The sequence below is a fragment of the Amblyomma maculatum genome, chromosome 8, assembly GCF_055883805.1.
Source record: "Amblyomma maculatum isolate TAMU_Amacu chromosome 8, ASM5588380v1, whole genome shotgun sequence".
NCBI classification, from domain to species: Eukaryota; Metazoa; Arthropoda; class Arachnida; order Ixodida; family Ixodidae; genus Amblyomma; species Amblyomma maculatum.
The window spans coordinates 121,126,674-121,237,522 of NC_139351.1; the positions used below are offsets into that span (position 1 = coordinate 121,126,674).

Sequence of the window (110,849 nt, forward strand, 5' to 3'; positions counted from 1 at the left end):
AACATGACCAATCAGCGAATTTCGTGATAGACAAGACCAGACGCCGCACTTTTTTCGATTAGGCTTATAACGCTATTAGATTAAAGCAAAAGGAACGCTTCGACTCTTTTCATTTGCGCAGGGCATTATGTTTACACCAGCGATCACTTTCCAGGATTTCACCTGCATTTAGGTTGTTATAGCAAGCCGCGGTTGCCATAAGGCAGAGGCTTCTCACGGTTATCAGCAAGTAAACATGTATATGTGCCGGGTGCTTTGTGCCCCACAAATTCTACCTGCCTGCCCGCCCACCTTCCGACAGTGGAGTGATTTCGCGGTCATGATGGAGTTAAAATTATCGATCTTCACTTTTTGGAGATTTAGTAGGCTTTATTTAAAAAACCATCTGAGGTTTCTTTTTTTTAGAATATTATACCGGTAGAAGAATTACCCGTTTTTTCCTTTGTGCACTCAAAATCACTCACATATCATCTTAGCTCTTTTATTTGCAAGGCGTCCGTGTGCTGTGCGATGTCAGTGCTCGTTAAAGAACCCCAGGTGGTCGAAATTTCCGGAGTCCTCCACTACGGCGTCTCTCATAGCCTGAGTTGCCTTGGGACGTTAAACCCCACAAACCAACCAACCAATCTTTTATTTGCAAGACTGATTTATGTACAAGTAATTAAACGATAATGAGTGTATTTATAGTTGGGGCTGCAATATGGCATGTTATCGCCGCCGGTATACAAAATCCACGGCGTGGATGCCAAGTGATTGGGCCGTAAGTAAAGAAAAAAATCATACGTTTATATATAAAACTAAACTGCACAAAGCCGTAAATAATATACAGGAGAAAAGAATGGGGGCAATCAGTTTCATTGATGGTTAAGGAATGGATTTCTTCGTGCCCAGCATGGGCCGAGCGTGCACATACAGACACCGCTCGCATCTTGTTCGCATCGTGAGGTTGCACGTCAGGATCGCCTCGCCTTAGACGCCTTAGCCCCGTTTCATGCTGCACGTATACGCTCCTATTCTTCGCGCAGTCCTCGCTCGCGATCGCATTCGCGGCCATGCTACAAAGGCCTTATTATGTCTATACATAGGCAGAATTTTAGAGGCGAAGACCGTATTCTGTTCTGATTTCATATAAAAGTAATTAGTGAATTAGAAGGGATGGGAGTGTAGCTTTTCGTTTCTTCGTGGTTCTTCAAGCTGTTTCTCGTTGCTTGCCATGCTGCCGATCTGCAGCGGCCGAGGGCTACCCCTTCAATAAAGTAAAAGTTTCTTTCATTCATTCATTCATTTAGAAGTTCGTATTCAGTCTGTATATGACCGGTTCTTTTGTCTCTTCCAGGACGTATGTCGGGAATTGTGGTGCCTTGAAGGTTCTTGGGCAAGTCCAGCACATCCAGCACTGGACGGCACCACATGCGCCAGGGGCAAGGTATGCGCACACAGGGCACCGGCGCAGTCACTGGAAAGTGTTAGGTTTCAGCACGATACTATTTAAGTTTACGTTTCATGTGAACGTGAACTCAAATGGTATTTGATGTGTCAAATTGGTACTCAAATGGCATTTCGGCATGTGTCACGAAATTCTCTGATCAATCGAGAAAGGTCACATTATGTGCAGTCATCAATATCTCGACCAGTCAACGCACAGCGAGGTCGCACAATTAGGTGACCTAATCACTAGTTGGTCGACAATGTGCGTGGTGTCAGGAAAGCATGTGACGTAATCCACCTTATGGCCAATCTGGGAATTTCGTTGCAGAGTTGGCAGGTTACAGTTCAATCGATGATTAGTTTGCTGGTTTGACGTCACCAGAACGTGGCCTAGCTGTTACGACATCTGACAGATGTCAGCCGGCAGGTGACAGCCGCGCTCTGATTGATCGCAGATGTGTGTGACGTAAGAAAAAGACGTGGCATGACCATGTGTCGCCGCGTGCTGGCACGCTTAGCTCACCACGGGAGGCCGTTTTGTGCATCATAAAAGCACGAAAGCACATTGATTTGGGCACTTAGTTTCGATTGAAGAACATTTTAACTCGACTGAATAATCGAAACTCATAAATTCGATTTGCTCGATCTGCGACTCGATCAGTAAAACTCATAACGTCGATTTTCTGGATTTGCTTTTTTAAACGCGTCTGTTATTATGTCGAGCCACATCGCCATCGGTGCTGTTGCTGATGTAACCGAGGGAAAGAGAGCCACGAACCGCGAGAGAGTCACGATTCAAAGAGAATTTCTTAGAAAAGAAAGAAGAGCCACGAGCTCTGCGCCGGCGCCGCTCGCTCATCGGACACACGAGACGGCCCGCCGCTCAATGTTATCACTGAAGCCGGCATCAAGATGCCCTAAACGCTTTCTCACTCTTTATGTCAAAAGTGCAGCCCAAGTTGGCTGCTGCTGCCAATTCGGCCATGACATGATGGCGCCGCACGAACCATCGATAAATGATTGTTCGGCCTTGTCACCTGCCAGATACCACCTTCCAGAGGCAGGCTCGTGCACTCTAAACGCGAATAAGCCTATAAGGGAGTAAAGAGGGAGTAACTTCTCCTCTAGCGCACTCTATATTAAAGTCAGGGCATGCTGCCTCATGCCTGGAGTAGATTTCCATCGCTGGAGATACGGAAGACAATACGGAGAGCTTAAATGAGGTTTCTAGGCTCTCTAATTGATAAGATCACAGCGCTTAAAGTTCTACTTTCATTGCTAATTACATAAAATGAGTATTATTTAGGAATGGTATATAATTCTGCTACAAAAGTACAGCATTCCGTATCGTTAGCGGTGAAAGTGTACCTGAGGACTCGGAGAGAATACCGTGCCCATAGAAGGCAGTGCTCTAAAGGACGCACTAGTCCTTTTTTTTTTTTACTCCCTTACTGCTCATTCGTGTTTAGAGTGTAAGGAGGGCGGAATGCACTACTGATAGTGTTAGCGCGCGCGAACGTACGCATGTGCAGCTGAACGGTTACTTAAACCACAAAACTCGAGAGTTGGGAGAACGCATTTCGTTCCTTAGGCACTGTTAGGTGGATCCACGAGGTGCTACGTCAGAAGAGCAAACAGGCGCTAAAAGACAGCACGACGGCTTGTTTATATTTTTAAGAGAGTGCCAGGTCTTGTATAGCTTTTTTTTTCTTTTTTTTTTTGTCCTTCGCTCTATGATGAACCTTAAACAGTTGCATTCTGTTTGAACTCCGTTTTTATTATTTCGTTACGTCTTGCCAATCGCAGCACTGCCGCGAGGGGTCGTGCGTGGTGCGCCCCGCCGGTCAAAGCGACGGCACCGCCTCCTCCACCAGGAGGGCAACCAGAAGCACCTCAACGACCACAACAACAGCGGCCGTCCCGGCGACGCCACCACGCCGGTCACCGTTCGACGTCATCACTAACATCTGGAACCGGTTCTTCAGAGGCTTCCCCAGGTGGTTCTGAGGAAAGTCTATGCTGCATGGGCCGATTTAGGGCAATGGCGAATTAATCGATAGGTTTTCCGGCGATTGGGGCTGGTAGGGATTGAAGTTCATCGCATAGGAGCTGGTGGTCCAGGTCGAAGAACTGGGATAACTTCTTATCCCGTGTTGCACAAGAGTCTTGCCAATGAGGAAGGCCCCTCCCACTTAAAGAATCTGCTACCTTCCCTCCCACACGGCTTCCCCAGTCCGGACGCAGTTCGATGAATTCGGCATACCGAACTGCCAGTCTATTGTCGAAGGTTCCTGGGATAATTGCAATTGACGATATGGCTGGTCTATTAATTTCGTTACTGGTAATTGGTCTCGTAGAGGCAGTCTTTCACCGGTACTTATTGAAATGACGCAAATTGTGCACATTGTGATAAGTTATGAGCAGCTGTGGTCTGGTCCTGTTAAATTTCCCGTCTGTTCCTTGCGTTTACCAAACATAAGTACTGCGACATTAATTCTACTTGGACATGGCTATGAACGTACGCTACTGTGTCGCCTTCATGGCAGCTACCTTAATAGTAAATTAACGTTTTGCAGACACGCAGTTTTTGTCAAAGGAAATGATGGCACTGATTTCGTGTAGCATTTTCCATTCTCGATCGAGATTTCTATGGAGAGTCAGAAGGACAGCATTGCTCCTTTAAGCGCCCTCCAGAGCTTGGGAATACCGTAAACTTCTTGCTCAGAATTCCGCATGATTCAAGCATTAATTATATTGAAACGCTGGTGCATTTGAATCTCAATTTTGCTAAAAGATGGCATTGGGAACGGTGACGCGACCTTGCCGTAAAGCGTTCAAACTGTTCTTTAAACGCAGGGTACTTAATTGTAGCGTATGACGTAATAAGCGGTGAAATTTTGCTAAAAATATTGCAGCACCAATCGGAAATATTCGGTCGTATATGTTGGCTTATGTATGTATATTAATTAGTTGTGCTTTACTCGGCAAATTGTTTTGTATATACAGCTCTGTTATAGGAAGCGCGTTACATATGAACTGCGCTTTTGTTTTTTCGTTGTCTCTTCTTTAGAAAAGCTTTGCTGAGTTAATCACATTTTCGGTGTAATTTTATTCGGTGCAAATGCGCGTTGTTACTCGCAAATGATGTGTCACACCTATTCCTACCCGGTGCCCGAGAATTCGTGCTTTTAGAACCAAATAAACTATTTTTTCCCTGTTTGTGCTGTGTTTACCTATCTCCAGGTCTGGTTTGACACTTTTCAACAAGATATAGATATGGTGCGCGAAAGCATCAGTGATGTATATAGGACTTGATAAGGTTACGCGGCGCAGTTCTGAGTATATATATAGCGCCTTCAAACATCCCCTGTTCTGGCGCACTTCGACGAAGCGGCTGACACTGAGGTGCACACTGACGCCAGTAGTATCGGTCTTGGCGTGGTCCTTGTTTAGCATCAAGACGGGTTTGAGCGAGTAATAGCCTATGCTAGCCGCACTCTCTCTCGTGCCGAAATGAACTAGTCCACCTCAGAAAAGGAATGCCTGGCGGTCGTATGGGCTACTATGAAGTTTCGCCCCTATCTTTACGGCCGGCCATTTAAAGTCGTCACCGACAATCATTGTTTGTGCTGGCTGGCAAATCTGCGAGACCCATCTGGACGACTTGCACACTCGAGTTTACGGCTTCAAGAGTTTGAACATAACCATTGTTTACAAGTCCGGCCGCAAACACGAAGATGCCGACACGCTGTCACGAGCACGTTTGCGTCTGTGCTGCTGTGTTGTTGTGTCTGGGCTACCCCCTGCTATCATTGGTATCCTTAGTAACCGTGTACGTGACAATATTATGCTATGCAAGACTTCTATCAATGTTTAAAAATATGAGTTTTTAGTTACAACACCGCTTTCTTCAGCACAGTGTTGTCAACTTTGGTGTCCCTCAGAGCACATTTAAGACGTATTAACCAGCTGGCTGTCTAACTAATATTATAGCTAACTTTTAACTGTTAATGTTAGAATTCTTGAGAGGCTACAGTACAGTAATATACGTGCAAGATATTTCGAATACAAGGCAAACGAGACGATCAAGACGTCTAAGCGGCTGCCGATAAAGAAAAACGTAAAAACAAATAATAGTTTGCATAGTATTGTAGTGCCTAGGATATATATTCTAGGCATCCTGGTATATATTCTATATCCACGTGAGGCGAGCTCCATCGCGCTGCGGCGGCGGTGAGAATGGAGTTTTCAAAAATCTTTGATGAGGTACAAATAGTATTTACGGCGGGTTCAAATCCCAGAATAAATGAAAAGTCTAGTAGTAATAGTTAGAGTTAAAAATTTTATATTAGTTAACCGGCCCACTCAGTGAACATCCCTTAACTTCATTCTCAAGCACACCTCCAGTTAAGTATGTGCTTAATAAAGCGGACCTCCAACTAAAAATTATGTTTTTAAAAATTGCGCCCTTAACTGCATTCTCAAGCACACCTCCAGTGTCAATGATATGCTTAATAAAGCAGACCTTCAACTAAAAATCATATTTTTAAAAATTGCGGCAAGTATTAGGTGAAACCATGTGTTTGAAACCTATACAGACACATATCAATGGACAATTTACACACTCTGGTAGCGCAGTTTTAAAATCGTATTTATAGTGTTGCCAAAGGAGTCCTACATAGATGCTTTATCCATTTATATCCCATTTACTCCCGACGAAAGGAAAAGTCGAAAGATGGATGCCATTCTTTGTCTTGTAAAATTCAAGTGCGCATATGGCTTGCAGTTTATGTGGCATTGGTTTGCTTTCCCTTTAGGGAAATAATTCTGGTTAAAGATGAAGTAGGCGCGGCAAGTTGTCTTTTTATTAGCAGGAATGTGCCACTCCACCGTTTTGTACAATTTGGTGACGCAGGCTGAGTGTGTATGCACTCTGCATACGGGAATATTGGGGGTTTTCAGGTAACAGTCACGGTAAAAGCGAGAAGAAAGTTCGACGCGATCGACGCTATTTTAATAAGCTACCTTTTTGTTCCTTATTTTTTTAATAAGGAACAAAAAGGTAGCAGTTTTCGATCAGCCCCGCCGGGGCGGTGCAGTGGTTACGGCGCTCGACTACTGTGCCCAAGGACGCGGGATCGAATCCCGGCCTCGGCGGCCGCTTTTCGATGGAGGCGAAAAGCAAGGCGCCCGTGTGCTGTGCGATGTCAGTGCACGTTAAAGAACCCCAGGTGGTCGAAATTTCCGGTGTCCTCAACCAACCAACCAGTTTTCGATCACTGACCATTCTATTCCAATTCATATTCCACGGTGGCTGGCGGGGGCAAGCCAGCCACCGAAATTTCATCTATTGAAAACCTCCGTGACGCTGACGACTCGTTAAATAGGTTTTGGGGGATAGAAGGAGCCTCATACTTCTGAGTGGACGTCACGGAATTGTGGTCGCATACGCCTAACCAGGTCAAGATCGTCTGCATACTTTTTTGTATAGTATTGTATATTGGTTTATGTACTGTGATAGTCATCGCCATCGACATGCACCTGTGCGTTGTGCGACGAAGACGAAGAAGAAGTACGCTGGGCTCGCCGTTGCAAGGTCCTGTCCTCACAGCTCTCCATCTGAGCGTCAATAAACGCCCTATTACAGTTTATAATATAGGAAGGCGCAGTATCTGTCTTTGACCTCCAATGTTGTTCAAGATGACATCGCAACCCAGGGCTGCCTCTTCGTTATAATTGGTTCACAGGAAAGGAAGGGCACTGTATCTGGCCCACTTGTTCTGTGGACACCTGAATCACGCCGTAAAAAAAAAAAGAGGAAGGTGAGAGTGAAAGCAGGGAGAAAGGGGCTGTAGTGGAGGGCTCCGGAGTAACTTCCACCACCTGGGTATTTTTAACGTGCACTGACATCGCACAGAAAGCCTCTTCATTTCGCCCCCATCGAAACGCAGCTGCCGCGGTCAGATTGATTCATTGATTATAGGAAGGGAAAGACGCGGTAACTGTCTCACTTGTTTTCTGTGGACACCTCAACCGCGCCGTAAATTAAATTGGTTCACAGGAAGGAAAAGGCGCCGTAACTTGCTCTGTGGACACCCGAACCGCGCCGTAAGGGAAGTGGGAAGGTGGGAATGAAAGTGGAAAGTGAGAAAGAGGAACCGTAGTGGAGGGCTACGGAGTAATTTCGACCACCTGGGGATCTTTAACGTGCGCTGACATCGCACAGCACACGGACGCCACTTCGTTTCGCCTCCATCGAAACGCAGCCGCCGCGGTCGGGTTCGAACCCGGGAACTCCGGCACAGTAGTCGGGCTTCTTACCACTGCACCACCCCGGCAGGGCCTAGACAAGATGAGGCTTCTCAGGCTTTCGCTTTTAAATACTTTAGTCGCTAAAGTCCCTCGTAAATATATATATTTTTTTGCTTACAGCGAAACAAAAATTTCCTTGGCCGGTATATGTATACTGCTTATCTGTAAATATTGGAGGAACCAAGCTTCGCCTTTAAGAATTCAACGACATAGCGTTTAAACCGCAATGTTTTAAGTTGATGGATGGATGTGGCTTTGAATCGGGCTGCGGCTCGCGCCATCGGCAGCGCTGTACGTACGGTCGAAGAAATTCTTCAGTGAGCGCCGCATCGCAGGTAAGCAAACCTGAAATGTTCTTACCAGTCGAAAACTAGAGAAAATTTTCTGTTGTTGCGAGAAAATTTTTGTGCGGTTTTTTATGAGAAACCTGTTGTGACAACAGAACATTCTGTAGTAACATCAGAAAAAGTGCTACAGAACTACAGACAACGGAAATATAGTACAGAAATACTACTGAACTGCAGAAAAGTACTACAGAACTACAGAAAAATCTGACGTTTACGATAACACTACAGAATACTTTGTCGTAGTTTTGACACGGTTCTGTAGTTTTTTTCGACTGGGTTTGCTACTAGCTTAACTATTACTTCCGCAGTTAGTTCACCATTTCTCCAAAACCTCTGGTACCCCTCCCTTTATTCCCCTGACTGCCCACATTGCGGTGAGCGGGCAAAGCTCTACGGCGTGCCAATTAAGTTACCCCTTCTTTAAGCCCTCACCCCACCCCTACATGGAAGATTGGGAGGCCTGCAGGACCCTTGCCCGGAGCGCCAGCAATGGCTGGCTCGCCGCGCTGTTACTGCAGCCACGGCCAACGGGACCCTGGACTAAGGTCCCCCCCCCCCCCCCCCCCAACCTCGCTGACTAAATAAATAAAGATGTTTTGTCCTCCTCCTCCGGTAGTTCTTTTTTATTTTTTTTTTCTGGCCGGCTTAGATTCGAGGATTTCATCGATCATAAAAAGTATCATAAAATACGACATAAAATTATAAAATTCGCGAACTAATCAAGCGCGCGATCGCTTCAACCTGGAAGGACATACCGGAAGGCTTCGTTACGCATTCCGAAAGTGCAGCCCACGTGGTGCAGCCTCTGCACTGCAGTGCACTGCACGAGGAGAACAGCGTTGACGGAGGCGAGTGAGAGGGATCGAATAAATGCAGTTTGCTTGCTCTCCCTTCTCACTTATATGTGGGCTTGTAGCTTACGCTCTCGCGTCGTATACTCTTAAAGGATGAGCTTATTGTGCCCCCCGATAATGTAGTACCTTGCACTGATGGGGTGTGATAGGAAATAATGTAGCAGGCAAAAGAAGCTTCCACCGTTGCTATCGCAACTCAACTAGGGTTAACCAGAGTTCAACTACAAGTAACTTTTTTCTCTTTTTGCTATGGTAACTCCTTTCGTGCCTCAGTGTTTGACGCAGCGTTCCTGCCATCTGCAATCCCACACTTGAACGCGCGCCAAGGAACGCCACGCGACAGGAGCGATGGCGTACCATCCATGATTGATTGATTGATTGATTAAAACTTTATTTTCCACTGATTTAGGAGGCCCCTACTCCCCGCTACTGGCACGCAGGCCTGAGGAACGGGGGCTGGAACCTCCGCGACTAAAGACTGGCGAATATACATTGGTTATTCGCGGCCTCAGCCGCCAGCCGCCAGGCGGACGGCTTTTTGCTGGTCAGCGGGGACGTCGCTTCGCAGCAAGGGTTACCCAGGCTTCTCTACTTTTAATGTTGTCCCTAGCGGCCGGAGACTTCCGGTATTCCTAAAGTATATGGTCGAGGGTCCCCCTCGCTTCTCAAACGCACACTTGTCGGAGAAAGTGTGACAGGTACTGCGCCTTTCCTCTAGAAGTCTCATCTTGTCTAGCGTTCCTGCTATCTGCAATCCCGCACTTGAACGCGCGTCAAGGAACGCCATGTGACAGCTGCTGCTAAAGCGGGACACACTGTCCACTACAGTATGAGCCATTAAAGGCCTTAAAATAAAATCCAGCGGTGAACGTCGGCTATTTGCGTTGTTTTTCCATCTGTGCTTGATTGCCGATGTTGCACTGAGAATCTGTGGCAAAAATTGCTAAGCAGCCCTGCTACAAAGGTTCAAATAGAGCGCCATAAATGATGATGATGAACAATTTAAGATCTATGTATTCCAAAAAAAAAACACAAAAGGACAAAAACAAAAGACAAAAGAAAAATAAAAAACTAAAAGATAACATCAAACAATATGTCATTGTTGTGATCAGTTCCTCGTCCTGTTGTCGTTTTGTCTCTTGGCCTCAGAAACGCTGCTACCTACGCGTCCTCTACGGACGCTGAGGAAGTAGACAAACGGACAAACGCTTGGGAATGCCTAGAGGAGGCGCCAGAGGCCATAGGCGCTGACACCGCAGTAACGGCTGTGTATGCCGCCATGCGCACCGTTCGGTACGTGAATGTTTGCCTGTGTTGGGAGTAACTTAAGAGGAAGCGCACTTCGCTTCTTGTAAGCTATTCCTCCAGGACAAACCGCTCACGTTGTCAAAGCATCCCAACAAAGCCACCTCGCATCCCAGCGTCCGTCGGTTCTAGCACTGCGTCAATCCTGCGCTGGACGCAGCTGCTGTGCTTGCCGTGCAGTTTTTCTCGTTCTGAGGCCCAACATCGAGCTACTGGACAGAACTGCGACTTCCACCTGTCAGTGACCCTGCGCTATAAGTGCTGGACGTAAAGCGGTGGTCCAGTGTTCTGATGTGAACCCCCTGTGCCAGTTCCCACCATCAGGGCTCAACGGCGGTTTGCTCGCACGCCACCTGAATTGCCGTGCACTTGTTATGAGAGATTTAAAGGGCGCGATTGTGAAAGCCTGAAATATGGACCCTGAATATGAAAGACGGCTTTTGCGCCAGAGCAACGAAGGTCCTGCATCGCCGTTGAGTCCCGTGAGTAGAAGAGTTTCGCTTTTTGTGGCACCAGCGCAAAGCTTTCCTGTCGCATGTTAATTTGGCTGTGCGAATGTTTACATTTCCAAAAAGGCAAATAAGAAAGCTAAGTGGCCTTGCTCTGTTTATGCGTATGTGCGAGTGATGAAATCAGAAAGTGAAAGAATTCTTAACCGTTGCTATCCATGCAAAATCATCGTTGAGAATATAGCCTTTACTAAGAGCTGGCTCCCTTTGTACAGCGACTAATGCTGCTTACCATATGTTCGTTTCGCCTAATCACCGCACGCTGATTACGCAAAAACCTCGCTGGGCATGTTGAAACGCGTTCGTCGTTTCCGGGAGTTCCAAACGGGCACGCCCACCGCGGCTTGTCGGCACTGCGTTCAGAACTTTCTCCATGTAGATGTTTTTTTTTTATGAAGCGTTTCGTGCGTTCAAGACATTTACACTGTATTTTTGTCTACATTGAGCTCTAAACTCTTTCGTCAAGTTTATTTGCTTATGGATTCATTATCTTAATGGGCGGCAATCAGCTGTTTTCTTTGTGTATGAGTATCAGGTTTCTGGCATTGAAAGAACAAAAATAAGCCTAGACTTGACAAACAGCGCCAGTCATCACCATGGGGCCACTTTAACTGGTGTTCCACATTGATCTAGTGTATTTCTTAAGTGCACCAACTGGTACGGCTAGCACAAAACTAGTTACCGTGTTTTGTAAGCCATGTAAACTACCAGAAAAAGAACACACATGACCTGAGGGATTAGGGCCTGTTTGACAGTATTATTTAAAAACGATTAGGCAAGCCAGCTTTAATAAATGCATTTGTTATCATTACCACGGGAGATGGGCATAATAAATGCCAAACAGCAGCTGACGTCAGTGCCTTATGTAAAGCCTGCCACGCAGAGTTAAATATGAACTGTGTCTGAGTGCTAGGCGGCATGCCTTGCTGAAGAAAAGGTTGCCCATAAGTACTAAACTGAGCGAATAATAATAATAATAATAATAATAATAATAATAATAATAATAATAATAATAATAATAATAATAATAATAATAATTGGTTCACAAGAAAGGAAAGGCACAGTGTCCGTCACAGTTCTGTGGACACCTGAACTGTGCTTTAAGGGAAATTGGAATATGGTAGTGAAAGAGGAGAGAGAAAGAGAGAGGGGTGCTATTGGAGGGCTCCTGAGTGAGTAATTTTGACCACCTGGGCATCTTTAAATCTTTAACCTGCACTGTCATCATGGGTTCCAACCCAGGTTCGAACCCAACAGGTTCAAATTCGAATCTGCTCCCACAGCACACCAATGCCTCTTCGTTTCACCTCCATCAAAACGCAGCTGGCAGTGGTTGAGGGGCATCTTATCCACTGCACCACTGCAGTGGGACACCCTAGTGGAGAGCTGCAGAGTAATTTCGACCATCTGGGGATCTTTAATGTACACAAGCGTATTTGACCTTCGTGTGTTGAAGATGAATAACTACTCTCATGTGAAACTGCTGAATCTCGGTGGTATTTTGAGAATATGGATGCCTAGTAACAGTAATGATCAGAAGGCATGATTATATCCAGCTTGCACCATTGCATATATATATATGCTAATGCATAGGCATATAGATTTGGTTTGTGAACTTCCCAAAGCGACTCAGGCTATGAGAGACGCTGTAGTGGAGGGCTCCGGATATTTCGGCCACCTGGGGTTCTTTAGCGTGCACTGACATCGCACAGCACACGGGCGCCTTGCTTTTCGCCTCCATCAAAAAGCAGCCGCCAAGGCCAGGATTCGATCCCGCGTCCTTGGGAACAGTAGTCGAGCGCCGTAACCACTGCGCCACCCCGGTGGGGCGCATATTAAGTCGACATCTACTATTACTGCATATAGTAATAGTAGATGTCGACTTCAGCAGCATCCAAAACCGTACTACTTGACAGTGCATTGATTGGCATTAAATGAAATCGGCTGTAAAGACAGTGGCATTTAAAGGGAAATATCTTCATTTTGGTAGTATGTTGGCCTTTCTGACAATGTTCTCAGCTGTAACTTCTTCATTTAGAGAGCATGAACACCATATTGTAGCTATGCTTAACCCATTAGCATAAATTGCTCACCATATGAAGTTTGCATGTGACCACCACTAAATAATTTACAGTTCAGTTTATTCTTTCATGCTGTTTTAGCACGATGGCATTAAATGCCCTGAACATGAGAAAACCCAGCATTGGTGTTATCAGCGTTGGCATTGTTGGTGAAAAAAGACCGCGTCATGGCTTTGGCAAGTGCTAGGACGTAGGGCTTCCTGACTTTACACGTCCACATGACATGGCCAATCTGGCAGGAGCTGCAACTCGGACCTTTCCTTTTAGCTGGGTGGGTGAGATCAGAATCAGCCTTCCAAGAACCTTTCATTCTGAGTCAGACATGCTAGCCCTATACTTTGTCTCACAAGATATCTGCAGCGCTGCAAAAGGCAGAGGAACCCTTGCAGTTGTGCTCCTAAATGCCTCTCGCCCCTGCACACTTTAATAGAGAACAGTGTGTTGCAAACATCTTGTGAAATGAAGTATAGGTCACACAGGCACGTTTGCATGGCTTGTTTGAGTGGGGCTCTATACCTATGTCAAGTGCCATTCCGTATAAGACTGTATACTAAACAGCACGTGCATTATATTATAGCTACAAATTAAGAGATTAGTAGATAGGCAATAGAAAAGTCTATGTACGTGAACAAATAGCACTTGTTAAGAGAATAGGCAGATTGGAGACATTAACGCTGTTTCATTGTACCTTTAAAAGCAGAGCTTTAAGGGTCCCCTCAAATTGTTATTTTGGTTTTATCCACCGAACTATGGCCGGGATGTTGGAAGTTAGTATGAATGACATCAGGGAGTAATTTATGATCACTGCTTTTTTGCCTGTTGTCATTTGGACTCTTGAGGCAGGCTGACCTTGGGGTTCTAGGGAAGGAAAATGACAAAGCTACAATTATATGCTTATATTTTTATGCTTTGCATAGCCTGTACAGAACTCTCGAATCAGAGCTGTCATTTAGAAGTTGAAACATCATGAGTGAAAAAATGGAGTTAATTATTTAGGGGTCACAGACAACTACTACGTGTGATCGATGTATATTGGTGTCTTACGCTTCATTACAGAGAAGAAAACACTCAACTGGAAATTTGGTCTCTTGCCCTGCCGGGATGGTGCAGTGGTTAGGGCACTCGACTACGGGGCCCAAGGATGTGGGATCGAATCCAAGCCTCAGCGGCCGTTTTTTGATGGAGATGATAAGCAAGGCGCCCATGTTCTGTGCGAAGTCAGTGCACGTCAATAAACCCCAGGTGTTCGAAATTTCCAGAGCCCTCCACTACAGCGTCTCTCGTAGTCAGAGTAGCTTTGGATCTTTAAAGCCCCTAAAATCAAGCCAAGCTGGTGTATAAGCTCCTTTAAAGCTATATTGATCTTTGTCAGAGAGCTATGCTATATTAATGTATTTGAAGACTTATCTTAATGATAAGGTTCTTCATAGCCATGGCAAGTATTCTTCCATGTAGTACTTGATATGTTTGCGGAGTCTGCAGCCAGGTTTGGTTACCTTACCTTTGCTCTGGCACGGAAGATCGGTTTTCAGTTGTTTTTTTTTGTAATGAGTTTTGAGATGGAAAAGAACTGCAGATGGATAAAAAGACCTCTAATAATTAACACGCATATGAATTTACCGCTATAGCTATTAATCTTGAATCTGTTGTAGCAGTAACATAGTGGTTGCTTTCATTAAATGGTTTGATTTTTGATACCAATGTTGAACTGGTGCTTAAAGATATTGTGAAGACAGCTTCTAGCATTCCTCACTTATTTTCAAAAGCCCAGCCGAGGTGGTGCAGTGGTTAGGGCACTCGACTACTGTGCCCGAAGATGCGGGACCAAATCCCGGTCTTTGCGACCACTTTTCAGAGGAGGCGAAAAGCGAGGTGACCAAGTGCTGTGAGATGTCAGTGCGCATTAAGAACCGCAGGTGGTCAAAATTTTCGGGGCCCTCCCCTACTGTGTCTCATAGCCCGAGTCGCTTTGAGACATTAACCCCATAAACCAAAACAACCAAAGCATATATTTTCAAAAAGTGCAGGTTGTATTATGCTACTTTGCTTTATCCCACATTATGACAACATTGCTTTGCTGCATTTTTCTGGACAGAACGCCTGCCATGATTCTGGTCTGACATCCTTTTCATGAGCATCGCGTATTCTGCCGCGCTCATGTTCGAAACCTTGACAAGCAAATTTGAGGTCTGTTCGATTCGGCTGTACACTCTGCACCAATTCCGTAAAGTTCTGTGGCAGTGCCGCAAGCGTGCAGTTCTACTTCTGGCAGTTCAAGTGCAGCATCGTCACTGGCTGCTTCTTAAACAAACGGTAGAGTGCAAGCCTTGTTGTCTGCTGGCCTTGGCGTCAGCAACAAGCTGTGTGCCGCTCGCATCATATGGCACCAACGTCCCGAATAACGTGACAAATTCCCGCCGGGGTGGCGCAGTGGCTACGGCGCTCGACTACTGTTCCCAAGGACGCGAGATCGAATCCTGGCCTCGGCGGCCGCTTTTTGATGGAGGCGAAAAGCAAAGGTGCCCGTGTGCTGTGCGATGTCAGCGCACGTTAAAGAACCCCAGGTGGTCGAAATTTCCGGAGTCCTCCACTACGGCGTCTCTCATAGCCTGAGTTGCTTTGGGATGTTAAACTCCACAAACCAACCAACCTAACGTGAGAAATTTTGAAATGGCACATGGAAGTGAAGCTTTGCTACGAACCAGCCTCGATCCATGTACATTGCTTGTACATTGTAATAAACAGCGAAGAGACTTATATTATATTCCACTTGATCGTCATCTAGAAATACCGTCAAGGAAATGGCTACGCATACTTCACAATACATCTAAAAAGAAAACGCGTGCATGTTTGATGCATTGTCATGCATGTTTTGCTCCAGCAGCCAGGTTATTTGGGAATCGGGACGTTGCCTCCAGTTGATGTGAGTGGCATACCCCTAGACGACAGCATTCATTAATTCATGAACACTAATGCACAAGCAATTACAAGCCGGCCGAATTATTTATGCAGTTGGCTAGCTCACATTAAAAGGTGAATCAGGTGATGAATTTTCAAACAGCACATCACAACGACGTGTTGTGATGAACCAGCCTCCATGCATGTGCATCATGCGACAGCTGGTGCAAAACGCACACATCCTACTGATCACGATTAGGCAAGCATATCATACTGCATGCATGTGCATGTTTATTTTTCATAGACGTGGAGTAAAGTATGTGTCGCGATTTCCGCAGTGAATTCGGGCGCTGTCTCGTTGACGAGTGGAATAACTCTAGTCTCTTTGCCGTTTATAACAACGTGCAAGCCATTCTTGTGCAAGCTGTCTTCTATGCGGCGGCAGCAGGTGGACCATTTCAGCACTCACCACAGAGGAGGTGGAGTTTCACTGAACTTTTTATGAACTGGACCTGCATGACATCTGCGTTTATTTAAACAACCGGCATCATGCAGAAGACGCCATGTTGCACCAGTGAAACGAATGGCGAAGTGCAGCCCCACAAGAACTAGTTCATGTAGGGCAGGTGAATCAAACGGACCCTTTGGTTGACATTCATACTGGTGGATGAATGCGACCTCCATCCTCTGGATGAACATGAGCTGACTGAGTAGTGAGGCAATGCAGAAATTTTTTTTTCTGGATCTCCATCCTGAAAACTTGTTTCTAACTGTACGTACTGTTAGGCAGTGTAACCAATGTATAGCTATTCTTCCAGCCAACTCAGCACTGAAAAAATTCATTGTCACTTGGTAAAACGAATGACCCTACGCTTATTTAAATGTTTCATGGTAAAGTATTTAGCATCATACAAGTTAGCTGTAGCAGTAGCAATAGCAGCATTAGTAGTAGTAGTTGTGGTATGTGGTTATTTAATTATATGTATCCAAAAAGAAGGAAAAGATGTTTACCAGCTCCGGTATCTGTTATCTGATATCTGAAGCACCTGAATTGGGGCAAAGAGTAAGACCAGTGTTTCCAAGATTGTGTGGTTTCGCCTGTCACGAAATGCTATTGTGAATTAACTGATCTCAAGCTGTTAGGAGTGACCACAAATTGCATAGTTTGCCCTTCTGCAACATTGTATAATATGTTCTAACTGCCATGGTGGCTCATTGTTTAGGGTGTTCAGCTTCTGGGCTGGTGGACACGAATTTGATCCCTGTCATGGCGTTTGTGTTTCGACGGAGGTGAAACGCAAAAGGTGTCCATGGGCCGTGTGGTGTCACCTGGCACTCTCTGGGTCCGGAAGGTGCCTGCTGCGGAGTATCTCTGTTGGAGCACCTCTTGGCATCATTCCGGCTTGCTGGAAAGTTCTTGGATGATGATAGTTATGAATTTTCCCAAGTCCACTGCTATCTCCTAGGGGCACTCGGTATGCTCTCCACTCAATCCACCATCGTTCTCCAGAAACATCATCTCCCACGTCCACCTGCCCCCATCTTGGCCACTCGGGTTCTCCACACGCACACACACGCGCACGCACACACACACACACACACACACACACACACACACACACACACACACACACACACACACGCACGCACGCACACACACACACACACACACACACACACACACACGGATTCTTCACTTAAGGGGGGCAGACTGCGAACAAGAAGTGTCAGCACTCAGAAGTTTAACACATGTTTGTTTGTGACCTGTGACTGCTCTTAACCAAATCTTTTAACTAAGCTTCTCCATTAATTTTTTTGGAAAGGAGAAATTTCAAGTAGTTTGTACAGCATATTATTTCTCTTAATTGACATTTGTGGTTCCTTCTGCATGAGACATGTCCGAGACATGGCTGCTGTGATGCTGGAGCTTCCTGTAGTTTCTACAGCTGCACACTTGTTGCTTACGCGGTTCTATGCTGTTCCCCCAGGCGACGTCACCGCGGTCGCATCTGGGTGACCGCTTCATTCCAAGCCGTGCAGGGGCCAACTGGCAATTGGGGCTTGCTAGGATACCTGACAGTGCCCATCGCAGTGTCCTGCCCAAGGCCAAGGACACCAGTGATGGCTCCAAGGACAGCCTGGCATACGCCTGCCTCATCAAGAACGAACTACTGGGAGCTGGCATTGAGGATGCTAAGGTGAGCTCAAGGCAATTTGGGGCCAAGCCAGAGGAGCTTCTGTAGCAGTTTCTGCTAGGATTAAAACGGTGCCGCCAAAAAGTCTGGTGTGATCCCATAGGGTAGGGAAGCGTAGTCTCTTGAATGCTGGCTTGGAGGCTGCATTTGGCTTTAGTTTTTAGCATGCTGAATTCAGCGCTAGTTTAAAGTTAACAGCTGACAGGTCCCTACTGTCCTGTGTTTCCCATGTCTGATCAGAGGAAGGGATTAAACTCTGAAAGTGACATAGTTAGCCTCATTTCTTGCGTTGAGGTTGGTCTTGTTTGATATAGAAATTAAAGATAAGAAACCCACCAGTGTAATGGACTCCTACAGAAACTGTATCAACATGCTATAAGTGCAGTGAAATTTGTTAACATCGTGCATGAGTTGCATAGTTAGTTTTCAGTGAGATTGAAGTACTGTAGAAAAACTACAAGTTTCAAAGTGAAATTTACATGTTTGCTGCAGCGCTTGGAGTTACTTTAGTGCTTTAGAATGGATGTCAGAAAGTGTGCCTCTGCTCCTGCGGCAGGCTTTGCTGCAGGTGCTGTATGGTACTTATAACTTCACATCCTTTGCAATAATAAGGAAACTTGCAACATGCATAAAGATGATGCCAACGTGGAGTTTGTTTCTACTTGGGTTAAGGTCAACTTGGTTTGTAGTTCTGCACGCAGCCTAGCTGACCTTATTTGATGACAGCAGTAAACAATGGGAGGTACAGCCACCCAAATTTTTAACTGGCGTGCACGATGGCCGCCTTATCTGTGCTCCTCCGTATTAGGCCGGATAAATATTGCCGGAAGGTCAAGATTAAGCATGGACTTGGTGAGCCCTTTTTTATACTTGGACTTTTTGCAGGTTAGCTCCTCTGTACCACTCAGAATCACACAGATACGGCCGTCACGCACGCCAATTAAATATTTGGGCGGCTGTACTCTCTCAGTGCAATTGTGCATTTGTCTATGCTGCAGTTTTCATGAGACTTCGTGGAAAGGGCAGAAGTTTGGATGACTTTTGTACAGACAGTGGCATACCTAATATTGGCTGCCTTCACCAGTATTTCTCTTGTCTCAAGAAGAAAATAAAAAAGGAAAGTGCGTCTTGTCATCCTATTCATGCAGGAGCCAACGGAGGAACGGCGTGTCTCACAAGGCCACTCGCCTTCAGCAAGCAATCTGTTCCGGTATGGAACGAATCGGCCGTCGGAGCCATGGTCGCCCTACAGCCTGTCGCCCGTCAGTGCCAAGAGCCACAAGCTTCTAAGCTCCCCACGCAAGCAGGCACGCAAGATCTCCAAGATACCCTTCAAGGTGTGTTTCGTCTCTTTTCCTCCCTTCTGTATTTTCTCTCTCGCTTCGCTGTTCCGCCAAATGCAAAATGCGACAGCCAGCCGGTAGGTGAGCAAGTCACTGTGCTTACTTTCTAACAGCACTGTATTTAATTGCTGCTGTTATGTGAATTTGTGAAGCTTTAGCTGGCCTGTTCTGAAGAGGACATAAAGGCAATATGCTGGGCAAAAAGGTTACAGCACCCTCTTCACGTCCCCCCCTTTGTGCCACCTTTCTGTGGATGTTACAGCACCTTTCCTGATCACCGTAATAAGTATTCATTGTTATTTTGGCTGAAAGGCACACCGCGAACACAAGGTGATAATAAAAGGCCTCAGTGATATGAAGTGCCAGATCTGTATGAATCTTGACTCTGGAATACGCATGGTGCTGTAGCATTGGTGCTATATGTGGTACGTTAGTATTATTTTGACCTAAAGAGGAGTATGACTCACCATCTGTGTGAGCACCATGGTAATCTTGGGACATCATCTCTGACCTGAGATAAATGCCTGCTGTTGTATGACTGGGAAAGCATACCCTAGTGGCCTGTTATGCTAAACTTGGCCATTGAAACCCCTTTCAGTGGCACCGTACCAGCTTGGTCTTTTTTTTGCAATGTCTTGCAGTGTTTATGGTACCCTTGTCCTGGTTCTCCAAACTCTAGTGGAAGTCCTTTGTGGAAAATTTGCCTGAAAATCGAAGCCTTTTGAGTTTCGTATTTCTAGGCTCAAAGCCATTGTGGTACATGTTTGGCAGCTTCAGCGTAAACAAAATATGAGCAGACATGGGTCTGCGTCTGTCTAGCCGTAGCGCACTTTTAGTGGGCTTGAGGTTTCGAATTTTTGTTCCTTAATGCAACTTTTTACACTGCAGCAGTTCTTGTGGCAAGTCCGCCACGTCATTAACTCTCTTGTGAAATGGTTTGTTTGGGGTAGCAGTTTTTGGGGACGTTTGGGTCTTTCAAGAAGAGTGCTTCACTTTTTAGGCAGGCCATTTTTTTTTCTATGTTACGAAGGGCAGGATGAGTTTGTGGATACAAATGTGATGTTCTAGTTTTCGCTTTCAAGTGAACAGAAAAGTTAAGCCTGTCTTTGGGGTTTGGCATGTGGCGCTTGCAGAACTTATGAGCACTGCGTATCTACCGTTTGGGTGCATGCAGGTGTTGGATGCACCCGAGCTCCAGGATGACTTCTACCTAAACCTGGTGGACTGGTCGTCAACGAATGTGCTCAGTGTTGGGCTGGGAGCTTGCGTCTACCTCTGGAGTGCTTGCACATCGCAGGTGAAGACCGTTGATGGCAATGTATTGGTGAGGCCAGTGACTGTGTCTGGGGCCGGCGGCTGCTTTAGCTTCAGTCGCAGTGTTGATTGAGAGGCCTTTCTGCTTTTTGGGCGATGCAGCCTTGTTGTTTTACAAAAAGAAATTACTCTTAATCAGTGACTGGTATTTTGCCTGTCCTGTGTCTTGAGTGTATTATACATCTGCTTTAATATGGCATGTAAATCCCATTGAGGCTCTGAAAAATGAAAATGCCATATGTAGCTCAGAGATAATTTGAGGCACAACAGTCGTGTAGAAAAAAAATTTAGTTTGCTTTGCCCCGCAGGGGGCATCTGTTAAAGCAGATGTTTGAGTATACTGTGTGACACTGCGGACCCCGAGCACTCACGCTTAGCCGTGCAAGGCATCCTCCTGTCCAGGGAAAAGGAGATCCTGGTGGTTGAGCTGATACCAAGGTTTTGGATCTTGAAGGCCCCTCGGCGGAGGTGACATACCACTTTGGCCCCGTAGAGAGAGCTTCACGTAGATGGTGGCACCTCTGGGCTGACCCACCCAGGGAAGACCGGCAGTCTCCTTTTCCTGTCCTCACCTCCATCTTTCACTTTGCTATATTCTATCCTACAACTGTCCACTTCCTTCTCTTTTTATGTATATTTCGTTCTTCTAGGCGGCGAGGGTTAACCTTGTGTGGTTGACCATCCTGAGTCACGCCATATTAGGTTATAGTTGAGGTGTACAGCTGGCGTGGGCAGGGTGCTTTTTCAAGCTCTTGTCGCGTCCCCTTGTTGGAGTCTATGGTGGGTGGCTGGCATCATAGCCAAACAAAAAACAAATGAATTTTGTGAATAAACTGAAATTGCAAAGAACTGCTTAATAACTTAGGGCACGTAAAGGACTTTTTTTTTTCTTTTTTTCTTTTTTTTTTTTTTTTTAAGGACTTATTAGTGACATACTCACCTGTAGCGTTGTGCTTGCAGGAAATGAACCTCAGTCCCCAATACGAATATCCTAAAAAGAAAGTAGCCTTCCGCCGTGACTGAGAGCATGCAAGTAGGCTCTCGGGCGGTGTTGCCATCATAGTCCAAAACCATATCGCTGCTCGTGAACACAAGCTCCAAACTCTGCTAAAAGCAGTAGCTGCCACACTTCTTACTTTCAAAACCATCACAATTTGCAGTGCTTGCGTAGAGCCACACCTCAATATAATGCTTCATGATATTGATCTTTTAAACCAACTGCCAGGTCCATATTTAATAGTTGGACATTTTAATGCCCACTCTTCTTTCAGGGGGAGTGATAAAACTGACATAAGGGGAGTTTATAAAATTTTATCTTGTGCAATAACTTCTGCCTGCTTAACACCGGAAAACGAGCATATTGCTCCCCAATCTCAGGAACAATGAGCTCAATCAATTTATCTTTTAGTTTCCCCTCTATTTTTTTTCTGTTTTAAATGGGAGATCCTAGATAATCCACGTGAGAGCGGTCACCTACTACAATCAGCTTAACAACATCACCATCAATTATTTCAACAAAACCGCATTGTTGGAAGCTCTATTTAGCTGACTGAAAACTTTTTAGTGCAAAAGCTAGGTTAGAAAAATTATATTTGGAAGATATTAACGTTGACGAACTAAATGAAAAATGTTACCACTTATATCATAGCTTCTACACGCCTTGCTATCCCTCAATCATCAGGAGTAGTGCGACGGAACCGTAAAGTTTGGTGGACAAGATTTCAGGGAGGCGAAGAAACAATGAAATAAGGCATGGAATGTATTTCATAGGTACCCCACACAGGAGAATCTTGATTTTTAAGAAAGCTAGAGCTAAAGCACGCTATGTGCGTCCAAATGCTGGAAAAGCGTCATGGCAACGTTACATCTCTTATAAACATTCGGGTAACAGCTAAAAATATGTGGGATGAAGTAAACAAACTAAACTGCAGGTACTCCCCATTCACAGTCCCTCTTCTTACAGACCCAAATATCCATACAAGTATTGAAGAGCAAGCAAGCATTTTAGGAAAACATTTTTTCATGGTGTCTAGCTCATCACACTATTCAGAAACATTTTTTAAAGTATAAAAACAAAGTTGAAAGACAAAAACTACCTAAAAAAGAAAATGTTCACGAGTCACACAGTAGTCGTTTTACACTACAGGAAATAAACCTCGTGCTCTCTTCATGTAAACAGACTGCACCGGGCCCAGATGAGGTACATTATCAAATGCTGGCTCATCTTTCTCAATCTGCAGTTGAGGTGCTCCTGAAATTTTTCAATTAAGTATGGATGTTAGGCGAAATACCGACGGCATGAAAGAAAGCCATTATTGTTCTTTTATTGAAACCTAGAAAGTCTCCAACCTCTCCTAGCAGTTATAGACCCATAGCTTTGATGAGGTTTCTCACAGAATCCTTTGAGAGTGATCTAAATATTAGGCTCTCATTTACACTTGAATCTCGCAAACTTCTCAGTATGTGCCAGTGTGGTTCTAAAAAAACATGTTTGACAACAGACCATCTTGTACGCTTAGAAAATAGGGTTTGAGTAGCATTTATGCACAGACAACACTGCCTTGCAGTCTTTTTGATTTAGAAAACTCTTACAACACAACATGGAGGTTCAGAATCCTGTGTGACCTAGGTGACCTTTGTACATATTCGCGGTAGAATGCTAAACTGCTTGAATGACTTTTTGTCCCACCGTTCATTTCAAGTATGTTCAATTCTATAACAGCTCCATTTCAACTCCATAGAAAAAGTAATTCCAAAGTCCATCATGTACTCAGTTTATCGCGATGACCTGCAAATAGCATATACGTTTTCTAGTGTAAAAATATGCGAGAGACAACAGTAAGTAAACTAGCTACATGGGCAGATAGAAATAGTTTCAAGTTCTTCACGTCTCCAAGTCAGTAGCTGTTTTGTTTTCACTTAGACGAAGTCTGAACACTGATCCCACAGTCTATCTCAGTAATGCTGTGTTACTGGTAAGGCATGAACACAAATTGTTAGGCATTACCTTTGGCTGAAAGCTGACTTTCCTCCCCCACATAAACGCACTCAAAAAGGAATCCTTTCTATCTTTGAACGCTGAGGATCCGACAAGTCATGCCTATTGCATTATCGTTCTGTTGTACGCTCGTGCTTAGATTACGGTGACATAGTGTGTGGATTCTCAAGACCCTCATATCTGAAATGACTTGACCCGGTCCACAATTTAGGTTTGCGTCTGTCAACTGGTGCTTATAGTACTTCACCCTTAAAGAGCCTTTACATGGAAACAAATGAGCGGTCCCTTGCGTACTCAAGAACTATGCTTACATTTTCTTGCATTCTAAAAATTTTTTCACTACCGAAACACCTTTGTTACACCATAGTTACAAAATGCCTATCCAGGACACTGTTCAATAACAAGTCCCAAGCAGTGAAGCCACTCCTGCTTCGTTTTGAGGAGAAGTGCAAAGAATTAAACATATTGGTGCACTACCTAAAGTTGCACATTGCCCCACCTCCTGCCACTCTGGTACAGTTTAAGCACTTACAAAATTTCACAAAAGCCGGGCACCACTTCAGCACCTATTACAAGAGGTTTTGACTCGCAACTATAAATGCAGAAACTATAGAACATTTTATACTGATGGTTCTAAAACAGCATTTTATGTAGGCAGTGCTATAGTAGAAGACAAATTAGAAAAAAAGAGTAAGGTTACCTCAGTGTACTTCCATTTTCACTGCGGAGTGCTATGCAGTCTCCGTGGCAGTAGAAAAAAAAAAAACAATAAAAGAGAATGAGAAGAAGGATGTAATTTACACAGATTCCCTAAGTGTACTTACGGCCCTTCACCCTGGTATTCATTTACACCATTGATCAGTGATATACACAACGTAACAAAAGCCACAACACGAGGACACAGCATAAAATTTTGCTGGGCTTCGAGTCATGTTGGAGTTAACGGAAATGAGAAGGGCAGACGAGTACAACAAGCACAGCATCGAGAAATTGAGAAAGTGCGCATTCCCTACAAGGACAGCTTAAATTTAATGTACCGCAAGCTAAAAGAAAAATGGCAGTCAGAATGGAATAACGAAGCGAAAAATAAGCTACACCTAATAAAGCCTGCCGTAGGAGAATGGAAGTCATGCTCGCATCAAAAACATTTCATTGAATTCATCTTATGTCTCCTGCGCATCAGACACACATACCTTACGCTCAGCTTTATTCTTTCGAGACAGGAAAGACTGACGTGTAGACTGTGTGGAGAAGAAATGACAATAATCCACATTTTATTCTCATACAAATAACTGGGCCCCCCCCCCCCCCCCCAAGATGAGAAAAAAAAAACACTTCCGACAATTCTTCGATGAACGCATTCCTATCATCCCCGCCTACATATCGGACAATCCTCACTCAATACTTCATGTGTTGTTTTATTCCTAAAAGAAGCTACGTTTTTAAATGAGGTATCATATTTTAGAGCAATGTTTTAGATATATCACACATGCAACATACTAAACCTCACGCTTGGTGCATGATGGCCTTAGTAGCCTATGTGCTATTAAACCCAACTATACTCAACTTTAGTTTGCGCTTTATTTACTTCGAATTGATTTGCCAGAAATTTGGGAATGTCCCGAATATTGCCGCCAGGTTTTAGCAGGTATTGTGCTTTGGCAAGATTGCGTGTACTAATTTCAGCAGTAACAAAAACCATGTGATATCTTGATTATATTATGCATTGCAGAGTGATGTTGCAGAGAGGTGAATGGAAATACTTGTGGAATTTGATGGGGATTAGGCTAAGGGCTGTCAATCTTTCTAGCGTCAGGGAACAGCAGTGGCTTTCAAAATGTGCTGGAAGCCTTTACTTCCAGCCTAACTTGGATAGAAAAGGTGCATGTAAAAGTTCAAGCCCTCAAAAAGTACCCTAATTAAACTAACAGCAGCCAGCTGTGTAGTGAAGCAGGCAGCTGTAACCAGTTATAGAATGATCATTTTCGAAGTAATGTTAGTTGAGGAAATGTAGAGGTATGCACGAATTTAGGCGTGTAGGGGTTGCTGAAAAAGTGCTACTGGAAGCCCGAAGCTACAGTGTAAACCTAATGTGAGAACCTCTTCATTGAGCTGCTGGCACAGATCGGTCGTTTTAACAGTCACAGCTTGCAGTGGTTGGGCATGCGACCATAGGGTTTAGTTTTGACTCGACGTAGTGGATGCCACTATTGACGTGCATAACTGGGCAAGTGCACTTAGCTTGAGCTAAAGGGATGGTAGCAGTCACTGTGAGCATTCTGTTACATTTCCTCTCCCCCAGGTGACGCGCCTGTGTGACCTTTCCGGTGAGGGTGACTCGGTGACGTCCGTGGCATGGGCTGAGCGTGGCCACCTGGTGGCAGTGGGCACCCACAAGGGCCTTGTCCAGGTCTGGGACGTGGCAGCCTCCAAGCAGACAGCGCTGCTGCAGGTAGTACAGGCGTTTTTTTAAACACCTGCATGTCTGCAGGATGAGCTGCACTTTTCTGTGATGTCAGGCTTGCTTTCAATTACATCGTTATGTGGTCCGGTGCAACGTTTATTTTGTTGCCGAGCGTTGTGTTGATTTAGAAGCGGGTAATAGAAAAGAAGCACGATTTTGTTGGGCAAATGAGCTTAACGAGCTGGATAACTTATTTCACATTTTGCACATAATTAAAAATATGCAAGAGGTGCTTGTTTAGTGCTGTGAGATATGGCAATGTTTGCAATGTGCCATGACACTAGGCACTCACTGCTTTTCGCAGTGGTGGCAGATAAAAGGTTGCCAAGTTTTATGGTATATAGGAAAGGTAAATTATTCCTCTCTGAAGAGCCAAATCTCCAGCATGAAAGCCCTCGCAGCTTTTTTTTTTGTCATCCACCACGATGACTCAGTGGCTGAGGGCGCTCAGCTGCTTAACTTGACTCATGGTCAGTCCTCACCTCAGTGGACGCACTTCATTAGAGGCGGAACTGATTGAAATGCAAAAGATGCCTGTGCATTGCATGGTGTTACTGCACTCTAAGGAATTCCAGGTGGTCAAAATTAACCTAGTCCCATTTGCTACAGCATTTCTCACAGTCTGTGTGCCACTTTGGGACCTCTAACTTTTCGTGCTGGACCATAACGTACCTCTTCGGTACATTTTGTGCTCACATGAAAAGATGTTGGAACTGCTTCCTGAGCAGAAGTCGGCAAAATGTTCGATCAGTTTTGTGGACTCATTTACCTTGAGCGTAACAGGAAGACTGGCATGCAGGTGAAATGCTGGGTGTTGTGTGTAAAAACCTGACATCAGAGGCTTTTTAGGCCTCACAATTTTTCTGCTTTTCCGAAGGATTCTTCATGATGACAGATGACAGCAGCTTTAAAGAATGCTGATAGTTCATGCTAAACAGTAGCAGTGCCTGCTGTGTGTCACCACCGACTTGTTGGGGGGGGATAACAACACAGTACCGATATGTGTTGCTTTCTTCTCTGGCGGCCCTTGTTTGTTCCTGTGTCGCCCACCATATCTGTCCTTTTCCACTTCTTCCTGTTCCTAGTGCCCTCTCGTGCTCATTCGTGCAACTACAGGGTACGCTAGCACCCCCTTGTGGCACCCTCCTGCAACTTAGTGTGCTGTAACTGGCACCTCTGTTGCCACACATTCTCAATATAGGTGGCATCGACACTGTTGCCTTGTTATTGTGATATGTGCACAGGGCCACTCGGCTCGGGTTGGGGCACTGGCATGGAATGGAGATGTGCTGTCATCAGGCTCACGAGACCGCCTGATCCTGCAGCGGGATGCTCGGACGCCAACGGGAGGCGCACCTGAGCGGCGACTGCAGGTATGCGTTCAACTTCCAAGTGTTCTGCTTCGTGCAGAGAATAATTTTGTCTGTTTTGCTTACACATGCCGGTAGCTGTGTTGTCCATCAGAGATATAACACTGCCAAGTCCATAGAATAGAGCTACAGCAATGTGCAGCTAGTTTAAGTTTGATTTTTATGGTGCCATAAGATACCACAGTGGCTGCTCTTCTTTCATTTTCATGGCGTTGATTGTGCTTTGCATTCTAAATCCTTCTGTATCACAAAAGAATAGAACTATTCTCAGCATCAGCGAGTATATCTGCTTTCTCCATGCTCTGATTTACAGTACACCTTCATTAACTTAAAGTTCTAATAAGAAAGAAAAATTGCAGCACAGAGCAGTTTGGAGGTTAGCCAGGTAATGAAACTTTCGTGCACTTATTATGCACTATAAAATTTAGGCATCCATCTGGGCTCAAATTGCGACACCAAGCAATTACATCAGGAGCGTCAAGTAGCAGCACAGCAGTGCAAGAAACAGTTGGCAAGGTATAGCGATTGTGTTTATAAAAATACAACATCCAGAATTTGCTGCCACCATGTGCAGATGGCGCCACTGCTCTTTAGATTGGGGTAAATTTTTGATGAGAAGCAGCTGCTCCTGTGCGGGACCACTCCCCTGGTGTGCCCACTTGCTCTGGCCCCGAGAGACTCTCTGACCTGAATTTCCGCCATGAATTCTGCAAGCTTAGGCGCCTGCAGTGTTGGCAACACTTTCCGTCCTCAGGTGTTAAAATTGCGTGGAGACAGTGATAACAGGTGTGTAGAGTGCATGCTCGATGCCCTTCCTCCTGAATTATTACATTTGGTTTTGAGATCGCGACTTTGGCGACGTGCAGGCCGCGTGCCTGTGCGAACTCCTCGCAGTACTTACAGCACGACAGGAGACCTGTGATATGTGGTGTCATGCGCCAATGTCTGTGGGCCGTGCGGGCCGCGCGTCCCTGTGAACTGCTTGTGGTGCGTACAGCCCGGCTCGCAATCAATGATTTGCGAGCAGCGCATAGTTTCCAAAGCTGCTGTCGCAGTTAGCACATTCATATCTTCCGTAGCTATACGGGAGAGAAGTCAGAACATCTGAAAATTCACACATTGCATGCAATGCACTCTGGCCGGAGAATTTTAGAAATTCGTATCATCCCGAAGTTCGCATGAGCCAAATTCGTTTGGCCGAGGTTTTACTGTAGTTATTTAAAGAACCGGCTGAATTGTATAAATATGGGAGAGGCCTTCGCCCTGCAGTGGGTATAGTCAGGCTGATGATGATGATGATTTGAAGCATACGAGTCAGAAGTTTTTGTTTTCTGCATTGCTTACAAATTGAGGGTCACTCACTGCCACGGTCAGCCAGGATCTGAATTGTTGCTTGCTGGAAAATTGCCGCCACTCTCGGTGCGGGGAAGTGCGCGATTAATTCCTGCAAGCATACTCAGTGCAGCTTTGCCTTTAGTGTAATAGCTGTGCAATTGCATTGTCCTTTGAAAGTAGCGTCGCCATGTCTTATGCAGGGCCACCGGCAGGAAGTGTGTGGCCTCAAATGGTCGCCCGACAACCAGCACCTGGCCTCGGGAGGCAACGACAACAAGCTGCTCGTCTGGAACCTGAGCAGCAGCACCCCCGTGCAGAGCTACACGGAGCACGTGGCGGCGGTCAAGGCTATCGCCTGGTCCCCGCACCAGCACGGCCTGCTGGCCAGCGGCGGAGGCACGGCTGACCGCTGCATCCGCTTCTGGAACACCCTGACGGGGCAGCCAATGCAGTGTGTCGATACGGGCTCCCAGGTGAGGGACGTGGCACTTCTGACAGCGTGTGGCGCAACTAGAGGTGTGCGGGTATTCAGAATCTCGAATATAAATCGAATATGTTTTACTATTTGGTCCGTATTTATGCTCGATACTCGAAAATTACTGAATATGGTGAAAATTTTCTAGTTCTTAAGTGGTGAAAGCAAGAACTGTGGCGACGGTATCTGTAAAGCCTCAGTCTGTAAGTGGTTTAAGGTGTGTAGAATAGAGGTGATTAGAAATAGAAATGAAACAGGAGTATAATTAGAATTGGAGTACATAGAGTTAAAACTGGAATAGATCGGTAAATGAAAGAGAAATGGCATCACATTTACTGCGCATCATTCCAATTCATTGACCCTAAAGTTTTTTTTTTTTCCCTTGCTTTTCCTCCGCATCTTTCCATCGCCACCGAAGCTGCAGAACTGTGGAACATGGCCATCACAGCTGTTGCTGTTGTCAAACTTGCAGTTCTCCCTGTTGTCAAACATAGCAGTTCTCCCTTCTTTCTTTCAACCTTTCTCTCAAAATCAAACAACTGCCACCATAGCATTGGTATCTTTATATTTGTCAGGAAATGGTACCACCGTTCATTTCTGTACTCTTTTTCTAACATTGCGGCGGGTGTCTGTGTTGCAGGTGTGCAACCTGGCATGGTCCAAACATGCGTCTGAGCTGGTGAGCACCCACGGCTACTCCCAGAACCAGATCCTCGTCTGGAAGTACCCCTCTCTGACCCAAGTCGCCAAGTTGACGGGACATTCGTACCGAGTGCTCTACCTTGCTGTCTCACCCGACGGCGAAAGCGTCGTCACCGGTGCGGGCGACGAGACGCTGCGCTTCTGGAATGTGTTCAGCAAGGCGCGGTCTCAGCGGGAAGCGCGGTCGGCGCTCAGCCTTTTTGCGAGCATACGCTGAGCCGCGGTGATGGACATGTGTTATGAAAGTGCAGGACGTTAGTGATATAAACAAAGAGAGCAAGGTGCAAGGGTGTGCCACTGCCCATGTCTGCAAGCCACTACCGTAAAGGCACTCGATGTGCCAACGAGTTTGATTACTTAAGTGCATGGGAGTTTCATCATCGGCAGCGCATCCTGTGGCCAGCTGCACTTTGAGCCCGTTGCACGGTTAACTGCGGGCGCTAGAATTGTTACACTGACCTTGCCATTGAGTGCGCTGCCAACCGATGGGTCCAGCTCTGAAAATATATGGTCCAGTTTAATCTATGCATTGGCCTTATGTTTGCTGTAATCAGCTCCTGACCAGTGCTTAGAGTTTTTAGTTTTGCTGCAACACTGCTTTTGCAAGGGAACATTGTTGTGGCCATCTCACGCCTGCTCTTTTTGACCTTTTAACTGGTATAGTTACAAAGGTGTATTAGCTTGTGGTGCGAACATGGCTCTGGCCACAGGAATCTGCTGCTTGTACTGTTTCGGCATTTGATATTTGTTGATGTTACCTCCTAATTTGTCATTAACAAAATCGAGTGAATGAACTTGGCTGTTTGCCAAAAAATGTTATATAAAATTTGTCAGAACGTGCCAGTGCACAGTCAGTCCAGGCCAAAATTTAATTGCATTCGTTATGTGCAATGGCTGAGAGTAAATCTATTGTTATTGACCTCGCATTTGTAGTAGTTCTCGGTACCTTTTGTATTTGTTTGTAACAGCAGCACAGTAGAATTGAAATAAGTCAGTCATTGCAAAACTGGGTGCTCTAGCAGTCTTGTTGATATGCAAGTCTTTTATTTATACAATCTTGAATTCAGACGACGTCGCAGCTGGTAGGCTCACGCAGACCTTGAAGTGCTGGCATCGTATTTGGTTTCAGCTTTTTGGTCACTCCAAAACTGTGCTCAATCATAGTCTTCTCCAGTAAGTGTTATAAGCTTCAAAGCTACATTTGCTGTCTCATTTGTTCCTATCAGCATCAATGCTACACTCACTCCTAAATTGCCTGCTTGTATTTCTTTGTCTCTTGTGTACAAAACAATGTCTGAAAACGAGCCAACAGATAATCGAAAACAAGTCGACAGAACGCCCCTGATGTTTTGCAAAGCTTTTTCTGGGTGGCGCGTGTGGTCCTGAATCACTGCGGAGAGTGTATGAAGCTCGATTTCAATCATTTGTAAATTACTTCGTCAAGACAAATGTTAGGCATGATTACGAAGGTCATTGGTATTTGGTGCCGATGCAGGTTATTTGTTTTGAGTCGTGTGCAGAAAGTTTTTATTGCTTCTAAACATTTTGCCTTGTGAGCCCACAGCTTTCAGCATCCCGTTGTATCATTTCTATGCGGGACATGCAAAAATGATTGCGGATAAAAGCTACGCAACCAGCAACCCCATCCTGTTCGTTATTATCGTAACAGGACATTTTGTTCACGAGCCGTTGTGTGGGTCATTGTACGTAGTACTGGAAGCGGTGTCGCGGGTTGATTTGAGGAGTTCACTGGTGTTTCGACACTGTATACCTTTTGATAGTGACCAACACTGTTACATCCCGACTTATGTCTTGCTGACTTTTTTTTTCCCCCGTTATTTTGCCGCATGTCGCTGGCAGTGAGGTTGTTTTGTTGTATCCATCATTTTTAAGCCATAATGTGGCTAACCCTGAAATGAAGAGCAAGAAATGCTCAATAAAGTAATGCTGCACCCTTTCTTTGTTTCAAGCCTCTTTCATAAAAAAAAAAATTAGCTGTGGTTTAGCTTGTGGTTAAACCTGGAGTTACGCGAGAGCAATCTGCATGGCTATGCTTAGGTTCGGCTTGAAAGTAAAGACATGGCTTTTGCACATATTAATTTACTCTATGGTTTGAGCTTTATTAATGCCATAGGAGGATCACTTCACGTATAAGCACCCCTTGCCTCTTGTCGTTGACCATTCGTGTGTAGAAGACTTTAGTGGTATGACATTGTCTCTACGTCGACCTGCAGGGCATACCGCCATCACAACGTTCGAATGAACCTTCTGTCCTAGCAACTCGCTGTTTTCGTTTGCCTCTACTAACTACGAGCTATCCGTCTTCTTTTCCTTCTTCTTCGGGCAGGCACAGCGAAATTGTGAGACTGTGGCTAATGTAGCTCTCACTACAATATTCATTAGTCTGGCTACATCTGTTATAGAAGGAAGGTCTGTTATAAATCTTCATTTAGATTGGTTATCCGCCCTTTTCACAAGGCCGCTCTGCGCATGTGTGCCTCCACCCCTGGTTGAAAACAAACCACCAACCCCAGCTGTGCATGCGGAGTTCTTGGCCTCCGTAATCGGCGCAGCCGTACCTTATCTCGGAGGCCATGTGTAGTTAATATTTGTGACCGGTGTATGCGATAGATGGCGGTAGCTGTCCAGAACACACACCGTCATTTTGGCAGCGGCTGCATCTCCCAAGGATGTTTTCTACCAGTAGCAGACGAATTTTCCACCACTCCCAGAGGGTGCCATATTTTGTGAAAAAGGCAGATTGTGGGTGTTTTGGTTGTTTAGTGCATGGTTTCAGGGACAAGAAATGGCCCATAAGAACAGAATGGGGAGAGAACAACACGCATGTTTTGTCTCTATCCTATCGTTTTGTCAATGCGACAGCGGTAAAAGTGCCATGAAAGCAGAGTCTGTGGGATGGCATTAGTGTTTGTGTGCGGCCTCTAGCAGCCAACTGTGGCAGGTAAGAGAGAAATTGACCGTTTCATTTGTAAGGGAGCAGGGAGAGGCCGGACTACGAATGACTCTCTTATAATGACTGGGGGTGTGCAAATACTCGATTCACTGAATGAGAATCGCAGGTTCTCGAATCATGCAATTCGTGAATTGACTTTACCTACGATTCAGATGTTCTTATTGTATTAGGGTGAATAAATGATGCAAAGCACGTATTGATTCTTAAGCCCCCATGCAGGTATTAACAATTTCTCAATAGCACAATCCTGATAGGAGTATCAATATATATACTTACTAAGAATTGGCCAACGATTTCACACTTCATGTCTGCAAAACATACACCTCTTGAAAAACTGCATTGCTTGATAATATATGATTGCTTCAGTTCATCATTTCGATTAATCGGTAATCATTTCAATAATCTGATTTCTTTCTTGATTCAATCTGTTATTCAAGAGTGACTGCTGGGCATTCACACACTCCTAAAAATGAGTAAAAATGACTTGGTAATTACCAAGTGTGTGAAAGGAGCAGTGACAATGAGGAATGGAATAACAATAGAACTAGAATGGAATAGATTGTCGAGCAGAAGACAGCAGAATCAAAATAGATTGAGGTGTGATTGTTGCATCAATTCAATCGGTCACTGCAAAATTTTTTTTAATGCTATTCCTTGTTCATGGCTCCATCAGCCTTATCTACTGCCAGCTGTGGCTTCTGTATCCTTGCAAATTATTTGTTCCTTCCACCTGACTTCCCATCTCCCTCAGCTATATTTTCCTTCCCTTGCTATCTTAACAACCCTTTCATTATCTGCCCCGCCGGGGTGGCGCAGTGGTTACGGCGCTCGACTATGTGCCCAAGAGCGCGGGATCGAATCCCGGCCTCGGTGGCCGCTTTTAGACGGCGGCGAAAAGCAAGGCGCCAATGTGCTGTGCGATGTTAGTGCACGTTAAAGAACCCCAGGTGGTCGAAATTTCCGGAGTCCTCCACTACGGCGTCTCTTATAGCCCGAGTCACTTTGGGACGTTAAACACCACAAACCAAACCAAACCTTTCATTATCTGTTCAGTGCATTACTTGCCCTTGTGATTACTTCATTTCCATAGTAACGTGATTGTAACCCAATTGATTCTCAAGCATTGCTCAGTCTTTGTCTTTCATGGCTGTACTTTCCATTGCACAGCATGAATCCTCAGTGTAACTTTAATACTTTTATTATTGTCTGAAGTTTGGCACTGAAAGGAAGTACTAAGGTGGCCTAAACTAATCTGGATCCCTCCGCTAAGGTTTTCATTGTAGCTCATTTGCCTCCTTGGGATGTTAAACCCAACTTTTACAGTTTTATCTAAAAAAAAAAGAAAATTGCTCTATATTTGTACTTCAGATCCATATATAATGCAGATGCTTTTTGGAGCACATGATTCAAGAGAAGAAAGCTCGTTATATTAGAGAAAATGCAGCAATGCCAGTATCATGTCTCGTACCATAGAAACCTGTCGGCATGTTACTGCCGGTACTGGCATGCTTGCCACACTTGAGCAGATAAGGGAGCAACCAATCATCAGCAGAACTTTGTTCATCACTGGATTCTGTGTTTCAAGAGAACACACAGTTAAATTAATCATCGCAATATTAAAACTGCAGGAAAAAACAGGACGGAGGCAAGTTTTTTGTGCGGTTTTTATTCTTACGATGTTCCACCAACTGGCCTAATCAATCACATTCTCATTATTTCAATATTCCTAATGATGTTCAGAAACAAGATGTCTTAAAAAAAGAATGGAGTGCGGCTGCCTACACAGAATTTCACGAGAGATGGTAAAATCCGCAGAAATTTACTATGCATGGTTATTTTTTTGTTGTCTGAATCTGCAGTCACTACTTGACCCAGACACATGTACATACATCCAAAAATATGCTTTACCTATCTTGTTTTTTTTTTTCTTTTTTTTTAAAGAAGCTTACTGCTATTCTTCTCGTGTTCAGGTCTTTATTCATGCACTATAATCTTCCCTGTAAAATCATTTACCTGAAACAAATGTATTGAAAGAACATGTCATGATTTCCCTTATGCTAGCAACTTGGCTGTTTGTCTGTGCTGAAGCAATGTAGCACTGTAAATGCTAACCATGACTGCAGAGCTCCTAATGAGATCCTAGATTGCCTTGTTTGTTGTTATTTTTGCCCAGCTGTAAAAGAACAGGCGATGTATGCATGCAACCTAACTTTAAAATTTAATGACTTATCTCGACCCTTCCGGCTGCTTTTTGATGAAGACGAAAAGTAGGGCGTCCGTCTGCTGTGCGATGTCAGTGCTTGTTTAAAGAAGCCCAGGAGTCAAAATTTCCGAAGCCCTCCGCTGCGGCGTCTCTCATAGCCTGAGTCGCTTTGCGACGTTAAACCCCAAAAACCAAACCAACCAAATCAAATGACTAGAAGTTTCAATATGTGCTATGCCAACATCATTGACAGAGTAGTGTGATGTGAAGTTTTGGGCAGACGGACCTCTCATGCTTATTTGCTTTAGCTAATTTTAGCAAACCAAATGTTGTCATATTCGTGGGGCTGCTTATTTCACAGCTGCGCTGACGAGGAAAAAGTAAGAATAAAAATATATACCTAGTATGCAATAAAGCGTAAGGCTTAAAATTTTATTTTCAAGCAGATTTTACATACAAGTGGAAGTAGGGAACATTAGAATGAAAGAAACTTCAAGGCGAAACAGGGGAGACAAACTGCTTCCTAAACAATTAAATGCATTAGGCCTAACTAACTGGCTTCCAAAAATTATGTTGGATGCAGGGCTGCTACTTTCAAACCAGTATTTTTTTTAATTTCTTTTTGCTATTCGAAATGGAAGCCACGCTGAATGCAGACGCCGGCACTTTTTGATGTGGTCTATAAGCTCCCAGAATAATTTTTGTTGCGCTTGTTAGAGCGGTAAAAACTGCTCAGAGAGAGCCTCACATTCAGAGACTTTGAAATCCAAGGCTAAGTTGCATGGTGTGTCTAATTGAGAACATGCATAGCTGTGCCTTACTTGGTCTGATAGGTAACTGTATAAGTGTAACAGGCTTTGCAGAAAGTGGCATTCTAACAACAATGTCCGCGTCACATTGCTCACATTTGGTGTGATGCATTCTACTAAAGTAGTCTTGAGAGGAAAGTTGATGGAACGGAAATGCGTGACACACTTTTTCACTTTGCATCATATTTATTAGCTCATCTTGCAAACAAAACATGTAACTACTGAATTTGCTTATACTATGCAAATGAATAGCCTTTTGCTTAACCCATGATGATAAGGAAGAAGATGTAACTGTTGCTCCCTGATTGCACATGACATACTACTCATATGCATTGCTTCATTCTTGATGGGTATGACAATACGCAGAGAACACAAAAAAAACTCTCCTTGAAATTGTTATTTAACTTAGTGCTCTCATGTGCTCAGCTGCATTTTAGCATTTTAAATATAGCAGCCTGGCCGTATAAACTGTGCTCCAATTTTCTTGCTGTACTGCTTTGAGATTTATTAGTAAGAGAGGAACTAGCATATGTATACTATATGGTAAGTTGACTTCTTCCCGCTCTATATTCAACGTGCCTTTCGACAAGGAGCAGTACGTCCTTGCAAAACTCTTATTTACAAGCACACACTCATTTCTACAGGTAACTGTATCAAAACATCTCATGTGGCAGCTCACTTTTTCTCTCTTACAACATGCCAGATAAGTACAGATTTTAGTCTCTTCAGGATGAGTGTACCTTTGACAGAAAGCAGCCACCAAAAACCTCACTAATGGTATGAGATACTAGGACGCGCTCCCAAGTCCAATGACTACTTCACGAGGTCACACACACTGCTTGGCACTCAGTTCTCAGGTGGTCGCACTTGAAGCCCAACAAAAATGTCAAACGGAAGCAATTTTTCTGCACATGTCGTTTCTCTCGATGTGTTGACGTCCGTTCTTGCATATTCTTGAGGCTGCTGACTTGAATCGCTTCAACTACACTTGTCTGCTAACATTTGGCGTAAGTACTTTGAGTATCTACCAAGTACGCCCACTGAACAGTGGAGTCCCAACTTGCCAGGCAGTGGTGAGTGGGGGGGAGGAGGGGGGGGGGGGGGGGGCAAAAGTTAGCAAAATGTCTTTTTAAAGCAGTTGTTGCTAGCCTTCTGGCTCGCCCTTTTTTTGGCAACTGCAGAGCATGCTTTGAGTATGCCCTATTTTTTCTCTTGGCACATACAGTGAGTAGCAGTGTGCTCGGCTAACATGTGCATGTGTTCATTCTTTTGTTTTCTGCCTATTCAGAGGCACTGTGCGCAGCACCATTATCTTTTGCACCCATTGTGGCTACACTGGTCCTCACTACTACTTGTAGCCATTTCTGCTCCTAGGTAGTCTTTTTGACCCTGCTCAGGCTGCAGTTTGCTAGGCAAGCTAGCATAGCTAACCATGACAGGAGTTGAAGGGAAGCTTTGTCCTCTCTTATTAAAGTGTAGTCCCACTTTGTGGGACAATGTTTGCTACCGTATTCAGGTGTGACCAGGTAACCATGGTGAAGTGCTCTGGCACTGCCTCTGAGTTGTGGAATTTAATACGGTGAGCCTGCCCACCTTGTACCAGTGACCAGAAGCCTGAGTGTATTCCCTGCGAAAAAGAGAACAGCCTTACTGCTAGAATCTTTCATCAGCCTGCAGGCATACTTTTAAATGTACAGTTCCTCAATATGTTCCTGTACACCCACAGCAGTTCGGTAACAGCAGCCTTCTCATCTCGGCATGAAATGGAAGAATACCAAGGTGCACCTGATTGACTTGCAGGTGTACCATTACCATGGCAAAGGCGATTTCTCGACCTTGAGAGACACTAGGATGGGGTGCAGCTCAGTAGCTCCAAGCTGTTTGCGAGCAAGGCCGCACAGATGCCAACACTTCACAAAGGTGAACAAGGCGCTTCGCAAGGGCACTGAACCAGTGTGCTGATCCCAGCACACCCGATTGACCCGCAGGTGTGCTGGGTTTGAAAGAGTACCTCACGACTGCTGCAATGTCAATTCAATGGGCAGTTCGTTCCAGGCTTTCTGGTTCTAGCACTGCACCGAGGCATTCACTTGGGTGCACCGGTGTACTCTGGGTTGCTGTAGTCCACAAACACGCGCACAACCTCTCCAGAGTAACGACGCTGGTGCGGCATGAAGTAAAAGTCGGGGTTCATCTCCTGTGGCTGCCGCCTCTGAGCCGTGGCATATGGGTTGGTAGCAGGCGGCGGTGCCCGGGCTGGGCCGCGGTCGTAGGTGACGCTGGCGGCTCGAGGTGCACCTGCGGGTGGGCCTAGGTCCTCATCTGGCCGCAGGGCAAAGTTCTCGTAGCTGTAATTGCTGCTCGCTGTGGTGGAATAGTCCTTCCAGTGGGAGCTCGTCAGCAACTTCTCCTGCACAGCCAGCCCGAGCCAAAGGATTTTAGTCGCAACTCCACCATTCGTGACAGCCATCTGTGCAAGACTTTGCTTTGTATGGTTAAACAGTGGTTAGACAATAAGGGCATGACACTGATGTATAAGTACATGACAAGGAGAGGATGAGGAAGAAAGATGAGAGACATACGAGCGTTAAATTAGCACTTGTCTTTCTTCCTTGTCCTCGCCTTGTTGTGTCATTATACATCAATGGCATTTCTTACCAACAAACCCAAACTGCTAAATTAGATAATGAGGGTAGGTCTGAAGAAACAAAGACCACAAGCCCAATTCTTGGTTACCTAATTTCTTCAGTGTAGTTGGTTCAGCAGTTTGGCCTCTTTGTATTTCTTTCTTCATATGTTTGGTGTAGAAAGCTGCATATTTAATTTAACAAACTTAGAAATAATTCCACAGTTGAATTTGTATTATGTGCCATAACCTTAAGTTTGTGGCATCAATTTCCAAGCATTCGCTAAACCATCTGAGTGTAGCAGCTAGAGAGGCTTCTTTTTTTTCATCAGTTTCTTGCTTTCAGTATTCTTTGCATTCAGTGTTGCATTGTCTACAAAAGTAACTACAGGATGCAAAGTACCTTAGCTTTTTCGTGCTGTTGTGCATTGCCTTTATGTAAAAAATAAGCCCCTCAAATAGCCAAGAGGATTACATTCCATTCACCTATGAACAATTCACTGAGCGCAGTCTATTAAATCACTCTTACAGTACAGGAGAGCTTTGGGTGCAATTTCTATCAATTGCCATAGGCGATTTATGTTTTCACTCTTTCTTCCTGTACCAAAACAGTGTTTGTCATCCAGTCTGCATAACTGACATCACTGACAGGTTTAAATTTTCTGTCTTATTTACTAGATTCGTAGCAGAAGATTTTTGGACAGACTATAGAATCTCAGAAGCACGTCATGTCTGCATCTGTGCCTCCTTTTCCACTCCACAGAGCTCTGAAACTTCTAAAAAAGCACTGTGCCATATTTTTTTTACCGCAGTAATGCCTATAGGCATTGAAAATACTTATGGCTCTTTGAAAGCAGAATTGTAGATTAATTAAAAACAAATATACAGCATAACTGAACTGAGCTAACTTTTATAATTTCCAAATGTTTAAGAACCACCAAACCGTGCACAAATATGCAGGTGCATATAATAAACATTAAATGAATTTCACAACTTTACAGTGACATCTATGCAGCATTAGAGTTAGCCTTTAATCTATCTTTCCGACCGCTTCCTATATCTTTGGCAGCTGACGTTTTGACCTTGCTTTCATAACTCTTAAATTTAGTTAGAAATACAAGTACAGTTCTGCAAGCAGGAATGAAAATTAATCACATATTTTCACTCTTTACAGACAACAATGCAATCAAGTGATATGCGTCATGGTGCAGTGCTAACAGCGACCAACCATATAGAAGTGTACTGTGCGAGCACAACACTCCTAATGCTGCCTAATGCTGTTGTCACACTGATTAGTACATTGTTTTATTCCCATGGTTGTCCTCTAATGTGTGGCTCCAGGACATTTAAGAGTTCTCACCCTGTTTGGAGGAGGTGGCTGTGTACGAAGCTTCCTTCGACAAGCCATGGAGGCTGCTTGGACAAGCAGCAGAAAGACAAGGGCAGCAACAGCACCCACAATGGCATACAGCTTGATCTGTTCACTGGACGACTCTTCGCCCGATCCATCAGAGCCTGATAAAAAAAAAAAAGAAAGGTGTGGTCTCAGCAGCATATTGGGTGTCTACATTCCGAATCTACATTTTGGACTCCAGCAAACGCATCTACAAGCTGGGAACTTGAATGGAATCTAACAGTGTACAGCATTCCTTTGATAACAGCAGTAACAGCTGGACAAAGAACTATTTTAATGCACTGCTAGACACTAGAGGGAATAGCAAGCATACTGTTGAAAGCACTTTTTTGATTGAATAGATTTTAATTTGACTGTGTAATGAATTTCAGTGGTCAGAGCATTGCAACACAGTGGTAATAAAAGATGTAAATCTTTAAAAAATTTAAGAGAAAAACAAAATTACATTTGCAACATGGTGTGCTCCACATATTTAACTTCATGAAGAATAAATTATTCTCTCCATCTTCAATATGCATTTAGATATTGCATTCAGAAGCTTAACAGGAGTTCAAAATTAACATTTTGAGAAAATGACAAAAGAGACCGGGAGTTGCTTTTAATTATAGTGCGACTGCTGAAAATTTACAACAAAGAGCAGAAGGATTGTGATATGTAGGAGACAAGACCAAGTTTCTGGGCTTTAGGTGTTGACTAGCGAAGGCCATGTCTAGTCTGCCTGAGGGCAGAATGTGGGCATGACCTGCATCACAACGAAGACTGTTGCGAACAATCAGTGACAGGAAAGGCAGTCATGGAACGCCATACTGCACACATCTCGCAAAGTGAGCGGTATTCAGAGTTGAGTGTATGTAACTGTCTGTAGCACTAAACCTTCCTGTGGTACCTTTGTCCTCATCTTCGTCTAGTGGCATGCACCTGCTAGTAGTGGAACCATCACATATCCCACGCACCATTCATCCTTAGTGCATTCCTGTGGCTGTGAGCAGGTTGTCTAGTTATATTTCAGTTATTCAAGAGATTCCCAAGCCTGGGTTCATTAAAAGCATGAAATGAGAACTGTCAGTGTTTACTTTCATGCTAGGCTTCTGGATGACCAGAATTGAAGGATTGTCTTGGCGCCACTTAGGATTTGTGGTTGACATGGACGATAGCAATTGAAGCTTTATTATAATTTTTTTGTCAGTATGCGGCTTCCATTTCAAAAGCTAAGGGCTCAAGTTACTGAGACAAATGCGTGCATTGCAGACTGTCTTCACATGTTCCACGCAAAATTACTCCCGTTGTAAGGCTCTCAGTGCCTGTAGTTAACTAGTATAACTAGTAAAGATTGCTCGGCCACCTAGCTACAGCACCATGTCAGATACGGCTGTATTTGTCTGTGGATGTGCAGCACTTTCCCAGTACTGTTTAATAACATCGATACCAGATGAATTGGTACTTCGTTTGGTGCAGACTCAACTTGTTGAAGTTTTCAGCCTTCTTGGAGCGCAACGCACAGGCTGAACTTGCACTTCGTATTAGAAGCTGTGCGTTACACCACAATTTTATAGTGGTGAGAAACAGCGTGCAGCGAAAAAGGCATGCTGTTGACAAAGTTGGGTAGCAGCGTCACCAACTTGCCTGGCAAGGAAGATTGGCGCACTCGAGACTCTGGTGCATCACCCAAATGCAACTGGAGTGAGGCTGGGTTCACACGTAGACCTTCGAGGAGCTGCCCTGGAAGCAACGCAGTTCGCAGGCTCTCCTCCACAGCATGAACATCGCGGTTCGTTGGTAGCAGCAGTTGCATTTCTGCCACCACGCCATCAGGCTCCCTGTATGAAGATTATGCACCACAGTGCTTTTTTATTACCGTCCCCTTTACCCGGTAAGCATTTTATCATCAAATGGTGTTAGGTGAGTTGGCTTGGTGGTTTTTCCCAGATCTCCCTCTGACATGTTTGTTTAGCCTTGCTTTTGTTTTTCTTTTTTCTTTTCTTTTTTTTTTTTTTACTGTAAAAGTATACTCAAGTGAAAGAAGACTAAACAGCACTTTCGAAATTGTGACTTGTACAAAGTAAAGCATTGTCCTTTCCACATTGCCCTCACCTGTACTTTTGAAAGATCCATCGAATAATTTTCTGGGTTTTCTAAACTTGCAGCAAATACACTATATAGCTACTATGCTGTAGTGTTGTGGCCACAGGTCCGGCTGGAGAACTTTGACACTTATCCTTGGCTCTTAATTTATGTTCTGATTTTGTTTGTTTAAATAATAAATAGTTTCGCAAAATTCTAAATAATACATGCTTAGTATAATTGAATTACACACCTACACTTAACGTGCAAGAAATTAATTGCATCTCCCATTTTTCTTCACAGAAATGTGCTTATTCATAAGTATTCTATAAGGTGCACCATTTGTAGTGACAGTATCTTTAGCATAGTTTTATTTTATACTCCATCATGCAGCATATGCAATAAATGTAAACACTAAAGAAAAGCTGGTGTATTTGATAGGTCCTCCAACTGTCCTTGCTTCTATTTTAAATCACTTACCTTACAAGGCGTTTCAGCTTGAGCTGGTACTTCTCAGAAACTTCATTCAAAGCAGGCTCCAGCTGGAAATGAAAAAGCGTAGCAATATTGTTAAATGAAAAATTGTTTTCACACAGCATCATTAAATGTATTAGCTTGAGCACATCTGCTATTATGTGTCTTCTGCTTATCAGTGCTGATTTTTGAGCGCAGAAGATTGACTGCCAACTATGTATAAATATAAATACTCTCTATAAATGGCTGAAAGCATACCTAAGTGTCGGATGGCCTGCACTTTGATAAATGCGCATAACGCATATTTGTACTCTGTGTTGATGCATATGTTTAGAAATTCATTCAGCTGAAATGATTATGTTTTTGCCAAATTGAACTGCCTTGCAATATTAGCATATAAAATTAACATTCTAAAAGTAATTCAGATTAAGCTGTATGCCGCAGTCAAAATTCTCCATACAAAATTGTTGCGTTCTTTGTGCAGGCGAGGATCAGGATGACTTCGTGCAGACAGAGCAAGCTGGACTAGCAACACCCTAACACATCCTTGCCTTTAAAAGGTTTTGTATATCTTGTTTATTTGCCTCCATAGTTTAAAAAACACTTATTGGTGACAAATTCAGGTTCCTCATATGCGTGCAAGAACATTAATCTTGTCTTTGGTCCGAAACAACCAGTTTACTTAACTGAAAACTCTTCTTTTTTTTTTTCTTTTTTATGGTATTCTGCTACGCGCATGATTTGAAGTCAACGTTGCTCCCGTGATCGGCCTAGCGGCGCGCATCAGCGATTTCTAGGCTTGTACCACAACGCTAGTGCGCCAGTTCGCTTCATTTTCACTTCCGGAAATGTAACGCTTGTGGGTTGGCGCGTAACTGAATGCCGACCGCGGCTGATCCTTAGGCCGCGCGTCGCAGCATCGCAGTTAACGCCGCTCCGTGGTATGCGACTCTGCGCTGAGCAGACGATGCTCTCACATAAGGGACTACTTTGTGCGTAGTGATGCCGCGAATGCTTGAGCTGCATTATGAAAGCTACCATTTAAAAACTCGTACCACAGGCTTCAACACGGATGTTTGAAGTCCCAAACGATCAAACAAAAAAATTAAATGAGCACGCATAGTCGGCCGCGCAATGTCTCGCGTCGTTCAAAAGGCCCGCGCCTGCCCGCGCCACACCGGGCCACCCGCGAACTTTTTGCGTGTGCGCTCAGCTCAGCGTACTGCGTTAATTTTCTTTTTTTTTCCCCGCAGCGCACTTGACTAAAAGCTCTAAAAACCGGTGCGTACCTTTCTGCAAAAGAAAGAAGCATACAGCTGTCCCGTGAGACGAGCCCGGTGAGTTTCTCTACTAGGGGGTCGGGGCCGTAATGGCCGTCACGCTTGGCCATACGTGACAGAATCGGCGGTAATAGCTAGCGCTTCGACCACTTGCTCTTGATCTCTTCAAAGCACGCAGAATTAACACTAATGGCGCACGTTACAGGTGATAATCCCCTATGCTGTGATGCATCCCAAGTAGAAGCGGGCGTGCACAAATCGACAAAGCGCGGCAAGACGGAAAGCACGAAAGCGGCTCATCCACTGTGTAGGCGCCATTCCATTGCTTCAGTACTACAGAGCCTAGACTACATTTCGTACTGAGCATTTCATCCTGAGCCGTGTGTGTCAGAGCCCAATTCAAATGAATCTCTAGCAGAAGAATTAGCGGAACCTATTTCGGCGCAAAGCACCTGTAAATGTTTTCATGCTGCAAACCATACAGCAGAGTCTTGGCAAGGTGGTTCCCAAGATGGACAAGTAGGGAAAAGTGGATTCTTAAGCGTATCTTATGAAGGCCAGACCTATTTTTGCAGCGCAATTCTTGAAGTTTCCTTCTTTATGAAAATAAGGGTCGAGGTTGCACTCTAACGCAAACTTTTTGTACGTGCCCCCAGCCTCATAATTTGGCCCTTGACACGACGAAGCTAAAAGGAAGTGGGAAAGGACCACCACCCACGACAGTATTTGTTCTAGGTTTCTTTGAGTGGTGAGACAGATGGCAGTTGCAGATCAGCAGGTGAAAATCACTAACTAGTTCTAACATAGCCAAACTGTATGGTTCAAGCATCTCTTCAATCGGGATATTTCCATCTGGTAGTATTATGGCCAGCCAGGTTTATCAAAGAGATGTCTGAGAGCACTGCCAAGTTAAACCAAGAACAATAAAACTAGTAGTGGTTCAACTGGTTAAGCCAAAGGTCGAGTGATACCTGTTTGTTAGTGACATCAGATGCTTGGGTACTCGTGATTTTCCAGTTCCTGACTACTTGCTGACAGGGCTCAGCTTCTGCTCTGATAGGAAGTAGTGTTATGGTTACATGACCTGACCTTGCAAGCTCCCTCCATCGTTTGTTTTATGTCTGAGAGCACTGCCAAGTTAAACCAAGAACAATAAAATTAGTAGTGATTCAACTGGTTAAGCCAAAGGTCGAGTGATACCTGTTTGTTAGCGACATCAGATGCTTGGGTACTCGTGATTTTCCAGTCCCTGACTACTTGCTGACAGGGCTCAGCTTCTGCTCTAATAGGAAGTACTGTTATGGTTACATGACCTGACCTTGCAAGCTCCCTCCATCGTTTGTTTTTTTTTTTTTTTTTTTTTTTTCGAAGAGTTTGCCACAAGGCATAAGTTGAGAAAGGGGGAATGGGATGCAGGAGACCATCGTTTGTTTTTGGAAGACGACACTAACCATCAGTCTGTTCTTTCACTGTTCTCTCACAATGACACCGTGCGCACGTTTAACGTTCGGCCTGTGTGTAATAGGTAGGTAAGATAGGTAACAAAGGCATGAATCAATTGGTGCTTTTCGCGAAGGGAACGTGACATGCCTGAATGTGAAGCGTTTTACAGAACTCAGTTTCGCAGGGTTTGTTTGCCGTTGCTGCTCATAAAGTTCTTCTAAGCGCCCAGCTCACTGAGTTTGGAAGCAGGCAAAAGCAAAAGCATATACAACAAGCGTTAGCTACTGCAGCACACAGCGGTTTGCTTGCGACACTTTCAGGCCTGTGCGCTGAAAAGATTATAAAACTGGCGAACTTCTGGACAGCGTGAACAGTTCGTGCTCGAGGCTCTGGACGCTTCCGTGTGCAATGAAATTCAAGACAAGAAAGTGAAGTTGCGCGATTCCAATGTCTTAAAGCTGCTTAGAGATCAGCTACAGAGCTTGTGTCATTGTTTAATGCATAATATTGTCTGCAGGAACACGAAAAATACCCAAAATGCGCACGGAACCTAACTCAGTATAGCCGCCGGCACGGCGCTACTTTTCCGAGAGCTGTGCTAGTGGGCAGAGCTGGGCTGCCCGAGAAAAACTGAATGCCGACTCCTCTCAGTAAGTAGTCTGGGACTGCCTGGGACTGAAAACTGAACATGCCTAGATTGAGAACCCCTAGCCTAGTAGTAATGTGCCTTACTCGGCATCCAAAAGGTCTGGAAGGTTGATTCGTATGCCATCCTCCCACCTCGAATGAACGACCCAATTTGGCTGCTGCTTCCAACTGTGACAGCATGTTATTCATTTCGTCACACATTGACGAATGCGCGCTCGGCCATCTCACTTGCCAATTACCACTTGCCATGATCATTCACGATCCGACGTGCCCGTCTTCTAATCCATGGCTAACTCAGCAGCAGCAGAGTGTGTTTATACGTGATTCAGTGAATTACACAAAGTGATATACGTGAACTCGTGACCTCATGAATCACGTCATTCTTTTATACATAGTGTTTGTCTAGATCACGTCACTTAAGTTCAAATGTTAAAGGACAACAGAAACCAAATTTTGTTGGCATTTTTATTTTTGTTAATGATGGGTAAGACATTCCTATATAATGGATCACCACGCGGTTTTCGCCGTCGACTACAAAGTAATTTTTAATTGAATTTTCTTTTCTCGCCAATTTCGGTTTCGGTTTCAGCAGCTGAGAGATGGCTGTGACGTCACTATCAAGTCTAGGTCACGCGAGGCATGAAAAAACAGCGATATAATCGCTGACTCTTCGTCTTTTGTAATTCCAGTCCTTGAGACATGCTGGCTTTAGTGTTCCGGTGAATTAAAACGACCCAGGAATGATTATATCGCTGTTTTATTCATCCCTCACGTGACCTAGACTTGACTTTGACGTCACAGCCAACGCTCGGCTGTTGAAACCAAAACCGAAGCTGGTGAGAAAAGAAATTCTATTATAAATTATTCAGTGGCCGTAGGCGAATAGTGAATATCATGGGGCGATTCATGTGCAGTAATGCCTTGCGCATCATTGCACAAGATAAAACACGAACTCAAAAATGAAGTGTCTATACTCCTTTAAGGTCATGAGACAACACTGACATTACTGTGGTTTGCCAAATGCCTGGCACAACATGAAACATGGCTATAAAAAGGCATGCTAGCTCACCCCTTTCGTCAGCTGTTGTGAGAGAAGTGAGTACGGCCGTGACCCACGCACTCCGTAGCTGGCTTGCCACGGTTCCAGCACTTGCAGCCGCAGGTGATACTCTTCCAGGCTGGGAGGGGGCACTGTCGTCGGTGCTGAAGGCTTCCGCGAAGGCCCCCCCTTTGGTGTGTAGCGAGGCGGAGTGAAGCTTGAGTCATCGGCCGTATCTTCTGCTGGCGACGATGGCTTTGCTCCTCCCACCGGTGGCGATGGTCGTGAAGCTGGTTTTGTGCTACCTGTGCCAGACGGCCATAAGGAATGTGAGGAAACTATTACCGGTTAAACTGCAACTGTGTCGCAATGCAACACGTGCATGCAAATAAGATGTGATGAGGAAGATAGGCAAGTGCTCAGTTATTTGGAAATAGAATTGTATGCTGGCACAGTACAGTGTGGCTGACACGTTAGTTTTCAAGTCTGGCAACATTCAGTCAAAAGTATTTGTATGGGTTTGCAGTTGATCTGTCTCAGGTTCGCGTCAGTACCAGTATACATGAGCTTAACTTTCCATCATGTTACATCTTTGCGCTTGCCTGCCCAACTGTTGCAACATTTAGCATACAGTAATTTGTAGTGTAAAGTGTTACAACTTTTTTAGTGATTCCATATATAGCATATCTCCCTATATACTATATATCCCCCCCCCCCCTCTCTCTCTCTCTCTCTCTCTATATATATATATATATATATATACACACACATATCACAATCATCATCAGCCTGACTATACCAACTGCAGGGCGAAGGCCTCTTCGATATTTCTCCAATTAGCCCGGTTCTGTACCAGCTGCATCCACTTGACCCCTGCGAACTTCTTAACCTCATCTGCTCACCTAACCTTCTGCCGCCCCCTGCTAAGCTTTCCTTCCCTTGGAATCAGTTTGTTACCCCAAGCGACCATCGGTTATCCTCTCTTCGCACTACAGGTTCTGTTATCCTCTCTTCGCACTACATGTTCTGCCCATGCCCATTTTTTCTTCTTGATTTCTACTAGAATGTCAGTAACTTCAGTTATTTCTCTTGCCCACTCTGCATGCTTCCTATCTCTTAATGTTACCCCTACCATTTTTCGTTCCATACCCCTCTGCATTGTCATCAACTCAAGTAGAACCCTCTTCGTTAGCCTCCACGTTTCCACCCCATAGGTGAGTACAGGTAAGATGCAACTGTTGTATACTTTCCTCTTGAGCGATATCGGTAAACTTTTAGTCATAATCTGTGAGTGCTTGCCAAATGCGCTCCATCGCAATCTTATTCTTCTTCTTATTTCCTTTTCATGGTCCGGGTCTGCGGTTACTACCTGTCCTAAGTAGATGTATTCACCTACTACTTCCAGTGCTTCGCTACCTAAAGTAAACTGCTGTTCCTTCCCGAGGCTGTTGAACATTACCTTAGTCTTCTGCATATTGATTTTCAAGCCTACCTTTCTACTTTTCCTTTCTTGGTCACCAGTCATTCTTTGCAGTTCATTTCCCGAGTTACTTAGCAAGGCAATTTCATCAGCAAATCGCAGGTTACTCCATCTACCCTTATCCCTAAATGCTCCCATTCCAAGTCTCTGAATACTTCCTCTAAGCAAGCTGTGGGAATTTTGTTACTTTCTTTATGCAGAACTATGGTTGCTGTGCAGCCACTATATATATCTTCCAGCACTTTCACATACAGCTCGTCTACCCCCCCAATTTCGCAATGCCTGCATCACTGCCGAGGTTTCTACTGAGTCAAATGCTTTTTCGTAATCAATAAATACAATGTATAAGGGCTGGTTATATTCCGAACATTTTTCTATCACCTGGTTAATGGATGCTTGATCCTTTGCTTGATTGCAGTCTAAGGTTGTCCCGATTCGATTAGCGATTACCTTAGTAAATACCTTATACGTAACAGACAGTTAGCTGATTGGTCTGTAATTTTTAAGGTCCTTAGCGTCCTCTTTCTTATGAATGAGGATAATGCTTGCGTTCTTCCATGATTCTGGTATTGTCGATGTCACCAGGCACTGTGTATACAGGGTGGCCAGTTTTTCTAGCACGATATCCCCCCCATCTTTCAACAAATCTATAGTTATCTGATCCTCTCCAGCTGCTTTCCCCCTTTTCATCGTTTCTACTGCTTTCTTAACCTCGTCCTTCGTCACTAGTGGAAAGTCTGACTTTTTCCTTACCGCCAATCTCATTACGGTCCTGACTACTTTGGCTACCGTAGAGATCCGTATAGAACTCCTCGGCTACTTTGACTATCTTGTCCATATTCGTGATGATGTTGCCCGCCTTGTCTCTTAGTACATCTGATTTTTATCTATGCCCAATTTCTTCTTTACAGCATGCTCAATTTTCTCCACGTTATACTTCCCGATATCGGCAACTTTACGCTTATTGATTAGCTTTGATATCTCTGCCTATTCTATCTGGTCTGTTGGATTGGAGGCTTTCATACTCTGGTGTTTCTTAATCAAATCTTTCGTCTCTTTAGACAGCTTACCGGTATCCTCTCTAACTATCCTACCGCCTACTTCTACAGCGCACTCAGTAATAATATCTCTTAAGTTATTGTTTATTGCTTCTAGAGTAATGTCGCATCCTCGGTTATAGCTGAATATATATTCTGTAGCGAGATCCTGCACTCTTCTGCCCTCCTCCGCACCGCTAATTCGTTGATGGACTTCTTTCTTACTAATCTGTTGCGTTCCTTCAGATTTAGACTAATTCGGGACCTCACCATCCTGTGGTCACTGCATCGCACTTTCCCGATTACTTCTACATCTTGCACAATGGCGGAGGTTGAACACATTATGAAGTCAATTTCATTTTTAGTCTCCCCGTTAGAACTTTTCCATGTCCATTTCCGGTCCTTCCGTTTCTGAAGAAGGTATTCATGATTCTTTGGCTATTGCTCTCTGCAAACTTAACTAGTTATTCCCCCCTGCTATTCCTAGAACCAATGCCATAGTCACCTACTGCCTGGTCTCCTGCCTGCTTTTTCACTACCTAGGCATTGAGGTCACCCAAAATAGTATCGTATACTGCGTCTTTACTTTTCGCATTGCCAATTCTACATCTTCGTAGAAGCTTTCAACTGCCTGGTCATCATAACTACATGTAGGAGTATAGGCCTGTACAACCTTCGGTTTATACCGCTTATTAAGCTTAATTGCGATGCCTGCCACCCTCTCATTATTACTATAGAGTTCATCTATATTACCCGCTATATACTTATTGACAAGGGAACCTACTCCGAGTTTTCACCTCTCCGGTAAGCCTCAAGTGCATGCCCATCCTTCAGTACAGTATATGCCTCATTCGGCCTCTTAACCTCACTAAGCCCTATGACATCCCACTTCATAACTTCTAGTTCCTCTAACAGCACTGCTAAACTAGCTTCACTAGCTAGGGTTCTAGCGTTAAACGTTGCCAGGGCCAGTTTCCAATGGCGGCTTGTCCCGAGGAGCCAGGAATTCTTAGCACCCCCTGCTGCGTCACAGGTCTGACCGCCGCCGTGATCAGTTGTTCCGCAGCCGCTGGTGGCTGAGGGCCGAGGTTTTATAGGACTAATCATGGCAGGTTGCAGCCAATTACTGCACCAGGGTGGCCAAATCCTGTTCTGGTGAGGGAGTGCACTGCCAGAGGTTTTCACCGGCATCACGTCGCACCCCAAACCTGTTTATGCAATTCCGTCGACATGCGGATTTTTTTTTTTATCCGGTGGAGAATTGCGCGGCACCGGGATTCGAACCCCGGTCCTCTTGCATGCGAGACAGAGGTTCTATCGCTACACCACCGCTGCTTATATATATATTCCTATATAGTATATATTCTTGTGAGTGCTTGACGCATATTTCAGTACGCAATGGAAATTCAGAGGCAGGCTCACACCTCCAATCTTTCGGTACTTGGTTGTTCCAGCTTGAGATCAAGGTTGCAGTTATTGCACCTACAAACTAGCATCCAGGCCGTTGCACTTCACTGGCCTTGGTACTATTTGATACACAAAGCTCGTAATCTATTACAGTAAAGTGGCTAATTTTACTCATTGGGTGACAGCCCAAATGGGAAGATTTGGCCTAGAACAAACAGCGTGCACTACAAAGGCTGCCTCACAACTCGAGTGTATACCTTTTCATTATTAATTAGCTTCGAGCGGGTTTTTGGAAGTTTTTAAGTGTTTTTCATTTTTCTGCCAAGATCATCAAACAGCAATGCAACATGTTTTCTTCATGAGAACTTTTAGAGAGACGCATAGCAGAGCCGAGACACAGTGTAGCTTTACCATGGAAGCCAGTTAGGATCTTTCTAGCTTTGGCATGAACAGTGTGGGCGGTAACCATAAGACTGGCACACAACTCAAGGGAAGTAATTGAGTAATTACTCATAATAATTGAGTAATTACTCCCTTATTAGAACTCAAGGGAACTTTTTCATCTGATGTTATTTTGTCACTAAATGAAGACTGCCTGATTAGCCGTGCTGACGTTTGAAGAGTGTCACTCTTACCCTGTGGATGGCAACCAGTGAAGCAAATGGCTTCCTTAGAAATCAGAGGCCGCTGCTCGTGCTTGCGGATCTTCTTGGAGACGGCATTGAAAACACCGCCGTGAGTTGGAAACACCAAGTACAGGCACTGATCCAAGTCCAGGTCGTAGCCGACATCTTCTGAATAGCGCTGCCGCGCAAAGCTCAGTGTGGTGCGGCCGTCACGTCGGTGTCCTGACATGTTGGCCACATCTTGAACAGGGTCCAACAGGGGCGGCTCGTATCCTTCCATCCATCTGGAAGACAAAGACCATTTGCTTGAAACGTGTTTGGTCACGTGTTAAGCTGAAACTAATGACAGAGACACTAGATGGGAATCCACTTTGTACATGACACCAAAAAAGCGGACGCCATACGAACGCTAGAAACTTGCACACTCGTTCACAGCAATGTCAACAGATTAATGCACACCCCATACCTCTACTCCAAGGATTATATGATGGATGACACTTGGCATCCATAGTAATCCTTTACCCCCAAGAGACAATACCGTGTACAACTTTCAGTGCGAAGTAAACACCATGTAGCACTGCTATGGACTAGATGTACCAGAATTGGCATGCAACAGAAGGTAGCAGCAATACCTGTGGCAATATTGATAAGTAGTTGGCAAACCAAGATGATACAAGGAGTGAAATACAAAATCTGATTGGCTTCGATCTTGGGAAACAGAAAAATGTAGTTAAAATTAAGTATGAAAAAAAACTATGAGTTAGAATCCTCACGGCATATAATTAATGCGACATCAAAAAAGAATAATCATGGTATGGTAAAATCACTCTAAAATATCAGTAAATGAACAAAATGTTCACTAGATGTTCAGTCATTAGGCAACAGTTAGGACCACTTATTTGAGTCACACAGATCTACAACCAGGTTGTTGCCTTCAAGTCAAATGTGCTAACGCTTTTGAAAATTTGTGAAGGCAGACATGGGAAATTGGGTATAAACATCGTTAAAAAATAAATACTTCCATGTTAACTAGCTCGATACGTGGTTACCTGACATAAAAAGCCTATTTCTGTGTAACATGTGCACAGCCCAAAAATTATAGGCTGTGTATTGTGTTCTTACACTGAATTATAGGCAGCATATTTTACTTCCAGGTTGCATGTGGCAGCTGGGACAAAACTTTACTTCTTTGCCATTCACATGCCTTGAAAAATTTTGCTGCCAAGTGTACATGTCTCTAGTTCTAATTGAAGCAACAACAGTTGATTATATTCATTATATTCATTCACTCACCCCGCCGGGGTGGCGCAGCGGTTACAGCGCTCGACTACTGTGCCCAAGGAAGCGGGATCGAATCTCGGCCTCGGCAGCTGCTTTTCGATGGAGGCGAAACGGAGTGGCGTCCGTGTGCTGTGCAATGTCAGTGCACATTAAAGAACCCCAGGTGGTCGAAATTTCCGGAGACCTCCACTACGGCGTCTCTCATAGCCTTAGTCGCTTTGGGACGTTAAACCCCACAAACGAAACCAAACCAATATTCATTCACTCAGACTGCCCGATCATCGTTAAAGGTAACTTACACATCCATGATGAAGTATCGTCCAGTTTCTTCGACCCAACCCAAGATGGCATCTGTCTTTGGCTGCAAAGAATAAAAGAAAACAAATCCATCTACCAGTGCTTAAAAAAAACTAGCATAATTATTGTACTACAACTACTGCAAGCACTGTGACCTAACCCAGTGGTGAATAAACGTCTAAATGTATAATTGTCTTCATGTGTAAGTATGAAGTGCACGTCTGCTTGTTATTCATTATCAGTTCAGCACATACGACAATGACGAGAGTAGACACAGACGTAGCACTGGACTATAAATGAATGCAGACAAGGTAAACGCTAGGGGATGTTGGTTAGACATTCACTTGTTACTGATGGGCGACAGTCACAGCAAAAAGCAGCTGAAGATTGTATCTTTCAAGGTGTCTCGTAAAACTTAGTGGATATCTTATACAACACGCTTCGTTTCTGTTTTACAGTGCTCACCATAGCCTTGTTCGTGGAAAAGCCAATGCCCGTCCACTTGTTGCTGCGCGTGGTGATTGTGAAGAAGACCTGGTCAGATGACGCCTGATAGTTCCAGCTGGCCGTGTACTCGCAGTCATCAGCCGCGCAGGAGTCGGGGAAGCGCCATGAACCCGAGCAAACATCTGCGCTGCTCCCTGCGCCGGGCCAATGTGAGTTACACATTGAGTGGACGTGCCATCCATCAAAATTATTCTTTGACATGCAACAAGCACTTGTTAAGAGCAAGCCCTTTAAAGCAGTAGTGTGGAATTCTCCCTTTTGGATTGCTGCTGGGCAGAGTGGGCAAGAGAGGGTTGCAGATGGCAATCTGTCATTGCGTGGCACCAGACACTGGCCTAGTCAAATGAAATCTGGCTTCGTTGCTATACCTTAGCACTTTTGTCCATGGCTAAAGTTTGTTCGTTCTCTATTCTGGCCATTGATTCGACTCGATCCCAGAAACGTTTATTGCTAAGGTCTTTGGTCTGTGCACTGGATGAAGTTCTTTGCTATTAGCTTCCATACAGCAGGCTGATAGCAAAGATATATTTCATGCTGAGCTCTACAGGATGACTTGCAGAATTCTTAAAATACCTTTAAGCAGGTCATCCTTTACATCAAGGTCACCTCTTTTTTCACCACCTAGGGGCACACCTTATGAAGTGCCTGCAGTGCTGAAGTGCACAGCCAATGATATGCCACTATGCTAAATCCCTTTATCTCTAAGAGAGTTGGCTTTCAGACATAATAACAGGGTATTTAGCACTGTCACACTGCAGCGATGACACGCTCAGACGACTCCCAATGCACATGCACCAACTCCACAATGTTTTTTGTTTCATCTCATCCTTCTCGTCAACTCTCTCGAGGCCACCTCGGCCCCACTCACATGACGTTACCTGAACTAGGGAACGTGCTGCCACTCCATGGTGATGATCAACCCTCCTAAGAGCCAGCGCCCTCTCGTGACGTTGCCTGGAACTACATTCTCCGCTGCCACACTGTCCTTCTAACGACGCAACACAGACATACACAAGAAAGAGGATACCACGGGTGCACTTTTTCTCATATGTGTTTTTGTTGTCTATACCTTTTATCTCCTTTATCGTTTATGTGCTGAACAAACCACATGCACTCCCTTTGTAAATGGCGCTGCTCAGAAATGGGTGTCTCATATTTAGTGATATATAAACTATATGTTATAATAGCTAACAAGAGTGATTAAAGAGTTTCTTAAAATCAAGTCAACATTATAGCTTCTCAGCTGCAAAGACTTACCTTCAGGCCCACGCTTTGCAGGTGGTAGCGATGGTGGTGGTGGTGGTGGCTTCTTGGCTGGTGGCTCACGGCAGCCATGCAGGCACAGTGTTGTCTTTGAGACAGCTGGGTTCTGTGCGTGATGACCTATCTTGCGCAGCACACTGTTGTAGGTGCCACCCGCAACAGGGAAGACCAAGTGCAGGCAGTGGCCATCGGTGAAGGCAAGGTCGTGCACGGTGTCGCCGGTGTCGAACTTTCGTGCGAAGCGCAGGGTGGTCACACCGTCAACATGCTCAGCACTTACGTTGAAAAGGTCAGAGCGGATGTCGTTTGTGGGCTCCTTGTAGCCAGACAACCACCTGCGACACGTGTTAGGTGCAGGCACGTATGATTGCTTCCGAGTTGGTCATTAGCATTGTCATCATTTGAGTCAACTTTACTGCTGGACAAAGGCAGTGATGTTCTTTGCTAACCAGAGCCATGCCGTTTGGCTGTACAGTGAAGTTGTATCTGACGTCATTGCTGCTGCTGTTTCTTTAGCAAAAAGCTTACAGCAAACTGCATTAGGTACACACCACTGAACAAGGAAAAAACGAATATCGCTTCCTAGACGTAGGTTCATTGTGACCCCACATTACTCGGGTGTTACCATTCATTGTGCCTACTCTGTTGCAGTGTTTTGTTTTGACAAAAGGCTTCAATCCATTTTGTGATAATGAAAATTATGAAGTGAATGCTGAAATAAGTACACGTAACCACTTGCTTTTAAAGTCGCTGGCTACTGCAGTCTAGTGTTTGATCAGAAACCCTTTCTGCTTGTAAATGCTGTAGTTTATTAGAAATGCTGCCAATTACAGCTTCGACACCTCTATGACCATAGCTTTGCTGCACAGTGTAATGTTTTTGGCTGTGATGCAAAATGTTTGTGTAGACACTCACATGTCATAGACGTAGAAACGCCCATTCTTCTCCACCCAGCCAATAATGGCATCCGTGTTGGGCTGGAAAGAAAAACCAAAAGAAATACCATTAGGTCAGAAAAAAAGAGACATGCAGCATGTAATGTTCACACATTTTGTGCTTACTATATGCTACACATGCACACAAACTAAGCTAACGTAATACATACCGCAACCTGTGGTACAGAACTGGACGCAGATCAGATTTTGTCAACCCACAAGCATGTGCTTGTAGCGTCAATTGCACAAACTATCAAGGTACAGAGGTACAAAGTCTCTTGCAACTGTACTTCGTGCTTTTTATTTGTCACATTGGCCTACCTTCAATTCCAGCATCAACTCCTAAATTACCCATGATTTTAGAGCAGTCCAGATTTCTTAAATTAAGTGTATCTATTTACTAAACGTCGGCTATTATAAACAGTTTTGTTGTGAAATCAACATTATGCCAGGTTTCAGCTCGTCACGTATGCCACGGCCGCGGCCATGAATGACCTTGAACAGCCGTGAAGAAGGAGAAGAAAAACAAGAATGTTCGGTCACCCGCAACTAATTCTTTCGCTCCAAATTTGGTTCAGCAGCGTTGAATCTTTCTCATTTATTTTTATCCATTAGAAATGTGCAGGTTGCAGAAGCAGAATTCTAAAGCAGAAAATTCACCACAAATTTTGTCGTTCTGGCCGAGCTTTAACAGCCCAAAGCTCACCATGCGGCGATCTTCTGAGAATCCGAGGCCAGTCCATCGGTCAGCAACCTTGGTCCGGATTTCAAAGGACACTTCTTCCGTGTGTGGATTGGCCAGCCAGCTGGCGGTGTATGCGCAGCTGTCACCTCGGCAGGTCGACGGATAACGCCACTCGCCCTGGCATGGGTCACGTCGTGTCTCTCCTGCGCGCAATAATAGCGTTACCAGTACTTCTGCCTCTGCTAGTCCTCTGTTTCTGTACTAGTTCGGAGCTAGTTCTTGATAGAGAGCAGCCAAGCTTTTTGCCTCTTCGAGTATGAAGTGACAGCAGAACTATACTGCACAACCGCAACCATCACATTGATTAGGGCATGTTAACATGTCAATTGCAAGCACCATGAACTGCAGAGAGGGTACCCTTACAGCCGTTAGCTTTTAAGGTAAAAGCCTTACTTGGCTCATGGTAAGAGTAGCGTGGACAAGATCTGTCTGTGAGATTCCGCGAGGTATCTGTGAGGTTCTGTTTAACCTTTAAGAAGAATAGTGATAGTCAGTGATAGTTAAAGACGTTTAGTGATCATGAGGATAGTGAGTGATGATGATAGTGACAATTTATGATGGCAATGACAATGATGATGTCAATGATGACAATGTGATTGTGTCCAGCAGTCTCTCTTTCTTTCTGTCTCTCTCTTCTCTCTCTCGAGGAATCAGGGACGTTCCAAGTAAAGCATTCAGCTAAGTTGGTGTTTAGTGTACCATAAACCCATAGGGTGGGTTTAAAAATAGTTCAGTTGTTGCATTCTCAATGCTCCATATTATAAGCTGCATGCAGCACTATGCATGCTACTGCGACTTGAACCTATTAAAGTAGCCTGCACTGCATAAATTTGTTGACACCTGTCATTCCCTAGATGTGGCTCCACCAATGGGAAGGAATGGGCACCGCTATTCAGCTGCTGCACACAGAAGTGAATGGTGGAGCACCACACTGCAGCAAACCTCTGCAGTGCTGTGTTTGTGTAGGCTTTCTGTGCTATTTTAGCCAGTAAATAAGACTCGCTATATCTTCCACACAAACTTCAGAACTATCTTTCCAGTTGCTTGTATTTAATTGCCTGAAATATTAGTTTGGCACTGTTAAGTTATTTGAGTGACTATTTGCTGTGTTTTTGCAGCACTGATTATATGATACAACTGTAGTCTACACCGTGCTGCAGACAGCTTGCTAGGAAAAGTTTAAAATGACTAAATCTGCAAATGAAATTTTGCTTTCTTTTCTACCCATGAAACCGATACCTTTCTAATTAAAGAAAAACATTCTATTTATTTATTTATTTTTTTCATCAAGAAGCTGTATGATTGTGCTCATGTTCTGCTGCTATTTCAGTCGCTTATGATCCTTCACAATGCTATGGTGTTGCAAATTCAATCTCTTAAAACTTTACTGAACCTGTTGTAAAAAAATTATGGAGTGCATTTAAGCTGCGCCTTAAAAGGTACGACGCAACAGCGTAGGCTACCAACCCACATATATAAAGCCCTCTTTAACCAAACCATAGCCTGCATGGCCTAGGGGTAATGTGAATGCAAGGGTCTTGGCAGGCAGCTTGCGATATCACCTTCCCATATCAAAAGAAGATCCCCGAGTCAGTAGCTCCTGCCAAACAATGTCAGGCAACCGTATGTCCAGTCAGTGCATGGCCATGTCAGCAGTCAGATACCCCCTGCCAGCGCCATGCTCATGTTCCGCGCACAATGCTAACACCGGCGTTGACGCCAGCATTGGATTTTCGTTGAATGGAACCTTTAACACTATCACGTTAAAAAAGGACTGCAGGGCCAGCTAATATTCCAACATATAGAATTATAAAAGATATGCGTATATCCCCGCACGTGGAATTAGAATGGACATAAGTGTGTGCGGGCGTTGCCTACCATGGAAGTTGAGGACGGCAGCACCCCTCTGGTCCTTGTGGCCGTGGTACTTGAGCTCGTCAGTTCGGTAAAAGTCGAGCACGCTGGCATGACCTTCGTCCAGGCCCGTTTTGGGCGAGTGCACGTAGTTGCCATGCTCTTGGCCTTGTGCCCAGATGAGAAGGGTTGGTGCATTCTTGAGTGGTTGATCTGTCAGCTCATTAGCTGTGCGCATGAAGAGAGAACATACATAATCAGCAGTAAGTTCCCAGAAGGACGAAGCACTGTAAACATTTTGAAGGCCAGTTACAACTAAATATAACTGAACTTAGCAGCAAAGCCAAAAATTTGTGAGTTACTTGAGCGATAGCAGATGTTGAACAAAGGCTCCGAGTAGTGACATCAGGCTGGTGGCAGGCCATATATCAAAGAAGTTCCGCACATCGGGGAATTTAGGTATGAGTTAGCGTAGCCATGAAAAAACTTGCCTGTTACGATGGCAACATCATATCTGTATAGTCCAGCTGCCTTGCACCATAGCCGGTTGCCTAAGCTGTCAACCTTAGCGCATTTTCTTTTCCATGTTTTTTTTATCAAAGCAAACCTATACTTTCTTGGAACACTCTCTTTTGTTTGTTCTTTCACACATCTAGACTGGTGGCTACTATAGTTGTGAAGCATCACGAAATAAAAAAATGCTTTTAAAACTGCTTAAAAAAAGTAAAGATTCAGTTAGCAGGAACTTGCATAGCCCCTGCTTCTGCCACACCTACATTTCTGCATTAGACATCTTCATATTTGGATATGGCTGGAAGAGGTCTGTTATTATTACAAAACGGCAATTGAAGAATATATTTATACCTGTTTGTTCCTCTGAGCCATCTCCTTTTCCTTTTTTTTTTCACCTTACCTTACCTATGGTGTGTATAAGGCAAGATAAGCTTGAAACAGTTTTTTTAAGCCTGGCTTAACAGGCAAATAAAAAGCCTTTGCATCATTTTTTTTAATTTAATGTGGGCCATTGCGGGAAGCCTGATTAGTGCTGCAAGCTACCTGTGTTTGTGTAAATGTGTGCAGTGTTCTGTAGCTGCCATGACCCCTTTATATATGTTAAGGGAAAGAGGTGGCAGCAATCTAGGACTTAGAATTGGCGAATTGCTTGCAGTTAGTGATGTACTGTGTGAATACGCTTCAACTCACCAGCAAGAGGTTTCCGAAAGAAGACCACAGTTGTATCATCTTCCTCATAAGCAAATGCAGCTGAGAGGTGGTCCTGTCCACCGTAGAAGGCATCTGTACGGGGTGTGGATCGATCTCGGGTGTACATGTCCAGCACTCGACTTAGGTTGCCTCTGGCTGCTCCGACCACAATGTCAGTGCAATCCATTGGGTGAAAGTCTGCACGAGGAGTGTAAGGCCCGGCTGGGGGGTATCGACCTGTGCCCACATTAAGACTACGACCTTCAGCTTTGCCAACAGGTGCCTTGGATCCTGGTTTTGGTTCTGGTTCCGGCTTAGGAGCTGGTTCAGGCTCTGGCTTTGGTTCAGGTTCTGGCTTTGTCTCTGCACCTGGTTCGGGCTGTGGTGTGGGCTCAGCTTTTGGCTCTGGTGCTGGCTCTGGTGCTGGCTCGGGGGCTGGCTCAGGGGCTGGCTCAGGCTCAGGTTTTGGTGTATGGTCTGGCTGTGATCCTGGCTCTGGTTTAGGCTCTGGCTCTGGTGATGGCTCTGGTGCGGGTTCTGGTGCAGGTTCAGGTGTAGGTTCTGCTGTTGGCTCCGGCGTAGCATTCTGCTCTGAAGCTGACCGAGATGTAGGCTCTGCAACTGGCTCTGGTGTGGGCTCTGGGACTGGCTCGGGCTCTGGCTTGGGCTGAGGGCTGTCTGCTTGTTCCTGCTCATTGGAAGATGCTGGCTTTGGCACTGGCTCAGCCGTAGGCTCAGGTGCTGGCTCGGGTGTCGGCTCTGGTGTTGGTGCTGGCTGCGGTTCTTGCACGTGAGCTGGTTCATCGTGCTCCTCAGTTGTGTCATCATCGTAGTGGGTGTCAGGAGGTGCCTGGCGCTTTGAGCGTTTCTCTTCACTCGGCAAAAGTGGAAATGCCTTGCATGCATCCGTGGTGTCCTTGGGCCTCCAGCCAACAGCGGCATACGATGTGCCTTTGACCTTCATGATCATCTCGATTTCTGAACTCTGCAACAAGAGATCGCAAAATGTCATGACGTGACATGCTTTTGATCTTGCTGTTGTTTGTCAGCATTTTGCCCTTAAATTGCAGCACATGAACCTACTATTTGAAATAGAAGTGCTCAACTAGCATACTGCAAGAGCAAAAAAAAAATCAGAACATTTGCATGTTTTGAAAACATAACCGAAACCACGATCAAGAAATTTTGAGGTGTGTATTAGGACATCTCAGGCATTTTATGTACTGCATTATGGTTAGTCAATTGGAACATTGTTTCTGGCCATGAATCTAGTTTCGGTTTCGGTTTGCAGTTCTTTCTTTTCAAAAATAGTTCTTGTACTTGGAATTTCGAAAAACAACTTTTGTGTCATTGTCAGGACAAACTGGGGAATACAATGTAATCGATAACTCAAAACGATGAAAAACCATTGGAATTGTCCTTTAAGCGGTAGTGAAAGGATTTCACAGTTTCTTTTTTTGATGCAATGATATTCATGCTATGAAAATATTCATGCTATAAAAAGAAAGTTCTTTAATACAAAGAGCAGAGGAAACATATGTTCGTTATACCTTTAGCCCAGTGAAACCCTCTCTCTAAGAAATTCATGTTAAATCTGCTGTAAAAAAGTGCGCACGCCTACGATGCATTTCTTGGTGAGCCAAAGCAAGAATATCACATTTGAGAGGTAACTGACATTTCTTCATCTAGACAGAACATCAGGAAATACTTACAGGGAGGATTTTCCAGAACAAAGTGAATTTTTCTGACAGCTTCCGACTACGGTACTCTGACCACTTGAGGCCCCCTCGGGTGACTGGAGATTCTGCACGTGGGTGGAAAGCATAAGGTATAATCTACAATAATAGCACTTCAAGCTGATATGGCTGGTGTCTTGTATGGCCTTGAATGTTTGACCATCATTCAAGATCAGTCAAGTCTTTTTTTTTTTTCTAGCCCCCAAGTCCTATTGACATCTGTTGACATCTCATGAACGGCATAGAGATGCAAGACCATGTAATACATGCAAATTCAGGCTATACAACTAAATTAAAAATCAAAATAGGTATCAGCAGAACTAATCCAAGCCCCCCCCCTATGAGAAAACACTCACCAATGTAGTATATGAATAATAGCTCTTTTACCCCCTAAAAGCCTGCCAGAAATACCAGTATAAGTTATAACATATATTATCTCACTCTCCAGCAACAGCTGCTGAGCTGTGTATTGCAGCACGAGAGTATTCTTCAACTGTGCATGGTAGATACTATGCAAGACATTGTGGAGAGAGTATCGAAAGGTAGCAGCCATTTTTTTCTAGCAAGCTTACTAGGCAGCATTTATTGTTTTTCCCGCAGTACTTATGTGGAGCGGGGTGTCCTTCTCTATTGAGCTTATCTACTAATTGTCTTATCATTCTTGCATGAAAAAATGGCATCAAATGTCTGTAATGTAAAAGTTTGTGCTGTTTTACAATTATGATTGTTTGCCAACTAGCCCAAATGAACATTCTGCTTAGACATCAAATGTCGTTTTTGCAAACCGTCTCCTTATAATGATTATGCATGATTTATACTTCCTGCTTTCCATTACTTTCCAGTTACTTAAACTATTGACACTGGAGAATGGAAAATGTCTGTTCTTAAAGGTTTGGTTTTTAAAAGCCACCTGTTATTTATTTATTTATTTGTTTGAAATACACTAAAGGCCTAGTAGGGCATTACATAGGGGGGGATGTGGAAGCAAATCAGTGTAGAACAAAAACAGGATAACAGATGATGTTATGGTGGTATGTGAGGGAAGTATATAACTAGTCAAGTAATCTTTATACAAAATTAAGGGATCCAAAATTTTTAAAGAAAGGCAAGTTTTTAGAAAACACAACGGTCCTCGGGTGATATCAAAAGAGTGACGCTGATTGTATAGTTAAGGAGTACACTGCATTAAAGGTGCTTACAGTTTCTGTGTAACAGTGTGAAGCTGCCTATCAAGGTGACCTTTTTTTTTAACTTATGTGCACACTACAAATTTTATGAAATTTTTTTTCCAGCTGCTAGACCAGCTGCTTTACAGTCTGAAGGATGAGCTCCAATTCTGCAACTACAACATGCCACCTAAGATAAAAAGGAGAAAACTCAAATGTTTTCTGGTGCCTACCATAGACCCTAATATAGCTCCAGGGCTGATGAGATTTCAAAGCAAGTTATCCTTTTGGTGTGAAAGCATTACGTCACAGGGTCAATCAGAAAACCAGCGGGCATCTGAAAAGCTGCGACCTTTGGCCTTATAAACAAACAAACAAACAAACAAACAAAAAAAAAAAAGGTAAGTCAGAGTGGGTCTGAACCTGGTAATTTCTATTGGGAAGCAAGTATCTGGAATCTTAGGGCAATTGCCGCAGCTGGTCACACTGCGTGCTGACCTGCAACCTTCTCTCACGCTGTATACATTAGGTGTCATTGTCCTCGTCAACTTTCTTCCATGCGCATTGGATTCAAACGAACCTCTATCCTGTGTTAGGTAACCTTAAAATTTTATAGCATTCTACCGCTTTTTAGATATTTTTAGATACGTTGATGACTACCTGGTAATTCTTAAAAGAACTAACACTGCACTGACGCTCCCCAGCAAAGTGGAAAGTATCTTATCTGTTTTCAGACAACAAGGGAAAGGGCTGGCATTTACTCATGAACTACCAGTTAAGGACAGCTTGCAATTTTTAGATATCAATGTCAAAGTTCTTCAAGGGCGGGTGTGTTGGATGTATTCTCCCCGTGCCAAAAAGGAACTGCTTCCGTACGAATCAGCACACTCTAAGACTGTGAAAAGGGCGATCGCTTCGCTTTGCCTAGAGTCCGCACTACTTAAGTCTTGTGCTCACATGGCTGAGGCTAGTTTCAATAATCAGATCGAAAGACTTCGAATGGCTGGTTTCCCGTGTTCTGTTGTTTGCAGCGTAGCGGAGACCCTCCTACAAAAAATAAAAGGGAAGAAGAAATCCCATGCTAAGCCGGGATCAAGGCGACCACAAGTGGTCCCCTATATTCACCGAGTGGCACATAACTTGAAGAAAGTCGCCGGCCGGTACGACGTACCTGTCGTTTTCTCCGCGCCCAAAAAGCTGAGCGGTTTGTGCTCGAAAATCGGGCAGAAGAAGAAACCCCCGTGCGAAAAGAGGCACGGCAAGCATTACTGTTCCTGTGCCGTCGGAGTGGTCTACGAAATCCCACTGACGTGTGGAGGGGTCTATATAGGCCAGACGGGTCGCTGTATTAACGACAGAGCACGGGAGCATGAGAAATCGTTAGAAAACGGAGGCGGGTTACATTTGCCTACCCATTGCAAAGATTGCAACTGTGAGCCAATGCTTAACGGTATAAGGATTCTGGGCAGGAGTCGCGATCAGGTGGCACGGGAAATTCTTGAAGCCTTCATGATCAAAAAGAAGGGTAGCATTTGCGTTAGCGACTCGTCTGTATCCCTTCGTAGAAATGAAGTTTCATTCCTTGATAATTTTTTGTGATGGTTTGCATTGTGCGACTTTAAGCCCGGAATTTTCAACGGCCTTGTGATGTTTAGTTAGGCGGGTTGTTAATTTCGTCGCCCGTTTGATTCTGCATTTGCTACCAGTGCTTTTTGTTGTTGTTGTTTTAGGTTTGACCGCTGTTGTTTTCTTTTGTTTTGACTCTGCTTTTGCTACGATCGTTTTTAGTTGCTTTTAGGTTCCTGACTGTTTTTGCCCCCCCTTTTTTGACTATGCCTTTGGTATACGATTGTGTTTGACTGCTTTTGCTTCATTTCTTTAACTCTCCTTGAGCTACAAATGTTGGTGTTGGTTTAGGTTTTTGACTGCTTTTGCTTCCTTTGTTTGACTCGGCCTTTGCTATGATCGTCTTTTGTTGTTGTTGGCCTAGTTTCTTTTACTGCTGTTGCTTCATTTGCTTTGACTCTGCTTGTGCTACGATCATCTTTTGTTGTTGGCTTAGGGTTCTGACTGCTTTTGCTTAACTTTTTGACTCTGCTTTTGCTACGATTGTTTTATCGTTTTACTTTTTATTTGTTAGGGTTCGGGCTGGTCGCTTCTAATGTCTTACTCTGCTGTTTTCGGTCCAGACTGCATTTGCTATGAGATATGGCCTGCCTTCCTTTTTTTTTTTTGATAGTTTATCTACTGAGGTTAGAAATATCTTGTCTGATTTCCTGTTGGTGCTGCTCGGAGTTCACGTGTTGGGTTTGGAGCGGACTGTGGCGATGAGTGTGATGCTTGAGATGGACGTATAAATATGCCACCTTTCCGTTTAATAAATAGTTGGTAGTGTGCGCATGTGGTGTCCCCTTCTTGTCTGTGTCCGTTTCCGTGTTGCGCCGCCGTTCAATTCTACCGCTAAGGTTCATCAATTTCACGGACCTATTATTACAAGCCTAACCTCGAAACCCTAGCCTCAAGCCAAAAGTGAAATTAAATGTGACATGCCTTCGCACATACTTTACGCATTTGGTCAGTTTAGCTAATTCAGCTGCAATTGTTTTTTGTAAATCTCAGAACTTCTAGAAAAAAAATGTCTTGTGTAGTGGCAGTAACACTTCCATATTTGTCAGTGGATTATTGTAAGTGTACCTTTTAGGCATCCTTCTCCAAACCAGCCCATCTCGCAGAAACACTGCGTGCGAGGGTATGATGTAGCATCGATGTTCACACAGCGTCCATGAGGTCCACAGTCAGAGTCCAGCCAGCACTCATCTGGATCAAAGCATTCATTGGAATTAGGACGTGCTTCTAACATGTATGGAAATAATGTCACATGTGCTCCTCAATATTTCCTAAATATGGAGGCAGTGTGCTATGTCATTAGCATACTTAGGGTGACGTCTTGACTACCTATTCTTAGTTTATGAACTTCAACTGGGGAGAGAGAGAGATAAAGCATTTATCGCACAACCAAAATTTCCTTGCAAGGAGTTCTCATAGCTTTCAAGTGCTTGGCAAATATTTGCTATGAGTAATACATAGATCAGAGCGTGCAGTTTTGAAAGTGTAGTGTAGTTGTTGTTGCACCTCAAAGACATTCAATTTCCTGCAACTAACATTTATTAGAAGTTGTGGGTTTTGCAGCAGTTACAATTTCAACATTTGTGTTAACAGTAAGAGCTGCACATATATTGTCACCTGTCATCGATGCACTCTTTGCCATTGGTAAAGCGGCAAAGTGACATGTGCATATACCAGATGCTTTTAACTGTGTATGCACACCATTCGATGTATGTTTAGGCTATGATATGGGTACTCCGACATCTAAGTGAAGTCAAGTATGCTCTGCCTAGGACCTAAATAATGTCTTGTCCCCTTACCTTTGTACTGGCATACATTGCCAGAGTAGAGGTGATCACAGTGACACCTCCCGCCTTCAATCCTTCCGTGGCCAGAACAGATGACATTGAACTCCGGCACTGCATGATTAATACGAGTTCTTAGTCCCACTTTAAGCAGAAAGTTGGGCTAGTTGATTAATATGCCTGGTGGAATAACGGCATTTGAAAATGTAAAGCAACAGAGGGACGACAAGGACACACACTATAGTACCTGTTAAGGTTAGTGATTAACCTTAAGGCCCTAACCTAAGTGAGAATAAATGTCCAGCTGAAGTAGCTTGATTAGTAAGGTTTTGTTATGCTTGCTTCTTGTGGTTTCATCTAGCTGCCAGCAGCAATCTGCTTACACCTTAATATAAGCACCAGGTCTAAATTGAACAGATATAGGTTGTTAGGCTGACCTTCTGGGCAGTGTCTCTTTGGCCACATGGGTATTACATACATATTTACAGTGTGCTGCCTTACAGAATACCAAAGGAGTACTGTGATTGTCTGGAGGTAAGGCAGAAACTCAATTACTTCTTATCAGCAGCTCTCTCTCTTATTAGGGTACAGGTGCAGACGAAAGTAAATAGAGCACACAGTCTACAAATGTTGTATGTGCTTGAAGAACTTCACCAGCTATCATACACTCAGCGATTACTTTTCTTGGCAGAGAGATATAGACTATGTGCACGGGGCGACTGTAACTGTGCCGTTCCGCTAAACAGTTTGGCCGCATGACAGTGCACCTTGACACCTGGCATGTTTCGCTCTCTGTTGTGGCTCTGCTGTCTGGCTGGTACAGGTGAGCCATCTGTGGATGCTTCTCTTAACCAAGACATGCCTATCAAATTCATCGCAATCAAATCTGCTTTTTCCCTTAGCTACACATTGAATTAGTAGTTGTGTTAAAAAATATGTCTTAAATAATGAATACATACAGTATACTATGTTTTTATAGAAAACTAATAACTGCAAGTGGGAAGAGCAGTATGTTTTGGCTCTTTAACTTCTGTTCTATTGACAGAAAAATTGTCACAGAATATAACAGCCTGCAATGCAACATCTGTTAATAGCCAATAGGCAGTGAGCAAACAGGGTTAGAAGCCATTGCATGCATGTTCCTTTTACTTACATTCAGACCTGTGCATACAGGATTATTTGATGCATCACTGATGCCAATACGGCACACGTGAGCACATCACTTTGTCGTCGTCGTCCCTTTACAATATGTGGTTCTTAGCAAGTCCACCCAAGGAGCAGAATATGTAATTCATTATAGAGCTGTACACACCATGTCTTTTTCCATCAACGCTCATGCCTTCTTTCATATTTCTGCTCTTTTACCCACATGTGTTTTGTTTCTCAGATCACCTGCATCATCATGTCACTGTTTGCAGTATAGCCACACATAAGCAGCACACACCGTATAACAAATAATATCTGTACTGAGTGAGTTAATTCTTGTACCAAGGGTGCACTTTTAGATTAAAAAATATATTCATGGGTCCAAGGCACCCAACAGTTTGTGAGGTGTGGAACAACACTTAATAATCGAGATTTTACATCATGGCTGGAATTGGCGCTTAATTACTAGTGAATGAATCAACAGTACCTGGGACAAGGTCGACATCTGCGCAGCTCCAGAAGAGATATTTCCCACCCCATTCGGATGCTTGCCGCAGGAGACGTATGGAGCAGCCACGGCAAGCGACAGATCCAGGAAGGCGGACGGTCGAGCTCTGAGCGCTGAACACAGTGAAATGCAAAGCAGCAATCAGGTTAAAGCTTCCACTTGAGGTAATATTAAATGTGAGATGTCTGAGCGCAGTTCCCAGCCCATATTGAGCAGCAAATTTGACCACACAACAGTAAGTTTCATTGTGAGGCTAAAATCTGTTTCACCTTGGGACCTTCAAGGCCTCACTAAAGGAAGTTTCAAGCAATGATTGGACACTAGACAGGTGGGAAAAACGTGGCAGTAGTGTCAACCTTTGTACAAGTGACAGTTTATTCGGGCTAGCACCATGGTTTCTTTCCCCAGGAAGTGTCACTGTCTGCAAAACTGCACTGTTTCACTTATTTCACTGAAACGGCAGAGGCTATTGTGAAAACACTGACATTTTATTCACAACTTTGTCCAGCAATACACCGTGCGACATGTGCAATACTGGAACTTGAAGCTGGCCATGTTTGGAACTTTTGAGTTGTAATATTTGGGGAAGGCTAGTGCCTTGCAATACCCTGGCTCTGCTGGGGCTATTTGTGCATGCATTTCGTGTGGTTATTTGTTTTTATTTAGTTGTTTCATATGCATTGCCAAGGTTGTTGCAGGCTTGGAACATAAATATACATAGAAATAGCAAACTAAAAGACAAGGTACACATGATATGTTATAAACTTCTAGGGGTGAAATGTGGAGTATGAAAGCAGAAACCTATAAGTTAGTAGCTTTTTAATGTAAAAGGATGGGCTAGTCGGTCTTGATAAGTAGAATGCATATTTTCTCAGTCCAAAATACATATGCCAAATGAAGGAGAGACATGGGACAAGCGCTCAACATAACTGATGGTTTATTGGCAGAAACAGCAAATATATACAGCAGAAGTGTGGAAACGCCAGCTCCTGAGCATGTCGGACAGTTTAATTCAGCAGATTTACCTGGGCTCACTTGTCATTCTATTCTTGAAAAAATCTGCTGAGTTGTTAAACTGACTGATATAGCGGAGGTGAAGGTATGGGGCATGCTGCACTTAGAAGCTGGCGCTTTCGCACTTCTGCTGTATATATATGTTCCTGCCACTAAACCATTGGTTAAGTTCAGCGTTTGTCCGGCATCTCTCCTTCCTTTGTCCTGTGTATCTTGCACTGAAAAATAATGCCTTCTACTTACGTTAATACCCACCACATACAAATTTCACACTTTTGCAAGAGCAAAGTATGATCAGAAGTGTTTATTCACAACATTTCAAATTTACTTTGTCCTGGTTCATATTTAGTTCATAAACTTGATTTCTTTTCAGCTAAAGTGACCAATACCAAGTGATCAGTGTGTATATAAAAAGCACTATGGTGCCCATTACCGGGCAAAGGTTTCCGCTGTCTCTGGATTTCTTTAGGTAATATGAGTTTTAAGATTTAGTAGTGCTAACACAAGTGAATCATGTCTCCTAATGCCAGTACCATTCAAGATATAGCACAGCTGATGTGGCCCTCATGCATTGCCAAAGCAAGCTCTGTTTTTTGACAAGACTTACGTAGCGTCACCCAAGCCAAGAAATTCTGAAGAAGGCGTCAGGTCCTGCAGGTGCTTTTCTTCAGCATCGAGCAGCTCCAACTTGAATCCCCCCTGCAACAAAGTGCAATCAGAATGAGGTCAAGTATCATTCAAGACAGTTACAAGACGAAGCTAGAAGAAGATGCTTAAGCGTGAATTCATGAGATATGGAGAGGTGGGGGGGAAAGGGGGGAAGGGGGGGATTTAAAGATGATGTGAAAAGCTGCCATTCCAAAAAGCATAAATTAGCTTCACATTGCTTTCTGCATCTATGTTTCCCGCCCTTTAACTTTGTGTACCTAACACAAAAGATGGCTTCATATTCCGACCTAGTTAATTAAATGGTCCAATAAAATGCAGGAGCAAAAGGAAATCACATATTGCTCCTTGATCCTAACTTGGTTCATTATTACTTAGCATGGTGCATTGAACAATCATTGCTTGTTCTTGATTCTTCATGCTCGTTACCCACATTCTGCATGCCAAGGTTGCCCATAATTTGTGGCAACAATTAAATTTACATTATTCAGTTTGAACTTGAAATGGAAGTTTCTTGCGTATTATTAAGTGACAAGCTCTATACTAAATATAAATTTCTATATATTCTTTTTCTTTGCTGCACTGCCATAGTTTGAGGTAGTTATGCACAAAATAATATCCTGCAGACTTTCCAGAATTCTTTAATTTGTTGTGTGCACATCTCAGAGCTGTTTTTCAAAGATCTCCAGGAGCGTCCTGCACTCACCTTATGTGGATATGCCAAATGCCATGTAACATTAATTGTGGCTCCGACAGGTAGTGTTGTGATGATGTCACCTGCAGTGAAAGACAACATAAATATGCACTTATTACAAAGATCATGCTACTCATGTTAAAATGAGGAATTGCAAAGTGAATAGTCTTGCATAAACAGGAAAGTTTGATGCTGTTCATGCAGCTGCCATTGTTCATATACGTGATAAAGAGCTGCTGCGGGTAACCCTGGTTATTTCTTTCAGAGCAGCTCTACTCCCATGCTAAACCTTAAGGTCATCTGGCTCGGAAAATTTGACCTTGAACTATCGTGCTGTGCAGCAAACATTGTCATCTTCATTAAATTTCGTCTGTACCCTCCGTCATTTAAATGTAAATGCACCATACACATAATCCACAATGTCCCCGTAGAGGGGATGAAACGTCCTTTTTAGAATGACTGGTCAGCGCTCGAAGCTTTTCCGAGTGCGGGCGTGGTCCGCGAGCGTAGTGCCAGGCGAATCCACCAGGCGGCATGGCGTAGAGGAACTCACTTTCGCTAAAGACAAACACCGCAGCCGTACCAGCTGCCGAGAACATCGACGACGGGAAGCCAAATTATCCCGTTGCCGAGAAACTTACCACGCGCGAAAGCGAGCCAAGATCTAAGCGCCAGCATCGACTGCGGATGGTGGCTTGCACTCGTGAACTTGGTTCAAGGATCGTTGAACACTTAAAAATTTTAAAGCGGAAACTTTACTGCTCCCTTCCGGTGCTCTTTAATTCGCGGACCGAGTAATAATTGTTGACCTTGAACCGAGAAGCCACGTGACAACCATGACGTCACTCATCCGCAGCTGAGCCAAGGCCGCGTGCTCGCCTCTGCCTAGTCACGTGGTAGCCGTGACGTTGCTCGTCAACAGCTCCTGCTTCCGATGCCGCCGCATTGCAACTGCCGTGTTAACGGCAACATTCGTCATCCAGTGGAATGTATCTCGCCGAAATGCTGCCTGCAAAGACGGAGAGAGGCGGATCGAGCGAAACGTGTCGTTTTCTCTGGTTACTCAAGTGTAGTCGGGTGAAACCTGTGCTAATTTTTTTGCTCTTGTTGGCCTACATTTATTACTGAACGCGCTTATGAAGACATGGGTAGAAATGAGGGCTGAGCTTGATGAAAAACGCCAGCTTCGAGGGTGTGCCTTCCGCGAAATGTAATATGTGCAAGAGGGCTTGGCAAAATGGCTGGGTGGGGTTCAAGACGGGCAGGTTCAGTTCTATACACCTTTATACTTGTCGACAACACTCGGTGCTCCCTGGTTACTCCCTGCGCTCAAATATATGGACGTTGGCGCCCATTAGAATACAAATAAAGTGAAGCGGTGCTAGTGGTGACGTAAGTGAAAAAAACCTGTCCTCCTTTAAACCTCCTCGCTGCCGCGATAGTGGGGGGTCTGCGTGCGCGCAACAATAAATGGTCAGCGGCCGTCAGTGGCACGCGCCCCGGCTCCTTAATGGCTCCAACGGGATCCGGTGCCAATATACAATCCATGCATGCGGGCCGTGCGCGCGGCATTCCGCCGCGCAGCGCGCTCTAGTGTAGGCGCGGTGTACGTGGTTCGGCGTCCTTGGGTCCGCTTTGCGAACGCTATCCTCATCGAGGTCAGCGGTGGTCAGCCTGGTGAGGCCCGCCAATCGCCGCGACGCTGGCAGCGCTGCGATGGGCACCCCCACCTGTACGCAACGCGAGCGGCACTCCTCGTACTCCCGGCGCTTCGGTTCAGTTGCGTGCACTGGGCGGGAGCCGTGACGTGTCATGACGTCGGCAAGATCCCACGCGCCGTATGATACCGCCGTAGCTAGCTACCATCAGCTAAAGCTCCTCTCAGCAGGTTAGTTGCGCCTCTCCGGTATACAAGCATATACGTGTTAGCATTGGCTTAAGCTGGCCGCCCAGGTTTTTAGTGCAGGCGCGTTGGACATGGGGGGGGGGGGGGGGGGGGGGGCTAAAAAGGCAAAGTTTCGTTTTCGAGTATTGTGGCTGCGCTTCTATGCAATGATGTTAATAATAATAATTGGTTCAGAGGAAGGGAAAGGCGCAGTATCTGTCACACTTCTGTGGACACCTAAATCAAGATTTTTGTTTTCCCCCTGTGCTGTAGTATATTCCATGTCTTTTTATTAAGCAAATTCGAGAGCAGGAGATATCAATAATGGACAACTTGTTGGCCGCGTGGTCTTGTGCATTGAGGCAGCTGTACGTACTGCTTGGTGGTGCGAGTCGTATATCTCCTATGATCCTTTGCGATAAGCCGTCGTCGCGGTAACGGCTGCGTTAACGTTGTTGGTATGCGTGGAGCTTTAAACCGTCCAAACCCGAACCACTGCCGCGTTCTGGTGCGTGACGATGGCTCTGCGCCAGTCGCTTCGTGCACACGTCGTTTTGATCGATATAAGAGTCGGCGGTATACGTGCATGGTTTCGTTTCGTTCCGTTTCCACTTTCCCCGCGGCTTATAACTTATGTACGTGCAAGAGCCCATGCCAAAATGTCGCCAACATATTCCTAACGTGGATGACGTGGGTGCGAGATTCCTTCGCGACGTACGAACGCAAGGTCGCGATTACTTTCACCAGCGTTCTCGGTATGAGCGATTACATTCACATAGCACCGCCTCATTTGGTGTGATGTGACTCAGAAAAAATTCTCACGACGTTTGCTAAGATGATATTCCTTACTACATATGCACTAACTGCGCCTGCACCAGACTTGTTCGCTTCAGCCAGCGTGGTGCTGCATAATACGTACTGGCACGAAAAGTGTTTCGGCATCGACGGACTACATTCCTAGGCTGAGAAGGCGGAGGGCGCGACAGCCGTCCCACAGTTTCTCTACGGCCTCCACGTCACTGCACTTAATAGCTGGGATCGACGCGGCGGTAAGGAGAGGGGGATAAATCGTCGCAGCACGCTAGGACGCGCGCGCGCGCGCTGGGTCCGAAAGAGATCAAAAGGAACGCGTAGAAGTAGGCGAGATCCCGTTGAATGGCACTGCATCCAGACTGCGCCGCCATGAAAAACGCGTTCCGTTCCTTCGAGGTTGAATCATCGCGCGCCAGGCAACAATAGAGCAGGTGGGGGGGGGGGGGGGGTGCTCTCATCGACGACGAGCGACGCCTTCGCAACAAAGGGACACGTCGAGGGCAGTCTATTATGTTGCATCGTGGCAGTGAATTTCTAAATAGCACGCTCGCGCGCGCGGACGGTGGAACGGGAAGAAAAAGAAAGCTTGTTTGGACAGTCCGGCGTTGTGCCGCCGCTCGGAACCGGACTTTCTTTTTTGGAAGGGTCGGCTAATGCGCCGTTGCATGCAAACCTGTCGGCGGCGGTCGCAGGCATTTGGTACCAGAGCGCGCGCGTGGGACCACGCGCAGGAATGTCCGCGGCTTTTGCGAAATGACAGCTTTTTTCAGTTGACCGCGCTCTTTGGCCCCGCCGAGGGAACAGGGCTGTTTCGAAAGGCGCCCGTCGCGAGACCTATTTCTCAGCTGGTCGTGCATTGTAAGTACGCGCTGGGACTCTCTCGCGGCCGCATTTTCGTCCCTTGGTCGCCGGAAGACAATTGACCGGCGGAGATTTTTATCTGCGGAAGTGGGTGCAAGAGCGTGTCAAAATAAAACAACAAAAAAAAAAAGATGAAAGAGGCGTTTTAGCAAGGGCGCTTGAGTCCTTATCGCGGCCGCCGAAGGTGTCTCTGGCGTCACTGGACTCGTCATTGAGTCTGAAACACGAAGTGTTCACACATGGGTAAGCACGATACGTAGCAACTGGAGGACTTCGTTTCAGTCTGCTGCGGGGGTTGGATACTTGGTGGGCACGGAATGAACGGAAAGACAAACTGGCCTTGCTTCCCTTCGATGACTGCGGCTACCGGACATTTGGCAACGGTCCTGTACGGTTTACAAGACGCATGTAACTTGTTTGTAAGCCATGGCATCCTAGACATATGTTTTTTTTTTTTTCTTTTCTTTTTTTCTCGCGTAATTTTGCGCATCTGTGTCCTTACGCCGTATAGGCACTCTGAAATAGTGATTACTTATGCCGGTTTCCATTGGCGCCTACCAGTGGTCGAACAGGGGCTGTAGCGTTGTGTTCTATTGGCAGAGGAGGCGCGCTTTTTGGGTGTCGAGAGCAGCCGAGAGCAGTCCTCGGTGCTCCGTCGCCAGCGGCGGAGTACAGAGAGAACGGAGGAAGTCACGTGACCTTTTCGACGTCACTTCTGGTTTCACCCGGAGCCCGGGCCCCGGGCAGGAAGGTCACGCCTGACGTCACGCGCTCCCATTCGCTTCGCTGCTCTCCGACTTCCTCCATGCTATAGTGCCTAGAAAGTAACCTTCTAGGCGTGAACGCGAGCGCGGAAAAAGTTTGATCACATGACGCCTGACGTCACGCACTCCCCCTCCCTCTCCGAGCAGCGTGAATGTTCTGTTGGTGAGACGAGAATGCGCGTCTTCAGTGCTCTCGTGCGCTGCTCTGGCTGCTCGTTGCTCTTGCTCCTGTTCGCCCAATGAAAACAGATACTAGAGTGCCTGATGCAAAAAAGTCCCGTTTCACTTTAACGATGCTCAGTCCTAGCAGTTCGTTGAGTTGCAACGAATTTATTGACCTCAGCGTGAATTTTGCACAACACGTTGGCGTCTTGTAAGACACAGCCTTGCCTGCACTACGGCAGTGCGGTTTCATCACATTATAGAACTGCAGGGCAACGGGTAGTTGGCTCGCCTTCTTTTTTTAGCGCTAATAACCGAGAAAAGCAAAATAACGTTTTCTTGGTGATTGCTAGGATAGGACCATTACGCACAAACAGTCGCGGTGCGTTTTTTTTTCTTTTTTTATTCTGTAAGTTTTTATTTGGTTACGCTCTAGGATATACGCATATTAGGCAACGTGGTCACGTTTACGGCGCCTTCTCTCCCGTTCCAACTCAGCCATCGCGGCGTGGGGTGACGTGCCGTAGCAAATGCGCGGTCCGCCTATGCAGGCAGCCATTTATTTTTCTTGTTAGTTAGTTTTTCTTTTTTTTTTTTTAGAAAAAAAAAAACTTGGAAGCTGTAGGCTCTGTTCAACCCGCTTGTGATTGGTTGCCCTTGACTCGCTCGTGCGTGGCAAAGGTGTTTATCCGATGCGGATATGCGATAACCGCGCATTTAAAATTTCTGGGCGTCAGACCTCCGAACGGGAAAAAAACACAACAGTCGTAAGCTCACAACACTGGTCTCATTATGATCCTCAGTTGCAAGAAAAAAAAACTTGATCGAAAGGAATAAAATCTCGCAGCCAGAGTAAAAACATGTGAGGTGGAAAATTAAACACGCAGTTCGCTGGAAGTGCGTCGTTGCGTCACTTGGAACCACCCGTGGCTTTATATAGCCTATAATATAGGGTGCGGGTGACTGAATTTTCGTTCAGAAATCATTTCAATCATCAAAGATAACAAATGGCACGAATCTTAAATTATCTCCGTGATTGAAGCCTGTTTTATTCGTTTCTTAACGGGCTTCTATGGTGCGCCTGAAACTATTTAACCATCACGACAGTCTTACCATTCGTTCTGAAGCATTAAAATGCACCGAAGTTATTTAATCAAGCTGCATTCAGCTTCTGCAATTTCCCAAGTCGCGCAGCGAAGTCTCATACATCATGCAAGGCCTTTTAGGCTCATGAGTGTCCGTCCGCGAGAAGTGTCACACTTCTTCGCGAGATGCCGCGGGATACATCGAGATTGACCTCATCACCTGGTGACGTCATCAGCTAAGACCGGATGTGACGCCGTGTATACTGACCGGAACTGACGTCATCATGGCGTCACGTCTGGTCATGACCGATGGCATCACCGTGCGATTCACGCATATACGAAGCTGACCCCGCCGGGCATCCATCCAGGCGTCAGCGCTGCGCCTTTCAGTTGGCGCTTCTTCGAACGCGGCACCACACAGCATACAGAAGCACAGACGCAGTAAAGCAGGAATCAGCGGTATTTCAAACAAACGCTTTCTCCTCATCGCACTTTAGTGGTCCAAGTACCTCGAAAACATTTTTCCTACTCACATATCCACAAAATCGACACTCAAAGTGCTTGCCAAAAATAGAATAGCGTGTTGCCCAACATTTTGCTGCGCAAGCTGTATATGAATGCCATTTAGCGGAATTGCTGGTGTTTTTCTCTGCGTAACCGCTGTGTAAAGCCCACAACGCCTGCACCAAGCAGAGGCCTGCGAGATGAGTGGGAAAATCTCCATCGGTGGAGGAGCGGAGGCCACACCCAGTAACTAATAGGGAGCGCCGAATGCGGAGAGAAGGAAAGATCACTCTTCAATGTCGTGTCACTTCACGATTTCGCACAGCCACATGTCATCGGTGCTCTTCACCTCGACAAAAACGTCGCTTCTAAACCCCTCCCCCTATTCAGGTAGCCGCTTGGGAGCAAGAACCTAACAAGGAGGAAACACTTTCACTCCCACCTTCATCCCTTCCCTTACGGCGCGGTTCAGGTGTCCACAGAGCAAGTGTGACAGATACTGCGCCTCTCCCTTCCTATGAACCAACCAACCAACCAACAATCCCTCCAGCTACAAATGCCGATTGTTGCTCCTGGACCACGTGACCCGCCTGAGTAACCTGGGCCTACTTACACACAAGCACTTTCTGTTCTCGACACGGCATTAACTACAGGTCTTCGGATTCTTCTCCGAGCTTCTGGACTCTACGGAGAGGTCTTCTCTGTCCTATATACTGGCGGCCTTCCCGACGTTCGACCTACCCTCTCATCCCCTTCGACCACAGCTGGCGCTAAGCCGTGCTGTTGTCTTCAACGGCACCAGAAATTTATTCTATCCTCTGAAATGAAGTCACCAGAAGGAAAGCGATGCCGAAAGTGAGCGCGCATCAGCGGCTGACCAAACACGTGCGGGTCACCATGATGAAATGTTTATAATGCTCAGTTCAGACGTTCAGTCGTGTCCGACTCTTCGTGACCCTATGGACCATGTCACGCCACGCTTTCCGGTCTCTCACTATCTTCCTAACATCACATAACTTCATCTGCAGTGCCTCGAGGATGCCATCTAACCATCGCGTTCGCTGCCTACCCCTTCTCCGGTGACCCTCAACCTTTCCCAACATCAAATCTTTCTCCAGCGACTCCCCTCTTCTAAAATAAAGAGCAGTGTAAATGTTGCGAGTGGAAAGCATAAAACCTTTATCGAACCATAGAAGCCAGCCATATTAAACGAGGGGAAATTAATCGGCACGACGGTCATGTAAACGTCATCGTCCCCACCAGCCTCGCTACACCTACTGCAAGGCAGATGTTATATTCCTATATAATTAACCCTGTCCTGCGGCGTGCCAGTTACACCCTGCAAACTTCCTGTCTCGCCCACCCACCTCGCATTAATTCAACTCAGTTTATTCACTTTGTAATTAAGCACTAAAGCGGGTGACAAAAGCATCTGGACACTTAGCATGCTGCTAGTTTCGGCCGATGCAATAAATGCACATTCTCCGAAAAAAAAAAAAAAGGCAAAGCACCATCCTACAGGCGTGCGTTCTATTTTTGTGCTGTTGTCTCATCAGACAATCTGAGCATTTGTCAACTTTTTCTTGCTGCTACGACGTTAATTTACAATCAACCATTACGAACATACGAAGATTAACAGTGCCATTTCTAGTTGCCAGAAAAAAACTTGAACGCAGCGTGCAGAACCTCTTTCAGGCCGGCTGTGAATCATCTTCAACTCACTCGACCATCGATGGTAATTTCCTCAACCTGATGCCAAGGTCTGATAACCACGTATTAAAAAGCAGGAAATACGCTCCGTTGCCTGGGGTTGATCACCGGAAGGGGAGTAAGAAGGGTGCTAAACGCGCTTCTGCTCCGTTTCTTTCGTGATCATATGTGGGAGCAGCTTAAAGGGCGCGATGCACAATATGCCGGCTTGACAACTGCCATATCGTTATAAACGGGCGAATCTGAGTATTCACGGTGTAATCGAGACACCGATGAATCAGCGTTGCATGTTTCCTTGCATTTACGATGTTAATTAGTATGCAGGTGTACCGTTTATACTGCACTTGGGCACCATGGACGTGCTTACACCATCGTCCAAGTAATAACCTCGAGGAGTAATGAATGGAAACAACTAAGCTAGCACGGTAGTCATCTCTGCCGGAAACCCTGCATCCGGGAATCGCGTCTTGCCCTTACTTACGCTGGATGACGACATGGGTGCTAGTTTATCCTCAGTAAGAAGTCACTGTGCGGTTGCATACGTGTGGATTAGTTATACATAGATTAATTATTTATTCGCAAAAGCGTGCCAAATGTATGTATTCTTAGGGACGACATGCTAGGTGTTTTCCGTTCTTGCTTCTTCCATTTCTCGCCGAGTCTTTAATTCTCGCCCCACCCAACACACGTCGTGAGAAATGCGACGCACACCCAACGTCTAAAATGCACTTCATTCTGGATAAACAACGATTCTGTTCAATCTATACAACGTATACGCTGATGTAACCCCCCTTTCCTCTTTGGAAATGTATGAAAGCGGTCGTGGCAGTGCTTTGAAATTTTGTGTCGAGGCGTGAGTACGTGACCTTCCAGGTGAAAGGAGGTTGGCTCTGGCGACCGGAACGCGAACTCGTTGTTCATCCGGCTCAGGTGTCGCTTCGACGAGCAGCGACAGCGCGAGCAGCTGGGCGGATCTGTCGCCGCGGAAATCCCTTCGAGCCGTCCTTTCTCGGACGAGGTCGATCGGCAGAAACGCCGGGACACGCTTGGCGCGTTAATATTAGGCCTTGTAGCGAAAGCGGATAGGCATGTTTTTGTTTTTTTTTTATGACAGCGTGATGTTCTAATAGGCATTGAGGGCAAATTGCAAGGTGCCAAGTATCGATGGATTACCGCCTTTCGATTAGAGATCGACTACTTTCACTCAAAACACCATTAGCTGAGAGAAAAAAAACGCCAAGAACGGGTCAAATAAAGGTGTCGCCGCCAAGTTTTCGCGAACTCCCCAAAAATCGCCGATTTCTGCTGCTAAGCTACGCCACCTTTAGCTTCATAATGGTTATCACGGACTCATTTTCTGTCCTCTGACGTCACGAGTTTGAATTGAGTCACCGGGGAAATATTTAAATCTATTCTTCTACGCAATAAGCCACAGAGGGGTCACGAATCTTACTACTTTGAAAACAGAACAAAATGCGGCCCCGCGGCGGCGGTACTGTGCCGGTGTACCCGGATTCGATCCCGACTGCCGGCGGATGCGTTTCGATGGGGGCGAAACGGAGAGGCGTCTGTGTGTTGTGAGATGTCAGTGCACGTTAAAGATCCCCAGGTGGTCGAAATTACTCTGCAGCCCTCCACTACGGCTCCTCTTTCTACTTTCACTACCACCTCCCTCCCTTCCCATCGAACCATCGATCCTGATGCACTCATATCCTAGGCCACGCAGACAAAACTGTACGGCTTATGGCGGGACACAATATCTATGTGCCCCGCCGTGGTGGTGCAGTGGTTGGGGCGCTCGACTACTGTGCCCAAGAATGCGGCATTGAATCCCGGCCGTGGCGGCGATAACATAATCACGTAGAAAGCTGTAGAAAAGTAACACTCTCCCGTATGTGCCGCATAAATCTTATTGATCGTCTTCTCACTAGTCAGGCGTGGCGTAGTGGTTTGAGCGCTCGGCTGTGAATGTTTTGTGCCCAACAAGCACCAGCCCGACTTGTCCTCATAGAGTAATGACAACAAATTTAGGTGCAGTTGTCGTCCGCGCCCATTTAAAAATTCTCTCTGTTCTCATTTCCCTCGAGTCTGTGGAAAGCGGTGGAACTAAAGCCAGGTAATAAAGAAAAAAAAAAAAGAAAGCGGTGGAGAAGACGACGAATTAGTTGAAAGAAATCGAAAAACGTCTTAAGAAAACATGTGGCACGTATATGCAAACTTGATTTCGCTTTTACTTGGTTTCGGCTGAGCAGAGTGTCGTGCCTGTTTGAGTAGGTGCGACTTGTTGCGCACTGTTGTTGCGTTGTGTTATATGTATAAGGCAACATATGCGATGCTGAAAGGAGGGCAGTACAAGAATAGTGCCCTAATTCTACGGTGTCCATAAAACCGACGTCCGAATCAATGGCCTCTCTGCGCAAGCTCCACTATCCGCATAGGCTTTTCCCAGAGGCCTCGCACGACGGATACAGCGGGTGCGCATGCCATTAGGAGACCTTCGTGGGTGTCTTCGCGAAACGAAGCCCATTAACGCCATTCGAGAAGCCGTCAAGAAAACCACCGGGCCGCTGTAAGCTGCCGGACGGATGACTTTTTAAACACAGTCGTCAAAACCCGACTCCATTAACCTCTTCTAAAGACCCCGGCACGACCGAAGCCGCTAAGGTTTCTTTTCGTCATTAAATGACTCATCATCATCATCATAATTACCATCGTGATCATGCTTATCTTCGCGATAATCAGTGCCGCCACTAGGATATAGATTCGCTTCGTATTCGGTAGCGACATCGGTGGAAAATTCATCTTCGAATATGCTCAGATGTAAAGGCCCTCCGCCTCAGGAAGCCACATCTCCTTCAGTCTTCCTGCACTGGCATCTCGTGACGTGCCTTGCACGAAGGAATAAGTTAAAGGAAATTTAAAAATAAATAGTCATAAAAAGCAAAAAGTAATGGCCGCAGTCGTTCACGACCTGTTACCACCGCTGTCTGCGCGCGCTCCCAAAGGTATAAAGTGGTGGGAGAGTTGAAAGAAAAAGTAAGAAAAAAACTCGAGAATTCGTGGCCAGGAAAGAGGAAACAGTCGGCCCCGCGATTTTGCACACCAGCGAGTGCATATACGCGCACGGCAGCCGCCGTTCTCGACACTTTCTTCCCAGTTCCTGCTTCTTGTAGCCGCTGAATGCATCGGCCGGGCTTCGCCTGCCTGTCTGGCCCCGCCGCGCTGTTGCCTCTCGTCGTCTTTGCGATGTATTTGCTCTTCTCGTTTTATTCCATCCTTTAGCTGGCTGCCACGTTTGCGAGGTGGTTCTACGAGAGCCCCCATAAGGACTTTTCACTTCCCGCTGTTCCTTTGGCACGGTCTGCGGCCTCCCCCTTTTAATGTTGGTTCGGCATGTCGCAAAGAGCGCTCACGCTCTGTGCAAACTTCTTCGCCTCACCGGCGTTTACCCTCAAAGAGTTTCTATTTCTTGAACGGTTGCCTACTAGCTGCATGTTTGATTGTCGTAGTGTTGGCGACACTGGGTATTTTTGGGTGTAATGGGGTCTGCTTTCATAGAAAAGGTGTCGCTTTGCCCGACGGGTACTATTACCACGTGCATTGCTTTGATCGAGTCGAATTGATTAGATCAATCTACAGATGGTGCCACACGCACGAAATGCGTCCGAAAAGGCTATGATTACTTACTGTGTGACTAAGCAGGCGTTGTGCATAACACGGAGTGTGCGGATTGCTTTTCACAGGTTTGCTCCCCCAGAAAGGACGTTTGCAATGTTCAGTTAAGCCGCGTATAGCGTCACGCCTGCAGTATATTTAAGCACATTTTACGTGGCGTGTCCCGAATTGACCCGATTCAGTCTTTTTATCTGTAGGGAGTCAAAAGAGAGTATACGGTGGTCTGGGATTGCTTGATAAAATTGCACCCCTTGGGGAGTTCTTTGCTACTCTAAAAAGTTTTGTGCCGAAACGAGATTAAATTTCCCAGGACTAACTGCCGATCACGTCTACAAGCTTATATCAGTAGCCTGAGCTGCAGACCCAACGTCGCCCGCTCTCACCGCGTGCGGAGAGTATGGTTTGCGGAGCACGTCCCTTGCCCAGTTTAACAAAGGCGTTTGCTCGCTATTGTTACGTCTTCCAACAAGTGTTTTATTCGGTCGGCGCTGCTTAAGTGCCCGAGAGACGGCGAGAATATCGCTCGCTTACACACTCGCATGCATCACGTGCAAAGTGCTGGCTCGGTCACTGCACAGCCTAGCACGGCTTGTACGTTCGCGACCGCCGAGGCTCCAGACGAAGCAAACCCAACTTGAATAGCGATACACGATGTCCGCGCTGCTTCCTGCTTGCGATGCAGCCGGCGAGCATACACCTCATTGTTTCGCTCAACCAGCTTGCGATGCATCTACCGTGGGCGCAGTCGCCGTACGCAGTATGCTGCACATGCGCAGACAGGCCTTTCTCTGGAAGCTTCACCACACGTCCGCACCGTGACCTGAGACTCCGGTGTCGAAGGACGTCTCTCGTGGCGTGCGCGCGGGCGTCTACGAGCAAATGAGTCACGCGCAGTCAAGGCTGTTTTTGCTCCTCTTCTCGAAAAAGGGAGAGAAGGGGTTAAATATCAAATCATTCATACGCACAGAAGCGCTTACGGGAGCGAGGTTGCTGCATCGCTGCTTGACTTTTCAGCCGTTTCTACTCGCAATAAACGAACGCATTCAATTCTCCTCATGTCAGCGTTTTCTAATAGATTTTGCATAGGCATCCTACTTAGCTGCGGAGCACTCCGATTTGACTCGCTTAGTAGTGTTTTATAAAGGATAGTGACAGGGAGGCAAACCGGAATTTATTCTTTTTTTTTTCACGACGCACCGGCTTGACACTGTCGAATAAAAAAATATAAAGAAGAGGACCCCTTAACGGCCGAATTCGTCATCAGTTCTCGGAGAAGCAGTGGTCCTATTCGCACGGAGCATTTGTTGAAGTATTTTTCGTATAAAAAAAGTGCCAACGCAATTTTCCACATATGGAAAACTTGTTGCTTCTATATGGCATAACTTTGCTTAATGTTAATTGTATGTTCTGGGGAGTAGACATTCAATATCTTTACGCTTCTCACAACGAGGGCTTAGGTTGAGTTTGTTGGTAAGATTAGGTTGGCGTGCATTAAAAACAGCCCGTCTACAAGAAGCAGAAGCGTCCTGGGCATGCTGCATTCTCGCCTGAATTGCGCGAGTACAAACACGGTAAAAAAACAAGAAATAAAGAAAACGAAGAGCCCCATAAAAACTACCACGACCACAAAGAGATCCATCATTCAGCCTCCATAGGCAGTTCTATTCTAGGCACTGTACCCACTGTATACAAGTGCTCTTCAGGTTAACGCATCGCTCGAGTGGAGAGAGGAAGAAACTCCCATTCGATCAAATTATCCTCGTCTTCTTCTCGTCGAATTCAGTCCACCCTCTTCGTCTGGACCGATTCCCCTTCCCCCCTTGATTCTACAGGTCTAGCAACGGCAGAGAGAGCGCGAATCGAGTTTCCTCGTCCCGGCGTAGCTGACCGCTATCGCAGTTCGGTCATCGTCATCTCCCACGTGCCGCCCCTAGAGTCCCACCGTTACACAACACTGACCAGGCAGGGGAGGAGGGGGGAGGTATTCTCGTATTCTCTACCGCTGACCAAGGTGTGCACAAGAGCCTATGTGCAGTCGGCCGCGGTGGTAATCATAAGCGAGAGCACGCGTGCGTGACCCGCGGTGATATAGGGGCGAGGAGGAGGTCGTCCCATCGTGTATATAACTCGCACTATTTACGGCAGCGGAATGATGACGTGCTGCCGAGCTGTGTACAGCGGCGGGCGCGCTGTATGCCGAAAGACACGATGGTCGTTGCTCTTCTTTCTGAGCGAGTCGGTGAAACGTAAAGAACACAATGAAGGAAAGCGCGGACTCAAAGAAAAAAAAAAAAAAGAAATAGGAGGGCGTCCCGGCCGCACCGGGCAGTGCAATGGTGGTACAACAGAGTGTTTCTCGCATGCCCCACCGGAGCCAGACCCGGAAGTGGCTGCTGCTGATTCTTCGTCTTCAAGCGCAGCGAGTCGAGCGCGAACATCTTCCTCCGGAAAGCTCGCCCTCCATTCTCCTCCTCCTTCTCTTTCCAACCGTGCGAACTCTCCTACTACTACTCCGTCTCACTCAAGAAGCGTGCAACGCTGTGATAGCTGTCAGCAGCGCACTCGGCGCAGACACTGTGTGTTCCAGTTGCGCGCCTGAAGTGCGATGCAGGTTTCTTTCGGGTAGGCGTACGTTGGCAACCGTGGAGAATCGAAGCAACAAACTCGGCACTGTCTAAGTAATCACGGCTAAGGTGAGAACTCGCGAGAGAGATTTTCGATAAAGCCAGCATATATGCCCCCTGAGTTAAAGACCGCTTAGAGGCATTCCTCTTTAATGTGCTTGGGAATTCAAAGAACGCCCTCCACAACCTCACCTCCCCCCCCCCCCCCTCCACTTTTGACCTGAATGAGGAGACGCTTATGGTGTGCGGTCAGTGAGTGATAAGTGACGAACATGTGCGCCTCTAGGATGCCGCTCACGGTGGCGTACGTTGTAACAGTTGGAAGCTAGTTAACTCACAATCGCTTATTTCGAACTACCGCTTTAATCGAAGCGACGGCTTCAGTCCCATCAGCACCACGGATATTAGGAACCGCCCGGCTGACCGGGCTTTTTTTAACAAAGATTCAAGAAGCTTTCGACGGAATGATCAAGTATAGGCTAACTACGCAGCAGTGTATATTCTGGAGTGTATCATGTGCTCGGAACAAATAAGATGTGCATCGCTAACGCCGAAATGGAGTTGCTCTCCGATACACGTGTGCATACAACGTGCAGGAAACGCCCTACGTCGGTGTACTACGTCCCTTTTCGCTTTGGGCCGACGCCTTGCAACGACGCGCTGCACGCTACTACGCGCCGGAGGCGGCGACGTTTCGGCCTCTACGCCCGCGCGCCACGCAGCGTACGCACGCGCGATTTGCGTCTTGCTCGACCCGCCCGCATCATCCGGAGCGCAGTGCATGCGTGCATAAAACGCGCCGAGCGCTCTCTATCACTTATTTGCTTGTTTGTCTGCTAGGCGCTGCACTTGTTTAGCTTTAGCTTGTTTAACGGCATGTTTGCATAACCTTTCTACAGGAGGCGTACAGCCATCTTTGAAAGGCCGCTGCCGAGCGGATATAAGGAGTGATGTACCAGGTGAATAAATGAAGACCAGCAAGTATCTATGTACGTCTGAGCCATGAGTAGTATTGGAAAGCCGTACTCAAAGTATGATGCAGGATGGAGCGTTAAGGTTTTGGCTGCATCCTATTGCGGAGACGGAACGGCTGATGGGAAATCGCTTTGTGATAACAGCGCTGTTGTTTAATAAAGAGACGTTGTCGGGACGAGTTGTTGCGATGAAGAAAAGGTGGTCAAAATTTTAAAGGCATTCGGTAACGGCACGGAGACGGGCTGTGTTCTCAAAGCCTTTCCCCCACTCCCCCCCCCCCTTTTCTTTTTTTTTTTTTTTTACGGCAGGTGGTGTACGTGTGGCTTCTTTTTTCTCTTTAATTTCCAGACCTAGTTGGTTCTACGAACCCTAACACGCGAGCTATAGCTCTTGACCGTGCGAAAGGCGCGAAAAATTTTCCGGAAGAACGGGCCATGCGGAACAGTGCCGGTATCATTATGAGCAAATTAGAAAATCGCGCGTTCCTGTATATGAGCACCGTAGGAGTTAAAGCCAAACCAAAAAAGTCAGTCAACGCGTATTTATTCCGGTTCTGAAGTCACCGATCATGTGAGTAGCATGACTAGAACGGCTAGTCGTGCGTATATTTTTATTCCATAGGTTGGGCACATTTAAGCAAAAGATAGACGTTAAAATGAAAATCATTTTTGTGTGTGTTTACACTGACGCTTATTTGCAAAATTCTAAGTTGTGTGAATATTGATCGTAGTTGGTAACTTGGTATTTACTGGCACGGAGCGTTAAGGTTTTGGCTGCATCCTATTTCGGAGACGAAACGGCTGATGGGAAATCGATTCGTGACGACAGCGCTGTTGTTTAATAAAGAGACGTTATCGGGACGAGTTGTTGCGATGAAGAAAAGGTGGTCAAAATCTGATTCTGATATACTATTTACACACACACACACGCGCGCGCGCACACACATGCACACGCGCGCGCGCGCGCACGCACGCACAGAGAGACGTGCTCGCGTGTGATATTTTTGTTGAATGTTATATAACTAGATGTAGGATATGGGTACACAAAATAAACCGTAAAAGGGATTAGGTCCACTTGTCGAAACGTCGGCTAGCGGACTGGGGCTCCTCCTCAACCCTTATTCGGTCTTCTCTGACTTTGTTAAAGGGTCTGTAACACTGACGGCGACTAATATCTGAACAGATCCAGAGAAATCATCATCAGCTCCAATACGTCCACTACAGGACACCAGGCCCCTCTCGTTGACCTTCATTTGAACCTGCACTGCACATGCGCCAGCGGCGACCGCCTTATACCAGCAAACTTCCTCCTCAGCCCACTTAACTCTCTGTCGCCCTCTATTACGCTTGCCTGCTCTTAATTCCACTCCGTTACCCCCTTCGTATCACATGCCCTGCCTGTGACCAGTTCTTCTTGATTTCTGCGAGGATGCCACTAACTAGCGTTTATTTCCACACCCTGCTCCGCCCTCTTTCTGTATCTGGGTGTTACCGCCATCATTTTCCTCCTCTCCTGACAGTACTAAATTTCGTTTCTGTGAAATTTATTTTAACAAATAATGATTTAAAAGAAATTCATTATGTGCGACCCCAATTGCATACAGACTAAATTCGAACGGCACGAGTTCGCTTTTAAACCCTGTCTGTATACACTGTAAACCGCGGACGACTCGATCGCTATAGGTGTGGCAATACACATACTAATCTTCTCGTGTTTAGACCGAACCGCCTCGAACGTGACTAAAACCGCAGTGACGTAATCTTATAGGCGCTACGAGTGCCAAATAATATAAAATAAAACCCCTTTGGCAACCGTCCTGCAATGCGTGCGTGCCTGAAAGGCGAATTCCGATCCAGCGCGGATCTTGGCGGAGAATCCGGATTCCTCTCCACTCGTCCTTAGCAGCGAGTGCTGCTTGTGAGGGGTCTTCGCTCGCGTGCTTCGTTTTTGCTCGTTGCTGATGTCGATCCGCATTCTTGAGTGCATACGCGCGGTTTTTAGGCCGCAGTATCCTTGAAGCGCACCGCGAGCGAGGGCAAATGCTTCGCAGATCGGACGAAAGCGCCGCCAATATACGCCCGCGCTCCTCGATAAGGGTTGACAACATCTGATGAGCACTCTTACACGGAGTTCTTGTTTTTGGTGATCAGAGCGAATTGCGGTAGAGGGCTTACGTGGGAGTGGGCGACCAAGAAAACAAAAACAAAGGAGGAAATGAATATCAATTATTAAGTGTCTTCACGTTCAAAAGATGTAGACGTTCTTTTTAAGGGGCGATTTTGGTGGTAAAATCGCAGCGTCAAGATGAAACGAAACTGTAGTCTAAAAATGTTTCTTTGTCTCAGTAGAAACCTTAGTACGCGAATGTTTTTTTTTTTATTATTCTGCTTCCGTCGAAACGCAGTAAGGCAGTGAATTCACAGACCACCAGGACCTACTAAACACTTTCAAATAAGTGGGTCTTGCCCTATAAATGGCGCGCTGTGGAATGCAGTCCGTGAAGAGCGAGCTGTGCGAAAAAGGATATGGTCTCGCTTTCTAATAGAAAGCATTGCAGTTACTGATAGTGATGGTAGCAGCGACGACAATGGCAGTGCACTAGTTGATAATGATGATAGTAGCGATAGTGATCATTATGTGATAGTAGCGATGACAATGACGGTGCAGTTAGTGAGAACAGCAAAGTGGCTTTTCGCCATTTCCGCTCTTAAGCAGACTTAAGCCCAGTCCCGCAATTTCTTTTCGTTTGCCTGATGGCACCATTTTCTTTCTTTTTTTTCTTTTTCGGCGTTCCTGCCTGTGCGGTGGCAGAAAAAAATCACGAGCATTCTTCTGACAGGTGGTAGTTGGTAGGTGGCATAACCACGCACTGATTAGTCGGCGGGTTGTGACAATTCAGGGTTCGCAAATAAGTGGCCTAAAATTCAAGCAGATTTGCAGGACTTTCGGGATACAAAGGAACCATGAGCGAAGAAGTCTTTTTGGATCATACAGATCAGGAATCCTTTGAATCTTGCTTAGCTCTGATTTCCTCCTCTAAGGCTTACCATCTCTGCTTCCTTTTCTCTGGCCTTTTGGCGGAAACTGCTGGCCTTGATAATTAAAGTTATGTCATTCGACATCACCGGAAAGACCGGCGGCTGATACTCCAAAAATTTGAGCGATATCTTGCATTTTCTTCTGGATAAGTTCTCGGTGTTATTTGAAACATGCATTTTGACTTTCTGCTGCTCCTTCCTGCTCACGTGCAGGGATTTTTCACAATCGTTTGCTTTCATAACAGCAGTCTAGGTAAACAATTACTCATCATGATCACTGTCGCTATCATCATCACCTAAATACACCGTCATTGTCATCGCTACTACCATCGTTATCACTAACCACAGTGTCATTATGATTGCTACTATCACCATTGTCATTATCACTAACTGCATCGTTGGACCACCCTTGCATAAGACAAGAATTACGATCTGCTTCTCACGAGCCAGGCGTGGCATAGTGGTTTGAGCGCTCGGCTGGGGATTCAGAGGGATAGTGGTTCGGTTTGGTTTGTGGGGTTTAACGTCTCAAAGCAACTCAGGCTATGAGAGACGCCGTAATGGAGGACTCCGGAAATTTCGACCACCTGGGGTTCTTTAACGTGCACTGACATCGCACAGCACACGGGAGCTTTGCTTTTCGCCTCCATCGAAAAGCTGCCGCCGAGGCCGGGATTCGATCCCGCGTCTTTGGGAACAGTAGTCGAGCGCCGTAACCACTGCGCCACCCCGGCGGGGGATAGTGGTTCGATTTCCGGTGCAGGCATGTGGTCTTTACTGCACTGATGTCTGGGGCGATGTGTAGGCGGTATATACGCGCCGTGCGTGGCGCCACGCATCGGACAACCACATGTGGTGCGACACCATATGGGTGGTGCATGGTCTTCGCTTATAACCACGCTTTGTTTTCTGGCTCATTGAATGCCCAACGTGAGCCGTCGCTAACCTTGGCCCGAGGTGGCATAGTGAAGCTTTCACTCCAAGAAAAATAAAAAAGGGGACGAAGAACCAGGAAGGTGCACTTTGCAGGATTTATCCTGCCGTGTTGCCGCGTTGTCGCTTCAGACTGCCCATCGCCTCCCCTGTCCCTTTCACTGTTCCATCCGGGGCGCTCATACAGCCGTATGAAGCCTTAGTTTTAAATGTCGCTCCTCAATATTTAAGGAATTCAGGGAGTGCAAAAAAAGTTAGTTTGAAATTGAAATTGAGAAAACGAAGATGGGTAAAAAGTGATAAAAAATAATCAATAATAAACAGTTAGCACAAAACTCTCCCGGATGCAATAATATAAACTGAAGGAGCACACAATGGCTTTAGAGAATACCTTTTACCGGTTGCACCGAAGGAGGGTAATGCGGGAATAGTAAATGGCAGCCTAACCAAACGAGGGGAATTGGAGAGAGTTCAACGATCTAAGGATTCAGCATCAATGCATGACGCACAATGATCCGACGGTATGAACTCAAAACGGCATTAATAAAGATTGAGATTTGGGATTCTACAGCACAAGGACGTCATGGGAACCTCACCTTGCTTTGAGCTGCATGAATGAACACTTCATGGGAATTTTAAATACTCGAAGTCCGCTGCATCAAAAGGATGGACTCCAGGTTGTAAAGTAGTTCGAAACGTTCTAAGCTGGCCACAATGAACAGACTAATGTTTAGAAGGAAGACGGAACAGACCCATAGAGCTGAAATCGCTAAAAAATCGGCCACTGTACTTGTAATGCCGCATTGCCCTGGAATCCACTCAAAACGCACATCTTGTATGATTTTTTTTTTGAGCCTTCAAGCGCTGCCAAGACTCAGAAACAATCCTAGAGTATGATCGTGTTAGGAATTCTGCACGGTACACTTTGAACGGCCAAACCAATTGGAAGAAATCCAGCAGCAAATATTGGCATATAATCTTGGACCTGAAAAGAGTATCCCAGTCTAGTGCCTGGGAATAAATATTAACTGCCGCTTTTTCGCCATGCTGAAAGGCATCTACGAAAATAACTGCATGTCACAGATAATGTAACGGTTATTTTTGCAGGGGACCATTTAACACGCTGACTGCGAAATTCTTTGCATTAGATGACAGCGTATTGTCAAATCGAAGTGCAGGATCCAGCCTGCTAACATTGCTAACGCACTGAACGAACATAAGCGACAGTACGTGCCTCCAGTGCCTCACTGTAAACATATATTGAGTGAGATTGTATTGCGACCAGTGTTTATCTATAAACAAAGCTGGGTGTGTTACAAAAATGGGAGGCTTGGAAATGGAAGCCCGGACGAAGCCAAGTCCCCTCAACAATTGGAGTAGCCACTCCAAGCGTAGGCTCGAGTGCGCGCAAAAAGGCGTGCGAGGCTGGCATCGACAGTTCAAGTCTCCTTCGTAAGTGAGCTTCGAAAAAAGAGGGCAACGTTCATAACTTCGATTTCCACCGTGGTAGGGGCGTGCGCTCCAGCTCTGCGGCAGGGGACTTTTTCCCGGGACTTTCTACTAAGGCCACGTGACGTCGTTCGGCAGTGCTGCAGCGTGCTAGCCGAGCACTTTCCGCCCATTAGGCGCGTCCGTAGTACGTCGCTGCGGTCCTTGCACTGTGCGCGCGCTGGCACCCTATGCACTGCAGGCCGCTGGTGCTGGCAGTTTGCTGATGTAGGATCCTTGTCTTCGTTTTTGCCAGGCCATTCCAGTTTGTGAGCAGCTAGTTGCCGGCACCAGCAAGGAGGAGAGTATACAATCGATATATTTTACCGATTTTCGCTGAAGGACCGAGAGCTAAAAAGAAGAAGAAAAAAAAAGCTAGCAGTGGGACTAATGGCAGCTAGCGGGCGATGGAAAAGAAAACGGCTAAGGAAAAGCCGAGAGAAAGAAGGTAAAGAAAAATGTGCGAGTTGATGACATTGCAACTGGAGTGAGCAGGAGAAAGTGTTCCTTGGGCAAGGCGTGTGCGCAAATTAACACAACACGTGTTCCTTTAAAGGCAGGTGTCTCAAACACGCGGCCCGCAAAACAGTGCATGCGATGCGGCCCGCTGGCTTCCAAAAATTTCAGGATTCACTCCGAAAGCCAGTCGGCTTTACCACCAAGCTCGTTTTACAACTACAACCAGCTAAAAGAGCGTACCCTGGCTGTGCACGTTCTTTGTGGAAATGGAAAGAGGCATTGACCCCTTAATCTGCGTGAACTTTCGACGGTCGCCAGCAGGACAACCCGCCCTATCCCCCTTTCATCCTAAAGTCTGCATTTTCTTTTTTCTTCTTGACAGGAAAGTGAGGTATTTTTTTAACAGTGAATCTTTCCTGAAGTGACGCCAGTCTTGCAATGAAGAACAAGATACCCCGTGCAGCTATTCTTTTCCACGAATGAGACAGCGTGGTCTGGAAACAGTGCGTTTTGTTTTTCTTTCCGCATTTCATTGCTGTCGATTGTTTTTAACTTTTTTTTTTTTTTTCATTCTTGTCTTCCGGCTCTTGGTCCACGAAGGACATTTTCTCAATGCGGCCCACATAATGGTTAATAGGGGCTGGCAAACCTGTATTAGTGGACAGCAGATTTTGGTACGATGTATTGACGTTGGGAAGTACGCTGGGATAGTAATTTTTCGACAATTTACATCGAACACGGCAAAAGGCAGCGCGGGGCTTACCGTCACCTGACCTGGCTGGCGTCGCTGAAACTGTAAGATGGAACGGTGCCTTTGACTTGTAATGATGAAGTATTCTCTGTTTAGAGCGTTTAGACCGCTTTGTCTTTGCAGCATTGGGGCGTTGATATTCACTTAAATGAGTGACGTCATTAGGAAAATATTACGGCTTTTAGTTGACGAACTTCTCTACGTCACGATTTCTGAGCTGATTTGAGGCTCCCTGATGTTCACCATAATGCTCTTTAAATGAGATTGAACACTAAGAAATTAGTGATATACTAAACTTTTCGCAGCTGCGCAAGTCGAATCTCAGAAGCGTTAAGTTTGCGTAACTGTCTGGAACAGTGCCATCTTAGTCTTGTTTATGTCATTTGTTTCAGGTATACGACCATAAATGCTTGTTCTGCAAGCGCTATGCGTTTGTGTTATACACTGAATTCAGCTTGGCAGATTGTATGTGATGTTTCTCCTGTGTCCTGTGTACCGCTCGTGTTGTATACGTCTGATGTCGCAGAAAGCCGACGCAGTCGGCTTGGAAAATTAAATATTTGACGCGTGGAATGTTTCGCCGCAGCTCTGATGCATATCATTACTAACAAAGGCGTACTGACGCAAGGCTGCGGATAATAAAAGAAGAAAACTTTCGATAGTCAAACGAAGTTTTGCTACGAAATCGCTTATGTAAGAGCACACGCTCGCACGCTCCGCGTCGTGACTGGTTCGACGTCACACAGCGGGTCTGACACGCTTCTCGATACACAACGGCGGTACATCGTTTGCATAATCGATATCGGCCTAGAGAACAGCAATGGGGCGAGTCATGCGTAGTCTCGCGGTGACGGATGACGCCGCGACCTGCTGAGGACCCCTGGTGGGGCGCACACCGTTCATCATCTCACCCACGCAACGAGATTCGTCTTCTGCCGACCGTTGCTTGACCCTACGCGGCGCGCGGGACTCGCCGACAGTTCGAACGGTACAGTTGAAGAGCGTGCGGTACAATCCGACGTTGCCGAGTTGTCCTTTCGTTATACTCACGAGAGTCCTTCCCTGCCGTCTGACAAATTATCTCGTTACCCTAGCGGTAAAGTTGTTCCGTAACGCCTTTGTCTCTTTTAGAACCAGAGCCACTTCTCTTTGCTGTCTACGACCGCACAGTTCATTGCTCAGAAAGGACAGGTTGACGAAGTCAGAAACTTGGACGAGCCAGTTTCCATTACAAGCAGTAGTTGACAGAAACTTATAGACTTGTTCAGAATGTCCACCTGTTCGCTAGCAGACGAGAGATTCGCACTCATACGCGCGCTACTCAAAACCAACTAACTAGATTTAGAACAACTTCGGCCACCCAGGCAGCCGCGCAGCGCTACCCGGCGCGGCGGCTAGCAAAACCTGCAGTCGACGACGGGTAAACCAGAGCACCAACACGGCGCGACGCCGCTATCGCACTCACTTTTGGGCATGCCGCAAGGCCCTTTGGTTCGGCCGTTGTCGAGAAAGTCCAGGTCGTACCGCCTTGCCGGCGGAAAGGTTAGGGCTACGTGTCCAAGACACGGACGGACCACAACCGCAGCGCAGAAGACGGCGGCCACGATCACGAAGCGCCGCAGCAGCAGCTCCCGCGTTGGCCCACGCATGGCGACCGACCGACGCGAGTCAACAGGCCCCGCGTCGTTTCACACTCCTTCAAGCAGCAGCCGGAGCAGGCAAGCACAAGAGGCTCTCAGCTGGTGCTACACGTCCTCGAAATCACAGCCGCGGCGTCCGGCGCCGCGTAGCCGGCATGGTTCAGTTGGGGCACTCCTCCAGACAGAGACGCGTGAACTTCGATGATTGAACACACACACTGGAAGAAACAGGGGCGGGGATGTCGCCGCCGAGCTTTCGCGAGCAAATCGTTGCCGTCGGCGTAGGGTCGGTCGGCTCGTTTCGTCGTCGGGTCGCCGCTGCAGCCTGCGGCGAGCAAGAAAGCCGTGGAAAGGATACGGTGAGGAGAGGCGCACCTGCGAGCCACCACCTCGCTCTCGCGAAGACTGGTCGACTTGGCCGGCGTTTCGCTCCTCGCGGGCCGCCGCGGTGGAGGAGGAATGGAAGCAAGGGTAGCCCGGAAAGTGCAGGTTCCTCCTCCTCCTCCAGCGGCGGCCGCAGGTGAGCTTTCTTGCGGGCGATGACGACGGGAGGAGGCAGCGGCGGAAACAACACACCAAAGAAAAGCTAAGCCGCGAGAACCTGTCCGCTACGTCGCGCTGGTGGTGGAGGGCCGCATTCCTGGGATGGCGAGCGGGCAGCAGGCAGGTGAGTTCGCCGGGAAGCGGAGTGCGCCCGACGTCAGCCTGAACTGCGTGGTCGTGCTGCCTGTCGACGGCGCCGGAAGGACAGACGGCGCGCGCGTTCAATGAAAAGGGTGAAAATGCGAAGAGAAACCGCGGCGGTCGGCCGTCCGTCCCGAGTGGGTAAACGAAAAGAGTCGAGGAAGAAGAGGCGGGAATGTCAGTCAGGCTTGGCCTCTGGCGACGACGTTACTTTCGAGGAAGGTCACCTCGCGCGTATGAGTACTACGCCTGGGGCTACACGACCGACGCAGCGCGGGATCAGCGGAGAAGTGTGCTTGCCACCTCTTGTGACCTTTGGAACCAGTCCTTCTCCGCTATTATAACGGACCGCCATGCGAGCTGCGTATCTGGGTGATGCCCTGAGGCGATAATGTCGATTGGCTCGCTGGCCAATAACTAACGGTGCGGGGACGATCCCAGGTGCTCTTTCCAGGAAGTACGTTGGTCACAAAGACCTTGGCGGGGGCGACATCGTTTGCTTGCTGATTACATCTGTTGTGACCGTCGAGGCGCAAGCGATGCAGGAATTCTGCGAGCCTATATCTACATTTGCCATTTGTACTCGAGCAGGCCAGCTAGAGCGCCCGAGCTGTACCCCTTAAATGAAAATACTGAACTGCGAGCTCCATTTCTTTCCTTTTTCTTTTTTCATTTTCAGCCTTGGAAAGATGCTCGTAGTCACAGCATCTTGATGAAACCGCGTAACATGCTTAAAGCATAATTCTGGACCCAGAGTAGGGAGGGGCATCTCTGGGACACTTCTTATGAAACGACGACATTGTTCTCAGCTTATCTTCGAAACGTCCTTTTGTCTGCAGTAGTGTTCAAGCGAGCTGTTTGTGAACGCAAAATTAACGATTTATTAGCAGCATCGGAACAGTAAGAGATGCTCCCACTGGAGAGGGGTGGTGCTTGCCAAGGAGCACAGCGGAGTAAGGAACGCCCGCCTTCGCGTTCTGGGGTCCGGGTTGGGTGTTGGATGCGGGTGTTTGTCTTGTTTATAGGACTACCTCTTTATTGGTCGCAGTGCATTAAATCGCATGCACCTCATGAACCGTTCTCAGCTCAGCCACTAACGGTTCATGAGGTACATGTTTGGTTTGGTTTGTGCTATAACGTAAGCGACTCGGGCTATGAGAGACGCCGTAGTGGACGACTTCGAAAGTTTCGACCACCTGGGGTTCTAACGTGCGCTGACATAGCTCAGCACACGCGCGCATTTCTTGATTTAATGTCCTGAAACTGCCGATAGCTAGGCTACAAAGGACGTCGTAGAGGAGATATCTAGATTAATTTCACCAATTGCAGTTCTTTAGCATACACTACCATCACACAGTACAGGATGTTTCGGTTAAAATTCGTCGACGGAGTCTGTGCATCCTCAGTTAAACCCGAAGTCACTCCGTGCTGTAACAATCGGCCACAGAAACAGAAACTGGTGGAGACCTGAGAAAATGAGCGAACTGATGCCATACTTGTCGAACTGACTAGCCCGTGTCAACGAATCAGCCACAAAACATTAGCTAATGTTTTGTGGCTGATTCGTTGACACGGGCTAGTCAGTTCGACAAGTATGGCATCAGTTCGCTCATTTTCTCAGGTCTCCACCAGTTTCTAAGTTTCGCTTTCCCTATATAGATGTCGCAAAACTTAATTCCGCGAGGTCTGTAGTCAAAGCGAGCTGTTTCTTTTCGCGACGCTACTCCTTTTTCGCCATCCTCGCTTATTCTAGCGTTCGTTCTCCGCTGCAGGCCATCGAAGGACCTGCACACCCAGCCTGACCTTTGACCTAGCTTCCAGCGTTCCCCAAGGTGGTGAGGTGGATAAACTGGATGCTTGCCATGGGTTCGAAGACCTAGTAAACTACGGAATGCGAGCGTTATAGGATGTTCTAAATTTTATTAAAAAATATCGACAACATGAGCAGGCAAGGCTTTTTTTATGTGGCGAACTTTCAGTCGAGTGAAACGCCAAGGAAAATGCCCCAAACCATGTGGATGCATACTTTCTGTGTGGAAATCAGTGACACGGAGCCGACTCTGAGACTAAGCCGCGCAGCTTCAAAGAGGTCGAGAGTTTAGTCGAGGAAAAAGAAAGGAAAATTGTCCCGACTTCGGATATCGAACTTGGAGGCACGTTCTGCTTCTTCTTTCCTTGTCTACGCGGACAGAAGGCAGGGCGGACCTGGGTGTGGGGCCCACACTGCTTCTTTTTAATGCTGGAATGCACATCGCCTTACTATGTGTCTGACACCCCGGGACCTCGGCGTTATTGGCAGCTGCTATTAAGGAGTGCCTGCGAACGATTGGTAGCACATCAAGGACAAGCGCCCAGGCATTATATCTAAAGGAAACATGACTCATTGGGCTTTGGCCTGTGTGCATTGTGCGCCTACACGTCAAACGTGAGGCAAGGGATTTCCGCTAATTATCCATTGTTTTTACGCGCTTGCCCCTTGACAACCCTGTGTACGCATCTTCTTTGAACAATAGGCGGCATTATGTGTCACCATCATATCCTCATTGCGGTGCTGGTGACGCGAACGCCGCGGTGGTTCAAAGAAGATGGCAGCACGTAGCCAGCGATGTGTTTGCATTACTGGAGTCACTGGGAAGACTTTCAGGGTCTGCCTTCCACCGTCGGCACTCTTGTGTCAATTTCTGATAATAAACGGCAACACACGTTATTTTCGTCGACCGCCACCGTATAATAGGCTCACACGGCTGCCTCTCTTCTTTACTCCCTACGCTAACGACTACCTATCCAACTGAAATTGGTCCACGGACGATCGTCGGTAAACGACTGTGCAGAGCTCGGCAGTCGGTATCTTCGGCCGACCTATTCAGACCCAAAGGCTGGGCCCTCTGGCTGCCGAATTATGCTGGTTAATAACTGTCCATAGACCGTCAGCCAGCAGTCGGCCTATGGTGTGTAATTAGTCGACACCCAATGCTCGGGCACTCAGGCATGGCCCAAAGTAGAACCATATGGTTGGCTGCCCATAAAGTTGGCATATACTTTGAGCTAGACATAAGTGGCATGCAATAGGCGGAGTGAAATGTGTAAAAAACGGTTGTATATTGCACTGGTATATAAATATATATGTACATGGTCTAATGAATCCGGCTGCTTTCCGTGAACCCGTTGTATACAGTATAACTGGAGCACGGCCGCTGGATGGAAGCGCTCTACAAAGCAACATATCAATAGGCCTCGGAAAGCTAGGTGCCTTCTTGAGAATTAGCATGTCTGGTTTTAGCGAATGCATTTGCATAATATTCACACAAAGACAACAGAGCAGACCTTTTAAATAACACCGACCGTGGCATGAGCGCTGCAGCAAATAAAAAAAAGTAAACGAAGGTTTGAGAGAAGATATTTGGAGAATTCGAATGCGGCCGAATTCGCGAACCTCAGCTGTAGGGCCTATATGAAATATTTGTTTTTCTTGTCTTAACTCACCTCGTTGACGCGACGAATACAGAACCACCACCATAATCAGCCTAATTTCGTCCAGTGCAAGACACAGACCTATCCTATATTCTTTTAATCAGACCTACAATCTTGCATGCACCAAACTCCAGCTGCCTTATATACTTTCAAAACATTTCTATTCTCAGCCGCCCACCTGAATTTTCCGCCTCCTGCTCTGCTTGCCTCCTTTTGGAGGCAAACATGGCTGGCTTACGTTTGTCGATTTTACCTTGCCTTCGCATTACACCCCTTCGCGGTGGCACAGTGGTTAACGCCCTCGACTGCTGTGTCCATGGATGTGGGATCGAATCCCGACCACAGCGGCCGCTTTTCGGTGCAGGCGGAAAGCAAGGCGATCGTCAGGCTAATCAATGTCAGTGCACGTCACAAAGAACCCTAGGTGGCCGAAATTTCCAGAGCCCTCCACTACGGCGTTTGTCATAGCCTGAGTCGCTTTGGGTTGTTAAACTTCATAAACCAAACTAGAACAAACCTTTTTATTACATGTCCTGCCTATGCTCACTTCCTCTTGCTTTTATCCAACGTCGACACCGTGAGCGAATTCACGACCATGCCTCTGGCATGTCGCTGGCATCTTGCTGCTATGGGCATGCACCGACAACAGTCAGTGACGTCACGAGACCACATGACATGGCGGAGTAGGCTGGCACACCAACTCGGGCTTGGCCTTTTCGATGGAAAGGTGAGATCAGAATCCAGCACTTTAGGGCTGTTGAATCACGAGACACACTGCCAAATCATGCAGGCAGATTCGTAAGGCTTGGTTAAAGCGGGGCTTTATACCTAAGTGTGGTGGTCTTTGATATAATGTGGTATCTTAAGACTGTATGCTAATGGGTTTGTGTGGATTAACAGAGGCACAAATAAGACATTACTGTTTGAGCGAGTAGTGAAATGCTTGTATACACGCGAACGAAGATCCTCTAGGGCAGCCAGCAAACGAGAGCCATCAACATACAGGTATATAACTCTTCGTACTCTTAAAAGCGGAGTTTAGGTGTCCCGCTAATTTTTGTATTATAAGCGTCGGTGCATGAGCGTTTATTGCGAAAACACTAAACCGAAGCCTGATAAAAGCGGCGAACGCCTAACTGGCCTAACGTTGGCGTTTCCGCAGACTACAATGGCCGCGCCGCGCTGAAAAGGCGTCCTCTCGGTTTCGGCTGGGCAAGTACACTGGCTTCCGAGACAGTACCGCGTACAACAGATATCTCGGAGGCAACATGCAAACACTGCGGCAGCTGCTTTCGTTCGTCGTAATCCAGTTTAAGCAGAGTTAGATCTCCAACATTTTTTCAAGAACGAGAACAGGTCTCGTATCGATGCCCATATTCCCGGCTGTTGAGGGCTGTGTGTGTTCGTTGTAATAAGGGCTAGCTGTTGTACCTTGGGGATGGACGAGAGCTTTGTAGATGCGAAAGGTCAGTGTACTAGCCCTCTCGATGCATAGAGTTCCTTACACTAACTAGAGGGAAAGCTGAGGGCGCTGCCCTTCAGCCACCATGGGCGCGCTAAGAATCATGGGCCGGTGTGCTACTTGTTGCGGGACAGTCGGTTTTTCTCGGGTACGTGGAGTGGCGTTACTGCGATGTTTCTTTTTTGTCATCATCATCATCTGAAGGTGCGTACATAGACCGCGAAAGCCATAGTAGCGAAGGCGTAAAAGCAGACGTCACCAATAAATGGTTTCTGCTTCCCGAAAGGCCACTAAAAACTTCCCTAAGTGATTGCACAACCATAAATATTTTCGTAACATTTTTTTTTATTTTAAAGTTTTCCTATTAAGTGCGAAATATTGGTATTTGTGCTGCTCAAAACTAAGCCAACAGGAGAAAGAGCCATCGCTTATATTGGATAAATTTCACACTGACATGCTGTTTCTCGATCTTTTTGCAATTTATAGTTACAAAATTGAATGTTAGAACATTATTTACGGTAGAACAACGTTTATCTTTGCATTAGTTTTGACCAAGAGTTGTAGTTCTGCACTCGGTAGCTCTCCGGCCCATGATGCTTTGAGCGCCCATGGGGGCTGAACTGACCGTCTGGAGACTCCATGTAAACTCCCATAGATGGCAGCACCGCTTTCCCTCTAGGTAAGAGTAAGAAACTCTATGTCTCGATGCGAGTGAAAACGGCCACGTATAGGCCACGGGCAGGTCGCACGTCGTTTTCGACTGTGCGGCGGCGTGTGAATTGGCGAGTGATGGAATATTCAGTGCACGCCGAGCCGACGAGGCCGTACATGCATACACGTGCACGGATCGCTGCTCTTGAGACACGAACAGCTACAGCGTTTATACCACTTCAGGGAAAGACTCGCGCGCTTCTTTATCTACTCTGGAAGAGCTCACTCCGCGTAGCGGTTAACGGGCGTGAGCTTGAGATGTCGGAGACGTGCCATATCGCTTTCAAGGACGTGCATGACGTCAAGCCTTCCGCGAATTCTCAACCGCGAGCGGTTTTGTTCGTTTTTGTGAGTGATTTTCCTTACCGTTTTGTATGCGGAACGCTAAGTGCTCATTTCAAAACATTTCTCTTCCCGCATGATATATATATATATATATATATATATATATATATAGACATGGATTGCTTGTTACTTATGGGCCAGAGTTAAATTCAAACAGGATGTCACACAACTTTCCCGATTATCTATTTTATTCCAACAGTTTCGGACGGTGGACCGTCCTTCTTCAAGGTAGAATTGAGTATGGAGAATAAGTCTGCACATTGCGCCACTGTTAGGAGAGGGAGAAGGAATTCTCGCTCTCCGTCTTTGGAGAAGCAAACATTACTGAATAGATAGAAAGGGCGAAAATCTCCAGTTGATTATTGGCTGGTGATGCAACAAAGACGGAGAAAGAGAGAAAAAAAAAAGAAAAAAAAGGGGGGGGGGAGAGAAAAGGGGCAAAAAGAGAAAGTGGAGAGCCGACGAATGTTACATACGCGCCGTGCTTCCACGAAGACGACACTACAAGCAAGACAAGTCTCTCTCGAAGGAAAGTTCAGAATAACATAAAAAAAAATAGAAAAAAAAATAAAAAAATAAATAATAATAAAATAAAAAAAAAAACTGAAAAACAGACAACGCGAGCATGCACACCAGGACGGCCCGCTCCCCAGCGGTGCAGGTGTTCAAGAAAACCGTTGGGATAGGAGTTATGTGTTCTAGACGGAGTTGTTCCACCCCGCGACACCCCGCGACACCCCGCGACACTGCATTAGGTTTTGATTTTGTATACGCAGCCAGAATATCCTTTTGAACAGCAGCGATGTACATATCTAAATGTTTGTCTCTGTGTTTTTGGATATGTGTATTTAGATATCTGTATTTAGATATCTGTGATATCTGTGTATTTAGATATGTACATCGCTGCTGTTCAAAAGGATATTCTGGCTGCGTATACAAAATCAAAACCTAATGCAGTCCGTAACAACCTGTCACCCGAAGAGCGCCAAGCACTCGACGCTTTGAGTCAGCGGTCCGACATCATCATCAAACCTGCGGACAAAGGCGGCGCTATTGTTGTTATGGACAAGGCAGAATATTTAACAGAAGGTTTCCGACAATTGGAAGATAAACGTTTCTACACTAAATTGGATAGCGATCCCACAAGAGATTTTGAAACCAAAATCAACAATCAATTAGAGTCTCTGTTTCAAAAGCAAAAGATATCCCAGGATATGTTTAAAGCAATGAAGCCCATCAAACCGGTTCCCGGGCGACTCTACCTCCTCCCAAAAATTCACAAACCCAACCGTCCCGGCCGCCCAATTGTGTCAAGTAACAGTACACTCACCGAAAATATTTCCGCAGTCCTTGACTTCCTATTTAAGGACATTATACCAACTATCCCTGCCTACATTAAGGACACAAATCATTTCCTGAGGGTCGTGTCCAACCTCGAAATTCCGACGGAAAGCTTTTTAGTCACAATGGACGTAACATCCCTGTACACGAATATCCCCCATTCAGACGGCATACGCGCGGCAGTGGATGCATACCTTAAGACGGACCCCTCGGTGAACCTGGATGAGGAAACCCTCTCCACTATTCTTAGCCTGGTGTTTAATCACAATAACTTCGAATTTGAGGGAAGACACTACCTTCAGGTTAACGGTACGGCGATGGGAACCAAGGTGGCACCGGCTTATGCCAATATATTCATGGCGGCCCTCGAGAAGCAATTCCTGGACACTCAGTCTCTGAAACCCCTCCTCTATAAACGTTTTCTTGACGATATTTTCCTCATTTGGCCCCACGACGAAGCCAGCCTGTTAAGATTTATACAAAATTTCAATTCATTTCACCCATCCATATCGTTCACTCACAGCTTTTCTAAATCCTTAATTAACTTCTTGGACGTTACAATACAGAGAAAAGGCAACGTTCTTAAGACTACCCTATACCGGAAACCTGCCGACCGCCAGCAGTACCTACATTTCAAAAGCAGCCACCCACACCACTGTAAAACCAGCATACCGTACTCACAGGCCCACAGATTCCGACGGATTTGCTCTGAGCTAGATGACTTTGACCGCCATGCGGAGCAACTAAAAACAAATCTTCTGCAAAAGGAATACCCCCCCCCCCCCTTCATTGTTGATGATGCTATTGGGAAAGCTCGAGGCTTAAACAGAAATGAAATAATCAATTTTGAAAAATCACAGCAGAACGACAGGCCAACAAACCTCGTTCTTACACATTCAAACATTTTAATATAATCCAGCAAAGCAGTCACTTGTCTTCCATTTTCAAACAGCCACCGAGAGCAGTGTATCGGCGCTCTAGAAACCTAAAGGACATGTTAGTTAAATCTAAAACGACCGCCAATGCTAACCCTAACCCCGGATGTAAACCATGCGGAAAACCACGCTGTAAAGTTTGCAATCATGTGCAGGCGACAAATATTGTAAAGGGCAACTTCTCTGATTTCACCTTTAAGATCAAAGAATCATTGAACTGCGACAGTGCCAATGTGGTATACATGCTAAGCTGCGGTGTGTGCGGCATGGAATACGTCGGTCAGACCGAAACACCATTCAGGTTTCGTTTCAATAACCACAAGGCCCACGTCCACACACTGCCAAATCTCCCCTTTTCTAAGCACCTGTGCCTTCCAAACCACACTTTCGAAAACATTCGGGTCATTCTCCTTCAATCAGGCTTCCAAACAAATCGACAAAGAGAACAAAGAGAATCGTACTTCATACACAAATTTCAGACTCTAACCCATGGAATTAATGAAACATTGGGCAACTTTGCCTTTCTGAAAAGCCTACATAACTAATAGACAAGGCCTTTATCTCCCCCCATTTGCCCGCTCCTAAGAATTTCCTTCTTCTCACGCAAACTATACTGTTCGTTATTTAGCTCCTTGGCCTCCCCCCTCTGGTCGGTTTTCTATCCCGCAACAAACGTCTTCACTTAGGACACGCTCGCGGGAACCACTTGACGCGAGTGCCCGGCTGCGGCATTGGGTTTCGGGTTTCGGGAGAGCGCGTCTGGCCGACGGCTCTTTCGTCGCCGCGGCGGCGCGCCGCCCTGGCTCCGATCGCTGGCGTGGGCGTGTCGCGGGGTGGAACAACTCCGTCTAGAACACATAACTCCTATCCCAACGGTTTTCTTGAACACCTGCACCGCTGGGGAGCGGGCCGTCCTGGTGTGCATGCTCGCGTTGTCTGTTTTTCAGTTTTTTTTTATTTTGTTATTATTTTTTTTTTTATTTTTTTTTTATTTTTTTTTTATGTTATTCTGAACTTTCCTTCGAGAGAGACTTGTCTTGCTTGTAGTGTCGTCTTCGTGGAAGCACGGCGCGTATGTAACATTCGTCGGCTCTCCACTTTCTCTTTTTGCCCCTTTTCTCTCCCCCCCCCCCCTTTTTTTCTTTTTTTTTTTTTTTTTCTCTCTTTCTCCGTCTTTGTTGCATCACCAGCCAATAATCAACTGGAGCTTTTCGCCCTTTCTATCTATTCAGTAATGTTTGCTTCTCCAAAGACGGAGAGCGAGAATTCCTTCTCCCTCTCCTAGCAGCGGCGCAATGTGCAGACTTATTCTCCATACTCAATTCTACCTTGAAGAAGGACGGTCCACCGTCCGAAACTGTTGGAATAAAATAGATAATCGGGAAAGTTGTGTGACATCCTGTTTGTATATATATATATATATATATATATATATATATATATATATATATATATATATATATATATATATATATATATATATTCTCTGCTCGTTTTGTTAGCTTTTTTGCATTCTGATTCGCAGGGTTGTGTGGCGAAATGAATCCACAGGAAATACTCACTTTTCGACACGCCATTGGGGTGTTCGTTTATTAGGAGATTTATAACTGATTCGTCAAATCAAAGAAACGACCGTGACGGCGAATACGCGTACAACGTATTTCGTTTAATTCGAACCAGAGTCTTCAAATGGAGCCGCAGTGTAAAGATAAAGCTAAGATTGCGCTCTGCATGCGGCAGCGGCTATATTTTGATTGATTGCATCACCACTTCCTAGTATTTTTCATCGTCACCAGCGACCAAAGTGGATACAGCGAGGCTGTCAAGGGGAAAACTCATGATGTCAGGCATATTGTCTCGCCAGTTCCGCCAGGGAAAGAAACAAGATAAAGCTGCTCGTGTTCGGGGAAACTTGCAGAAGGGGAAATTTGTGCGGGCGCAAAAAGCTTGGGAGGTGGGTATATTATAAGCTGCTGCTCTGAGTATCTGATTGCTATTTTAAAGCGCTGATCACGTCCCAAGAATAAGAGGGGCCGGGGGAACTAAGGAAGGAGGACGGCGATCGACCAATTGCTTCTTGGACCCGCCAAGTATTTTGTTTTATTTGTGAATGAAGTGAATTTATTTGTCAATTGAATGAACTTATCACGTTCCCATGGAAGCGAAAGTTTCGATTAGAAAGTTATAAATTAACGTGACAGTTTTAAAAGATCTCGTTCTACAGAAAAGCCGGTGTTGTCACCGTTGTCGGTTTTGTGAGCGAACAATCACGTGCATGTACCTGGCAGGTAGTAGTTGGCAGGTGACATATGGCCTGGCACTGATTGGTCAGCAGGTTTGTGTGACGTCATGGGACATGGCCGAGTTGGCAGGAGTTGCCAACTCGGGGCTCCTTCAAGATGGGAGGACGTAGGATCAGAATCTATAGCCTTCCTCAATCCCGAGTTACACCTAGCTCACGCAGCCACATTCCCAAGCAGCACGATATACTGGCTCAATATGAGGAATGTGTCGGCATTAACCGGACAATGCATTCACCTTTCACATACCACTGTACCGGGTGCGCGAGGTATTAGAGGTCATTATTCCTTATCGCCATGGGTACCATCAGGCTTAACATATCTAGGCGTGCGGTTTCTCGTTGGCTGACCCCTTATCATTCATACTGCGCACTTTGTTCAAAAATGGAAGCAATCAAGTTGACACAGGAAATGAAACGCCATGCAGTCCTCGTCGCACTGGCCACGCACCACATCGAATGGGAAATTGCCAACTTTCTGAATGTAGCGAAGTCTTTCGTTAATAAGGTACGGACAGAACTGATGTGCTCTGGCGGTGACGTGGCATCTGTGGCGAAAAAAATCAGCGGTCAGACGTCGTCAGAACACCTGATTTTCTTCAGCGGCTAGCTGCAAGTCACCGTGATAGACGACCCAAGGAAGTCAATGCGGGCCATTGCAAAGGAGCTCCAAGTCGTAGAGTCAAGTGTCAGCTGTGCACGAGAACTTGACGTACCATTCCTATTTCATGAGGAGGGGCAATTCTTGTCCGGTAAAACTCGGGAGAATCGTCTGCCCAGGTACAAGCGCTTCCTAGGCAAGCTAAAGAGACCTGAGGAGCCTGGAAGGCTCTGGTTTGTTTTCAGATGAAAAAAAATTTGACCAATACCAAAACGCTAATCGCCGTAACGACAGGTGGCTTTGCGCAAGTGCTGATGAGAAGCCAGTGATGCATACAAAATTTCCGTCGTATGTGATGGTGTCGTCAGCAACGAGGGTGAAGTCATGCTGCCACACGTTTTTGCAGAAGGACTCTGCGTTAATGCTGCCGCGTGCGTGGAGATGCTTGCCAGCTTTGTGAAGCCCTGGGCTGATACTGCCTCGAAAGGAAGACCTTATGTCTTTCAGCAAGATTCGGCTCCCGTGCACCCACACCGCCTGCGTCACCCAGGAGTGGCTGGCCGACAACTTTCATGACCACATCACTCCCAACATGTGGTCACCTATTTCCCCAGATTTGAATCCACTAGACTATTATGTCTGCGGCGTCGTTGAGAGAGGCCAACAAAAGGCCACATAATACAAAAACCTCTCAGAAGGCCACAACTTCTGACTCACTGGCCAGCATCTCTAAGGACCATCTGATCCGCGTGCATGCAGCCGTTTTCGCTGCTGAATTGAATAGGTTATTGCTGCAGGTGGCGGATTCACCGAGTGATCGTGAAAATAAACAGTAAGAGAAGTGCTTCCCAAAGTTTGGTGAAAATATTTCCATTTTTGCAGGAGATATTATCTGCCTGAAGCCAAAATAGCGTCCTCAAATACCTCGCGCATCCGGTATGTGCGAGATATTAGAGGAACAAATTAAGGGATTGGTGATTAGGCGAATAGCAGCACGTGAGCAAGGACCCGCATGGAGACCCGCATCATACAGCCACGTCATACCCTGCCTTTTGCACAATCGCTAACTATGATCCGTCTTCTTGTCGCGCTGCTCTTCGTTGTCCTGTATTTGATCATGCCGATGATAATCATCTCGTTGACTTTCAAGTCTGTTTTGCGCTCCTCGTCGTGCAGTCTAGACCTGACTGCTGTGAAGAAACCGCATGCGCTGCCTTCATGTTAGAATGCATGAAGCAGGAGCAAGGTGCAACGGAGCATTCACTGTTGGCAGCAATGAGCTTACCCTGTGAAGCAACATCGCGCGAATGAAGGAGGGGGAATCCAGCTATGTAATGTATGACAGGAGTCTATCCCACGGCGCTGCAATAACCGACGGCGTCAAGGAACACACGCTTAAAGCCGCGGCCTTATTACACCGTCAGCTGTATGCGGGATTTTTTTTTTTGATTAAGCGACCTAGTAATAGAACGGAAACATGCCCATCTGATGCCACGGATACTGGTGAAAATTAGTTGAGGGGCCGATGAAGGGCTGCGCTTGTCTGTGTCACATGCCGATCCACGACAGGTCGCCCGTAGTCTTGTGTCGGTGGCGGTACAGCATTTAATTGCCCTTCTGCCCCAAAGTGGGCTTTCAAATAGACCTGAGAAGGGAATGAGGTTGGATATATGTTGGCTATCGAGAGCACAGCACAAACTAAAGCACGAGGGCAGGCGAGCGAGGACTTCCATGACCACGTCACTCCCAACTTGTGGTCACCTATTTCCCCAGATCTGAATCCACTAGACTATTATGTCCGCGGCGTCGTTGAAGAGGCCAACAAAAGGCCACATAATACAAAAAAACTCTCTGAAGGCCACAATTTCTGACTCACTGACAGATTTGTTTTTGCGTAACGCTTTTATCACGAGAAAGACGCGGCTGGTTTCGCGACGTTGAGCGTGCACTTTACTCTGTAACCACACGGCTGCATGACCTGCTGTACACAGGCGCCAAGCAGAATTCGGATTGATCTTTTGGCCTCCTCCATCACAGTCGGCACGATCCGCTGACTGTATACACAACATTGACGCAGTTCCACAAGGGTGCTGGAAAGGCACCCAGCCTGAAGCGAGCTGCCAAACGCAGCCATATGTCAAGGTGCTCGAGTGTCCTGGGATATTCCTGTTTACACCCTCATTGATGCGTTTTGAACGCATATAAGGAGTACTGCTAAATTATTCCACTGTGATTGAGAGAGGCGTATTAAACTCGCATGGGTTCAGAAAGTTTAATTCAGAACCAGTTCTGATACACGGCCAGTTCAGCCCTGGCCGTCGCTAATCCGCCTCATTCATGAGTAACACCATAGGGAGGATGGGAGCCTCCATTCAGTACTACTCCACAGAACGTCTTTAAAACTTCTGTTGCTATACCTAAAATAGTAATCACAAGACGAAGTTGCAAGCAAATAAATTGTCTCCGCTGGTCTGAACAGCGATGATCGGTCAGCGGTGAGGAATTGTCATGGACCCATTGCCACTGTGGCACTGAAATGTGCAGCATCTTTGGTGGTAAGCTTACTTCTGTGACTTCGCCATTCTTCTCACTGATATCGAAAAGAACAGCTGGACAAAAGGGGAGGGGCACTGCTGTTCCCGCACGCGCGCCTTTTAAAGCCGCCTACCTGTGCAATGTATTACTGTTCCGCCTCAGCAATGGGCATTTCACTTCATTTTACATAAGTTCCGCTCGCGGATGCAGGGTACTGCCGTGAGCACCTTCATTTTGTAACGACCGCAGATACTGTTATCAAATTAGGCTCTGGAAATGACAGTCGTAATTTCACATCGGAACCAAGGGTATTTTTACCTCTTTAATGATGATGATGAATAACTTTATTTGAACCCATCAAGGAATCTTCCACGTCATTCAACAGGCTTGAATCCTTTGGGATTAAACTTTCACTCCCATCTCCTTCCCTTCCCTTACGATGCGGTTCAGCTGTCTACAGAAACAATTGTGTGACAGATACTACGCCTTTTTCTTCCTGTGAACTAATTATTGTTGGTTCATGAGGTTTAACGTCCCAAAGCGGCTCAGGCTACTGAGATGCCGTAGGAGGGCTCTGGAAATTTCGACCATCTGGTGTTTTTACAGCGAAGCAGTATACGTCTACCATCCAAGGAAATATTCATATAGTCTTCACCAAAAACGGAAAACCACAAAAAACACAATTGTGGTCTAATTGCTGGTCACCCGTGGTCAGGAGCGGTGTTAAATGGCTTGTTGGGTTAATTCACACAAGATCGCTAGTCGAGTCGAACTTTAATATGTGTGAGGGAGTCGCACCGACGATCTCTGGTCATTGAAGCCGTAACGGGGGTGTAACTTCCAGGAGCACTCATGGCGATAAATTGTTAAATTGGTTTAGAGGAAAGGAAAGGCGCATGTATCTGTTACAATTCTCGGTGGACACCAGAATCGCACTGTAAGGGAAGGGAGGGAGGCGGGAGTCGGGGAGGGGAGGGAGGCGGGAAGTGAACAATGGGAACACCGCCCGACGTGTCCCGGTAAGGAGTGGGTTTGCATCTGTTTCGAAATGGGTTGACGTCATTCGATATATATCGTGTGAAGTGCAAACCGCATAGTCTATGATAACGGCAGTTGCAAGGATAGGATAGGATAAACTTTAGAGATATTGCAGACAGAGTTCCTCCATCTTTGCGTCTATGGCTAGAGCACTATAGCGTGGCTCCGTCTCACAGGGTTGGCGCCCCTATTGCAGGGCACCACTGAGTTTTGCTGCTCGCTGGGCATGAATGACCAGACCTCTTTGGAGGATTGGGTTGCCGCTGGAAAGCATACACTCCCACTGTTCCGCACTCGGATTTTCTAGTTTGTGGAAAGCTTTGTCTCTATCGCATTCCCAGGTGATGATATAGGGTGGGTATATAGCACCGCACCATGGACAAACGTTCCTGTATTGGTTCGGGAACATTTTACTTAAGATGTGTAAATTAGGGAAGGTTCCAGTTTGCAGTTTCTGCCAGTAGACTGCTTCTTGATATCCTAAATTATTATAAAGGGACGAGAATAAAATACCCTCCTCCCCACAACGTCTTAAATCAACAGGAAGCAGTCAACTGGCGCTTGCAAACAATGCGAAGCACGTTCCTTCACCCCGCGTGTGTTTCTCGGTAAAGATTACGGTTGTGTGAACTACTTCGAGAGGAGCTAGAAGTAGCCATCAGCTTAAAAGTGTTTCACCAATGCCACTCAGCCAACCACCATTCATGGTTCAAGCATTGATTTAACCTTAGTAAATATCACAGAGCTGATACTCTCAGTGTATATCATACTGATCATAAAGCAGCCGTGAATGTTGTTGTGAAGTATAATACAGAGTATAAGTACATTACACTTGTCTTTGCTTTCACTCTTTGTAGAGTCGCGTCTGTGAATTTTCAAGTGAGTCACAATGGATAAATAGCTGTCGTTTTACCAATCACTTTCACAGCTAGATTGGAGCCACAATGTTTTTAACGTGTACTGACATCGCACAGAACACGGGCGCCTAGCTGTTTACTGCCATCGAAAAGCAGTCGCCGAGGCTGGGATTCGACAGTTTATTTATCTGTATAGTTGCTTTAGCAACAGTATGTGGTGGACACTGACACTGTCATAACGAAGGAGATAGACAAACTTCTCCAAAACTGACGATGGACACCTCAAACATGTAAGACCAACATGCCGAAGCTGGAATGAGACGCCTAGAGTGCGGTACGCCTTTCCCCCAATTCCTTTCATGCTTCCCACATACTGGCGACGGCGAGGTAGACTGCATACTGCTTCACACGGTCAGACATCACGGGTCTTGTGCGACATCAAATGTGAATGGTGTCCTCTACAAAACAGCGTATCAACAGTATAAAATAGCCACAGTACCCACCGTGCCCTCCCAGGGTCACCCGAGTGAATATGACCATCGACTTTTGGTTCACACTTGACCTTCAACCTACAAGTTTTCGCACAAATTTATCGGTTTAACCATTGTTAAAACATGACTAACGTTTTGTGCAGCGTGTTGTAAATGTGTCCAAGGAGAGATGGCGGTGAATGCTCGCAAGGAGCCAGAATGCATTGCAGTAGGGGAAGGCTAAATGAGCGACAAATTATTTGGCAGAAATCCACTCCGTCGTTATGCAACTGAGAGAGAGAGAGAGAGAGAGAGTGTGTGTGTGTGTGTGTGTGTGTGTGTGTGTGTGTGTGTGTGTGTGTGTGTGTGTGTGTGTGTGTGTGTGTGTGTGTGTGTGTGTGTGTGTGTGTGTGTGTGTATGTGTGTGTGTGTGTGTGTGTGTGTGTGTGTGTGTGTGTGTGTGTGTGTGTGTGTGTGTGTGTGTGTGTTCAAATTTTACAGCTGCACTGAGAGCGCGGCGCGCGTTGAAATTGTAGAGACAAACTTGGTCGAACTGCAGCCTGGCACGCTTTCGTGAACAACACAAATAAAAATAATATCAGCGCGTTGACTAGAATGAATGAGGATTGATTTATCTGATTGATTTATAGGAAGGGAAAGGCGCGGTAACTGTCTCACTTGTTTTCTGTGGACACCTCAACCGCGCCGTAAGGGAAGGGAGGAAGGTAGGAGTGAAAGTGGAAAGAGAGAAAGAGGAGCCGTAGTGGAGGGCTACGGAGTAATTTCGACCACCTGGGGATCTTTAACGTGCGCTGACATCGCACAGCTCACGGACGCCTCTTCGTTTCGCCTCCATC

The 110,849-nt window shown here is 45.9% G+C and overlaps 3 protein-coding genes and 1 long non-coding RNA gene across 4 annotated transcripts in view; 3 read left to right on the forward strand and 1 right to left on the reverse strand.

Annotated features, from left to right (window-relative positions):
* Positions 1-4,640, forward strand: part of LOC146182374 (A disintegrin and metalloproteinase with thrombospondin motifs 17-like) — a 20,140-nt gene extending 15,500 nt beyond the window's left edge. Inside the window, exons 8-9 of the mRNA XM_084577469.1 lie at positions 1,337-1,426; positions 3,235-4,640. Of these exons, the coding sequence (XP_084433595.1) occupies positions 1,337-1,426; positions 3,235-3,435 (291 nt within the window). The 3' untranslated portion in view covers positions 3,436-4,640. The remainder of the gene's footprint in view (positions 1-1,336; positions 1,427-3,234) is intronic.
* A 5,498-nt stretch (positions 4,641-10,138) lies between these two features.
* fzr (fizzy and cell division cycle 20 related) lies at positions 10,139-31,887 on the forward strand. Its single transcript, XM_084577470.1, has 8 exons — positions 10,139-10,728; positions 17,723-17,932; positions 19,078-19,266; positions 20,447-20,569; positions 25,887-26,036; positions 27,293-27,421; positions 28,954-29,226; positions 29,869-31,887. Exons 1-8 carry the CDS (start codon positions 10,660-10,662, stop codon positions 30,145-30,147), a joined length of 1,422 nt encoding a protein of 473 aa, XP_084433596.1. The 5' UTR covers positions 10,139-10,659; the 3' UTR covers positions 30,148-31,887.
* Positions 31,888-36,050: 4,163 nt separating this feature from the next.
* On the reverse strand, positions 36,051-93,764 carry LOC146182376 (uncharacterized). Its single transcript, XM_084577471.1, has 20 exons — positions 93,069-93,764; positions 69,889-69,959; positions 69,124-69,215; positions 67,482-67,615; positions 65,864-65,962; positions 65,133-65,255; positions 61,249-61,340; positions 59,537-60,521; positions 58,358-58,561; positions 56,441-56,622; positions 55,715-55,776; positions 54,794-55,134; positions 53,495-53,670; positions 53,032-53,093; positions 51,461-51,735; positions 46,932-47,206; positions 42,498-42,559; positions 41,580-41,773; positions 39,903-40,057; positions 36,051-38,326 (listed from the first exon to the last, which is right to left on the reverse strand). The coding sequence occupies exons 1-20, from the start codon at positions 93,250-93,252 to the stop codon at positions 38,003-38,005; spliced, it is 4,092 nt and encodes a 1,363-aa protein (XP_084433597.1). The 5' UTR covers positions 93,253-93,764; the 3' UTR covers positions 36,051-38,002.
* On the forward strand, positions 43,857-62,614 carry LOC146182377 (uncharacterized). The gene is made up of 3 exons (XR_014700348.1): positions 43,857-44,078; positions 53,488-53,685; positions 62,565-62,614. It is a non-coding gene; the product is annotated as an uncharacterized LOC146182377 (long non-coding RNA).
* Positions 93,765-110,849: the final 17,085 nt, after the last annotated feature.

Coding starts and splice junctions, on each gene's coding strand:
- fzr (XM_084577470.1), top strand. CDS start 10,660: ATGGACCCTGAATATGAAAGACGGCTTTTGCGCCAGAGCAACGAAGGT. Junction 10,729..17,722: donor CTGCATCGCCGTTGAGTCCC/GTGAGTAGAAGA, acceptor CTGTTCCCCCAG/GCGACGTCACCGCGGTCGCA. Junction 27,422..28,953: donor CACCTGAGCGGCGACTGCAG/GTATGCGTTCAA, acceptor TGTCTTATGCAG/GGCCACCGGCAGGAAGTGTG.
- LOC146182376 (XM_084577471.1), bottom strand. CDS start 93,252: ATGCGTGGGCCAACGCGGGAGCTGCTGCTGCGGCGCTTCGTGATCGTG. Junction 58,562..59,536: donor CTTTCGGAAACCTCTTGCTG/GTGAGTTGAAGC, acceptor TCATGCGCACAG/CTAATGAGCTGACAGATCAA. Junction 47,207..51,460: donor CACTGGTTGCCATCCACAGG/GTAAGAGTGACA, acceptor CGTCTGGCACAG/GTAGCACAAAACCAGCTTCA.